The sequence below is a fragment of the Fundulus heteroclitus genome, chromosome 9 (genome assembly GCF_011125445.2).
Source record: "Fundulus heteroclitus isolate FHET01 chromosome 9, MU-UCD_Fhet_4.1, whole genome shotgun sequence".
Taxonomy (NCBI): Eukaryota; Metazoa; Chordata; class Actinopteri; order Cyprinodontiformes; family Fundulidae; genus Fundulus; species Fundulus heteroclitus.
The window spans coordinates 18,545,516-18,676,677 of NC_046369.1; the positions used below are offsets into that span (position 1 = coordinate 18,545,516).

General features: G+C 40.3%; 6 protein-coding genes and 1 pseudogene across 10 annotated transcripts; 1 reads left to right on the forward strand and 6 right to left on the reverse strand.

Moving 5' to 3' along the window:
- Positions 1-25,543: 25,543 nt before the first annotated feature.
- Positions 25,544-38,395, reverse strand: LOC105923725 (chloride channel CLIC-like protein 1). Of its 2 annotated transcripts, XM_036141163.1 has the most exons (10): positions 38,075-38,395; positions 35,570-35,674; positions 32,843-32,953; positions 32,436-32,657; positions 31,982-32,122; positions 31,795-31,894; positions 31,541-31,638; positions 30,260-30,406; positions 29,557-30,171; positions 25,544-26,147 (listed from the first exon to the last, which is right to left on the reverse strand). In XM_036141163.1, the coding sequence occupies exons 1-10, from the start codon at positions 38,213-38,215 to the stop codon at positions 26,070-26,072; spliced, it is 1,758 nt and encodes a 585-aa protein (XP_035997056.1). In that variant the 5' UTR covers positions 38,216-38,395; the 3' UTR covers positions 25,544-26,069. The 2 variants fall into 2 exon arrangements, with proteins under 2 accessions (XP_035997056.1, XP_035997057.1); XM_036141164.1 differs by lacking the exon at positions 35,570-35,674 and having other exon boundaries at positions 38,075-38,392.
- Positions 38,396-42,728: 4,333 nt separating this feature from the next.
- LOC105936803 (chloride channel CLIC-like protein 1) lies at positions 42,729-60,837 on the reverse strand. Of its 2 annotated transcripts, none has more exons than XM_036141162.1 (10): positions 60,451-60,837; positions 60,229-60,336; positions 57,427-57,537; positions 57,000-57,221; positions 56,566-56,706; positions 56,379-56,478; positions 56,136-56,233; positions 54,188-54,334; positions 53,485-54,099; positions 42,729-43,002 (listed from the first exon to the last, which is right to left on the reverse strand). In XM_036141162.1, the coding sequence occupies exons 1-10, from the start codon at positions 60,589-60,591 to the stop codon at positions 42,898-42,900; spliced, it is 1,788 nt and encodes a 595-aa protein (XP_035997055.1). In that variant the 5' UTR covers positions 60,592-60,837; the 3' UTR covers positions 42,729-42,897. The 2 variants fall into 2 exon arrangements, with proteins under 2 accessions (XP_035997055.1, XP_035997054.1); XM_036141161.1 differs by lacking the exon at positions 42,729-43,002 and adding an exon at positions 52,457-53,009 and having other exon boundaries at positions 60,451-60,834.
- Positions 60,838-62,418: 1,581 nt separating this feature from the next.
- ftsj3 (FtsJ RNA 2'-O-methyltransferase 3) lies at positions 62,419-74,709 on the reverse strand. Its single transcript, XM_036141160.1, has 21 exons — positions 74,529-74,709; positions 74,285-74,390; positions 73,726-73,772; positions 73,553-73,632; positions 73,333-73,432; positions 72,988-73,182; positions 72,008-72,123; positions 71,747-71,851; positions 70,628-70,728; positions 69,098-69,184; positions 68,873-69,010; positions 68,636-68,771; positions 68,327-68,514; positions 67,302-67,416; positions 67,103-67,184; positions 64,729-64,888; positions 64,485-64,579; positions 63,943-64,045; positions 63,566-63,749; positions 62,940-63,034; positions 62,419-62,835 (listed from the first exon to the last, which is right to left on the reverse strand). The coding sequence occupies exons 1-21, from the start codon at positions 74,593-74,595 to the stop codon at positions 62,601-62,603; spliced, it is 2,535 nt and encodes an 844-aa protein (XP_035997053.1). The 5' UTR covers positions 74,596-74,709; the 3' UTR covers positions 62,419-62,600.
- A 1,624-nt stretch (positions 74,710-76,333) lies between these two features.
- On the reverse strand, positions 76,334-82,019 carry plaat1 (phospholipase A and acyltransferase 1). Of its 2 annotated transcripts, none has more exons than XM_036141165.1 (5): positions 81,803-82,019; positions 81,007-81,056; positions 79,186-79,324; positions 77,213-77,481; positions 76,334-76,509 (listed from the first exon to the last, which is right to left on the reverse strand). In XM_036141165.1, exons 2-5 carry the CDS (start codon positions 81,031-81,033, stop codon positions 76,408-76,410), a joined length of 537 nt encoding a protein of 178 aa, XP_035997058.1. In that variant the 5' UTR covers positions 81,034-81,056; positions 81,803-82,019; the 3' UTR covers positions 76,334-76,407. The 2 variants fall into 2 exon arrangements, with proteins under 2 accessions (XP_035997058.1, XP_012733245.1); XM_012877791.3 differs by having other exon boundaries at positions 81,774-82,018.
- A 3,467-nt stretch (positions 82,020-85,486) lies between these two features.
- Positions 85,487-98,889, forward strand: mfn1b (mitofusin 1b). 2 transcript variants are annotated; one of them, XM_021324203.2, is made up of 18 exons: positions 85,487-85,654; positions 86,038-86,195; positions 86,302-86,437; positions 88,150-88,312; positions 89,367-89,491; positions 89,614-89,722; positions 90,538-90,645; positions 90,869-91,022; positions 91,340-91,407; positions 93,368-93,489; positions 93,749-93,875; positions 94,290-94,394; positions 94,997-95,099; positions 95,484-95,722; positions 95,797-95,976; positions 96,061-96,257; positions 96,371-96,505; positions 97,252-98,889. In XM_021324203.2, the coding sequence occupies exons 2-18, from the start codon at positions 86,048-86,050 to the stop codon at positions 97,319-97,321; spliced, it is 2,289 nt and encodes a 762-aa protein (XP_021179878.2). In that variant the 5' UTR covers positions 85,487-85,654; positions 86,038-86,047; the 3' UTR covers positions 97,322-98,889. The 2 variants fall into 2 exon arrangements, with proteins under 2 accessions (XP_021179878.2, XP_012733274.2); XM_012877820.3 differs by having other exon boundaries at positions 95,484-95,710.
- Positions 98,890-99,556: 667 nt separating this feature from the next.
- On the reverse strand, positions 99,557-121,616 carry LOC105936827 (guanine nucleotide-binding protein subunit beta-4). Its single transcript, XM_012877821.3, has 10 exons — positions 121,363-121,616; positions 112,726-112,931; positions 112,375-112,413; positions 110,340-110,446; positions 108,262-108,325; positions 107,479-107,641; positions 107,293-107,359; positions 106,905-107,106; positions 106,527-106,743; positions 99,557-105,157 (listed from the first exon to the last, which is right to left on the reverse strand). The coding sequence occupies exons 2-10, from the start codon at positions 112,780-112,782 to the stop codon at positions 105,051-105,053; spliced, it is 1,023 nt and encodes a 340-aa protein (XP_012733275.1). The 5' UTR covers positions 112,783-112,931; positions 121,363-121,616; the 3' UTR covers positions 99,557-105,050.
- Positions 121,617-130,037: 8,421 nt separating this feature from the next.
- Positions 130,038-131,161, reverse strand: LOC118564242 (annotated as a pseudogene).
- Position 131,162: the final 1 nt, after the last annotated feature.

A 131,162-nucleotide genomic window follows, 5' to 3' on the forward strand; every position in this document is an offset into this window, starting at 1 on the left:
CCCATTCCTAGTTATAACTCTAACACCATGATTATAGGAAAACATAAGAAGATGGTGAAAAAAGTAGGATCAGTGGAACCAACGTCCTCCTGATAAAATCAGGACATTCTCAACACAGCCACACTCCTGCAGACCACACGATAAACTGCACTGCCAGTGATGGCACAGCTTAACTTAGATCTAGTTTTTCTCATTTAATACAGTTTGAAAGTCAGTAAAGTCCATCAAATAATTGGTATATACAGATCTTGCTAAACTTGCTAAACTTAAGTAAAAGTGTCTAATCCATTAGAGTTGTTCATGTGTCATGTTTCATTCCATTTGAACTCGGAAATCCCAGATTACAATCAGAAAAAACCAACTGTAACGGCCCCCTATAGTCGGACTTTCCCCTTAGAAGGTTGGAGAAATTTTTTAAGACAGATTGTCTGACCGAACATGGCAGCTCCTCGCATTAACAATAGTAATTTGCGATAAAACATGTTTAGTTTAGAAGACTAAGTTGTAAGAGTGTGTCTAAAATCAGTGTTACATGTAGCAGCTGCAACTCTGAACCGAACGAATCTAAAAGAGTTGTTTGCATATGGAAGGTACAGCTTTATAGGACTATTGTAAGGGGTACTACGAACAAAACTACAGTTTTCCTGGTCATTGCCATATTGGAATACTAACCTTTTTTTATTTCTTCTTTTTTGTAATCCCACTTGTCCGGCTGTATTAACTGGAACGCTTTTTAATGGGGTTTACACCATTCCCAGCTCCTATTTTCGTTTTCCGGTACAAATGGAATGCAACATCAGTGATGCTGGGTATCTCTGTGCTCCTGCTGAAGTCTTGGATCAGGCATGGGTAGACTGACAAAAATATCAAAATTTTTTCCACATACTGTCAAAACACAACAATTAAAACTCCCCTATGGCAGAGGTGAGGTTGCTGCACCATCTCTGCAAGGTTCATCATGAGAAACTTTCATGTCTGTTTTTATCTGTTTATTCTTTGCTTGCAAATATAATTCAGACTGACTGGCCTTTGGTTGGTTTGTTGTAGTCACAGCCCTCTTTCTTTTGACCTCTTCCTGTGTCTCTGGCTGGTCTTCAAAGTTGATAGTAAAGATATTCTTCTCCTCATCAGAGCTACCCTGGCACACTTCGATGTCTGTCTCCTCCCTTTGCAAAAGGTCAACACTTCTTAGAATCTGGATATTGGGCTGTTGCTTGGTCCTGGGTTAATTTTGATCAATGTCACTCTATTCTAGATGCAGATTGTCATTTTGGTGTTGAATAGGTGCTTGTGCATCATCCGGTAAATTCCCTCCCCTCCAGGGTAGAAAATGTCTGACATTGTTTCTAAAAATCGCTGGCAAGCCTCCAAAAGGAATTACCTATCAGTCCAAGACATACAGGGGGAAACAAAGTGAAACATATACATCAGTAAAGAGACATACTTTGAATGATTGTATTTATATGTGTGAGTAACAGGATAACTCATCTTTACCAGAATGCCTGCTGTGACAATGATGAGGACTGGTGCCCAGAGGATAGCTGGTAGATCTCTGAGGAGTGCTCGGAAAAATCCACCTATTCCTTCTCCTAAGGCCACCAGTGGCTCTGTGATGAAGGCTCTGAAGGAATATACAACTGCCTACACAGAGAAAAATGGATGTCATGTTAAGTGCATGCATAACAGGAAAGGCATGCATTTGTTTTCTGACTTGTTTGACGTTGACTCACTGTAAAACTAGCCAATCATTGCTGGGTCAGTGTAGCATTAAAGCTATAGTTGGTATTCCTGTTCAGAAACACTTTTTGTTCTGCTGGGTGAAATTGTTCTTACATCATGACAGTAGTCAATACATTATACATTCAGAAAAAGGAGGTTAAAATGTTGATCTCTGTGAAAGCAGCAGAGCTGTAAAACCTCTGACCACTCCCTGCCGTGCACACAGAAGGGCAGGGATTGGTCAGAGGTTTGGTCCTGCCCTCACTGCCCTCTGTGCCTCAAGTTCCAGAGGAATCCCCTTAACTATTGGTTGTCCTACATGCCTATTACTCTGACGCACGCACGTTGGTATTAAACTTCCCATAAACTTGGGCGCAGTTTGCGTACAAGAAGAGGAAGGCCTCAGTATAGAAAGATGTAAGACTAGAGTGGATTAGAGATTTTTTTCACCCGATCCCCATGAGAAGGAGAAGAGCAGACGGTCTTTTAATACAAACCCCTTAAACAGATGATGAGTGAGATCCCTTTGAGAGCTTGTACCTTAATTGAACAGGCTGTGCTTAATCAGAGTTTAGGAGTTTAATGCACACATATCTGGTCTAAAACAGCTGGATACTATTAGTAACTATTTGTGCTATTATATCCAAGAGAGTTTGTGAAGATAGATTTTACCTGTATTATAAATCTATCTGAGAATTTCCATGACGTCTACATTTCAGTATCTATTTTTACTTCATTATGAAACAATAGGGAAGAATCATGTAATATATTGGTATAGACCTCTCTGGACAGTGGTCTATACCAATTCTGAATCAAACCTATTTGAACTTCCCACTGGTGTCAGTCAACTTATTGTTAAACATTCCTTATCAGTAATGTATATCAGTATGCCTGTGGGAAAAAAACAGTTAGACTCCCCCCCACCCCCCCCCCAACAAAAATAAATAAATCTGCAAAACGCAGAGGTATCTAAAGCACATTGTCTTTGTACTGAAATGTGCTATACAAATAAATTTGCCTTGCCTTGCTTAATGGTGTTCTTTTCAGTCCTTTTGACCAAGTAGCAAAAACAGATTAGGCTGATGCTAATCTTTGTAACTGTTAACTATTTGTCTGGTCAAGCCTTTATAGGTACCTTGTTCAGCAGCTTCACCACCAGTTTTATCATAGATGTCATGACCCCGCTATTCGGGTAAATTGAATGCTAAATTTACATAAGTAAATAAAAACCAAATCAGAAACAACCACAAGGAAAATAATTAATTATGTGCGTTCTCGAACCTTTACATACTAAATAGATGTAAAATAAAAATCACATTACAAATACAAATTTATTTACATGTAAAATTAAAAGGGGACCCAAGCATTCACCAGTGCACAATCACCATAGCATCAATGGATACTGCAAAAATACTTTCTGCTTTGAGAGAAATGTTTGTACTTTCTTCATACAGCACCACATTGTGGTCACTGTTGGTTGCAGAACAAGATCAACCCTAAAATATTTCCTCTGAAAATACTAAATCTTCAACAGTAAAAAGAAAATATAACAGCTGGAAATCCATAAGGTTTATAAATAATTAATCATAAACATGGATGGCTTAATGAAAACATTTATTTTAACCCCATTCTAATTTTACCTTGGATTACAGAAAAATCAGCAGGAGGGATTTACCTTAATTGGAGGTACCTCGACTATGGGATCGATTAAGAAGATTCTTACGTATTCCTCACAAGGATCAGGTTGAAGAGTCCAAGTGATTCTGTACCACTCTTTAAATAAATAAAAAATACAACCAGAAATTTTAACATGGAATACAGTTACATGCTTTACATTGTTTTCCTTTTGGTAAATGAAAAATAGCTTGCTGATTTTTATGTTTTCTTTAACCAAGCAATATAATGTTACAAATATAGAAATAAAGTTAACATAGAATACCAAAACATCAAAAATTAAATAATGAAATACAAACATGGGTAAAAATGCTAAAACACCAATCCATGTACTACTCTCCCTATCTGAGGCATTGGAATAGAAGCCATTTAAATTTGATCATATTTCTGAATAGGACAATTTTCTTTGTGAGCTCATACTCCATCAATAGAACACCTTATATTATAGATATTTGAAATGTATTAAAGTTCTAATAGCCTTGGTGTGTCACCAGCAGACTTGATTACTCGTCACACCAGAAGGCATTTCCCCCAGTAAGAAACTGAGGATGGCTCAAGATCTGACTGTAAGGACAGGCTGAGGACTGGTGAGTATCAGCAGCCACAATGAAACAATCCAAGCTTCCAAGAGTGAATAAGGAATTTTTTTTCCATGACCTGATCAAAGAACTAAGTTAGTTGTTGATTTGGAAAACAAACTGATATTTATCTTTAGTCAAAAAAATCTAAATCTGTATTTATGCATAGTTCCTACTGACTTACCCCTAATACTTTGCGTCCAGCTAATTTCACTTTGTTTCAGGCAGTGTGAATGTGATCTTTCCATATTCATAACTTTGGCCTGGTGCCTTGCATAGGCCTCCTGTCGAACATAAAAAGGAATAAACATTTCTATACACTGAATAAAAGCAAATGTAAAGGAGAACTGAATGAGTTCTGTTTTCACCTTGTACAAATAGAGCCAGTTCCAAGGAATGCTGACAAATAAGGAAACAACAAATATTGTGCAGAACATCTTGAACCAGGAGAGTCTTGACCATCGCTTGAGGGAGACAAAAAGTAAACCAATTATTAAAAAGAACCCAATCTGTATAAGAGAGGAATAACTCTAAATAGAAGGGGGGGAAAAGATGACATACATATTTACATGTTTATATATATATTAACAAAAAATTATTTGTTTTCATTTTCCCTTTTTTTATTTTTATATTTAAAATGCCATTATTGAAATCAGTGTAGGTGTTAGCACAATCCTGGTGAGAAGAGGTGATCCTGACTTGCTGAATGTCAGGTATTGTTACATTTTTTTATTAGTCACATGGGGCCAGGTTGGTTTGAAAACTGCATTATGCTTTTACTTGGGTTCTGATTCTCTTTTCTTGTGTCTCCCAGATTCATAATGAATTGCAATTTCCAGTATTTATTTGCACAAAATTATAACAAAATATTTTTTTAGACCTCAGATAACTTAAGCTAAACTGGTTTGGATTTGTTGTTAAGAAAACACATTATTAGATATTTTACCTAAGAAGATATTTGATAGGATTGCCTTGATTTTCATTCACAGCTTTTGAGTCTTTAGCATCCGTTCCACCAGTCTGTCAATCTATTGACTGCATTGCTGGTAACCAGTAACTTATTAAAAGGACTGTGTCATGTGTTTGAACGTCATCTTTCTGTCACAGCAGCTCCCAGACTGCCACTAGTATTATACAGGGTGGACCAAACTGGTTTTGCATGTATTATCTCTTGCAGACGCAGTCTTTGAAGATCATCCGCAGTGTGCCCACTTATAGTTCCCGCATTTTTTTTCTGCCCAGGCAATTTAGCACTCCTTTGGAATCTTTGAGGATCAGGCCCTGTGAGTACTTTGTGATGCCAATAGTGAAGGCGGCCTGGGGGCGGGACAAAATCTTGCGACACTCCTACATTACCTCTCTGAGGCCATGGTGGTCATGACCCACACGTTGAATAACTCTTTTATAAATAATTTATTTTTTACAACATGAATATAAAAATGGCATCTATTCTCTGATCATAAACAAAAAAATTATTATACATCACAAATATGTAGGTGCTTCAATTAAGTACATAAACCAATTGTACATCTCTTAAACATGATTTCAAAAGTTTTCACTTACTTCTGACATTGATTCAAGATCCACTCCAAAAGCATATTTCAATCTGGTGAGAAAACTTTCAGGTTTAACTCCCACCAGTATACCATTGAGAGCATGATCCAGCGTTTCTGTTGTCCAGTTCTCCTGATTATTCAGAAACAACTGAATATTGGCCATAGCTGGTCTGGAGAGCTTGATTTTGGCATAGTAGAAAGTTTCATTGTCGTCAGTGGGCTGAGAAAGAAATTGGGAAATGTGGATTATTATCAATCAATCATGAAACTATTTTTATTTCTAACTACAGATTGCTGATGAAATAATAATAATAATAATAATAATAATAATAATAATAATAATAATAATAATAATAATAATAACTGTACATATAAATTATAATTATAATTCTGTTCACATTTTAAAAGAGGCCATAACTCTCCTGTATCAAAGGCAAATCTGAACAAATAGCTCTTTCGTCCTGCCTTGAAGAGGGTCAGGATTTTGATGGAGCGTAATTCCAGGGGAAGAGCGTTCCAGAGTTTGGGCCCTGGCACTGCAGAATCATTGTTTACACCTTAACCTGACCGGGGGACCACCAACAGATGTTGTTCAGAGGAGCACAAGGATCTACTGGGGCTGGTGATGGGTCAGAATATCACTGAGGAAAGACAGTGCAAGGCAATAGATTGGACTGAAAACAAACGATATGAACTGAATTCGGAACCCAAGCAGTAGCCAATGAAGAGAGTAAAGGACAGGAGTGATGTTCTCATGTTTGCAGGTGTTGGTGAGATGCTGAGCAACTGCATTCTGCATGGGTTGTGAACTTTGTATAGAGGCTTGGTTAAAGGAATAATAAATAATAGTGACACCTAATGTTACATATCAGAACAACACATACACAACACCTGCCACTGTCAATAGCAATTTCCTCAACGGTCCTGTTGCAGTTAAACACCACTGTATTTTTATGTCCACAGGACAGGGGCCCGTTCTTAGAACATTGCTTAAAACATCCGAGATCAAATGAGATGATTTCCTCCGGCTAATCATGATCCGGCTAATTGGGTTCTTCGAACACACCTGTTGTTTATGATTAGTATGGCTGGATTGAGTTATCTGAGATAACTGCACGTTCATGCGTTTGTTTAAAAGGGGAAATGTATCGATAGTAGAAACGATGATCAGCAACGCTGCTATTGGCTGTTCAGCATGGACAAAGAACGTCCACAGTTTTTCTCCCAAGCAGAACACGAGCTTTTAATGGAAGGTTATGCCAAATTTGAGTCATTAATTAAAACGACAGGTAACACCTCAAAGTCTGCTAAAGCCAGGAGAGAGGGCTGGCAAAGGCAGAAGACAAATTAAATGCATAGGTGCTGTCCATGTTAGATGTTTCTATCACTTTCCACAGTATGTATCTTTGCTTTTTAATAATTTTACTTTGTTCTTTTATGTCAGAGCCTCCACAGGACCCACTAGAACATGGGGACAAGTAAAAGTGAAATACAAGAATATTTTACAAAATTGTAGCCTTTAATTATTATACTTTATTTTAAAAAGCCACTTGTTATGGCAACAGATCCAATATCGGTGTCATTCCTTAGACATTGGAAGTGAAGGAGGTGTGCAAACTGGGAATTTTAACAAAAAATTCTTTATCTATAAAAAATGATGTTCTTCCTTTTACAAGTCATACACAGTTTACACGGTAAAACTGTATTGCTTCGTGTCTAGATAATCCATCCATAGTTTTTTTCTAATACAATATATGGCTCGACAAGGAAGCAAGCCTTTCAAAATAAGACTAAACTGAACAAATCTTCTTACTGAAAAAAATATGATAATATGATAAAAATAAAAAGCAAACCATCATACAAAAAACTTAAATATTTTCTATTTCTGGCTATAACACTACTTTTTCCTCTTTAAAAGCCACTGTTAAATGATGTATTTGTCTGTTTATAACAGCCACCAAGAAAATTCTCTCTACAATTACACTGTCGCGCTGCGCTAAAGGATCCTGTCTATTGCACAATATGCGATTAATTCAAAAAACTGAAATTATTCTTGCACCTTCCACAACAGGTTGCAGTCGTAAAAATGGACATGGCTACGACAGACTTCCCTATCTCTTCCGCTTATAAAGCCACAATCTAATCTTGTTTACATGAAATAAACCTGCGATCGAGCAGGCTTAAGCTTGTGCACATGTTGCTATGACAACAAGTCCAGGATGAGTTTCGAAGAACCAAATGATCCAAGATCATGCCAAATCGTCAACAATCAAATCCAGCTAACTGAGTTAGCGACGTACGAAGAACGGGCCCCAGGTCTATGATGCTGTATTCTGTTCTATTTCTGGTTTGCCTTGCTTACTGACTTTCATGTTTGCAGGCTGCTGCTCTTTTGTCAACATAAAATATTACGTGCTTCACTCTGTTTTAGGAACCCTGAGAACTCTCCTATGATTGGCTCAAGAACCAGTAACCAAGCAGTGGCTACACTCTGAACTCAAGTAGTTTCGAACCTCTCGGGTTAAAAGGAGAAAAACATGACTGATTCATTGTTGATGGAGAGGACCAGTTGTATATAGAGAAGGTTAGCTCCATCCCAGGTTACACGAGAGAAGGATTTTGGTTCATCCATCCATCCATCCATTTTCTGATCCGCTTAATCCCTCATAGGGTCGCGGGGGTTGCTGGTGCCTATCTCCAGCGTTCACCGGGCGAGAGGCAGGGTACATCCTGGACAGGTCGCCAGTCTGTCGCAGGGATTTTGGTTCATTTTACAGTAAATGTATTACTTATTGAATTTGAGATGGCCTCAGTTATCTGTAATTGTTTTAGCTGGTATGTTTTTTATGTGCCTGTTATTTAATCTAATGTATCTCTGTTTAATGTGTAACTTTGCTGCCTCTTGGCCAGGACTCTCTTGGAAAACAGGTTTCTAATCTCAATGGGATTTTTTTTCCTGCTTAAATAAAGGTTAAATAAAAATAAAAGAAAACAATTGAACTCCAGTATACAAGGTGTTGCAATAAATCCAAAAAGGAGCTAAAGAGGGGAATGTTTGGGGTGAAGATCACAATGAATGAGAAAAGATTTAACTTTAGCTAATAGGTGATGTATAAAGAAAAAAGTACAGAGCCAAGTATGGAACATTGAGGCACATCGGAAGTCAGAGGGCTGGTAGGGAAGAGACGTCGCTTAACCATCATAGAGAACATTCAATTAGTTAGATCTGACCTAAACCACTGCACCACAGGTCCTTGGAGCCCTACCTTTTGAGCCAAGTGGGGCTGGAGGATGGAATGATCTACTTTGTCAAATGCTGCCATGAGGTCCAGCATAACCAGCAGTACAAGTTTTAAAATGTTTCAAATATATACTTCTGATCCAGAAATAACAGCAGCTGTGTGAAAAGAACCTTTTCCAGAAAAAGGCAAATGAGATACCATTTTTTTGAGGAGTGGTCTTACACTAGTGTGCTTAAAAACTGTTGGAACAGACCCTAAACTCAAGCAAGTGTTAAAGAACTGAAAAAGACATTGCCCTGTGTCAAAAACCTGTTTAAGTACCCTTGAAAGGATTATATCTAAAAGACATTTGGTAGGTCTTAGCTTCTGGACTACAACAGAGAGCTGCGAAAGTGCCACTGGCTCAAACACACTGAAAACAGGAAGACAGGAGAAACAGAAGGTAGGCGCAGCTCTAACACAATAGGCATGTTATTTATACTCTGTCTGACTGAGGCTACCTTGTCAACAAAAAAAAACTCACCACTGCTAGATTTCAACACATTCTTCTCAATATATTATTAGATGGACTTGTAACAGATAAACATGACTTGGGGGCGATTACAACGAGAAGAGATGACACTTGAGAGATATTTACATTTGGTTTCGTTAACAGCATTTTGATAGTCAGAAGGCAGCCTCTCAAGATGCCCAACGACACATGCAAATTATCTTTCTTCCACCTTCCTTTACTCTACCTGTAACGCCTCCTCAGAGCACGTGTGGTGTCATTTCACCAGGGATCTGGCTTAGGTTTGATGGACATTAACTTAAAGGGAGCAATAGAGTCCAAAATCCCTGAACAAGTAGACTAAAAAGATGAAATAAAACATGGAACTTACTTGGCTTTGGTTTTTGTTCACCAGGCATGTTTTAATCAAAAAACCCATTGGAAGTATGCTATTTGAATATTTTTTTTTTTTTGACATCAGAACATTATTTTAAAAACTTTTAAAGAATATTGAGAGAATTGTATGAAATACTGACTTACCTCGCCAGCTCTGTTTACTTTGCTCACGAGCCTGCTAAGAAAGTTCTTCAACACTAGATCACCCTTCGGATTTGCTATCTCCATCTTCATTCATGTTATTTAAAAAAAAAAGCAGATTTAGTCCCAGAATAAATCCATACAAATGTCCTTTCTGCTGGAATCAGCAGGTTGGATCTTGTTTAATTATTGTGTTTCTCTTGCTCTGTTCTGAACATAGGCTCAATACAAAGTAGGAGATTCAGAGAGCTGATGGATAAATTTTTGTCATACCTCCAAGAATATCTCATACATCTCAATTCACTTGACATCTTTACATTCATCCATAATTTATCCTCTCTTGTTCTCTGACATTCATATCTGGTATTTTTATTATATGTCATTCTTTTATACCCATTAGAAGGGATGTATTTTTATTTATTAAAAATATTAGTTTCTGTTTCACTGTTGACCAAGCACTCAGCCTTGGTGACAATACCAATGAGGGATCTTTGATTTAAAACATTTACAGATAAATGTCTGGTTCTGAAAAGTATAAGAGAAGTAAATTTGTCATCATTGCCTACTTGCTAACGGAACTGTACTGTGATCTTAATCACTTTGCTTATTTATGGTCTTCAGAGTGCCATCTGGAAGCCATGAAAAACTGAAATGATTCATAAGAGGCATTCTCCCATAGTTTGTTTATTACCAAGGAACAGCTCAAATTTGAGCTATAAATATAAGGACACATTTAGTTTTATAAAATATACCAATTTAAATATTAACATAAAACATCTACTAACCTCACAGGGTTTCCACACTCTATCCTGTCGACAAGAAGAAAGTGAACGTTTGATCGTGAGTCAGGCAGCTTTGCATAAGGTGTGTGCCAAGTTTGGCTTCCCCGAAAGCAGCTTCGCTCACTGGCAAACAGGTCTGGGAGGGAGGGAACATACCTGTCGGTGAGGAGGACAGAAACTTTCTTTCTACATAAAGACACGTCAACATCTACCTCGCAATTACCTAGCTTACAGAGTGGTTGAGACAAACATATGCTACACAGAAAAGGAGGTTTAGGCAACGTGTCTAGCAATTCATTTTTCTCTCATGTTGAAAATAGTATAGACTGTGGAAATTACAGTTTTAGTATTCAAATCACAGTTCTCCAATTTTCCAATGGAATCTGTGCTTTGAGAAGTGCTGGCTCTTTCATAAAACTTGAGCCATTTCTTGGGAACTTTGTATCTGTCCATAATTAGACTGGTGCCACAGCCCATGCAGTTGGGAGGGTGCAGGTGTATCCTCATCTGCAAAGTAATCATGGTTTCCACTTTCCAATCCTGAGAGGAAAATGTTGCCAACACTACGTCTCTGGAGGAGGTAGATCACGTAGGGCCAAGAGGAGCTGCACTATGCCAAGCAGGGAGGCTTTCTGAACACTTCCATACACAATCACTCATGTAAAAGTCAAGCACACGTACTAACGAGAAGAAACATTGCCTCAATTGCATAATTTGCATAGGTCTCACGCTTTATACTGTACTTACCAAAACGGAAAGCTCAATAACAATACTGACAGGGAGCTAGAGGGAAATTGGTAAGTATTTAAGAAGAACAAGAAGAAACTCACTTTTTCCCTAACCAACGGGCATTAGTAACTCTGCAATGAAGGTTTTAATGATAAATGTAACCTACAAAGTTTTTATCAACTTTCAAAGTGTACAGATACAAAACCTATTCAAAAATACAAGAAGTAACAAGAACACTAATTAGTTTGCTGGATAGTATAACGTGTTCATGAAAACAGAAAAAAATCCCCTCAAAACATTAGAAATTTTGCCTTTTCAATTTTAATTTTTTTATGTATTTATATCGGTACTGACAAATGACAAATACTTGTATTCATACTGTTTCCCTTTTGTATATACATGCACACACAGACATATGATATCAAGTTAACATGTGTACTAAAGGGACAACAATGAGACAAGCACATAGGCAGAAATTGTTTTGCAGGAGGCAGCCACCGTCAATTTCCCCTCCTTGTTTTTTTTATTTTTGACTGCAACAGCACACACACACTAAATAGTTACACCTGTAAACGTGTGTCAGAGCTGTGAGCCATGGCTCTTACAGTGAGTATCCAAAGAAAAGGTCACTGTTCTCTAAATAACTTTAATCTAAAAGGGTGTTCAAAACACTGGTTGCATTTTCCTCAGAGTCTTGGTTCAAGTCTCCTTAACTTGGTTTATTAAAATGATGATTCTCCTCAGAGGACAAGCAACCTGGCACAAAGAGCACCAAGTCTGTGTGAACATGACTCGAGCAATTTTACCCTAAGATCTAAGGCTGCAAAATATATCTGGGATATATCTTCTCAAAAACAGTGAGTGCAATACTGATTTAGCAAAAGGAGAAATGAGTAGTTGTTGCCATGCAGCAAGAAGGTCCAGGGTTTGAGTCCATTTAGGGTCTTTCTGCATGGAGTTTGTATGTTCTCCCTGTGCATGTGTGGGTTCTCTCTGGGTACTCCGGCTTCCTCCCACTGTCCAAAAATATGACTGTTAGGTGTAATTGGTCTCTCTAAATTCTCCATAGGTGTGAGTTTGTGCGTGAATGGTTGTTTGTCCTGTTTGTGTCTGTGTTGCCCTGCGATAGACTGGTGACCTGTCCAGGTTGTATCCTGCCTCTCGCCCAGTGAACACTGGAGATAGGCACCAGCACACCTCGCGACCCCATGAGGGACAAAGCGTGTTGCAAAATGCATGGATGGATGAAGATTTTCTAACATTGTGCAGCCCTAATGTCGTCATCATCTCATTTCATTCTCTCTAAAGTAATTGGTACGTTGAAATCCAGATTAAACTGACTGTTATACAAAGCTGGAAAGAGAAAAGGCTCTGTTTTTTTGGCTGATCCAATAAAAGGGCCAGTATCCCAGCATAAATGTAATTTATGATATTTACCACATTAGGTTTCTAAAACAATAACCATTTACACTTATCCCACAGCACTCCAGATTGTATCAATTAATGGTTTTCACAAGTCCAGCAAACTGTAAATAAAACTGATCATGCACTCACGGGCCTGACCAAAGGTGACCATTTTATGCTGCTACAAAGGGAAAAAAATTATGCATCCTAAGACAGCAAAATCAGCCAGGGTGAGCCACACAAACACACGTTGTGCTCAGAAAGATAACATAACAAAGGAAACAAAACTCACAACCTTTCCTGTGAAATGGAAACCTAAGGCATTTGTACAACTTGTACAACTGGAATAAAAAGATGTGAACTTAAGCCTCCATACTTTGACTGACGTACCCAAGTTATAAATGTCCCAGAATAGCACAGTGAAAGACAGTATCCTACACCGGTATTTCTTGACATGTTTGTTCAATGCCCACATTTCTAAAATTGTGCACATTGTGCAATACATCAGTCTGTAATATCACTATGACTTTAACATTGTCACCACAAAGTATTTTCCTTGCAGCCAGGCAAAAAACATAAAAAAAACAAAAAAACTTGATTCAATTCAATTCAATTCAATTTTATTTATATAGCGCCAAATCATGAAACATGTCATCTCAAGGCACTTTACAAAGTCAAGTTCAATCATATTATACAGATTGGGTCAGATTATACAGATTGGTCAAAAATGTCCTATATAAGGAAACCAGTTGATTGCATCAAAGTCCCGACAAGCAGCAGTCACTCCTGGGGAACCGTAGAGCCACAGGGAGAGTCATCTGCATTGTACATGGCTTTGCTGCAATCCCTCATACTGAGCAAGCATGAAGCGACAGTGGGAAGAAAAACCACCCATTAACGGGAAGGAAAAACCTCCGGCAGAACCGGGCTCAGTATGAACGGTCATCTGCCTCGACCGACTGGGGTTACAGAAGACAGAACAGAGACACAACAAGACAGACAAACAAGCACAGAAGCACACATTGATCTAGTAATCTGTTCTACATTAGATGGTAGTAGCGGGTGAGCCGTCTTCTCTGGATGATGTCACAGTTAACAGAACGCCAGACCAGGTGTACCTACTATGAAGAAAAAGAGAGAGAGCAAAAAGTTAAAAGCTGAAATGACGACAGTCATTTCAATGTAATACAATGCAAAACTGGAGAACAGTAGACTGAAGAACAGTAGAAATCAGTAGAGTGAGAAAATTAGACCCTGATGTCCTCCAGCAGCCTAGGCCTATCACAGCACAACTATAGAGATAGCTCAGGGTATGAGCCACTCTAACTATAAGCTTTGTCAAAAAGGAAAGTTTTAACATTAGTCTTAAAAATAGATAGGGTGTCTGCCTCACGGACCAAAACTGGGAGTTGGTTCCACAGGAGAGGAGCCTGATAGCTAAAGGATCTGCCTCCCATTCTACTTTTAGAGACTCTAGGAACCACCAGCAGACCTGCAGTCTGAGAGCGAAGTGCTCTGTTAGGAACATACGGGGTAATCAGAGCTCTGATATATGATGGAGCTTGATTATTAAGGGCTTTATACGTTAGAAGGAGAATTTTAAATTCTATTCTTGATTTAACAGGAAGCCAATGAAGGGAAGCTAAAATTGGAGAAATATGATCCCTCTTGTTGATTTTCATCAGAACTCTTGCCGCAGCATTTTGAATCAGCTGAAGACTTCGAACTGCATTTTGTGGACTTCCTGATAGTAAAGAATTACAATAGTCCAGCCTTGAAGTAACAAATGCATGGACTAGTTTTTCAGCATCACTCCTGGACAGAATGTTTCTAATTTTGGCGATATTCCGGAGGTGAAAAAAGGAAACTCTGGAAACCTGTTTAATATGGGATTTAAATGACATGTCTTGGTCGAAAACAACACCAAGATTTTTAACTTTATTACCAGAGGCCAAGTTAATGCCATCCAGATTAAGGGATTGATTAAGAACTTTATTTTTTGAAGACTCTGGCCCAAAGATTACAACTTCTGTCTTGTCAGAATTTAAATGCAGGAAATTTAAAGTCATCCAGCTTTTGATGTCATCAAGACATGACTGCAGTCGAAGTAACTGATTGGATTCATCAGGATTTATGGATAAATATAGCTGAGTGTCATCAGCATAACAGTGGAAATTAATCCCATGCTGTCTGATAATTTTGCCAATCGGAAGCATATATATAGTAAATAGAATTGGTCCAAGGACTGAACCCTGTGGTACTCCACAAGTGACCCTAGAGTTTGAGGAAGATTTATTATTAACATGAACAAACTGGAATCTGTCCGACAGATAAGATTTAAACCAGCCTAATGTTTTCCCTTAATCCCTACAGTATGCTCAAGTCTTTGTAGGAGAATATTGTGATCAACTGTATCAAATGCAGCACTGAGATCTAACAGGACAAGTATAGACACAAGTCCATTATCTGAGGCCATGAGAATATCATTAGTGACCTTCACCAGAGCTGTTTCAGTGCTATGATGAGCTCTGAAGCCTGACTGAAACTCCTCAAGTAGGTCATTACTTTGTAAATGTTCACATAGTTGATTAGCAACTACTTTCTCAAGAATTTTAGATAAGAAAAGAAGATTAGATATAGGTCTGTAATTTACTAACTCATCTTGATCAAGAGATGGTTTCTTAAGTAAAGGTTTAATAACAGCTACTTTAAAAGCCTGTGGTACATATCCATTTACCAAGGTTAGATTAATCATGTCTAAAATAGGACCACTGATCAGAGGGAATACCTCCTTAAACAACTTGGTTGGGATTGGGTCTAACATACAGGTAGAAGGTTTAGATGAAGCTAAAATTTTAGATAGCTCAGAAAGCTCTACTGCTTTTAAACAGTTCAGACACTGCGCAGGTTCTAAGGATTCCTCCAATGCTGCCTCACTTACTGAGGATGAGGTAATCATGTTTGGGAGGATGCCAATTATTTTATTTTTAATGGAATCAATTTTATTTATGAAGAATCCCATAAAATCATTACTGCTAAGAGCTATGGGAATGAATGGATCAACAGAGCTGTGGCTCTGGGTAAGTTTGGCAACTGTACTGAAGAGAAATCTAGGATTATTCTTATTCTCCTCAATTAATGATGAAAAATATGCTGCTCTAACTCTGCGAAGGGTCTTGTTATACAACAATAGACTGTTCTTCCAGATTAAATAGGATTCCTCTTGGTGTGTAGAGCGCCATTTTCTCTCCAATTTCCTAACATTGTGCTTCAAGGAACGCAGCTCTGAATTAAACCAAGGAGCCAGCTTCCTGTGAATAATCACCTTCTTTTTCAAGGGAGCTACATTGTCTAATGCAGAACGCAATGACGAAGTCATACCGTTTACAAAGACATCTATTTGTGAATTGGAAGAAACAACATTGCTGCCATCTACAGGGCATTTCTGCAATACGGAGGATATTAAAAAGGGGACAGACTCTTTAAGTTTTGATACAGCATTATCCGATAAAGATCTACTATAATGGAACCCTCTTTTGGGGGTGGAGAACTCAGTTAGATTAAACTCAAATGTTATTAAAAAATGATCAGATAGGACAGGGTTGTGAGGAAATACTGTTAATTCTTCACAATCAATGCCATATGTCAGAACAAGGTCTAAAGTATGGAGCCGAGAGTGCGTCGGTTCATGCACATTTTGAGCAAAACCAATTGAATCTAGGATAGTTTTAAAGGCTACACTAAGGTTATCACATTCTGTGTCAACATGGATGTTAAAATCACCCACTATAATAGCCTTATCAGTATTTAACACCAAATCAGATAAGAAATCTGACAACTCATCCAAAAACTGAGTGTAAGGGCCTGGTGGACGATACAAAACAACAAGCAGAAGAGGTTTTATTGCTTTGCAGCTTGGATGAGGGAAACTGAGGGTTAAATGTTCAAAAGAACTGTAGTTATTAATTGGCCTGGGACTAATTAATAAATCAGACCGAAAGATAGTTGCCACTCCTCCTCCTCTTCCCACAGATCTGGGAATGTGGAAATTTGAATAATTGGAGGGAGTTGACTCATTTATACTAACGTAGTCCTCTTGTAGCCAGGTTTCTGTGAGACAAAACAAATCAATCTGTTTATCAGAAATCAATTCGTTAACTAACAAAGTCTTTGGAGGGAGAGACCTTATATTTAATAGACCACATTTAATTGTTTTATTTTTAGGTTCAAGGTGAACCGTATTGATTTTTATTAGGTTTTTATGATTTGTTCCTTTTAGATAAGTTTTTGATCTGTTAAGTTTTGGCCGTGGGAAAGAAACCGTCTCAATAGGATAATGGATGGGTAACAGTACAGAAGCTGCAGAGAGGTGTGTTAAACTACGGCTCTGCTTCCTGGTCTGGACCCTGGGTTGTCAGCATTTAGGAGGACTAATAAATCCGGCCAGATTTCTAGAAAGAAGAGCTGCACCATCCAAAGTAGGATGGATGCCGTCTCTCCGGATCAGACCAGGTTTTCCCCAGAAAGTTCTCCAGTTATCAATGTAGCCCACGTCGTTTTCAGGACACCACCTAGACAACCAGCGGTTGAATGATGACATGCGGCTAAACATGTCATCACTGGTCAAATCAGGCAGGGGACCAGAGAAAATTACGGAGTCCGACATTGCTTTAGCAAACTCACACACCGAAGCAACACCAACTTTAGTGACCTCCGATCGGCGTGATCGGGTGTCATTACCGCCAGCGTGAATAACAATCTTACTGTATTTACGCTTATCCTTAGCCAGCAGTTTTAGGTAAGATTCTATGTCGCCCGTTCTGGCCCCTGGCAGGCATTTAACTATGGTCCCTGGTGTCTCTAGTGCCACGTTTCTGACTATTGAGCTCCCAATAACCAGGATCGGCTTCTCAGCGGGTGTGTCGCTGAGTGGGGAAAATTTGTTTGAAACGCAGACGGGTTGGTGGTGAACTGGGGGCTGAAATCTAGAGCTATGCTTCCTACGAACTGTCACCCATCCGGCCTGCTTACCCGGCTGCTCGGGTGCTTCTGGAGGACCACTAAGTGAACTAACGCTAGGTCTATGTGGCTCCGCGCTAGCAGAGGGGCGGCTATCAGCTGGTCTTTCCATAGCACGGAGCCGGGACTCTAATTCTGACACCCTCGCCTCCAAAGCTACAAAAACACTACATTTATTACAAGTACCATTATCACTAAAGGAGGCAGAGGAATAGCTAAACATCTGACACAGAGAGCAGGAGATAAGGGGAGACTTAGTCAGAGACGGAGAAGCTGAAGTAATATGAGGAGAGGAAGCCATTGTGGAGCTAAAGCTAGGCTAGGCTAAAGCTAGGCTAGCGCCCTTCTACCACGCCAAGAGAGCAAACCGTGAAACACGAGGAGTTCCCAAGCGTGATGTGCAGCAACAGAAAATGTTTTAAAAGTGCTTATGTGTTAGAAACAGATGTTACAGCAAAGAGATTAAAGATAAAAGCGAGAGAATCTGGAGCAACAAACCGTTGCTCACGCAGTGAAAACAGGAAGTGATACAATACGCCTTACCGCAAACAGGAAGTGACGTTGATTGATTTAAACTTTATTGATCCACCAAAGGGGGAAATTATTGTTTCACAGAATAACACACAGCAATAAAGACTATTAATTAAAACAAAAAAAAGTCTTCATGACACATCTCTCACACACAAATCCATCCATCCATCCCTTTTCTAGCATGTCTATTCCTTGTGTGGTCATGAGGGGTGCTGGTGCCTATCTCCAGCTGTTAATGTGCAAGGGGCGGGGTACATCCTGGACAGGTCGCCAATCTATCACAGACGCACACGTCTCTCATGAAATAAGTAAAATGATGGTTATTATCTAAGACGTCATTCTGGAGGCTCCATGTAGATTATAAAGTCTTGACAGCCTCAGGCAGAAAAGAGGAGCTGTAGGGCTCCTTAACATATCAGAGCTGCAGTGACCTTTGGCTGTGGCTGCTTCTAAGGTGAACACACCTTAAGGCTGTCTACGGTACCGTACAGGGGGTGAGACACATTGTCCATTATGACTCTGATCTTCACCAGCATGCTGTCTCTCACCACCTCTTCCGATGGAGCAAGCCTGGTCTCTACAACTGACTGTCTTTTTTACAAGTTTATTGAGTCCTTCAACGTTATTCCAGAACCTCCACTGTAAAGAAGATGGAGCTAGCCACCGACGAATGCTAGAATGCATGAAAGGACCCAAGCTTGCAGAGAAAGAGTCGACTCGTGCCCTTTTTGTAAAGAACCTCAGTGTTTGTAGTCCACTGCTGCTTGCAGTCGCGAGTAACACCAAGACACTTGCACGAGGTAACTAGTGCCACATCTGCCCCTGAGAAACAGACACAATCACTCCACAACATTGCTTAAAAAGTGCATAGAAAACTCCAGAGAAAGTATCAGTACAAATATTATCACATTTTAATTTACCTGAATATTGATAATAAAAGAGTTTTTCAGTCTGTTGGTGCTTTCTTTGGGCTGTCCGAATCTAATCTCAGATGGCGGGAGTTCACATTTGTCATAAAGTGGATGATAAGGGAAGTGAAGAATGTCTTTTGTTTGACTCTCTTTAAAAATGTTTCTGTTAGATCAGGTAATTTAGTACTTATAATTTGACAGGGACTTTGAATACTGGGTTTGGTTTGGCTATGAATGACTACTAATACGTGCCAAAGGGAACTATTACGTAATTTTAATCAAAATTGCCAAGTTGCCGTACCACAGCTCCGATTATCCGGAGTTAATAGTATACCGGCTTTCAGTTTCTGTCAGTTGTGGTTTTATAAATAACTGCCTGCTGAGGCCTGGTATAACAGAACAATAGATGGAGTGAATTTGCGTGCTGCCGTTACAAACAGTAAATGCCTGCACACATATACAGCATGAGCAGAAACAACTTCAAAATACAATCATTTATTAATTAAATACGTCCGTTGAATTTTCTTTAGCTGGTAACATTTAATTAAACTTCTACATAAAATGAAAAGAATAAGCAAAAACTGTAAAAGGATTAGTGAATAACCTGAAACCAGTATTTATTAAAAATGATGCAGCGATGTCACAGTTGAGTGTGATTATTTACAACTAAGAACAACTAAGCTTGTTTTGAGGAATTTGGAATCAAGTCAAATTAGCTTTAAATTATGAGCAACAGATTTCTTCAAACAACCAGATCAGCATGCTAAGCAAAAAGAAAAGTAAAATATTTTAATAAAAAAAATTCCAGCTTTTTTTCGAAGGTCTTGCAGGCAAAAATTCTAAATAAGTGAATATTGGCAACAAAAAAAACTTTCATCGTTTTGAACATTGAATATTATGTATTTGTAGTGTACTGAATTGAATATAGGCTGAAAAGGATTTGCAAATCGTTATATTCTGTTTTATTTACGTTTTACTCAGCATGCCAACTTTGTTGGAATTACTGTTTTGTTTGTCCACTTAAAACCCATTTAGTCTGATGTGTAAATTGAATGCTTTCTATTTGCCTATCATGACTGACATGCCAGAGACATAAGGATATACCCTTTTGTCACTTTTTAATTGACGGGTGATTAATGACCCTAATCATTTCCGGTCCCCTTTGATTTCCGGTCCCCCCTTTGATTTCCGGCCCCCTCCCCATTTCCGGTCTCCCTCGATTTCCGGCCTCCCTCGATCTCCGGCCCCTCTTGATTTCCGGCCCCTCCTTGTTTCCTGCCTTATCCATATTATATTATTATCATTAATATGATATTATTATTATTATTAATATAGTTATTAACTTTATTATCGTGATTATTTAAGTTTGTCTAATGATTCCTTTAATACACATCCAATTATTTAATTCAGTTTATCCACATCCAGTTATTTAATTTATCTTATACACATCCAATGATTTAATTTTTATCCACATTCAGTTATTTAATTTTTATACACACTCAATCTGATGCTTAGCAGCAGCATACCATCCATATTAAATGATGACATTAATTATAATACAATTCACTTTACTATCGTGATTATTTAATTATATCTATTTATTTCAGTTGTACACATGCAATTAATGTATCTTATACGCACTCAATCTAACGCTCAGCAGCAGACCAGCCACACTCTACGTGGAAAAAACCTCCGTCCCGCACCGTTGTGATTGCGCTGAAATAGAGAATCCTTAATCTTTAATCCTGATATAAAGCTCAAGTCAGTCCTCCCTCCAAACTAAAGGTTTGGAGCGTCCTCATACTACAGTGGACAGTGTCTTACTGACCACAGGTTTTTGGATCACGACCTAAATTTCACGAGATCTGTTGAGGAGGGGAGGAGTTGTGTCAAAACACATGTGTGGCACTGCAGGAAGGGGGACAATATCAATCTTTGCTGACTTGCAGTCAGCAAATTCGTGCAGAGCGTTATCTTATCATTTCATACAACAGCAAAACCGTCCTTTCAACGAGCATGACATCCTTTCATTGTTAGTTAATAAACAAAAACACCGAGCCTCTCTGTTATCTTAATCAACAGACTGACTGGTCAGCGTAGACATCATACTTCCTGGTCAGCTAGGGAGCCGAACAGGAAACCTCCCCCTTATCTCAAATCTATTCTATTCTAAAAAAGAAAAAATCCAGAATGTAATGTACAGGTGTAACTTGATACTTTTTTGTGACTATTTTCACTACAGATGCATTTGCACTGCATTTGCAAGTCCACCAGAAAGGGCTGAACTTTTAACATTTTGATCCTAGAACTTTTTTAGTTGAAGATTTAGCCTTGTTATTCAGAGTGAAATATTCACCGATTTAGCTTTTTTTTTCATTTCTATTACTCATAGAATTAGCTTAAGTAATTATGTTAAGAATCAGCAGAATTTGTACATTTTTAACGATTACACGATTAATTGTCTGAACAATCATTAGAATAGTTTATAAGAGCCATAGTTAGGACATGTACATTTGACAGGACAAATATTAGTACAATCTGTAGAGAGATGGCTGCCTTCAGAGTTGGTAAAAAACAAAAACAACAACTATATTTTAACTAAGAGAGTTGTAGGATAAGAAAGGCGTGACTTCTACCAGCGTAATGACTTTTACTGACCGTTTTGATTTTTACTGAGCTGCGGTGGTCAGTGGTTTATTGAGATAAGGGGGAGGTTTCCTGTTCGGCTCCCTAGCTGACCAGGAAGTATGATGTCTACGTTGACCAGTCAGTCTGTTGATTAAGATAACAGAGAGGCTCGGTGTTTTTGTTTATTAACTAACAATGAAAGGATGTCATGCTCGTTGAAAGGACGGTTTTGCTGTTGTATGAAATGATAAGATAACGCTCTGCACGAATTTGCTGACTGCAAGTCAGCAAAGATTGATATTGTCCCCCTTCCTGCAGTGCCACACATGTGTTTTGACACAACTCCTCCCCTCCTCAACAGATCTCGTGAAATTTAGGTCGTGATCCAAAAACCTGTGGTCAGTAAGACACTGTCCACTGTAGTATGAGGACGCTCCAAACCTTTAGTTTGGAGGGAGGACTGACTTGAGCTTTATATCAGGATTAAAGATTAAGGATTCTCTATTTCAGCGCAATCACAACGGTGCGGGACGGAGGTTTTTTCCACGTAGAGTGTGGCTGGTCTGCTGCTGAGCGTTAGATTGAGTGCGTATAAGATACATTAATTGCATGTGTACAACTGAAATAAATAGATATAATTAAATAATCACGATAGTAAAGTGAATTGTATTATAATTAATGTCATCATTTAATATGGATGGTATGCTGCTGCTAAGCATCAGATTGAGTGTGTATAAAAATTAAATAACTGAATGTGGATAAAAATTAAATCATTGGATGTGTATAAGATAAATTAAATAACTGGATGTGGATAAACTGAATTAAATAATTGGATGTGTATTAAAGGAATCATTAGACAAACTTAAATAATCACGATAATAAAGTTAATAACTATATTATTAATAATAATAATATCATATTAATGATAATAATATAATATGGATAAGGCAGGAAACAAGGAGGGGCCGAAAATCAAGAGGGGCCGGAGATCGAGGGAGACCAGAAATGGGGAGGGGGCCGGAAATCAAAGGGGGGACCGGAAATGATTAGGGTCATTAATCACCCGTCAATTAAAAAGTGACAAAAGGGTATATCCTTATGTCTCTCATGCCATTCTGTTTTTAAATTGTTTCTCTCAAGTTTGTCCTCATGAATAAGCTTGACTTTTTAATTTGTAGGCCTCTTTCCCTCTCAGCCTCCACCTTTTCAAAACATTTGCTTTCCTCGGTTATTCATATCTTCAGGGACTTACTTATTCATGGATCATACTTAGGGTGAACTTTCACGTGTCAAACAGGAACACAAGAGTCATGCATTCCTGTTTATCAGGTGAAACAAAAGTCGATGTAACTCCATACAGTAAATGTTCATTTCATGTAGGTCCAGTTTGCCTGTGAGGGAGTCTTTCTGAATGAGTGACCAGATACCAATCAGTGCACTTCAAGTTGCTATATAGATCCTGGATGGCATCTCTTGACCAGTTTCACAGATGTTTTTAGACCACTGTGAGCAGTTCGCTTTTTAAAACATTGCTATAGATGAGTAAACACCATGTATCCTGTAGAAAACAGGATAAGCATCGTTATGATCCAAGGATCCCACATCGAATAGAAATACAAATTTTTGTCACTACAGTTGTACATTCCAACAAATGTTGTCTTCTGCATTTAATCCATCCCTTTGGGAGCAGTGTTTTTTATTCTTGTTTTGTTGTTGTTTTTACAGCACCCGGGTAGCAGTCTGGACCACTCCTCTCCCCTCCTCTACAATGGAGAGAGCAAATCCCTTACATATCGAGGATCTTTGCTGTTTCCTTTTTAGGAGAGGGAAGTGGATGGGTGGGAAGTGGTGGCCTACTGGTCACAGCATTGCCCAAAATAAAATAAGAGCATCTGGGGACAAAAGTTGTACCTTCTCAGTGGGTTGGCTAATAAGATGAGTTTCCTTTCTGATGTGATCAATGTAGACAAAGGTAATAAAATCTGAGGGAACTCCCTGGAAGGTAAGCAGGTCAGATTGACACTGACAAGAGTTCGACATCAAGCTATATAGCAGAGGTGTAGACTTTGACTTAAAGACTTGACTCGAGCCTGACTTTAGTCACAGATTTGATGACCAGAGACTTGGTTAAAAAAGGCAACTCAACTTTGACTTGGACACTGATGACTTGTTACTCGATCTGGACATGAACAGCGACTGCAACGTCTGTGCACTTAAGTTTATTTGGCTTTTTCTCAGTGGAATGAAAACTTCTTTATGCAATCCATGACACCCCTCATCATCATGAACACACCACGCACTGCACAGTTGTGCTGGAACAGTCTATGAAATGCATGGTGGTCTTTTAGATTGTCAACAGGGGTGTTTGTGTGTGTATTTGAACTTATGTGTCTGAGGAGGGGTGTGTGTGTGTGTGTGTGTGAAGGTGAGAAGGGATGTGTCTGATTACAGCAAGACGACTGGATTTATAGATTTAGAAAATTAGCTGGACAAGTCCTATTATTATTTGAAAAACAGGCCTGTAATGTTTATTTCTTCTTTGTATTAGTTATAATTCTACACGGATTGAACGGGTTTCTTCCTTGCATTTAATCCGTTATGCGAGAAGAGAGCCAACATTTAAACTGTTCTACACTGTTTCTCGATTGAAGTATGTAGTAACGAAGCTCCCAGGACGTCGTCAACTTCCAAAATTATTGGTATTGTAGATGTTGCCACTCTAAGTTTGTACTAAGCTTGTCCAAACATCTGGGCCACTCGAGTTGTCGCCGGCACTTGCTCAAATGTGACGTCATTCGCAATCGGTTCTACTGAAAATGCTGCTGTGGGTTTTGATGAACTGCAACTACTGAAGGATATACCAGATTCCCTTTGCACACTCCACTGCATTTACTTTTATTGCTGTCCAGATTAATGCATTTATTGTCAACATCGACCAATTGTTTTTGCTTTATTCAGATATGGCGGGGGCGGGGGGGGAGGGGGGGTTCTTGCTTTTTCTTTTGGCATTACCGTTTTATCACTTCTTGCACACTTCAGGGTAATGCTCGGATGTTCATTTAGAAATACTCAACAGCTGCTAATTAGAGAACTGGGCTCAAAATCATAACTTCTTTCTTTTACAAGTAAACAGAAACTGCACTCTAATCAATAAGTTAAATGCAGCCAAATGTGTAGAAAACCAACATCCACGGGTTCAAGGAGGCCAATACATAAAAAAGGCTCTGCAAAATGGAAAAGTTGTGTAACCCACCCAAAAACAAAAATCCACATATGCAAAATATGTTAGAGATGTTTATTTAAAATATTAGAATCTAAAGAAGTTGCATTTTCTTTTTACCATGCCTGATTCCAAAAGTCCAGGTTAATATCTGTAGATGTGGGCTTCAATGAAACATCCAAAAATTTTAAATAAAGCATTTGTTCCTATGATGCACCCCATTATCTTTTTCCAGGCTCAGTGTAACACACATTCAATCAACCAAAGCAATGAAGCAAATTGAAATACTGGTCAGCTATGAAAATTGAACTCACTGAATTCATAATAGAGCCAAAATTTCCAATTCAGGTAAATGTTCTTATAATAGTGTTAATGATTATTTTAGTTATTACAGACAGTTTTGGATTTTTTTTTCATGTGCAGATCAGTTCTGTTTGATGAAACTCACCATTCTTTCACTACGTTCTGCCATGCTGTCTGCATTTCAGCTATGCTTCACAAAATTTATTATTTCTTCAAAATATTGAGCTGTATGCTTTTATTCAGCAAAAGCAGTTTGTTACAATATCAGCATTTTAGCCTTTAAACTCAATATAGTCACAAAATATGAATTTTATTTCTACAAAGACATCATGTTCTTAATAAAAAATAAAAATCAGTAGAAATTGTTTATTCAAATTTCAAAACTGATATTGGTCCTAATTAAAACCGTTATCCCATAATTTTTGTCCATTGATAAAACTGTGACTAACAGCACAGCTTTGAAATTCCTGCACCTTTGATGGTAGCAAGGGAAGGGTGCTCTTTCGACCACAAAATAATTAACATCATCCTGAGCAAATGAGCAGTCTTTCAACAAAGTTGAGCACAACGCAGAAATGATCTGTGCTGGTGGTTGAGATTCTACAGTCTTAATTATTTTCATCAGAATCCATTTGTAAACCAGTTTCTCTGATATCTCACCAGACCAAATTGCACCAATCACAGACTGGTATTAAACCTGCTGCTTTGATCAATGGCATCTATTCCACTCCTGCTGGACTCGTCTCCTAAACAGGAACTCCAACAGTCTCTACGCGTGTCAGTGATGCCAAGGGCGTCTTTTCTTTGGCTGAGGCTTCTGGATCCTGCAGGGACAAGATTTGCATTTAAATTCTATACTCCCAAAAAAAGGAATCACACATTCAGTTAAATTGCACAACTTATTATGGCAAACATTTAATAATTAAACTATGTGGTATGTTTGAATGCAATATCACAAGGTGAAATACAACTACAAGTTAAATGCAAAATATAGATACAAATAGTTTGAGTATGAAATTGAAGATGGATTAGATGTGATATGATTTGTATCAAGAAAAAGCTGGAAGAATTTTCAAACTAGGGCTTTTATTCAGTTTTTTTTTTTTTTTTTTTTACCTATATTTGAATCATGTAAAACACCTTGCATTGTCTCTGTACTGAAATGTGCTATACAAATAAATTTGCCTTGCCTTGCCTTGCCTTGCCTTGCCTTGGAAGAACAAAATTATGTATAGACCTTGGATATGTACACGTCTTAATTGAAACACGTCTGCTTGGACTCGACGCTGCCACTTGGATTCTGAAATTCCATAACGTCTCCAGCTTCATCTTACTTAATGTTGGGATGCCTCAAGGGTGTGTGCTTTGTACCCTGCTGTTTTACATTAGTTTGCATCCCCATTGCCATTGAATTTGCCCGTAACCATAGAACAAGGACAGTTTTATGTTATGGGAAAGATGGATTAATGTGTAGGGCTGGAGCAGACAACAACATGATGTTCAACAAGAACAAAACTAAGATAATAATCAACTTCTGAAAGTCATGATCTGAGCACACCCCTCATCATCAGCATGCTTTTATCAAGGAGATAAAATTCTCCTTCTCACGTATAAAGCCCTTAATAATCAAGCTCCATCATATATCAGAGCTCTGATTACCCCGTATGTTCCTAACAGAGCACTTCACTCTCAGACTGCAGGTCTGCTGGTGGTTCCTAGAGTCTCTAAAAGTAGAATGGGAGGCAGATCCTTTAGCTATCAGGCTCCTCTCCTGTGGAACCAACTCCCACTTTTGGTCCGTGAGGCAGACACCGTGTTTACTTTTAAGACCAAGCTTAAAACTTTCCTTTTTGACAAACCTTACAGTTATAGTGTCTTAGGTTATCCTGAGCTCTCTCTATAGTTATGCTGCTACTGGAGGACATCAGGGTCACTCTGCTGAGTTCTCCTACTGTTCTCCAATTTGCATTGCTTGTCGTCATTTCAGCTTTTAAATTTTTGTTCTCTCTCTATTTTTCTTCATAGTAGGTACACCTGGTCTGGCGTTCTGTTATCTGTGACATCATCCAGGGAAGTCAGATCACCCGCTATTACCATCTAATGTAGAATAAATTCCTGGATCAATGTGTGCTTCTGTGCTTTTTTGTCCCTCTTGTTGTGTCTCTGCTCTGTCTTCTCTAACCCCCAGTCAGTCAAGGAAGATGACCGTTCATTCTGAGCCCGGTTCTGCTGGAGGTTTTTCCTTCCCGTTAATGGGTAGTTTTTCTTTCCACTGTCGCTTCATGCTTGCTCAGTATGAGGGATTGCTGCAAAGCCATGGACAATGCAGACAACTGTCCCTATGGCTCTACGCTCTTTCAGGAGAAGTGAATGCTGCTTGTCAAGACTTTGATGCAATCAACTGGGTTCCCTTAGATAGGATTTTTTTTTTGACCAATCTGTATAATCTGATTGAATTTGACTTTGGAAAGTGCCTTGAGATTACATGTTTCATGAATTGGCTCTATATAAATAAAATTTAAAAAGTGCTAATCTTCTCTAAGGTTAGAGTTCTGATGACCTCGTTTTGTTGAACAACACAACTGTAATAGTGACACAGGCTTTGCAGGGACTGCTCTTTGACAGAAAATTTAAACAAAGATCACTCTCAATCAGCATCCTTGCTCCAGATGTTGTACTCCAGATGTAATATGGCACACACCTTGTGCTGAATGTCTCCAACGGATTTCAGCTTGGATTCCACTCTAGCAGCTGCTGGAAAAGGGCCTCAGCTCCATTTTGAACTGTGGTGCAAACAGCTACCTTTTTTGCTTTGGACCTTTTGCCTTTGCCCAGGTCTTTTCTTCTCCATCTTGGCTTCAAGTTGTTAACGTTTCCTAATGGTCTAAAGTTTATTTGTGTTCTAGAGATGCTCTCATCTGTGTCTTTCTCAGGGGCATTCCCTTAGAGGCATCCTGTGTGCTCCTGGGAGCTGCCTTCCCTCAGCAACATTACTGTTTTTAAGTGCTGGTACCAGATTAGTACCGGTATACCGAACAGCCCTAGTTGGTTCTGTTGTTAAACAAATGTGGGATCAATCAAACTCCTTTTCATTGTTCCTAAAGTACACATCAATACTAAATATTAAGACTTTACTCTCATACAATTACTGCTTTATTCTGGTAATATTATGATCTTGATCGCCTAATTAAAAATTGTTTAAGTATGGCCCGATCCATGCACTTTTGTTGACACAAATTAATTTATTTAGTGTGGGTTTGGGAGAAAAGAGATTTTGCTGCTACAGTTGCTAGCTTATTTTAATTTCAAATAATTGTATTTGATCTCATTGTTCTAAGTTAATACTTTTTATTTATTCACACTGACTATTCTAAAACTGTTTTTGAGTGCAATAAGAAAAGCCTGGTATTTTTCAATTCTATTTCTTTGTTCTAAAAGTGTTTTCAGTGCCATAAGAAAATGTTAGTGTTTTGAATTGTCTTTTATTTTATTTTATTTAAAATTCTGTGCATTAGAAAAGCTTGTCTTTGTGGTATTTTATTTTATTTACTGATCAATGTTATTGTTGTAAGATTTTTTTATTAACATAAAGTCAGTAATGATATTTTTTGTGTTGTATTTATTTGAAAACCTAGCAAAAAGTATTGAAATATATGTTGGTACCAGTATCGATACCAAAATGTTTGTATCGTAACAACACTAGAACAAACCCAAATTTTAGACCATTAAGAAGCATTGGTTATTAAGAATATTCAACTTAAGTGATTATATTGCTCACACAGTAACGATCAACATTAGTTGTCAGGGATAACACAAAGAAACAGATTAGAGCAAGGCTATATCTACATATGACCTTGGGTTGTTCTTTTAAAAATAACTGGGAAAAAACATGGTCAAACCAAAGGTTTATTAGATTTATATTTTTTTTCCTTTTGCTAATTGCTTAGCAAATTTAAAATCTAAAATAAAAAACAAAAAAAAATAATGTTTAAAGAAGAAATCCAAAGATTACTGGCTTATCATTCAGAAACAAGTCATAATCACCAGCAAGACACCAAATAATCAATATGAGACAGATGTTTACCAGTTTATGTTGGAGGTTATTATTCACCATCCTGATTGTGCCTGCATGGCACTGCAGCAGTGAAACATATAATTCAAATGTAAAAGGTCACTTTAAAACTACGATGAACCCTCTATTCTGATCTAGCGTGATGCATATTAAAAACTCACCTGAACCTGATCAGTCTGAGAACGCTGCGTCTCTGTTGGCCGAGGTAGGGCTGCCGTAACGTCTCTGCTGGGATTATCCTGAGAACCTGGCTCCTTCGTTTTTATCGGTTTCTTCTTTGCTTGTGATGAATTTGATTCAGCTTGTTGGTTTTCTGGTACGTCGTTTTTAGCAGAAGGACTTTCTCCTTCAACGTCCTCTGGGGCCTCCTGCTGCTCTTCAGACCCTGAGTCAACAGAGGTGTTCTCTGCTAGCTCAGGGCTTTCCTCATGCTGCTCACCATCGACTCCATCCACGCTGAACAGGGGGTCTGCAGCTTTTAGTGTCTCCACACCAATGGGTGCGGGGGCCTCCCTCACCCTACAGGGTAGTCTCCGTTGAAGGTTGTTCCTGTCTAACCTGGCATTATCACCTTGGTAAAGTGGGACGTGCTGTTGATCAACTGCAGGCATTGTAGGACGAGCAGGTGCATCCCCTCCAGCCAAGTAACCATGATCCTCAATCCTCAAAGGACGACGCTGCTCCAGCTCTGGAGGAGGTGGATCCCTTTGATGGTGGCGAAAGAGTCCCATGATGCCATGTTGGAAGGCTGCTTGCACACCTCCATACATGAACACCTGCGTAAGAGTCAAACACATACCAGTCAGGGGATCCATTGTCTTTTTTTCCTGGATTTTATTATTAAGTGTGATAATGTGTCTTTACCATGACAGAAAGCACAATGGTGAAGAGGACTGGGATCTGCAGGATAATCGGGAGATCTTTGAGGAGTTCTCGAAGAAACTCATTTATCCCCTGCCCAAGGTGCTTCAGTGGCTCTGTGATGAAGGTTGTGATGGTCACTGAAATTGCCTAAAAAATGGGAAGTATCAAAGGATTAACCTTTATATGCTCTCTCTGAGCAACAGACTGATGTTTTACAATTAACAGCACCCTCAAGCGGTAAAAAAAATTTGTTTGTTTTCATGTGTTTTTATTAGGTTGCTAAGATTGGTTAGCTCTGAAGCTGTTCCAACTTAAAAACCCACTAAACATCTAAAATCCACTGAGACATCTGAATAAGTGAAACGGTTTGATATTTAATTAGAAAATCACCAACTTCACATGTACCATGAAATAGAAACTTTAGCAAACCAAAGCACCTTTCCAGCCCCGTATGGTTTAAGCACTCATCATTATAAGAAACACTTACCCCGTGTTCAGTCTTTGTAAAAATGAAAAACTGCTCAGAAAAAGCAGTAAGTTAATTTGTCATCTTTTTCGGCAATTCATGTATAGTGGTAGTAAAATTATTGTGTTAACTATTTACGTTATTTTGGTTACTTTGACGCGATAAAAAAGTGAACGCAACGATTAATTTCAAAACAGGCCCTTCTGTGTTGCCGTATACACTTCTATTTGCTGATTAAACCTAGGATGGAAAAGAAGAAAGACATTCCGTTAAACGGACAGTTTCGTTTTAAGTTGTTACTAGATGGCGTAACAACAAAGTAATTTGCGTGCTTTGCAAAGGTGAATTACCACCGAAGCAGTTCATCGCTTACATATCACCTGAAGGCGAAGCACCCTGGTGCGGCTGCAACGTTGGAGGGAAGATGTCTCAGAAATGCATTAATAGTATTTAGTCAAGTATGTATTTATCTCAAGCCACATGGTCACAGCAACACTCATCAACAATGATTGTGATGTTGCCCTATTTTGTGCACAGGATATCTTAATCTGATATTAAACATTCTGGGTGATCTAAGACATTTAAGTGTGACAAAAAAGTAAATCTGTAAGATGGGGAAATACTTTGTCACAGCCCTATGCATGATCTAAATGCCCCATTTCAAAAGTCCTAAATTTAGTGTCATGATGATGTGAGTGTGAATAGATTGCAGCATGACGGGGTTGTGTATATATTAGTCAGATGCTTCAAACATTGTGACAGATCTGTGTTCAGCCTCAATTGCCACCATTACATTCATCAGCATGGTGACCTACCTTGGTTGGAGGCACCAGAAGGAGAGGGTTAACTATGAGCACTTCATAGTATTTCTTGCAGGGGTCATCTTGAAGAGTCATTGTTGTTCTAAAAAACTCTGCAGATGCAGAATAACAACAGATTAATTCACATCACAGCTAAACGTGCATTACCTTTGCTTAGTTAGGAAAATAAGCAGTTAAACCAAATGGGTGCAAAATTAAGATGATCTCACGTCCAGGACATTAAAATGCGATTACGCTAGACAGCTTACCTTTCAGATTATCCCAGAAGTCGATTTTCTTCACTCCGGTGCATTTTGCATTGAAGTTTTCCATCTTTACAATATCGTTTTGGTGCTTCGCGAAGGCGGTCTGCATAAGTCATAAAAACAGATGATTTCTAAGCTCTGAATGGCAGCAAAACAAAACAACAAGACAGCTGAAAGAGCTCATCCTCACCTGGTACAGATAGAACCAGTTCCAGATAATACTGATAACAAAGCAAACAGCGAACATCCTTTTAAACTGCATGAACCAGGAGACAGCTGACCACAGCTGGGTGCAGACGATGGTGGATATAAGGAGAACAAGTAACGCGACCTGGAACACAGAGAAAGGATCTATGAGTTTGCCTAAATAGCCCAGCAAACCTTTACACCTATAACACCTCAAAGCTTGTGAGAAAGACATTCTAAAAGTTTTTATCAAGTCCAAATATTATTGTTTGATGTTACACTTGGTTAAAAACTCAGTTATAATATAGAAATTTAGTTTTTTCGTGCTGACATGTGTTAAGAAGGGCACAAAAATCCAGTGACTAGAAATTTGACCCTTGACTTTCTTACAAACTCTCCAAGGCTGGCTGACATGTAGAGTACTAAAGATACATGCAAAGTAAAATCAATGATGCTACCTTTACCACTGTGTCAAGCTCAACACCGAAGGTGTCTTCAAAACGCCACTTCCATGTCTCATAATCAAGCGGTTTAATGTCCACCAAAATCTGACTGATTGCACTGTCCAGAGCTCCTGTTCTCCATCTATCCTCGCCATCCAGAAGTGACTGAATCTCAGTCATACCTTGTTTGGAAAGCTTGATCTTGGCATCATAAAGTACATCAGAGGAGTCAGTGGGCTGTGGAGATAAAAAAAATTGTTTGTTTTGGTTGCTGCATTTTTACTGAATAAGAATTTTTGTAGATTAATATTTAAAAAACATCTGGAGCCACTGTACATTACAGTGAATACTCTAATCATAGACATCAAAATGATGATTAAAACAATCTAATTTAGAAGGATGTATACGAAATCGGGACCTACCACTCCGAGTCTCTGTATTTCCTTCAGCAGTCTACTCAGGAACCTCTTGAACACTGGATTGCACGTAGGCTGCTGTGACATGAGTTTAATCTCTCTCTTTTGGTCTTCAATCTAAAGAAAGTGAAACAATATTTTAAACCTGACTTACTTTGTACCTGTTCGAGCTACCATACGTGTTTTTGGACTCTGGGAGAAAACAGAGTACCCAGAAAGAACCCACACACATAAGGGTATTTAGAGTATTTAGCTTTACAGAAAACTTTAGTTTGCTTCCATTTATACTTGTGTAACATAGTTTGTGTATTACTTAATTATTTGTGGGTTATTTTTTAGAGGTTTTCTTTAGGAAAAAACATTTAACGTCACTACACTATAATAACTCTGTAGATCTTAACTTCTAATCTATTTTCAAGGTTACCCATCCATTTTCTAACATGTCTATCCCTCATGGGGTCGCGAGGGGTGTTGGTGCCTATCTGCAGCTGTCAATGGGCGGAAGGCGGAGTGCACCCTGGACAGATCGGCAGTCTATCGGAGCGTCCATTACATAAGTGTAACCCTGATTAGATTTATAGCACTCAGAAATACAGAGTTTCTTGAAACGATCGTAGTTTCCTGTATGTCAGTTCTCGTCTGGTAATGGAATTTCCAGAGCTTGCTCTGAAGGCATCACCTGCAGCTCTCAGTGGGCGGTGGGGCACGATGGGAAAAAACGGGAGGGAAACGGGAGGGAAACGGCAAAGAAAGCACACTGCCGAGAAGCGAGCTGTTCTCCAGTTAGAACATGAGAAAAGAATTTCTATGAACATTGGTGAGAGACCTGTAGTCGAAGGTTAACCACGAACAAGTACCTACCTTGAAGATGTCAGAGTTGGTTGTAGGAGGGGTCTGTTGGAGTGTTTCCCGAACTTTTACAACTATTCTGAGGAGTTAGCTGAGCTCAATTAGCACTGTCGATGCAGTTCAATGCGTGGAGAAAAAAAAAAACTAGGATAGTCATGAATGCTGCTTAATGATGTTTGAGATGTGTTTTGACAGTATTATGAAGATTTCACTGTTTTATATTGATTCCTATGAGTACTTAGCACTGTTTTTCTTTGCTCGCATACAGCAGCTATTGCTGTAACTCCAACTGCGAGTGATGCAGAAAAATTGCATTAATGTATTTACCTTGAGTGTGTTATAAAATGCTGTGTTCTTCATGTTGAAGTTTATAATTCACATGTTTAAGGCTACATGTGTATATGTTAATTCATTACATGTTTTAATTTCATCTGTTAAAATGTATGGGCTAGCTAGTTAAACCACAAATTTATATTTTATTTTAAAACCAAGGACATTAGGTAAGAAGACAATTAAGAAGCATGAAAGTATGATGTTCTGCATACTTGTGCGCAGACTGTTTTTTTTTTTGAGGGATGATTCTGTCTGTGCCATGTGAAGAACTGCAGTCATTATCCAGGACTTCATTGCTGTTCTGGAGACCTTTTGCATGTTAGGACGTAGACACGATGATGTTTGCCATATCAGGAGGGCGGTAGGAAAAATACCAAATGGAAATCCACCTGAGAGCCACCTTTTTAATTATTTTGCTACTTTCTTCACCTGCGACTCAGGTCGTTTTTTTTTTTATCTTGGGCCCAAGATACACAAATATTTGAACTGACCAGAAGGATGACAACTAGTTAATAGTGAAGTAGTGTCACATATACCACATACACATATATTTTTCTTTTTTCCTTTTCCAAATCTTTTTGGGGTATTGGATTTTTATATTTTATTTTTTGGTTTATTTGTCCACATCCATTTTGGTTATTTAGATTATTTTTGTGATATATTTATACCCAGGGTCAGCAGTAAATATTTCTTTTATAAGAGGGTGAGACACATGTCCAGGTTACATAAGCATGCTACATAAGACACATGAACACATCAGAAGATGCATGAACATATTTCAATCTGAAAAACTCACACAGAAAGAAAAGGCAATTAGAAGAATTTTATTGATACAATATTTTAAGAGTTTGGCGCTCACACCTCGGCAGGGAAAATTCACGCTGAATTATACTTCAATATGCATAAGCAGGCGTATGAGAATAGGGACATTTCCCCCCAGGCCTGAAACTGGTGGTGGAGTAGAGTTTGTTCAGTCCATATGATGATCTGTTTGAGCTAGATGTCCAACTTGATAAACACAGGTTTGCATGAACTGTCCATGATGAGCAAGCATGAAGTGACTGTGGAGAGGAAAAACTCCCCTATGGGAAGAAACCTCTGGCAGAACCAGGCTCAACATGGCAGTCTTCTGCCAGACCGTTTTAAGGAGTGACTGGGAATTCCATAAGAGTCCAGGAGGAATTACTCTCTGATGTGGTTGAAGCAGCACCATAGGAAAGCCAGGCGGAGCTTGCTACGATGGTGGAGAAGGGTATGGAGGTGGATTGAATCCGGTCATCAGAGTCCAGACCAGACACGGGCAGTTACCGCTTGCTCGCTGAGGAGAAGGCCGAGACAAGGATGTGGAGTTCTTTTAAGATGAACCCAGGATGCTGATTGGCGTCGAGGAGGAGCAGTTCAAAGCTGATTGGCTTGCTTCGGAGGCGGATGAGTCTCTGATTGATGGAGGTAGGCAATTGAGTTTCTTCAGTTTGAATTTTCGCTTAAGCTCTATATTTGGCACAAATGGAACCCCTTACTGATCAGTGTTTGCCTGGTCTGAGCACTAACCTGCCTCTGGAGGTCCGCCACCTGCTGATTGCGGGATGTCAGCTCAGCCTGGTTCGGGTCCTGGACGTACTCTCTTTCAGTGCCCACATTGGTGAAGGTAATTGGCTGTGAAGCAGCACACCCGCACAAGCTGAATACTCTGCCAGAGCCAGAAATACCAGAATTGCTTGTTTTTAAAAAACTCAACACATAGCTCTCAACTCTCACGCAATGGCTCAGCGAGCAATGACACAGGCATTTCACTGACTTCACAAGCAACACATGGCATTTCTCAAGCATAAAAATAACAAAGCCCATCTGAGCTGCGGATGATCTGTTCACAGCTGTCCATCGACATTCCTGTCTAAACAAACACCTTCTGCGAAGCTGTTTCTTTCACAGTTTGTGGCCATCAGTAATTATTCCTGCAATAGTTCATGTTAATAGAGGAGCAGAACAAGCGATCAGAGTTATTAAGCTATTTTGCTTAACGACACAGAACCAGTGGTGCTTCGGTGGGCGTGCTGCCTTGCAGTGGAATTCAGGTGCGCATAATTACGTTACATGTAATTTAGGTGCACACTTTTAAGGGTCATTTTAAGGGACTTGTAACATCAGGGGCTTCAGCCCAGACCCGTCATTCCTCCTGTTCCCTCTAAAGGAGCCCTTTATTTATGCATTTTCCCCACTGTTTATTCCTCGCGTGCAGCGCACCAATGGGGGTAAAATCCGCCCACCTCACCATCTCTAACCAGTATCATTAAGTATAAATTGTGCTGATACCAGACGTTACCAAAAAAGTGTTGTTGTTTTTTCTAGTCAGTTAGGAACCAGTGAGACGCAGAGCTTGAAAAGCTGCGTCTCAACTTCAAACTCAGCCTTCGGATTGCGTAATTACGCACTAGAGCACCCTGCGCCATAGAGGAGATTTGTCTGGTCAGCGCAGAAACTGAGATGAGAAACCTGTCGCTGTGAAAGGTGATGACAAAGGTTGTAAACTGAGTTATAAACTGTTATAACAGGCTAGAAGTGCATGGAGCTGAAAAAAGGGAAACCATCAGCAGCTGGATCCTGCGTAAAGATGCATCGTGAACCCCTGTGTGATTCAAGTGTTGCAGCTGAGGCGGAAATGTCGGACCGTATAGGCTTGATGAAACTCAGACTGATTCACCAAGGAGGCTATAGACCTACTTTGATAAACAAACCCATAGATTAATGATATTGGTAGTATTTTCATTGCCTGGATGTGAATCTGACAATTCATATTGTGCCTTTTAAAATCAATTACAAAATGCTCTTGTTAAAGTCAGGGAAAAAAAAGATTGTGTTATGGTGTTATGCCGTTTTTGAAGAACTTCTGTTTGCAAAGCAACCATATTTCCCCCTTTTTAAAAACTAATAATATTATCAGATCCACAAAAACAAACAATAAAAACGTCAAAAGCTAAACCCAGAAAGTGAAATGGCCTGTAAAGCTACTTGAATGTAGAGTTTTGTGCAACAACAGAGAAAGTGCGGTTTCCTCTTTGCACTTTGTTTTTCGGATTACTAGTATAAACGTATCAGCAGACCTGAGCAAACGAGAGGGAGCATGCAGATGACGCAGGTCTGACAGATCCTGGAAAGCAAGGCCATAAAGACATTTAAAAACAGATAAAATCATTTTAAAATCAATCCAAAGGTGAACTAGTAGCCAATGAATTGCTGCTAAAACTGGAGAAATGTGCTCTTATTTTCTGGTAGCAGTTAAAAGAAGAGCAGCAGCATTTTAGACCAGCTGCAGTCAAGCCACAAGAGTTTTGTTAAATCCAGAGTAAAGTGAAGCGCAGGTATCTAAATTGTAATTAAAGCATAGATAAACATATTTAGTCAGCTGTCTCAGTTTGAAAAAGGTGGACTGGACCACAGATTTTAATTGTGCATTAAAGTTAAAATTATTCTCAAGTCTTACACTTGCGGCCAAACAACACAAACGTTTGAGAAGTTTATTTTTTAGAGAAACTAATTTCCTTTTTAGTGTCATAAAAGTCTGACTGTCTTCTGCCTACAAAAGAAGGCTAAACACTGGTTTCTTATAACTGACTCCAAAGGGATGGGGTAAAGAGAGAAGAGGAAGAGGCCAAGCATTGAGCCTTGAGGCTGAACTCTTTGATAAAATGAAATATAAACAGCAGTTCTCCATTCTTAAAAACCAGTGTAATAATACAGTCAATAACTTAAAACTACTTTATTATTTTATGCAATATTATTTGAACAGTTGTGTTTTTTTCTCTCTGTTTTAACCCACTAATTGAACAATGACATGTTAACACTTCTCTTTCACTTTTTAACAAAAGTAATATGTCTACTTCCATGTTTGGGCGGATAAAAATGAGACTGAGCTGGCTGGACCACTCTTCCAGGCAACAGTCAGCCAGGCTCCCAGCCCCGTCCCCGAAAATTAACAGAATCTCACTCTTAAAAGTTAAAAGATAAAAGTTGAGAGATCTACTCAACGACTTTCGTGTAAGTACTAAATACACCAACCTCGGAAGGTTTCCTCATTGTTTTGGTGCTAGAATCGTAGTTGATCATGTCGTAAGGATCCACCCAGTCGCCGTCGTCGTGCTGACCCCAAGCAGACAGCGACAGGCAGCACAGCAGCAATAAAAGCGGCATCCTGACCATAAATACGGAGTCCAAACCCAACAACAGTTTCGGCGAACCTGGAGACGAGACAGCCCCGGTGTCAAGAATACAGCTGCAGCGACAAAGACTCTGTTAAGACTCCACCTGTTTTTGCACATCATCATCTAAAAGCACTTCTGCGTGACCGAAAGTAAAAGTTACAGCCACACAAATGCTTCAGGCTTAACAACACAGAGCCATCCAAGGCTGATGTCGGTAAGATAGATAAATCCGGACGGCTCCCCGACTCAAACAGCATGCAGTTTATATGGGGCGCCATTTGTATCAAAATTAAGTAGAGGTAATGTCTAGATAATGGAACCCCATAAGTTCAAGCACGTTGGAAGGGCCCATAGGAAATGCAGTTTACCGTGAAAAAGATCTAAAGGTGACATCTAAATGAGAAATCGCCGTTTGTGTTTTATTTTTATTATTTACAATTACATATAATGTTCAAACCATTAAAGGTCTATGGATCAGTGTGTAGTTTATTTTTAAGCTCCAATTTAATCAAAGTTATGAACAGTAACTTTTGTCTGGAACAACAAGGGAGAAAACAATTTTACAATTTTAGGTAAGTTTCCTTCACCTGCTGTTACTGCCAGTGACGTGCGGTTGGGTTCATAGCTGGTGAGGCACTGACGTCATCAGTCAGATTTACAAATACATACACTCTACAGAGTAGATTCTTTGCAAAGTGCTGAAGGAGACTAATTGAGCCAAATCAATTAACCAAGAGACATGGAAAAAATATTGATTCTTTGTTAAAAAAAAATAAAAAAAATTATTTGTGATTTGATTGGAAACAGTTTATGAGTTATGATGGATTTTTGCATTTGTAACACATTCAAAAACTATAACCCACATTATGCACATTTCATTACAAAAACAAAACATGAATAATTATCGCTGTCTTACCTCTACTTAGAAATGAAGTCCAGCTGCGCTCTTTCTGAACAAAAATATCGTCATTTTCCGGTAAACGTCCTCTTTATCTTGTTCAGTTTTAAAAGTCTCTCAGTCTCAATGGAGCTCACTGCCAGGGAGGAAAGCCTTCCTTGATCACTCTTGTTCCGGCTGTATGTTTAGAGTCTTTTTAGTGCTTTACTTGTTTAGCAAAACTCGCTAATAATACATCCATAACTTGCTTTGACTCTACTATTTGGGGATCACGAGCGGTGCTACTTGAGCGCTCCCTGCCTAGAGGCCAAGGAACTGCCGGCCTCACTTACAACCCGTACTTTGGGTTTTATGATCGCCCAGCAGCACACGAAAACACAGTTTAATGACCAAAACATAATTCGTAATACACATATAATAAATTGTGGAAAATCAGTTCATAAATGTTTGAACAATTAAATTTATGATCTAGAGACAGGAAGATGCATTCACAGAATGGAAGCCAGCGCAGTTAACATGGGATTGCGCAATCTCAGGGGAGGCCAAGCTCGCTGCGGCTTCGGCTTCGCTATGAAGCGCCACCAAGGATTTACATGAAAAAATAGCGAAAAGTCTTCGATTTTAAAGCGAATATTATAAAAAATAAGGAAATTAGATTAAAAAACTAACTTTTATTACAAATGACTGAGTGAATCACAATATATATTATGTAAACATTATTATATATTTTCTTTCTTTCCATGATGACAAGTTAGGCCAAGCCTTTGAAAACTGTTCATCTGTATAATCTCAAACTAAAGATTTTGATTTGGAAAAAAAAAGTTTAACCTTCAACGTTACTGATCTAGATTATTTCACTGGGGAGAAAACTGCGAAACCCAGTTTTGCAACTTTAAGAAATGGCCCACTGGGACAAAGTGGGCTAATCAGGTGAGTTTTGTTTCTGATGTTGGCTTTGGGATCAATGTAGACAAAGGTAATAAAAATCTGAGGGAACTCCCTGGAAGGTAAACAGGTCAGATTGACACTGACAACAGTTCAACATCAAGGTATGTAGCAGAGGTGTGGACTTTGACTTGAAGACCTGACTCGACCCAGACTTGAGTCACAGATTTGATGACCAGAGACTTGGTTAGAAAAGGCAACTCAACTTTGACCTGGACACTGATGACTTGTTACTCGATCTGGACAAGAACAGTGACTGCAACGTCTGTGCACTTGAGTTTATTTGGCTTTTTCTCAGTGGAATGAAAATATCATAATGTAATCCATGACACCCATCATAAACACACCATACACTGCACAGTTGTGCTGGAACAGTCTATGAAATGCATGGGGGTCTTTTTGATTGTCAGCATAGGTGTTTGTGTGTGTATGTGAACGTGTGTGTCTGATTATAACAAGACGTAAGCTGGACAAGTCCTATTATTTGAAACAGGTCTGTAATGTATATTTTTTCTTTGTATTAGTTGTAATTCTACACGGATTTAACGGGTTTCTTCTGTCGTGGATGTCCTTCAAAGACGTAATGATTTGTGCTAAGTCCTTCAAAAATTCTAAGTTCTTGGTGAGGCAGTTAAAAGTTTCCAACAGTGGTCAAAAAAGTGAGCAGAAGCAGCTGGGTCTCGGTCCAGTATGGTTTATTGCAATAATACAAGTCAACCACACATGAGATGTTCACCGGTCAACATCTGACAAAGTACAGAAAATGGTCTGCTTATATACATTCCCCTGGGTCTTGGGGCTCCTCCCCGAGCCCCTCCCATTTTTATGTATTTTCCATTGCTTTTTCCATGGATATCTTTGTTATTTTATTACCTATCAGTGGAAACTTCCCTAGGGTGTATATTTTTAAAAACATAGTTACACATCACAGCTCATTCCAAACATGGTCACCCATCACTACCCATTTCCGTATGGTTACACGTCATTACCTCTTCCGAACATGGACCATGCATTTTCTGTGTACATTGCAGCCTTTTAGACCCTACATGTTCTGTTTTACATTGCAAATGGCTTGCTCTTTGGCCCAGATGTTTTTTCCACTGCCCTGGTTTGTTTCCATTGACCCTCTACCTCTTATTCTGGACTTGTAGTGTGACACACACACGTTTCTTAGGTGAATGTTACAGCACACCTTATAACCATTGTGATACGAATATATTTATTATAAGATATTAATCCACTACACTTCCTTGTGTTTGATCCGTTGTGTGAGAAGAGAGGCAACATTTAAGCTGTTCTACACCGTTTCTCGATTGAACTATGTAGTAACGAAGCTCCCAGGATGCCATCATCCCCCAAAATTATTGGTATTGTAGATGTTGACATTCTAAGTTTATACTCTACTTGTCCAACATCAGGACTACTCGAGTTGTTTCCAGCATTTCCAGCGTACTGAAGGATATACCATACTCCCCTTTGCTCACTCCACTGCATTTACATTTATTGCTCTCCAGATTAAAGCACTTATTGTCAACATCGACCAATTGTTTCTGCTTTATTACAAATTCAGATATGCACACCTCAGGTTATTGCTTAGATGTTCACTTAGAAATACACAACAGCTGCTAATTTGAGAACTGGGTTCAAAATCATAACTTCCTTCTTTTAAAAGTAAAAAAAAACTGCACCCTAATCAATAAGTTAAATGCAGCCAAATGTGTAGAAAACCAGGATCCACGGGTTCAAGGAGGCAAATACTTAAAGAAGGCTCTGCAAAATGGGAAAGTTGTGTAACCCACCCAAAAACAAAACTCCACATATGCAAAATACGTTAGAGATGTTGATTAAAAATATTAGAATCTAAAGTAGTCGCATTTTCTTTTTACCATTCCTGTATCCAAAAATCCAGGTTAGTACTATCTGTAGATATGGGCTTCAATGAAGCATCCCAACATTTTTAGGCAAGTGTTTGTTTCTATGATGCACCCCAATATCTTTTTCCAGGCTCAGTGTACCCCACATTCAATCAACCAAAGCAATGAAGCAAATTGAAATACTGGTCAGCTATGAAAAAAACTTATTTAATTCATAACATCAGTTTGTTTTAATACAGACAAAATTTCCATTTCAGGGAAGTGTTCTTATAAGTGTTAATGATTGTTTAAGTTATTACAGACCCTAATAAAAACACATTTTGTAAAATACAAAGAGTTTACTAATTTTTTAAAGCATTTCTTTGTTTTAGATGTTTTTCATGTGCAGATCAGTTTTATTTGATGAAACTCACCATTCTTTCACTAATTTCAGCCATGCTTCGCAAACATTTATTCTTTCTTCAAATTATTCAGTTGTATGCTTTTATTCAGCGAAAGCATTTAGAATATCAGCATTTTAGCCTTTAATGTCAATATAGTCACAAAATATTAATTTTCTTTCTATATAGACATCATCTTAATAAAAAAATTAAATCAGTACAAAATTTGTATTAAGATTTCAAAACTGATATGGATTTGTAATTAAAACCGTAATCCCATCATTCTTGTCCATTGATAAAACTGTGACTCACAGCACAGCTTTGAAATTCCTGCACCTTTGATGGTGGTGAAGGAAGGGTGCTCTTTTTACCAAAAAAAAATTAACATCATCCTGAGCAAATGAGCAGTCTTCAACAAAGTTGAGCACAACGCAGAAAATGATCTGTGCTGGTGGTTGAGAGTCTACAGTCTTAATTATTTTCATCAGAATCCATTTGTAAACCAGTTTCTCTGATATCTCTACGTGACCAAATTGCACCAATCACAGACTGGTGTTAAACCTGCTGCTTTGATCAATGGCATCTATTCCACTCCTGCTGGACTCGTCTCCTGAACAGGAACTCCAACAGTCTCTACGTGTGTCAGTGATGCCAACGGCGTCTTTTCTTTGGCTGAGGCTTCTGGATCCTTCAGGGACAAGATTTGCATTTAAATTCTATACTCCCAAGAAAAAGAATCACACATTCTGTTAAATGGCACAACTTATTATAGCAAACATTTAATAATTAAACTATGTGGTATGTTTAAATCAGGGGTGTCAAACTCATTTTGGTTGAGGGGCCGCATACAGCTTAATCGGATCTCAAGAGGGCCACACGAGTTAACTCATTGCAAGATTAAGAACTAATAAATGTGGACTTGTTGATTTTTATATTAATTAATTAATTAATTAATTAATTTCACTTTTACAAAATATATAATGAATAACCTCAGCTTTTTAAAGAAAAGTATGCGCAATTTCAACAATACTTTTACTCAGTTAAACATTTACTTGTGCATTATGCATAAGAACTAATCACAGTGATTATACAATGTTGAACATTTATTCACATTTTTTGGAACTTAAAAACACTGTCTTACATGACAAAATACATCAAACAGATAAAAATTAAGAAATGATTTAAATTTTTCCACACCTGAAGCTTAATCTGTTAATTAAAACACAGTGCCCCTCGTGGACAATATAGGAACTGCATATTTTCAATTAAACAAAGTACATGTTTTTTTCAATAATTGTTTTATCATTCTCTTCCTTTTATCTCCTCTTTCTTTCACCTTTTGTTTTTTTTTTCTTCTTGTTCTTCCTTTCCTCTCCTACTTTCCCATTGTAGTGTCCATATCATTTGAGATATTCCCCGCATGAATCATAATAAAACTATTCACATTCATAAATCAAGCGGAGCACTATGGCAAAAGCAGTACTGCTCCACTTGTGAAAATCAAATCTGATGAGCTCTTTTTGGCATTAAGACAACAATTCTTATTGCCACATTGCCAGACAGGACACTGTTTTATCATTTTTTTTTTTTAATAATGATAATGCATTTAGCCACAGGGCCGGACTAAATTGTTCGGCGGGCCGTATGTTTGACACCCCTGGTTCAAATGCAATATCACAGGGTAAAATACAACTACAAGTTAAATGCGAAATATAGATACAAATAGTTTATTTTGAGTATGAAATTGAAGATGGATTAGGTGTAAAATGGTTTGTGTCAAGAAAAAGCTGGAAGAATTTTTAAACTAGGGCTGGAAGAACAAAATTATGTATAGGCCTTGGATATGTACATGACTTAATCAAAACACATCTGCTTGGACTCGACGCTGCCACTTGGATTCTGAAATTCCAAAACGTCTCCAGCTCCATCAATGTTGGGATGCCTCAAGGGTGTGTGCTCAGTACCCTGCTGTTTCACATTAGTTTGCATCCCCATTGCCATTGAATTTGCCAGTGATACTATAGTGTTAGAACTGTTTTATGTTATGGGAAAGATGGATTAATGTGAAGGGCTGGAGCAGACAACAACATGATGTTCAACAAGATCTGATCTGAGCACACCCCTCACCATCAGCATGCTTTTATCAAAGAGATTAGAAAGTGCTAATCTTCTCTAAGGTTATATTTGTGATTACCTCTTTTGGTTGAACACCACCCCAGTAATAGGGCTCGGGATCCGCGTTGCATTATGGGACGTGGCGGCCATATTGACAGCAACGCAACGTTAAAATACCTCTGACATAACGTTGTTGAACGAAGAGACGTAGAAGTAGAGTTGATAAAGAATAGATAGAAAAAATATGTTAAAATCCCGAAAATGATCTGAAATTTACCGGGACACACTAAATAGAGAAATCAGGGACCGGTATGTTGACAAAATCAGCATTATTATGGAGCGCCGACGACCACTTGTTGCCACTGTTTTGCATATCGGACGTCTTCGGCTACCTAGTTTGTTGTGTGAGCGCCTATACTTCAGAACAGTTTCAAAGCTACAAATCCTTGGAGTCTCATGTGCAGTTCATGAATGGATGGGTTCAGGAGCGGCAGATCATAAAGCCAGCAAACAGTGGGAACACAGTAATTCATACAAAGGTAAGCTGTGCTCAGACGCGCTCTGGCACCTGCTAACCGTCAGTGCTAACAACCACTCACGCATGTAATGTACTTTTAACTAGCTGCTATGTGTTTCAAAGGTTTAGTTAGTAACATTAACTGCCAGCCCTCCCTAAACCCTCCGGGTTTCTCACGTATTTGAGCCTTTTCCCGCTGCCGTTTTAGTATTTATGTGCATGTATGTGGTGTTGCGGCTGAAGGAAAGAAACTGTAGGCTATTAAATAAAACCGTGCAGCTTTAACTTACCAGAATGAAAATGCAGGGAACACACTCTCATTGACATCGGGATACTGTGGAAAGTTATGATCGGTAGTCTTAAAGCCGCGATCCAAGCGAGCCGACAACTCCATTGCGCTTGCTGTCTCTCCCGTGGTTGCGCCTCCAGGCAGGAAAGCGGTGGAAAGTTAACCCATTTTCTATGTTTTTCCCATGGCGATCATGTGTTGCGCTGTTACAGCCCACAACACAGCAACGGTTTACCATGGTTGAAATGAAGTTACGGTAAAATTAATCAAATTAAAACACGGCTGAGAGAGGGAGTACAATATGCGGTAGTCATAGGCAGTAGTCTGAGTAGCGGGGGCGGAGCCGCGGAGGCTTTCAATATGGCGGCCACACAAAGTAATACGTCATGACGACCAAGCCCTATACAGATACAGGCTCTGCAGAGACTGCTCTTTGAAAGAAAATTGAAATAAAATTCACTTTTAACGAGCATCCTCACACCAGATGTAATATGGCAGACTCCTCATGCTGGATGTCTCCAACAGATTTCAGCTTGGATTCCACTCTGGCAGCTGCAAGAACAGGACCGTAGCTCCATTTTGAGGCACTTGCTGTGGTGCAAACAGCTACCTTTTTTGCTTTGGACCTTTTGCCTTTGCCCAGGTCTTCTCTTCTCCGTCTTGGCTTCAAGTTGTTAACGTTTCCTAATGGTCTGAAGTTTATTTGTGTTCTACAGATGCTCTCATCTGTGTCTTTCTCAGGGGCATTCACTTAGAGGCATTCTATGTGATCCAGGTGCCTTCCCAAAGCAACATTGCATCCCTCAGCTCTGTGTTTTTAGCTACCTGACTCCTCGTCTTACCTGCCATTGCTTTGTTGTTGTCGTCCTCCCTCTTAACACTTTCTCTTTCCCTAGCGAATCCTTAACCCTCTGAAAGTGGTCACCTAATCCCATCCGCATCTGCATTTCCTCACCCTCACTAATGTTACAATCCTTGCCTGGTTCCATTTCAGAAAGAAAAGAAAAGAGATTTTGCTGCTATAGTTGCTAGTTTATCTTAATTTCAAATACTTTTATTTGTTCTCATTGTTCTAACTTAATACTTTTTATTTATTCACACTGACTGTTCTAAAAGTGTTTTCAGTGCAATAAGAAAATGTTAGTATTTTGCATCGTTTTATTTATTTTAAAATTCTGTGCATTAGAAAAGCTTGTCTTTGTGGTATTTTATTTAATTTACTGATTAATATGTTATTGTTCTAAGATTTTTTTACTAACATAAAGTCAGTAATGATTTTTTCTGTGTTCCCTTTTTATTTGAAAATGTATGAAAAAGGATTGAAATACATGTTGATACCGGTACTGATACCTGAATGTTTGTATCGTAACAACACTAGAACCAACACAAATATTTCACCATTAAGAAGCATCGGTCATTAAGAATATTCAACTTAAAAAAAAACTACTCTTTTAAGTGATTATACAGCTCACACAGTCACAATCAACATTAGTTGTCTGGGATAACATAAAGAAACATATTAGAGCAAGGCTACATATACATATGATCTGGGGTTGTTCTTTTAAAAATAACTGGGGGGAAAAAAACATAGTCAAACAAATTAATATTTTTTTCTTTTGCTCATTGCTTAGCAAATTTAAAATAAAAACTTGTGGAAAAAAACTCACATTTAAAAGAAGAAATTCAAAGATTACTGGCTTATCATTCAGAAACAAGTCACAATCATCAGCAAGCAAAGACATCAAATAATAAATATGAGAGAGATGTTTACCATTTTAGGTTTTAGGTTATTATTCATCATCCTGATTGTGTCTGCATGGCACTGCAGCAGTGAAACATATAATTTAAATATAAAAGGTCACTTTAAAACTACGATGAACCCTCTATTCTGATCTAGCGTGACGCATATTAAAAACTCACCTGAACCTGATCAGTCACGTTCTTAAAGTACCACTAAAGTGCAGATGCTCTTGTTACAAAATAATTTAGGAGCAGAGAAATATGATCCTTATTTATTACTGAAACAGGATTATTAAAGTGTTTCTGATACTGATTCTGATTAGGTGATATGCCTGGTGAATAAAATTCCTAGTATTGCAGCAGTACGGCCCTCTTCTGCTGCAAATGATATTGAAAATGTATTTTATTTTATTTATTTAACCTATATTTAACCACTCTATTAAAAAAATAAATCCCATTGAGATTAAAAACCTCTTTTTCAAGGGAGTCCTGGCCAAGAGGCAGCAAAGTTACATGTTGAACAGGTGTACATTAGATTTAATGACAGGCACACACACACACACACACACACACACAAAAAAAACATATTAAAGAAAACAATTACAGATAATTGAGGCTGTTTCAAATTATTTCACTTTCTACTTAAAAGCATTTAAAGATAAAAACTCAGTCAACTTCCAGTCTCTTTGTAAAAAATTCCACGCAGAAGGAGCTACGTAGCTAAAGGCTTTCTTCCCTAGCTCTGTGCGGGCAAAAGGAACCGTGAGCAACAGCTGATCATTGGATCTCAGGGCATAAGAGGCCATGCTTTTCTGTGTAACTAAGGTACAAATGTACGAGGGCAGTAATCCGGAAGGGCCTTGTAAATTAAAGTGTACCAATGACACTCCCTGCTCGTAGAGAGAAAAGGCCATCCCACCTGAGAGTACAGGTCACAGTGCTGTGTCATGGCTCTACAGTTTGTGATGAACCTTAATGAAGCATGGTAAACAGAGTCCAACATTTGAAGACATGAAGAACTAGCATTCTTATAAAAAGGTCTCCATAATCTAAGACCGATAAAAACGTAGCAGAGACAAGGCGCTTTTTTACTCCAAAAGAAAAACATTTCTTATTACGAAAGAAGAAACTCAGTTTAAGTTTTAATTTCTACACAAGTTTATCAATAAAAGGTTTGAAAGTGAGGGAGTGAGGTCAATTACAATTCCAAGGTATTTATACTCATGTACTCAATGACATTCCCCTCCAGAGTGGACACTGCTGGCAGGGTTTGAGGCACCTTCTTGTGATTTGAAAACAACATTAACGGATGCTCGAACGTTCCACATGCCGGATGAAACTTTATTGTCTTTAGTAATTTCTTACTTGGAAGATGCAGTTATACAGCATTTTCCCTTAACACCCCAGCAGTGTTTCCTAAATTTAATTGGCACCCACAATTAAAGCGGTGAATTATTTTAAGAAATAGTGTTAAAATGTGTATCCTCTTCAGTATTACAGCTGATGAAAGTAAATCATTATGGGCCTGATTGTGATTATGCTTGCTGGGACAAAACATTTGGCACATCATTTTTCAATGTGGCTCAGAATGGGGAGAGGAAGAGAAAATAAAAAAAAAGGTATTACAACATCCGTTATTTAAATGGTAATTACAGGGAACAATACAGAAAGTGAGTAAAATAAAAAGTGAACATGTGATGTTTCAGCAGTTGGATCTTTAACCCTGAAGGTGTCACCTCAGTTTAATTAACTCCAAGGAGGAGGCTTGCCTATTGCCTCCTTTTCTCTATTCTTTATATATTTACAGGTCTGTTGTTCCTGGATGTGAGAGCAGATGGCTTGGTGGTCAGTGTGGTGTTGAGTATTGAACGCAGGGCGTGATGGATGAGTGTTTGGAGCTTATATAGTGGACATGTTAAAGCACCCATCGTTAACTGTGATTGTCCTGGACATTGGACAACTGTGGGCTGTTTCACCCCACCAGCAGGTCAGCCAGGTATGGAGCAACCAAATCTTAACATGACCTCACCTCCACAAGGTCAGTACCCCTGCAAGGGGATAACTCTTCACACCCCTGAGCATGTCGAGCAGCATGAGCACTGCGGGCTCCGAGCTGTCAGGGGAAAAGACTGCATGAACTTTTAGTGGACACTGGAGCCACATATAAGCCTCTGGTTTGTGGACTAAGACTGTCACTGATCATGATATTGAGAGAAGAAACACTGTCTGCCGTTGTGACCTGAGGGGGAGAAAGAATTGCTAACATCTATGGAGGACTGTGAACAGAGCCTGCTACAACTGGTGTTCTCTCCAGCTATGGAAGATGCAACGTCTGGGTTCCTGCTTTTCCTCCCCCCTGACCCGCCACACGTCACTCTGTTCTACGACAGGAAGCACACAGACTATCAAGATTCTTTAAGGTAAAACAGACAGTCATTTCTAGGAATATGTATGTGGCACCTGAGTGACTGCTGCTACTGCTGAACAATTTATAACGATATATGATGTTGGATGAAATGATTTCTCATATTTCTCTTTCTCTCCATGTTGAGCACCAGGTAAAAGAATTAGGGGCAAGGTTAAATGTTCCCTTCAGGCAACTGATTGGGCTCCTACCAGCGTGCAGGTTTGCTGTTTTAAAAATATACTAATACCTTTTAAATTGTCTGACTGATAAGTTTATTTTAAACATGCGTTTGATATGTTACCATGGCCGGGAATGTAATGATCATCATTACGCAGCAGAAGGTCCACGGAGGTTGGAATACTTTCATGTGTTCCACTTACATTTAAGGTTAGTAAAGATAAAATTGCAATTTGCCAGGAATCATCTCTTTCCTGGACTGTGTTATTTTCAGCAGGAACAACCAATGTGTCCTCCAGCAACAAGCAAAGCGTTCTAACAAACCCAAACTACAACGCGTGAATGACACGTTATCGTTTTGGGACTAAATGGTTGCTGCCACAACTACATTGTGGGTACGTTGATCTCACGCAACCTTTGAGGGACCTCGTGAAAATATCAGGTATGATAAATTTGAATCTGTTTTTGGATTCAGGATACGAGGAAGTGTTTTTTTCCTACTTCACCAAAGATTAGCCTTTGCAGTTGAATTGACTCTCTTTGGATAGTGTTATATACATATCAGTAAATGTTAGATAAAATAGAAAAACAGAGTGCAGGATTTTTTGACATGAGAATGGCATCTATTGAAGAGGAACAGAGAGGAATTAATTACAAGAAGAGTGTAGGTGGAGCAGAGCAGCTTCAGAGGTGCGTTGGAGTAGAACGGGTGCTGTAAAACGACCTGATGGTGTTTCCTCCAGAATTAAAACAGGAAATTTTTCTGAAGCACCCGGAGTAGAACATCTGGGGTTATAGAGGTTACAACAATGTCTTGTGTAAGATGGTGTGATGTGTGGTCACTTTACGGACATCGTTACAGAAAAAAAGAAAAAAAAAAGAAAAGTACTTTGATTTCAAACCACAATTAACCAACTTTTGATTCCACAGACACAGTAATCCACATCAGGGGTTTAAAGTATTTGTGTGTGCGTGCATGGATTATTTTACAGGACGACCAGAGGCCTGTGAAAGGAGAGAACAGAGAAACAATTATAAAATGTCTCATTAACTATTACATTTCTAGGCGTAGGTTACCTGACAGGATGAAGATGGACAATGGAAGGTGGTAAGGATCAATTCGCATTTGAAAAAAACAATTGGCTAAAATCTGTGCACAGACAAAAATGTATTGGGTTGATGCTTTACCATTAGCATTGATGTCAGTCAGAAGTTCTGTAATTCAGAGATGGGGACTGACACCACATGAGTTACACACAGGAAGACCTTTTCCAGGTCCACACACCAGGTTACCATGTCAACCAATGAATGAAACATCAATGCCCCGTCGTGGTTATTACAGTACTCTCCAGTTTTGTTTCAGCGTTCACCAAACAGGTCCCACCACAGGGTGCCAAAGGAAACACCGAGACCAGTTCAGAACCAGAGGGGGAACTCCGGAAAGTCATCAAAAGGAAGTGGTCAGAACCAAGGTGGACCGGCCCGTACCAGGTGGTGGAACGTACTTTGCACGCAGTCAGGCTCAAAGGAAAAGGCGACACATGGTATCATTGGAGTCAGTGTGCAGCCACTGAGGAACCTCAGAGCTCTCAACATCAGGTGCACCAGGATTTACAGGATAACAACGCCATGAAAGGGAGCCTACCGGTGAATCCTCTACTCAACCAGGGGCATAATAATACCAGTAGAGAGATTTCAGTGAGTTTAAGCTCACTCACAAAAATTGAGGAAAGGAGACAGAGCAGAAGAACAAAGAAGAGGCGGAAGCACGGTCAAATCCTGACCAGAAAAGACAGTAGCATCAGTGCTACAAGGGGGACAGAAGAGGCGGAAGAAGTGGGTTTTAACTGACCACAGGGTGTTGTAGCAACTCTCACACCCAGAGGGACAAAAGAAAACCAAAAGAGACGCAGAGACCTAAAAAAATAAATAAATATTGTTTTTACCTTTGTATTTTTGCATTTCTTGTTGAAATTTGTGTGTTTTCTCCACAGGTGTTTTTCCACAGGGGCACTAAAATAGCACAAAGCATGTGGGCAGGAAGACTAACCAAACCCCCTAAGGATTGGGTTGCAGGACGTTTATTTTGTTGTATGTTAGTTGTTTTAAGTCAGAGCTGTTATTAGTGAGCTATAAGAGGGTCAAATGCATTCGGACAAGAGTTTCTGGTCTGAAAACATTTGGGATAAGGCTCCTATTATGAGGGATTTTCTTTTGCTTTTATTCAACTCATCTAATATACATATATAGATATGTTTTGGAGTTTATTAACCCCACAAGGGGTTTGAATAAGATTCAAAGAGGCACCTTTAAGATACAATAATCTTCGCAAAATATAACATGCATGCAAAGAGATAGGGGACACTGCTAAAAGAAATTCATTTTGCACCAAAACGTAAATTTACATGATGTAAGCATAGAGCAGCTTAAAAAAATATTCAAATGGCTACATATGGATTCCCATTCCAATAAAAACACAGGGTTTGAGCTGATGCATGTATAAGATTTAACTTGAAGTATTACTGTTTTTTTTTTGGGAAAACATGTGTTTTTCTTTTACTACTTATTGTCGTTACAATGTCATAACAAACCAGTAAATTTAGGGTTTTCTACTGCAATAGTTTGTGGGTGAACTTTTAAAAGAGTTCAAACTTTGATCCATTTTTAATACACATTTATGAAGGTTTAACATGCTTTTAATATTCTTATATATGCTTCAAGGCCGTGTCTGTTTCCTCAGAGGAATAGAATGGGAATAGATTAAGGTTAAATGCGCTTAAAAGTATCAGGAGAGAGTTTCAACGCCAGTTCCTAGGCAGTGGGAAAGAACGACTCCAGTTCACACGCAGCAGGAGAAAACAACAAGAGAAGATAGTTATTAGGGAGTAAGATAGCGATAAGGAGTTAAAAATATTAATTTATTTTTATATAGACATCATGTTCTTTCATTTAATAAAAAATTTAAATCAGTAGAAAATTTTTATTCCAATTTCAAAACGTATATGGATTTCTAATTAAAATTGTAATCCCATCATTCTTGTCCATTGATAAAACTGTGACCAACAGCACAGCTGTGAAATTCCTGCACCTTTGATGGTGGTGAAGGAAGGCTGCTCTGTGCAACTCTTTTTACCACAAAACAATTAACATCATCCTGAGCAAATGAGCAGTCTTTCAACAAAGTTGAGCACAACACAGAAAATGATCTGTGCTGGTGGTTGAGAGTCTACAGTCTTAATTATTTCCATCAGAATCCATTTGTAAACCAGTTGCTCTGATATCTCACCAGACCAAATTGCACCAATCACAGACTGGTATTAAACCTGCTGCTTTGATCAATGGCATCTATTCCACTGCTGCTGGACTCGTCTCCTGAACAGGAACTCCAACAGTCTCTATGCGTGTCAGTGATGCCAACGGCGTCTTTTCTTTGGCTGAGGCTTCTGGATCCTGCAGGGACAAGATTTGTATTTAAATTCTTTACTCCCAAAAAAAGGAATCACACATTCAGTTAAATGGCACAACTTATTATAGCAAACATTTAATAATTAAACTATGTGGTATGTTTAAATGCAATATCACAGGGTAAAATACATCTACAAGGTAAATGTGAAATATAGAAATAGTTTATTATGAATCTGCAATTGAAGATGGATTAGGTGTAAAATGGTTTGTGTCAAGAAAAAGGGTTAAGCTAGAAGAATTTTTAAACTAGGGCTGGAAGAACAAAATGATGTATAGGCCTTGGATATGTACACGTCTTAATTGAAACACATTTGCTTGGACTCGACGCTGCCACTTGGATTCTGAAATTCTAAAACATCTCCAGCTCCATCAATGTTGGGATGCCTCAAGGGTGTGTGCTCAGTACCCTGCTATACCCTGCTGTTTCAAATTAGTTTGCATCCCCATATTAAAAACTCACCTGAACCTGATCAGTCTGAGAACGCTGCGTCTCTGTTGGCCGAGGTAGGGCTGCCGTAACGTCTCTGCTGGGATTATCCTGAGAACCTGGCTCCTTCGTTTTTATCGGTTTCTTCTTTGCTTGTGATGAATTTGATTCAGCTTGTTGGTTTTCTGGTACGTCTTTTTTAGCAGCAGGACTTTCTCCTTCAACGTCCTCTGGGGCCTCCTGCTGCTCTTCAGACCCTGAGTCAACAGAGGTGTTCTCTGCTAGCTCAGGGCTTTCCTCATGCTGCTCACCATCGACTCCATCCACGCTGAACAGGGGGTCTGCAGCTTTTAGTGTCTCCACACCAATGGGTGCGGGGGCCTCCCTCACTCTACAGGGTAGTCTCCGTTGAAGGTTGTTCCTGTCTAACCTGGCATTCTCACCTTGGTAACGTGGAACGTGCTGTTGATCAACTGCAAGCATAGGAGGACGACCAGGTGCATCCCCTCCAGCCAAGTAACCATGATCCTCAATCCTCAAAGGACGACGCTGCTCCAGCTCTGGAGGAGGTGGATCCCTTTGATGGCGGCGAAAGAGTCCCGTGATGCCATGTTGGAAGGCTGCCTGCACACCTCCATACATGAACACCTGCGTAAGAGTCAAACACATACCAGTCAGGGGATCCATTGTCTTTTTTTCCTGGATTTTATTGTTAAGTGTGATGATGTGTCTTTACCACGACGGAAAGCACAATGGTGAAGAGGACTGGGATCTGCAGGGTAACCGGGAGATCTTTGAGGAGTTCTCGAAGAAACTCACTTATCCCCTGCCCAAGGTGCTTCAGTGGCTCTGTGATGAAGGTTGTGATGGTCACTGAAATTGCCTAAAAAAATGGGAAGTATCAAAGGATTAACTTTTATATCAGACTTTATATGTTCTCTCTAGACTTAGACTTAGACAACTTTATTTGTCATTTTGTATGCACAGAGTGCGTGCCGAACGAAATTTCGTCGCATACAGATTGTAAATTACAGGATAAACTGCAGCAGTGATTTAAAAGTAAACAATTGAAATGTAAACAATGCAGGAGAAAGAGACAGTGTACCGGTGACTATTTTTAAAACCATTTGTATGTGCAAAATTGATTGCGCAAAGGGCATTTGTGCAAGAATGCATTTAGAAAACTAAGAGTTTGACAGCATTTGTAATGCTAGAGATGCAGTGATGCAAATGTGCAAATATGCGAATGTGGTGCAGAGTTCAGTTTATAGTTCAGCAGTTCAATAGTTTGATGGCAACAGGGAAAAAGCTTTTGCAGAAGCTGGTGGACCTGCAGCAGATGCTGCGGAACCTCTTTCCAGAGGGCAGCAGGGAGAACAGTCCATGGTGGGGGTGTGTGGGGTCCCTGATGATGTTACGGGCTCAGGACACACAGCGCTGGGATGAAATTGAGGTCTTTAATTGAGGGAAGAGGAGCCCCAATGATCCCTTCTGCTGTCCTCACCACTCTCCTCACGTTCTTCCAGTCGGAAGCACTGCAGCCTCCACACCACAGAGAGACAGCTGGTCAGAATGCTCTCTATGGTGCTTCTGTAGAAAGTCGTGAGGATGGGCGGGGGCAGGTTTGCTCTCCTCATCCTCCGCAGGAAGCACAAGCGCTTCTGTGCCCTCATCACCAGTGACGTGGTGTTCACAGACCAGGTGAGGTTGTCCGTGATGTGCACCCCCAGGAACTTGGTGCTGCTGACCACCTCCACAGCTGAGCTGTTGATGAGCAGTGGAGCTCGGTGAGGCCGGTTCTTCCTGAAGTCGACGATGATCTCCTTTGTCTTCTCCACGTTCAGGATCAGGGTGTTGTCCACCAGCCCACCAACTGCTCAACCTCCTCTCTGTAGTTCTGGTCGTTGTCGTCTCTGATCAGGCCCACCACCGTTGTGTCGTCTGCAAACTTCACAATGTGATTTGTGATGAACCTGGGGACGCAATCATGAGTCATCAGGGTGAACAGCAGGGGGCTCAGGACGCAGCCTTAAGGGGAGCCCGTGCTGAGGGTGATGACATCAGAGGTGTTCTGTCCGACCCGGACTGACTGAGGTCTGTTGGTGAGAAAGTCTAGCAGCCAGTTGCAAAGGGTTGTGCTGAAGCCCAGATGTTCCAATTTTCCCACCAGATTCTGTGGGATGATGGTGTTGAACAGTGAACTGAAGTCCAGGAACAGCATCCGCGCGTGGGTGTTCTTCTCCTCCAGGTGTGCCAGGCTCAGGTGAAGAGCAGAGGAGATGGCGTCCTCAGTGGAGTGGTTCCGTCGGTAGGCAAAGTGGGTTGAGTGTTGGGGGAAGACTGGAGACGATGTGTTCCTTCACCAGCCTTTCAAAGCACTTCAACAATGATTGAGATTGTTGCCCTATTTTGTGCACAGGATATCTTTATCTGATCTTAAACATTCTGGGTGATCTAAGACATTTAAGTGTGACAAAAAAGTAAATCTGTAAGAAGGGGAAATACTTTGCATGATCTAAATGCCCCGTTGCAAAAGTCCTAAATTTAGTGTCATGATGATGTGAGTGTGAATAGACTGCAGCATGAAGGGGTTGTGTATATATTAGTCAGATGCTTTAAACGTTGTGACAGATCTGTGTTCAGCCTCAATTGCCACCATTACATTCATCAGCATGGTGACCTACCTTGGTTGGAGGCACCAGAAGGAGAGGGTTAACCATGAGCACTTCATAGTATTTCTTGCAGGGGTCATCTTGAAGAGTCATTGTTGTTCTGAACAACTCTGCAGAATAACAACAGATTAATTCACATCACAGCTAAACGTGCATTACCTTTGCTTAGTTAGGAAAATAAGCAGTTGAACCAAACTGATGCAAAATTAAGCTGATCTCCAGGACATTAAAATGCGATTACGCTAGACAGCTTACCTTTCAGATTATCCCAGTAGTCGATTTTCTTCACTCCGGTGCATTTTGCATTGAAGTTTTCCATCTTTACAATATCGTTTTGGTGCTTCGCGAAGGCGGTCTGCATAAGTCATAAAAACAGATGATTTCTAAGCTCTGAATGGCAGCAAAACAAAACAGCAAGACAGCTGAAAGAGCTCATCCTCACCTGGTACAGATAGAACCAGTTCCAGATAATACTGATAACAAAGCAAACAGCGAACATCCTTTTGAACTGCATGAACCAGGAGACAGCTGACCACAGCTGGGTGCAGATGATGGTGGATATAAGGAGAACAAGTAACGCGACCTGGAACACAGAGAAAAGATCTATGAGTTCGCCTAAATAGCCCAGCAAACCTTTACACCTATAACACCTCAAAGCTTGTGAGAAAGACATTCTAAAAGTTTTTATCAAGTCCAAATATTATTGTTTGATGTTACACTTGGTTAAAAACTAGTTTTTTTGTGCTGATATGTGTTAAGAAGGATACAAAAATCCAGTGACTGGAAATTTGACCCTTGACTTTCTTACAAACTCTCCAAGGCTGGCTGACGTGTAGAGTACTAAAGATACATGCAAAGTAAGATCAATGACGCTACCTTTAACACTGTGTCAAGCTCAACACCGAAGGTGTCTTCAAAACGCCACTTCCACGCCTCATAATCATGCGGTTTAAAGTCCACCAAAATCTGACTGATTGCACTGTCCAGAGCTCCTGTTCTCCATCTATCCTCGCCATCCAGAAGTGACTGAATCTCAGTCATACCTTGTTTGGAAAGCTTGATCTTGGCATCATAAAGTACATCAGAGGAGTCAGTGGGCTGTAGAGATAAAAAAAGAAGAAATAAAGTTTAAAAATAGTTTTGTTTACTGCATTTTTACTGAATAAGCATTGTGGAAGATCAATATTATAAAAAAAAAACATCTGGAGCCAATGTGCATTACAGTGAATGCTCTAATCATGGACAGCAAAATGATGATTAAATCAATCTAATTTAGAAAAATGTATATGAAATCAGGACCTACCACACCGAGTCTCTGTATTTCCTTCAGCAGCCTGGTCAGGAACCTCTTGAACACTGGATTGCACGTAGGCTGCTGTGACATGAGTTTAATCTCTCTCTTTTGGTCTTCATTCTAAAGAAATGAAACAATATTTTAAACTTGACTTAATTTGTTCCTGTTCCGAGCTACCATACATGTTTTTGGACTCTGGGAGAAAACAGAGTACCCAGAGAGAACCCACACACACAAGGGGAGAACATGCCAGCTCTATGCTATGGATCTCGTTTTTTCGGTCATGACCCAAAGCTCATGACCATAGATGAGGGTAGGAACGTAGGTCGACCGGTAAATCGAGAGCTTCGCCTTTTGGCTCAGCTCTCTCTTCACCACAACGGACCGGTACAGCGCCCGCTTCACAGCAGACACCAGTCAAGTGAGAGCTGTAGATCACGCCCTGATGAAGCCAATAGGACCACGTCATTTGCAAAAAGCAGACATGCGACCATAAGCCCACCAAAACGGATCCACTCAACACCTTGGCTGCGTCTAGAAATTCTGTCCATAAAAATTATGAACAGAATCGGTGACAAAGGTACACCTTGGCGGGGTCCAACTCTCACTGGAAACGAGTCCGACTTACTGCCGGCAATGCGGACCAGACTCTGACACCGGTCATACAGAGACCTGACTGCCCTTATTAAAGGGTCCAGTACTCCATACTCCCGGAGTACCCCACACAGGACACCCCGAGGGAAACGGTCAAATGCCTTCTCCAGATCCACAAAGCACATGTAGACTGGTTGGGCAAACTCCCATGCCCCCTCCAGGAATCCTGCTGAGGGTGTAGAGCTGGTCCAGTGTTCCACGGTCAGGACAAAAACTACACTGCTCTTCCTGAATCCGAGATTCGACTATCCGACGGACCCTCATTTCCAGAACCCCTGAATAGACCTTACCAGGGAGGCTTAAGAGTGTGATTCCTCTGTAGTTGGAACACACCCTCTGGTCCACCTTTTTAAATAGGGGGACCACCACCCCAGTCTGCCAATCCAAGGGAACTGCCCCCGATGTCCACTCAATATTGCAGATCCAGAGCCTAAGTTAAGGTACTCAGGGAGAATCTCATCCATCCCCGGGGCCTTGCCACCAAGGAGCTTTTTAACCACCTCGGTGACCTCAACGCCAGAGATGGGAGAACCTGACCAGAAGTCCCCAGGCCCTGCTTCCTCAATGGAAGACGTGTTGGTGGAATTAAGGAGGTCTTCATAGTATTCTACCCACCGACGCACGACATCCCGAGTCGAGGTCAGCAGCACACCACCCCCACTACAAACACTGTTGGTCCTGCACTGCTTCCCCCTCCTGAGATGCCAGATGGCAGACCAGAATCGCCTCGAAGCCATATGGAAGTTTTTCTCCATGGTAATCTGAACTGCCTCTTGGCGCATATGCACAAACAACAGTCAGAACCTGTCCCCCCACACGTATGTGGAGGGAAGCCACCCTCTTGTTCACCGGGGTAAACCCCAACGTACAGGCACCAGGATGAGGGGCAACAAGTATACCCATTCCTGCTCGGTGCCTCTCACCAGGGGCAACTCCAGAGTTGAAGAATGTCCAGCCCTTCTCAAGGAGACTGGTTCCTGAGCCATGTGTCGAGGTAAGTCCGACTATCTCTAACCGGAAACTCTCAACCTCACACACCAGCTCAGCCTCCCCACCAGAGAGGTGACATTCCACGTCCCAATAGCCAGCTTCTTCAGCCGAGGATCAGAACGCCAAGGTCCCCGCCCTCGGCTGACACCCATCACACAAGACACTCAACCCCTTTGGCCCCTCTGACAAGTGGTGAGCCCATTGGAAGGGGGACCCATGTCTCCTCTTCGGGCTGTGCCCGGCCAGGCTCCATGGGTAAATACCCAACCACCAGGCGCCCGCCAGCGTGCCCCACCTGCAGGCCTGGCTCCAGAGTAGGGCCCCGGAGACACGTGTCCAGGACTAGAGAACATTTTTCTGGTCCTGGAGGTAAGACCACGATAACTATTCATGTTTTGTTTTTGTAATGAAATGTGTGTAATGTGGGGGTATAGTTTTTAAATGTGTTACAAATGCAGAAATCCGCCATAACTCATAAACTGTTACCAATTAAATTACAAATAATTTATTTATTTATTTTCATCAAAGAATCAATATTTTTTCCATGTCTCTTGGTGAATTTATTTGGCTCAATCAGTCTCCTTCAGCACTTTGCAATGAGTCTACTCTGTATTTGTAAATCTGACTCTGATGACGTCAGTGCCTCACCAGCTATGAACCCTACCGCACGTCACTGGTACTTAGCGTTACAGAAAACCTTCGTTTTCACTTTCCATTTATGCTTGTGTTACATAATGTGTATATTAATGTGCATCACCTAATTATTTCATGGGTTAATTTTAAAGGGGCTTTAATATAGAAAATCCGTTTAACGTCACTACACTACAATAACTCTGTAGGTCTTAACTTCTAATCTATTTTCAAGTTTAAGATTTGCAAAATAAACAGACATACAATTTTTTTTCATGCATTCACATTAACACATAAATGATAAGAAAAAAATCTAACCTTAAACATAATTTGATATTTAGTTCTCTAATATTTGGTATTGTGTTTATTAACATACATATAGCATATGGTGTTGTGCTGCTAAATAGGCAAGCCCTGTTTTTTTTTTGTTTTTTTTTTTCTAAATGATTTGCATAAGTGTCGTTTCCAGCTGCAAGGTTTAAGGAAAGTGAAACTTTTACAGCACCAGATCAGCGTTCGCCTGGTCTGAGCACTAACCTGCCTCTGGAGGTCCGCCACCTGCTGATTGCAGGATGTCAGCTCAGCCTGGTTCGGGTCCTGGACGTACTCTCTTCTTTTGGTGCCCACATTGGTGAAGGTCGTTGGCTGTGAAGCAGAACACCCGCCCAATTTGAATACTCTCCCCAGAGCCAGAAACACCAGCATTGCTTGTTTTCTATAAAACTCAATGACATTCGTGTAAGTATTAAATACACTAACCTCGGGAGGTTTCCTCATTGTTTTGGTGCTGGAATCGTAGTTGATCATGTCGTAAGGATCCAGCCAGTCGCCGTCGTCTTGCTGACCCCGAGCAGACAGCGACAGGCAGCACAGCAGCAATAAAAGCGGCATCCTGACCATAAGTACGGAGTCTAAACCCAACAACAGCTCCGGCGAACCTGGAGACGAGCTACGGCCCCGGTGTCAAAACTACAGCTTTAGCGACAAAGACTCTGTTAAGACCCCACCTGTTCCTGCACATACTCATCTCAAAGTTACCGAAAGTAAAAGTTACAGCCACACAAACGCTTCGGGCGGAATAATAACACCGAACCACCCATGACTAATGTTGGCAAGATAGATAAACCTTATCCGGGTCGGCTCCACGACGCAAACCGGATGTGTTTTAGGAACGTTGAAAGGGCTCATGGGAAATGCAGTTTAGCGTTAAAATGGTCTAAAACGGACGTCTAAATGAGAAATTGTTGATTGTGTTATAACATTTTGTTATTTTTGTACATGTACGTTACCCCATAAGTTTAAGCACGTTGGAAGGGCCCGTGGGAAATGCAGTTTATCATGAAAAGGATCTAAAAGTGACGTCTAAATGAGAAATCGTTGTTCGTGTTAATTTTTATTTTTGACATTTAAGTTCAATGACCAAACCATTAAAGGTATATGGATCGGGAGGAAGTTTATGTTTATTAAGCTCCAATTTAATCAAAGGTATGACAAGTAAGTTTCATTTGGAAAGACAAGGAAGCAAATAATTCTACAATTTCAGACAAGCTTCCACCCCCTGCTGTTATTGCCATGTTTGAAAACTGTTCATCTGTATAATCTCAAACTAAAGATTTTGATATGAATAAAAAGTTTAACTTTAAACGTTGCTGATCTAGATTATCTCACAAGGGAGTAGTACAAACCATAACAGAATAAAAAAAAATATTAGAGCCTCAAACAATTCTTATGAAATAAGCATAGCTGAACCTAAAGTTAAATAATTCAAATCCTTTCCATCACCATCTCAACTGGTGTGCTGCAATGTTGTTTGCACTGCTTCATTGTATCTTATCCCTCTTGGCAATATAACAGGCATTAACTTGGATGGCTTTAATGATCTATTATAATTATTGCCCAAATGCGCAAAATTCAGTTCCCCTGAATTAGGTTGCATTACTGGAAGATTTCTAACATGCTTTAATCGTGGGACCAGCAGAAAACACGATTGGTCAATTCAACAACAGTTTTTAAAATCACTATTATTAGCCAAGTTAACATCTATCCATGAAACCTCAAATATACACACACACACACACACATATTTTTATTATTTTATTAAGTTACAGACTTACAGAACTAGCTGCAGCTTTCACAATACTCCAACTGGAACATTTAGAACTATTGGAAAGGGAAAATAGACTGCAAGTAAAATTTCCAAACTTGCTAGAAATGTAGGCCCAACGATCTGCCCAAATAAAATTTAAAGTTATAGGTAATACTGGCACCTAGCAAATCAGACCATACACACACACACAACCCACCTTCACAGAAAACAGCCATTTCTCAACGTTGTCAAACCCACAGGAAAGGTATATAATGTCGTATTTTGTTCCATTTCTGGTCAGCTTCTCTTAGTGGCTCAATGTTTGCAGGCTGCTGCTCTTTTGCCTACACAAAATACCAAATACTGCTCTCTGTTTTGGGAACTCTCATATGACTGTCTCAGGAACCAGGAAGGAAACAGGGCTATACTCCTGAACCAAAGTCGTTCCGGACCATTCCTCTAGGTTTGAAAGGTGAAAAACTTCACCAAGACATTGTTGATGGAGCGGACCGATTGTGTAAAGGAAATCTAACTTCCATCCTGGGTAACAAATGAGAATGATTTTGGTTAATTTTGCAGTAAATTTCTCACGTATCGCTCCTTTGAAACAAAATTGAAAATAAAAAAGCATTAACAATTAGTATGAGCAAAACATTTATTGTCAAATTGTGCATTTAATATTTACAAAACATTATGAACACATTTATTGTTCTTAGTACTGAAATACAGTTTCTGTTGGGAGGAACAGCATGTTTATAAAAATGTGAAACAAGCAGCGACACCACCAGTTTATCTGTTTAATACAGAGGTTCTGAGTTTAGATTTATTTTCCTCTTTTCCCTTTAGCACCCTTAGGTTGTCTTCCTTTTCCTTTTCCTCCTTTTGCTCGCTGTTCTTTCCTCTGCACCCCCCGCATGTCCTTCTTCATGCGTCCGTCCACCACTTTGAAGAATCCCTTCACTCCACGAGGCCGCCTCACATTCTTGCCAACTCCTTTTTTGGCTACAACGTATGTTACTTCTCTCTTTTCCTTTTTCAAGCCAGCTTTCTTGTAGATACTGAGAATGACGAAAAACAAACATGATCAGTAATTTAAAATTTACTGAGTTGGGATCAGTCAGTAAATGACTGCAGCTTCAGTCTCAGGGTTGTAAAGACATACCTCTTCAGCTGAGCCATCTTCTCTCTCTCAGAGATGTCGGCAGTGTTGACGACAGCCTCGGCTTTCTTCTTGGCTTGCTCCATCTTCTTCAACATCTGGTAAAAACCAACAGAAAATGGACTTAATATTTGCCTAGTCTCCAATAGGAATATATATATATATATATATATATATATATATATATATATATATATATATATATATATATATAAAAAATAATAATAAAATTTTCCAATTATGAATCAATTCTCATATGTTAATTCCTAATATTCAATTAATATAACCAAAAATAAAAAATAATTTTCTTATCCGTTTGGGTTTTCTGCCCCACAGCTTGTTTGTGAAAGCAATTGTCTCAGCATTCAGGGAGAGGTTTGGTCCTTACAGCCGCCATTAGCTACCATTACTTTATTAATTTGCAGTTAAATGTTAATATGATACTAGTATCAACATGTTGTGTAATTAATGTCATGAAATACAGTTAAGAGCTAAAAAAAAAATTTAATACCAGCAATCAAATTGATTCAGCCCTAGTCTCCAATTCATTCTTTAAAATCATAAGGATCTGCAGCCTTCTTTACGTCTTCAGCCCAGTTTCACAGAGACACCAGCACTTTTTATCTTACCCTCCTCTTCTTCCTGGCCTTAGCCTCAGCCACCCGTTTGATTGGCCGGGCGTTGATCTCTTTCCATTTCTGTTTGTATTCCTCCACCATGTCCTTGGTGACAGGCACCGGCTTATTTCTGTGTTTACGTTCATCATCCAGGAACCACTCCGGTACTTCCCATGGCTCGTCAGAGCTGGCAAACCTACAACAAGAGACAATCAGTCCCTTTGTACGGATTCAAAATTCATCCAACCCAACAGTGTGGCCCATATTGTACTTAGTCCATCATGAAATGGCCGTTATAGTAATAGTTTTGTGTCTTTTAATTACAATGATGGAAGTAAGATGCATGTTATCACGCTTATAAAGTATGACTTTCAAAATCAGGTATTTACCTGTGGAAGGAGTTGTCTACCAGGTCTCTGGCTCTCTTCTTGGATGTAGCAATCTCACATCCAAGGGCCAAACCCTCTGGATCCAGGATTCTGGCTTTCTTACCTGAAAACCAATGGAAACACAAACCCTTACAGATACAATATGTCTTAAGTAGCTGGAACAATATTTTTACTTCATACAGTGGATGAAAAATCTGTTTAAAAACTTATTTTGCTTAATGTTTTTATATATTCTTTCATGTTATGATTTTAATGTAGTGAATTGCAATAAAATTGTAATCTGACAGTAAAAAATATAAAAAAAAGTTTAATTCTACAGTATTTCCAACCTATATTAATTAAAACCTACTCAAAGAACAAAGAAATATGTTCCCTCTGTATACAAAAGCTGCACCAGGAGCGAACTATGAGGACATCCCAGAGTTCGATGTTTGAGTTCTTCTAAAGCATGAAATCTCCTGGCCAGACGAAATGTTGTTGCCACTTTATGTAAGAATAAAATTCTCTGTTATTGTGGAGTATGTTCATGCATTTATACTCACTGGTGCTTTCAACAGGAACGACCTGGAAGTTGTCATCTTCAGCATCTCCTGACGCTCCCCCGGACCCCTTGGCTCGCTTCATTCTCACAATCTCACTGGAACAAAAATTATTCAGACGTGAGTTGCGGCAGCTGTTGCATACCATCTTCTTTTCAAGCGCTCAACTATTTAAACTTCTAGTTTCCTTCGATCAACTCTAAATTGTCGACACAATACATCAAGGTCACAGAAAATAAGGTTTTACTTTTCATCGTCGCTGCTGTCATCTGAGTCGCTTTCCTCTGCAGCTTCCTGTGAAGGTCCAGGAGTTTCCACATCTGCAGGAGCGACGTCCTCTTTGGTGTCTTCTTCCTCATCTACTTTATCTTCGCTCTCTTCTTCAGCTTTCCTCTTTTTACCTTTCCCTTGGGAATAAATAAATAAATTAGAATTTGCAGATTTACAGTCCCTGTCTCTCCAAATTTCCCAGATTTGTGCAGGACTGTACTGCATTTTTCACTGTTGTCCAGCTGTCCTGTAAACAAATATTGTCCTGCAATTGACTGGGTCAGATTCGGAAAAGTCAAAAAAATGATTCCACATGCGCTTTCCTGAAACAAAGAACGCAGAGCTGCGGTAATTATCAATGAGAGCTGCGTCGCCTGTCGATCAATAGGCAGCAGCGCCGCAGCTCACGAGCAGTTGTGCACCAATAAGCTCGTAAATTAAAATGCTGCATACAGATTAAGGAAACTACATCAAAGAAAATGAACTTAGGCTACAACATAAACTGGAGAAGGCTTTCTAATTGGGTGAGGCAAGAGTTATTTTACAGTTTGACACGTAGGGTAGCATGATGTGAAGCAACGCTGTAGAAACAGAGCTGAAAAAGCCTCCTGTCAAACTATGGACTCACTTTTATTCCAACCCAAAAATACCTGCCTGACAGACAAGGCAAAGCAGCCATGATTAACTTAAACTATATTTAACTTTACACAAAAGTTTTATAACGTTTTTCTAATTAAAAAAGTGCTCATCTTTAAAAGCTAGTTATGTATTTTTTGATAAACTTAGAACAATTTTATTAAAACTTTTTTAAAGTTTAACATCCCATCCATCCATCGATTTTCTAAATCCGCTGTTCCGTGCAGGTGTGACGTCGGCATAGTATCTGATGGGGAGGTGCGGCTCGACAGGATCGTGTGGAGGTTGGTGCTCATCTCCAGTGGTTAAAGGACAAGAGGCGGGGATGCTGAGTACGTCATGGACAGGTCGCCAGTCAAAGGCTAAAATCTAAGTTTTATTAAACTTCAAAAAAGTGAAATAAGGCCGTTTGATAAATGTGTGAGTTGTGATAATGTGCAATAACAGGCAGAGACTGATTATTGTAATGTGCAATCTGTGTGTGGGGGTTAGGTATTGATTAGAGGATCTTCTGGCATGGTTAGGATGTTGTTCCTGCTGCATAAGCCAAGTGCCCCTGACATTCAGATCACCGTTTCATCAGAGTTGTCCAGGAACTAAGGAGCGAGGACACCCCGGGCATTAATGGCTGCGTGAAGTTAAGTCTAAGTGTTATGACACATTCTGTCATGTCGGACAAGATGTTTGGTAAATGAGGTGCTCTCTCTGGTCAGCAGGGGTTTTCACCTTGGAGGTCTCCCATAGACGCCATTTTCACCCAGTTTCTTGCTTATTGTTGAACCATCAACACTAACCTTCACTGAGGCAAGAAAGGTCTGCAGGTCTTTAGATGTTTGGGCTCTTTTACAACTTCCTGGACGACTGGCCAGCGCTCTCTTGGTGAATTTTTGGGTCGGCAGCTCAATTTTATAAAAGGTTCACCACTGTTCCGTGTTTTCTCCATTTGTGGAGAACAATTCTTACTGAGATACTAGAGGCTCAAAGCCTTAGAAATGGCCTTCTTAGCTTTTTTAGACGAACAGATGTTAGTAAGTTTGTTCCTCTTTGTTGGAGGCAGGATTTCAGAATCAGCTTTAATTATCAAGTTTGTGCACAAATGCAAAGAATCTGACTTTGGTTCCACTTTTCTCTGAAGGAAGACATTTTTAATATAAATACTTGTGAAGAGAAATGGAAATTAACTGATTTATTGGCACCTGAGACTTTTTAGCCCACCCAATGTGGTTAGACAGGTTGCATTTCGATGATTTCCTGATTCTACGGTCTGGTTGAGATCATCCGCATGTGACTATTGAAGCTACCATGAAGATCTGGGTAATCACTGTTTATACATGATTTAACAAGAGGCTGATTACTTTTTCCAATAAGGTCAATTTTGGTTGGAGGAATTTCGTCCCTTAATAATCTCATATCTCATTTTTATAGTCAAGTCATCCAGACCAATTGAAAGCCATTCTAATTTAATCTTAGTCATTAAACAATGCATTCAAGTTCAGTTTGGTAGATAAGTTTACGTTGACACTATCATTAGTAATCCGCATAAATTAAATGATAGTTTTAAAACTGTTGTGTATTTACTCAAGTTGTCTTCCTCTGCTGCTAAAATTAGGTTGGTGAAAAAAAGAGATGGTGAAGTGTGACCGAGAAGTAAAGCCTGACAAAGGGGCAAACCTTTTTAATGGTATTTTAATCTATGAAGGATAAGAGCTGATTACCTGACTGCTTGTTTTGGAGCCACTCTGTCTGTTTGAGCTCACTCTCTGCATCGGCTTCCAGGTCAATTTCTGAAAAGATGCCCTACAGAAGAGACAAAAAGGGAGAGCCCAACCCATTTATAAAGATCTGATACAGTGTGAAATAGGCTTTAACACCCAATCAAATGATAATGTGACATGAAGCCAAACATTGAAGGACCTTGCTGAACCACAGGCTCGTCTCCCGCTCAATCTTCTCATCCTTCCCCTCCAGTTCCACCAGCAGGCCACCTTCATGCTCCTCTTCCTCCTCAACTTGCTCGGTGAACTTCACTCTGGATAATGCAAATAGAAAAGGTGACCATTTTCTCTTAAAACAGGACTGGCTTAAAACCATATCTCATGGTCCATGTTTAGACCACACACACTTCATATATGCTGACATTTACAGTTTTTAGAAGTCTGCTCTGAGGTATAAAAGCCTAAAATACACGTCATCTTTTCAAGTTCATAAAAAGGAGATGTAATATTGCTGCCCTTGATGGGCTCCAATTGGTTAAACAGGCTGTATGTATGCCATGACCTGTTCCTGCACACTGCCAGCCAACTGGCTGAAAGCAGGGCTGACATTTCCCTCATCAGAAAGGCAAAAACACAGAATGGTCACCCAAAGGCCCTTTGGACTTTTATGAAGCCTACAACCAAATTTCACACCATTTAGTTTTACAAAAAGAAGATTTATTTATTTACTTTTTTCATTTTTTCAGTTTACAAGAAAATTTAAATGAAACTGATGTGTTTAAACAGCTTCAACACATTTTTCTTAAGTTAAATACAATCACAATTAAATAGCGTTTTTTGTGTGAAACACTTTCTGTTTGGTCAACCTTTGAGTATAAAGGGGGGACAGAAATAGGTAAATAAATCAGAACAGATTTTATAGTTAGCAACACATTTTGCTGCAGTTTAATTGAAGTTTTCAAGTTCTTAATTTGTATGTATTTACTAAACATTTTTGCTTATTAGTGTGCCTAAAAAAAATCCAAAAATAATAAATGTTGGCAAAAGGAGTAATTGTTTTAAATCAAAGTAATCAGCTTGTGTTATTTATTATTTGTTTTGTGTTAATACAGTGAGAAGCTGGAGGGGGTGTTTTTATTGAAGGCTATCAAAAATAAAAAGATGAATAGATAAAATACACTTTGACAAAAAGGTGGAAGGATGCGCAGTAAAATAAAACCTTACTTCTTTGGTGCTTTCTTTTCCAGCTCCTTCTGTCTCTTTTCCAACTCTTCCAAATCATCTTCGTCCAAATCAGATGCGAGGGAGATTTCGTCCGCGTCATCTTCCTCATCTGACAGGTGGATGTCATCTTCTCCATCTCCCAGATCGCCTGCAGCCTCCATGTCCCCCTTGGAGATGTCAGTCAGCACCTGATGGAAGCATGTTAAAGCAGGCTTTAATTACACTTCACTGCAGCAATACTATACTGGGAACCCGACCAGGTCTTAGGTATGTTTTCTGTTTGATTATGGCCAGCTGATTGGTCTTCACCTGCTGCTTCTTGACAGAAGATAAGGAAAACAAGGATGAGTCGGCGGTGCAGGCGATGGAGACGCCTGGCAGGTCCATCTTCAGCTCCACTCTCTCCCTTTGCTTCCTCCTCTCCTTCAGCAGCTTCCTCTTCTTCCTGATCAAGCATAAAAATATATATATACATATATAAATGTATATAAAAAAAAAAACAACAAACACTGAAGTTAAACTTCACTTAAAAAAAGAAAAACTAACCGTTTGAGCTCTGCCACCTCCTGAGCTTTTAGGTCTGCCAGTTTCTTCTCCATTTCGTCCTCCTCATCGTCCGGTTTTTCCTCCTTCTTCACGTCAGATTCATCTTCTGATTTCATCCCCTCCTCGTCTGAGCTTAAACTTTAAACAAGGCGGGTGGTTTACAAATACTCTGCGACAATTCATGGGAGACTCACCTTGCAGTTTTGCCAAAGGATGTGCGCTTACTTGATCTCCTGGTCAAGCTGTTTGGCCTCCTCCTTCAGTTTCTTTGCCAGATATCTTCTGAGCTTTGCCCTCCAGCTCAGCAGCAAACTTTATTAGAGTACAAGAGGAAAATTAAAATCCAAGTATGGTGACAAATCTTAAAATTAACAGTTTCAATGCAGCAGCTGGGAAAAACTAAGCTGTGTTATTTCATGTTGTATTCAATTGTAATACTGTGAAGCAGTGCAATAAGTCAGGAAACGGTGGCTATGACTTGATCTGAATTACTTTAGACGGTAAAACGTGTTACTCTGTAGGGGTTTGCTTTCTGAAAAAGCATGGCTCACGTTACAGGCCTGTTTCCTCCAAACTCTCCATTTCACATACATTTCCAGACTCAAATATCCAAGTTATCCAAAACATCCAAGAGACAAAAGAAAAAATTTACTACAAGCCATTTGCGAAGTTCAAACCCGGCTCAGGGGGGGAAATAAATAAATCAATAAAAATCCTGCAACAGTCTCTCGGTGGTGTAGTAAAGGACCTTTTCAACGTATTTAGCATCGGGACAAAACTCAGATCAGGTAAAATCTGTAATACTTAACTGAATTATAACTGGATACTATAAATCAGTTTGGGTTCGGTGATACTTCGATTTCACAAAATAACTTTTTTTTTAAACATCTAAACCAAACCCAATTCAAGATATAAGCGTTCCGTTTGAAAACCTAGAATTAAAAGGATCTAGACTCCGGACTCCTGGGGGGTGGTGAGATGATTTAATGCTAATGTGCTAAAAAATATTTAGTATTTGCTTATTTGTGAAACCGATAAAGTATAACAAGTGCTCCACATTTATCATTTTAACACAATGGGAAGGCTGCACTTTTTTGTCAGAGTTCTTACAAAAACATTACTTTCTCATAATTTTCAAACTTTATTCTTATAATTTGGCAAAAAAAAAAAAAAAAAAAAAAAAAAACCCTTGCCAAAAATGTGGTCATCAGTATCTGGTAGTTTTCGGGGTTGCTGGCTGAAAAGTTTGGGAAGCCCTGATCTACAGGAGAGAAATGGCCCAATTTGAGACACATAAAGGTCATCTGGATATAAATGAATATGAAAAGCTCTTTATTTTTTGTTAATCTGATATTTATATTTTAGGAAAGGCAAAATTAATATAGTTGGGATATAAACCCTTGTTTTTTTCCCCATTTTCCACACTTGAAACGATAAATTATAAAATCCAATTCTACAGTTTTTAAGACTGCGCAGGAACACCTTTCAGGGATTCAATCTGAGTGTCCAAAGTGCAGAAAGCTGACAGCAGGTAAGATATTGTCAGTATCTTACCTGAGAAAAGTCAAAATTAAATCTCAATCACAATTATGGTTGAAACACAATTGCAATTTAGATTTTTGCCAAAATCATACAGCCCTAACCTACTCTAATCTCCAGAATATAAACGCGTGTTAATCTGAATATTGACTTCAACACTAGAATCAAATTTGTGAAACTTCTGAGGAAAGTGCCGATGCGGCTTTTTAGACCCACCGGAGCTCTTTGCGTCCCAGGACTTTGATGTCCCGACAGCACTCCTTTATTTCACCGGTGGTGGCCGAGTGAGATTCCAGTTGAGGATTGTCAAACGTGATCTGAGAAAACATAAAAGAGGACGAAATAGAAATCTTGAGCTACTGTAGACCTTAATAAGAAGCTCCTAAACATTTCAAACTCATAATTGTAGTTTTTCCTGATAGTTTTAAGATCATCCAGGAGATTTAAGTAAAAATCATTTTCCTTATAGAAGTGATTTATTATAAATATATCTCTATAAGTATAACAGAAAAAGGGACAAGGCTTATGATTTAACAGTCAAAGGACTGAAAAACTTTGTTGCAAATCTCAAGTCACTTGGATCATCTCTGTTTCATAATTTAACTCTGACCAGGATGATCTGACACTAAACATTAATTTAAAGCACAGATTGTGATTATTTGATACCTTCAATGTTATTAAAAATAGTAGAAGCACCTTTAATACTTTGGCATCCAACCCAGTTAAGCAGTTTAACAAGCATCGATCCAGTTTTAAACATAAAATGTGTTTTTCCTAATTTTTGAGTGCATGTATCTGTATAATTTCTTAAATTCAAAAGTATGATGTTGCGACTCAAATACAAAAAACATAATAGAATTTAAATATAAATAAATGTAACAAACTTATCCATTGTTTTAGAAGATTAAAAAAGGGGAATAATGTCTGGAAACAACATGTTTTCACACGCCACAGGGACAACAGTGACTGTCCCTGTGCCGCTACGCTCTTCCATGATGAGTGAACACTGCTTGTCAAGACTTGATGCAATCTGCTGGGTTTCCTTAGATCAAAACATGTTTGACCAATCTGTTTGATTTGACTGAATTTGAATAAAATTGAATTAAACTTCTGTTGAATTAACCAGACATGGAAATAATAGAAGCAAATTGGATAATTTTCCAAACTTTTCAAGATAGCATTGATATCTTGTTGCCATAAAAAAAAAAAAAAAAAAAAAAAAAAAAAATCAACACGCAGGATCATTCTGAGCACGTTTTGACTAAATCTCCTTAACATTTCTCCCACAGAAGATGTCATGGTCTGTTTAGCCAAAGTTAACAGGATCAATCTTACCTCGCTGGCTTTTCCCAGAAAGTCGACCGGGTTTTCGGCCTTTAGAAAGGCCGTCGCAGTAAAACTGTGGTACAGCGTCAAATCACCGTCTGCGTATCCTTCGGCCTAAAACCCACACAGCGGCTTGGTCAGTAGCAGATCAAACATCTGGGATCTTTGCTCCCTGCTAAATTTCTAATGTGCATCTACAACACCATGATTAATCCTTACTATAATATAAACTTGGATTAAAAATGAATTAAAAAGGTAAATTGTGCTCGCCTTTGGCTTCTTGACAGGAATCAGCTCCTTCACCGTTTTGGCCTGAACTTCCACCTCCTTGAAGGCGTGCTTGGGGTCAAAGAACTTACTGTCGATTTTGTCTGGGGCGAGGTAACCTGTCCAACACAACAAAAGCTGGTTTTAGATATGCAGACAAATGTATACACACAGTAGTTAAAAAAAAAAAAAAAAAAGTTAAGACAGCTGGTTAGAGATTCAGTTCTTTCTAAAGTAATGTTTAAACAGCAATGCCTATTTTTGCTTGTTAATCTCAGGGAGAAAAGTAATTTAAATCCAGGTAGACACTAGAAATTAACCTCGATATGTCAGCAAAAAAGAAATCTGAGGTAAAGGTTAGGACATCCTATCTGTTCATAGCCAGCGTTTCTGGCTGCGAACTCTTGAAACCACTTCTTATAGCCATTTACTAGTTTCTGAGATCAGTCTGAGGGAAGTTTGCCCCACTCCTCCTTTTCAGCTCTTTGGGGTTCAGCCTGTTTCAAGTCAACCCAAAACATCTCAAAGAGGAAAAAGATCTGTGCTGTGATTCTTTCCAGGGATTTTGTTTCCTAATTCTCAGCCAGTTCTTGGTGGATTTACCCAGATGTTTTGGGTCATTGTCGTGTTGCAGAGTTAACCTCTGCATAATTTTTATTTATTTTTTTCCTTTTAACAGAGAGGTCTCACATGTTCTTCACATCTTTGATACACAGTAGGATCTAAGAGGAGATAGCCCGGTTCAGCTACATCGCTTCTTTTGAGGTGGGTTCCCTGAGGATATCTGAGGGTTTTTAGAGACTACTTTCAGTATTTTGCGGTCCACTCTTGGGTTGAACTTGCTTGGACAGCCACACCTGGGCAAGCTGACATTAGTTTTGAATGTCCTCCATCTATAAACCGCGTACAGTACATCAATATGGCTGGCAAGGCTGTCAAAGTGCGTCCTAAGTCTTTAAGTCACATTTGCAGCCGCCACCTACCTTGGCAGACGACAAAGATCTCTGCCGACTCATTTCTGGATGCTTGGGGCTTCGTGGCCTGCACCTTCTTGAAGAACTGCTGGAAGATCCACAGCAGAGGCTGATAGTCTTTGGAGCGGAAAACCTTGGTGATGAAAGTGCCACCTTTGGTCAGAAACTCACAGGCCAGCTTCATAGCCATGAGGGTCAGGTGAGCTGGGGAGGAACGGGGGAGATTTTTGAATCCAGCTCAAAAGCAAAAACACCATCAGATCACCGGCAGACAGAAACCTCGAGGAACTCAAGTTATACAAAATTATGTGCTAATCAAACGACCCATTCGATCAAAGTATTGGCTTATCTTACCCTGAGAAAAGGCATCGTGTTGCCAGTTGGTTCCCACATTTGGGGCTCCATCGTTTAACACGACATCTACTTTCCAGGTTTGAAGCTCCTTGCGAAGAGCCTGAATGTGAAACGGAAGGTCACTCAAACGAGCAGACGCCAGCTTCCTGCCACTGCAGGACAGTCTCTGAGAGACTCCAGCTGCACATCACATGTTGTTCACAGAGCATCTCATCCTGACCTGTCTGCATTTCTCAGTCGTGATGTCCTCCTGCAGCGTCACCACACTGGGGATGGGCTTAATGGGGACCAAGTCAACACCTGACAGGAACACAGGCCATTTTTACTCATCACACCACCTGCTCTAAAAGCCTCAGCAGACAGACTCCATTGTTGTTATAACACTATACTCACCAATGATGAGACTTGAAACAGGCATAAACTTAGACGCTACCTGCAACCTGGAATGGATAATTTCAATCACAATCAGTCCCATTATTCAGCTATCATTACAAAATGCAGTCTTGTCATTATTTAAAAGCTTGCTGCACTCACAATTCCCATAAAGTGTCCCAAAAACAACAAAGAAATTTAGTTGTATTCATTTATAATCATTAGATTTTTGTCCTTGAGGGAAAAAAATAATAGAAAAACATTTCTGTATACCTCTTCTCTAAATGTATCCATATTTTGAAAATTATATAAAGGAAATTCTACCTTTTTGTTAACTAGCGACATAAATCACCACACTTAATTTATAACATACGTATGTGATCTTGATGACATGCAGCACTTGAAAATTTTTTCCTCATTCAACCTCACAGATTTGCTCTTTAAAACGTGTAAACCTCTGCGGAGTGACTTTGACACTCTGATGAGTTAAATGCAGGTAAAATAAGTTTTCTTTCATTCATACAGCACTGCTGCTTCAGGCTGAGTTACTGTCACAGGGAACAGGGACCAGGCTGCTCACCATCCTCCCGGAGCGGCGCACAGATCCACCAGAGCTCGGGCTTTCTGCAGAAACTGGAACTTACGGTTCAGCTGGATGAGTTTGAAGGAAGACCGAGAGCGATAACCTGAAGACAACAACAAAAGACATTAAACTGGAGTAGCTTTAAACACCCTCTGTAATCCACACAGATTCACCTGGAGCTAATGCTAACACCAACCACCGAGCTAAGAGCCTCTGATGTGTTTTAATGACGCCACTGTACCTGTTTCCTTCGCCAGATGGTAAAACTTATCCTTCCTCGTCTTTCCAACTTTTAGCTTCTTCCCCATCTTGATGCCGGTGCTTTACAACTTGACTCCGACGCAGAAAATTCCCAACTGGTCCAAACTCATGAAAGCAACACGTGTGAGAGTCCCTGCGCAGATATTTGACGTCACGTTGTCGTCGTCTTCTTCTTCTTCTTCTTCTTCTTCTTCTTCCTCTTCTTTATGGAATTTTATTGGCGGTTGGCACGCAACGAAACGATGTATTACCGCCACCCACTGGTATGGAGTGTGGATCTGAATGGCTACTATTTATTTATACTGAACAAAACAAGTCACAACGAAATCAATAAAACCAAAATAAGATTCAAATTCTCTCAATTACATTAATTAATCTAATATATGAAAAATAATTACATAGCACTTATCTCTTGAGTTCTTTCTAAGGATTTCTATGAAATTAAAGTGTATTCCTTCCATTTTAAGATTTTGTACTATTTCCTTCCTTTTTTTTTCATACTTCTTACAGTGTACCATAATGTGTTCAACTGTCTCTTGTTGCTCACAGTATTCACACCTACCGGTGTTATGTTTACCTATTTTGAATAAAGTACTGTTTAATCCTGTGTGCCCAAATCAAAGTCTTGATATAATTGTTTCTTCTTATCTCTTCCTTCCTGCACATCTCATTTCTCCCACTCTCCTCTCTGAATCATGTAAAATAATCGTCCTTTCCTCTCTTCTTCCCATTGCTTTTGCCACATTTCCTTCAGCTGTTTAATAATGCCCTTTATTTCCATCTTACTAATTTTAACTGACATATCGATGTCCTCTCTTGTTGTAGCCTCCTTTGCAGCCTTATCTGTGCAGAATGTCACTGCTTGGACCTAACGTAGTACGGTGGCCGAGAAGTGCAAACCAACAGTACAAAATCTGAAACAAATTTACATCTCAGTAAAGCAATTTAACAACACACAAAACACTTTCAAAAGTTCTGAGGTGTTTTTTGCGCTTTAAATTTGCGTTGTTAAACAAAGTGACAACACTTTGTTTATGTTACACTTTCTTGTGTATCTGTGAATGACAATAATAGATTATGTATCTTAATATTTAATTTAATTGAATTTGGCTGAGATTATATTTTGACTGTTCAAGATAGTAAGAGTAAGTGACTGTTGAAGTTTTTTTTAATAGTTTATTTTTGGAGAATGTCATTTAATTAAGCACAAGCAACTGTAATGGGAAAAGGTATTTTTTTTATTTTGTTGTCTTGATAGTAGGTACATCTGGTCTGGCATTCTGTTAGCTTTGACATCATCCAGGGGAGGCTGATCATCTGCTATTAACATATAATATAGAAAGGGTTCCCTGATCAACGTGTGCTTCTGTGCCTTTTCTGTGTCTCGGCTCTGTTCTCTCTAACTCTCAGTCGGTTGGGACAGATGGCCGTTCACACTGAGCCTGGTTCTTCTACAGGTTTCATGTAGTTTAAGGGGTTTTCCTCTCCACTGTCGCTTCATGCATGCTCAGTATCAAGGATTGCTGCAAAGCCATCAACGATGCAGACAACTGTCCACTGTGGCTCTACGCTCTTTCAGGAGGAGTGAATGCTGCTTTTCAAGACTTGATGCAATCTGCTGGGTTTCCTTAGATAGGAAAGTTTTTGAACAATCTGTCTGTATGATTTGATTTTGTAAAGTGGCTTGAGGTGACATGTGTTGTGAATTGGCCCAACATAAATAAAATAGCAAATTGTCCGTATCTAATCATTATATGTGTTACACAATAATTTGCATTCAGTTGATTTTTTTCATTCACATTCTTTTATTACAGCTGCATGAACGTTGGGGGACAGCAGCCTGCAGTGCAGATCAATGTTCAGAAAGGCCTGTTTCTGGACCGTGGGTTGATCAGTCCCAGGACAGAGAAGGCACTGGCTGCTGCCGTCACCAGACTGATGGCCCCAATGGCCCGTGAAGCCTGCCAAGACAAGGAAGAGCACAGGACTTGGACTCAGGATGACCAAACTTCCACTTTTTTTTATCAATAGCACTTCATTACCAACATCTTAAAATGAACATTATGTTGTTTAATAAGTGATAGCTTCAAAACACTTGTGATATATGGCTTGGTGTTTCTGGCTTATATCTTATATCTGGCTTGTATCTTTGTTTAAAAAAAAAACATATGGTAGAGATACGTCAACATTTTTTAAATAAGCATTTAAAGGCAATTTAAAATGGTAAAACCCAAATGCAGAACTTTGCAAAAGTCTTGAGCTGTATTATTTTTTTTCTTCCTGAAACCTAAACTTTTTTTGTTAAAAGAAGCCTTGATGTGACGTTTTCTGAGTTTTCTAAAGATGTCTAAAAGTTATTTGTCCCCCTCTTTTTTGTCCAGATAACAACTTTAAAAGATCCTTAGAGCACTTGATGAATTGTTGATCTTAACCAATTAAGAATATTCTATATTAAAAAAAAAACAGGCTTCTTGGAAACTTTTGCATAGAACCTCAATTTGGGAAATAAGGCCAGTATTAATGTTTTTATTGTGCAGAGGTATTAACCTAGTCATTGCCTAAAAAAGGAAAGGAAAATATTCATCAGCCATTGTCTAATGAGTTGAAAATGTCAACGATGCTCTGATGGCACGTTAGGAAAAAGCAAAACAAACAGTCAGAGACCTGCTCAGAAACCCCTTCCCCGTAGCGCAGAAGGGTCACAAAGTGTTCACAGTTGCTCCCCAGCAGGTCATAGGACACCTCCTGGTCGATAAGGACTTGAGCTCGCTGGATGATCTCACAGACAGGCAGAGGCGTGTGGTTGTCATCGTATTTGTTGTTGACGCGGTACGAATCGTTCCCCACCACCTCCTTCAGCAGCTGCATGCGCACCACGGCCTTCCTGCTGAACACAGACTTGACGCTGGACATGGCGGCTGCCTGGCTCTCATCTGTGTGACACAACTCTTTTTAAGCATTTAGGATAACAGAATGGAGAAACATTCTTTGCAGTTGACACGTCAGCTCAGCTCTCTGAATTTAAAGATAAAAGAAGGCTGCTCTTGTAGCATAAAAAAGCAAAGTAAAAAGAATTTTGGGAAATATGGTTGTTCTTTTCCATGACAGACAAAATATGTGATATTAGTAGCAGGCTAAAAATAGGATATTAATTAACAGTTATCCACAATAAGAAGGTTGTCTTTTGGGTCTCTACCATATCTGTAAAACTAGAGACTTTACTTCTTATTTGAAAAATTGCTCAAACTCAGTCAGAATTACGCAGAGCTGTTGTAAACATAAATAGCCATATCTTGCTGCAGATTTAATGTAAACCATTGCATTGTAGCTCCATCCGTATGTTTGTCGACAGCCGTGCGTTTATAAGTGTGCTGTTTCCATACTCTACTCAATGTTCAGTTCGTCATAAAAAATTATGGCTTTAACATTGCTCCATTAGATTTCTAGAGTTTGGGATTATTTTTTTTATAATATAAAACTCCAAAATATTATCTCTGATATGACTGCTGTGTTGTTTGGTCTTTTTTTGGGAGGGGCTGTCTGTTTGCTAACGCACTCTAAAAAAACTCTTTTAGTTATCAGGCTCCTCTCCTGTGGAACCAACTCCCAGTTATGGTTCTGTGAAATGATTCCTGGATCAATGTGTGGTTCTGTGCTTTCTATGTCTCTGTCCTGTCATTCACACTGAGTTCTGGTTCTGCTGGAGGTTTTTCCTTCCTGCTAAAGGGGAGTTTTCCTCTCCACTGTCGCTTCATGCATGCTCAGTATGAGGGATTGCTGCAAAGCTATTGACAATGCAGAAGACTGTCCACTGTGGCTCTACGCTCTTTCAGGAGAAGTGAATGCTGCTTGTCAAGACTTGATGAAATTTGCTGGGTTTCCTTAGAGAGGAAACTTTTCCCTATCTGTTTGTATGATTTTATTGAATTTGACTTTGTAAAGTGCCTTAAGATGACATGTGTTGTGAACTTCCATTACATAAATAATGTTGAATTATTATTATTATTATTATTATTATTATTATTATTATTATTATTATTATTATTATTATTATTATTATTATTATTTAATACATCAAACTTATACAGCGTTTTTTTTCGACACTCAAAGACACTTTGAATTGAATTGAAACCTCTGAGAGCTACACACCCTTGCTTATAGTGAGATAAACTCTACCTACTAATTTTATGACCCCTGAGAGTAGTTGGTTACATTGGATTTTATTTAGGGGTATCTGAATATCGGGAGAGCACTATTTTCAAATTGTAAGTTTTATTTTTATCAACCTGTATCCATTTTCATCCACCTCACAATGATGCACTACTTTTGGTTGCTCTTTAACATAAAATCCCTATGGAAAACAAAAAAGTTTATGGTTGTAAAGTGAGAAAATGTGGAAGAGTTTCAGGGGCCTCAATACAAGGCATCCTTTGGAGCTATAGCGAAAAGGCTGCCAATTAACCTATGTCTAAGCTATGGCAGCTTTTTATCATTCAAAAGATCCTGATTTACATCTGTTGAATCTTTTTATAGCAGAAAGGAAGTTTATTGTAATAAGCAGATGTGTCATATTTGATGGATGAAGGGCAGAGTCTTATTCAGATTAGAAACAGGAACACTGGGACTTGTCTACTGACCAACAGGAGTTAAGTTGATGATGTAACCATCTCCCAGGTAGAGAGCCCAGTGCTGATAGGCTGGTCGAAAGATCTCAATGAGGTCACCGGGCTGAGGGTCACCAGAGAGGTCAGAAGGCTCAGGGTCATTAGAGGCCATCTGATACACAGTGTGAAAAAAAAAAAGACAAGCGTTTGTTTATTTTCCGCAATTATCCTTATGTATCTCACCAAAGAAAGCAAATGAAAAAGCTTGACCATATAGTTATTACCATTTTAAAAATCCCGAATCTAAAAATAACACTCCCTACTAAACCTATGAGTAAAGGGGAAAAAAATTACTACTTTTTAATTAAATCCATTCCATAAACTGATTCATTAAACAGCAACTAATTCAATTTCTGAAAACCAGTGGTGGGAAGTAACGAAGTACAAGTACTTTGTTACTGTACTTAAGTACAATTTCCGTGTATCTGTACTTTACTTAAGTAGATTTAATAATGGATACTTTCTACTTTTACTCCACTACATTTAACAGTAAGTATCTGTACTTTCTACTTCACTACATTTCTATACAGTGTTTCGTTACTCGTTACATCCAAGACGCATTTCGGTTTTTTGATTTGTTCGTTAGTTTGAAAGTATCCAATGGCGAGAGGAGAATCAGTCCGCTGAACCAATCCAAAGCGGGAAATAACCATTAGGCCCTCCCTCAAGAAGAGCAGCACAGTGAGCAGGACCTGCAGAATCATTAACTCCCAGAATGGAGTCCAAGGATAGCCATCCTCCAGAAGACCTGCCCCACCTACGGCCTTATTTAAAAGATTTCTTTGAAATAACTGGGTCAAAAAATGCTTCCTGGAGATTCCAATGCCGCCTTTGCCTTCCCCGAAAGCATGAAATTCTATCTTTCAAAAATTCACCATCAAATTTGAAAAAACATATTGAGGTAAGTTAAGTTGCTAAACGCTATCGATGTTAAATTAATCTGTGTTAGTTAAGTTTTATGTAATCTTAGCAAGCTTGTTGAACTCGACTGCAGTAAATAAATACGATTACTGTATATTGTTATAAGCTAGCATGAACTTGCAAGTAACAGTGATTACTGCGGTCGTGATCACGTCTCCCGCCATGAATGTTACATATAAGTTGACACTAAACTCCTTCACGTCCTGGTTATTAAATACATGTTAGCGCCATTAAAATAATCTCCATGTAACAGTTACAGTCATATTCAATAAATTATAATATGGCAGTGTTTCCCGCAGGAATTTGCTTAGGCGAAGCGGCGAGGAGTTGTCGCCTGTATGGCAAGCCGATTAGGCATATTATTAAATAAAACATTTCAAAGGTATAATAATTTCTCTCATTTTTCCTAATTACATGTAACCCTGCAGGTCATCCCTGGAATTCTGATGCATAGAATAAAATATCTAAATCTAAACTGTCACAGGGGGTAAACACAATAAAAACATGCTTTATCTGCAGCATTGCTCCTTAAAATGGTACATTACTGATTTATTAAAACTAAATACGATAGGTACACTTAATGACATTATATAAGCCGTTAGGTATTATGGTTGGCAAGTACTATTACTTTTAATACTTAAGTAGTTTTAAAAGCTTGTACTTTCTTACTTTTACTTAAGTAAAATAATAATGTGGTACTTTGACTTTTACTTGAGTAAATTTTTGTCTGTGTATTTGTAGTTTTACTTAAGTACATTGTATGCGTACTTTCTCCACCACTGCTGAAAACTAAAGCTGTCTGTAAGTCACAAATCTATACTGTAGTTGGAAAAAGAGCATGAGTTTGTGCAAACAGACATTCAGCTTACTTACAGCAGAGTTTGGTCGTTGTTTATCCATCCCACATCATGCTTCCACAAATTCTGCGGACAAAAGGGGGACAGACAGAATGTTTGTCTCCAAATTAGATAATAGGAATCATAACAGGAAATCATTCTTACATTTTTTTGTATTCAGGTTTTAGGTAGATTTGATATAAATAAGAAAGTGACCAAAATTGCCTTTTAAGAGAGAATGCTAGATATTAGGTACAGGTTAGAGGTCACATACAAAAACACACCAGCTTGCTCGTTCACACACACAGAGACACACAAGCACACAATAGACACATGAGCTCTTGTGTCGCCTGTGCTGCTACAAAAGCACTGGCACAATGTGGAAACTGACGGAAAAATAGCTTGAATTCAGGTTGATTTACGCTGAGAGAAGAAGTCCCTTTTGAAATTAGAGCACTTTCAGCTAAGTGATTTCTTCACTTTTAAGAGCTAAACGAGAGAAAGAATAGTGGGTTTTAGCAGTCAAAAACTTTAGCTTGGATCAGAGTTACAAATGAACGTGGGGAGAATTTGTATCTTCGCGGGGGAGCAGAGCATATATCCATCCCATTATTTATGTAGGAAGCTGAAGCCACAAAAAAAGCCCTGAATTATTTATCAAAGCATAACTTCACCAGTTCCAGAAAGTAATGTAAGTAATTTACTGATGTAAATAAAAGACATACATATAAACCATGTGTATTTATATGGTAATAATCCTGTTTCTATGTTAACCATATGAAGGCTCAGAAATGTCATACTTACTCAAACACCAGCAGTTTTTTCTTCCTCACCATTTTAATTCTCCATCTTAAATCCACACGAAACCGCAAGAAAAAAAAAATACCAGGTAAAAATTTATAAAAAATGATGCAAAGTTTTCAGGATGAGAAGCGCTCGCTGAGTTATCGGAAAGCCAAACTAGACTTTGAAGGTTTCTCCTGGACCTCGTTCAGTGTTCACAGTTCTGAATGATTATGGTTTCTGCCTCCGTTGCTAAGCGCTTTTCTCTCTCTCTCTCTCTCTCTCTCTCTCTCTCTCTCTCTCTCTCTCTCTCACACACACACACACACACACACACACACACACACACACACACACACACACACACACACACCGATTCTTAAAAGACAGACACATCCATACAAAACACTGAGTGGGATGCTGACATGAATTAAGAATATGTGATACTCATAACAAACCAAGTCATGGATATGTAGATAAACAAAGACAAATATGTAAATGAATGGTTTTATTTAAAATACATTTTCTAATTCATTTAAAAGGATGCAATATTTTTGATTATGTCTGCTGATTCTAAATTTACAGTTTGTTTATCTCAAATATTTTGAAATGTTTTAATAAGATAAGAGGCTTGTATCAAGTCTGAGATGGTCAGAGTGGGGGATTGAACCAGCAACCTGCCAGTTACAGGACAAATTCCTTCACTCTTGCACCACCATCACAAGTAATCTTATTCTATACTAAGATAAGATAAGATAAAAAAAATTCCTTTACTGTCCCACAATGGGGAAATTCAGGCATGACAGTGGAAAGAACACTTAGAGAGAGTTACACACTGAATTAGCAATGAAAAAAAAAGTTTTATTTTAATCTAAACTTAGTTCTAAAGCAACAGAAAATCAACTTATCAGACAGGCCAAAATGAAAGTAAAACTAAAAATAGAACCAAAGTAAGTATTAGCATAAACCAAAAGTACAATTATTAATAGTACGGTATATTCAGGCGAAAAATTAAATATTCAAGTTAAACAGAGGAAAAACAGCAGCCGATTTATGCAAAGATGTGAGAACAATATGCAATATGCATGATACTACAAGCAACATCTCGGAGCAGCAAAAACGTGTTCAAATGGAGATCAGTATCTGAGAGACAGTGCAAATGCCTGATCGGAACCCGTGCAACCATTGACATGATGTGAACAGTTATTGAGTTTGTTGTGAGCAGCAAAGATTATAAAGCCTAACAGATACTGGGAGGAAAGACCTGGGGAAGTGTTCCTTTGAGCATCTGGGATGCAGCAGTCTGTCACTGGAAGAGGTCGCCAGCTCTGCAACAGCTCCATGCTTAGGATGGGAGAAATCGTCCATCAGTGATGTTATTTTATAACCAAATGGAGAATCACGCTGATTCTTAAAAAGCAGCACCATCTCTTAAAACAGTTTTTGGTATAGTTTTGAATATCATTCTGGAATTCTTTTTAGAGATTTGGGACATGAATGTTTCTTTTACTGTAGTTTCTGCAGACTTGAGTAGAAACCCATAGATTTCAGTGTAACGTGGGTTAATTCATGATTTTTTTTCTGGTGACAAGTCCCCCCCCCCCCCCTATTTCATTTGTATAATGTGGAACATGTGATGACAGGAAATTACTTGGAGAAGAATCTTTGAATATTACTTGAAATAATATTTTTTGTGGACTGCCCACCTTCCAGTGACTATTTTTCTTATCGGGGGTGATCAACTTTTTGTTTCAAGGAGGTTCTTGTATAGCTCTTGATGATTTGTCCAATAGCGTTTTCTTAAATTTTTTATGATTTCTGTCAGGAGTCTGAAATTTTGATGGTAAATTTTATACGCAATCCTCAAATATTTCAGAAAAATACTTTTTTTAAAGGTTTTCGCCATCTTGTCAGATACTTTCAGTGAAGAGGGAATATTACCATGGTAACCTAGTGAAAAGAAATAAGTGGAAAAGATAAGTTGGAAAAACCACTGCTGACAAAATTTCTTGAAATATGCCAATTAACGGTTTATGGTCATCAGTGCTGATCTGGTTTATTTCATGTCTTAATTTAGAAAGATGTTTGTATTTCTAAGTATTTAATTACATATATACAACAGATGCCATTGGTCATGTAATAGTGCTTTACTTTGATAATAGCAAAGTCTCTGGTTCAATTCTTGGGTGTAGGGCTCTCTCTTTTGAGATTACACTGTCTATCGATGCCTGTGGGGGGTCTATTTACCCATCAGTCCCTCAGTGTAACAGGATGCCTTACTGTTGATACAATAGGATTAGCTATAGTGGTTCCTGTTTTTGTGGGGTGATATGACTTTTTCAATGTCCCAATCCCTTGGATCTAAAGTTTATCAGAGGAAACTGCTTTGCTGCAGTTTTCTTATATTCCCTGCATAATTTGACGGGGTCTTAGTTTCCGGTTTACATGTCGTCCTCATGCCTTGTGTACAGGGAATCCTCAAATGATGTCAAATTACTGTACATTTATCCCTCCTCACATTGAATCAGGATGCTTTACTGTTGGTACAAAACCAGATTCATGACAGTGTTTACAAAATTCCCAGATGTCTCAAATAGTTTGATGGGAGGTTCATCAGGAGGAAGTAAGTAACTTTGCAGTCCTCTGCTACCAGTTCTTAACATTTTCCTTGAAAAGATGCTGTTTCTTTAGTCTTTTAGGCTCCATGCTTAGCTTTTGATCTAACCATTGCTATCACGCTCACATTTGAAGCAATCAGTTTACTAATTTGATTTATCAAGCAGCCTCAGGTGTAATCTCCCACAGTTTTATGCTTATGATCTAATTTTACTGAGATGAACATTTTTTAGCAAGCTATGAAGCTGCTTGTTTAAAAGTCTGCTTTTAAACACAGTGAAGTTATTTGCATCAAATTCATATGGATCTCATTTATCAGCCCAGAAACAAAAGAAAAGGATGAAGGTCCACCACAAAAAGTCTTTGGTTACATAACTTAAAGAAATTGCAACCCTCTTTCCAAGATTTTCTGACATTTTTCTAAAAGGCAGGGGTTTTATAGGAAGATTCAGGGGATCGCAGAAGTTTGTGTCAGATCTGTCAAAGAAGAACCCTTTTTATAGGTTTTCTTTTCTCTTGATAGAAGTCATGTTTTTCGTTTCACATTGACAACTTTCTTACATAATTTCTGGTCCTTTATGGGGGTGGGGTCTCCAACAGAAACTAATGTATTTTAATTAGTTTTATTCACAAATATGTGTAAATATTTTTAATTGAATGACTAAATACACACGGTCAATAACCGAATTATTCATTTCTAAATTTAAACGTATCAGCGAACTCTGCCATAGCTGTGACCTTTGTAAACTTTCGATTGCCTTAAAACCACATGGTGTAGGTTGGATGAAGTAGCTGTTCGCTGATTGGCCGCTGCAAGCATCGATTCGCCGCACGTCTCCGCCCCTTTCCGGAAATTTCATCAAGTTGGATCAGCCAACATCAAGGAAATGGTAACAGCGTGAGAATTTCACAACAAAATAAGCCTTGATCACAAAATAAACTAAACTAGCGAACGCTAAGAGGAAAGTCTTCAGTACTGACCTGTTTACAATAAATTATAAACCAGTCCAAACATACGTTTTACTTGGTGTGTATGCTCGGTACTGCAGCACGTCCTCTCTCACGACGTCAAACCCCGAGGGCTTTTATTGTTTTGATACTCTACCGGATGTAGTATTTCCGGTGGCTAGCTTGGCAGCGGGGGCCGCCGGGTCGGACACAAACAGAAGGTTAGACGGGTGGAAGACAACGACTCTTGCGCGACGGCGAGGACTTTTTGGTGCTGTCAGCGCGGAAAGTCCGTGTTTGTGTTATGTGAAGTGGACACTGGCTTCGTCGGGACCGTGGTGAGGATGTTTTTGCACTTCTTGCTAATGTTAGCCCGGGCCACAGTGCTGCCGCTGCTTCCACAAGCTAGCTCAACCCCCCCCTGCTAGCTTGATAGCGGATTCTCAAAGATGACATTTTGAGTTCTGTAACTTGCCTGTGAGCAAATGAGAAAAGAGAATAATGTGTGTCAGCTAGAAGTTATGTACGGTATTTGTGTTTTTGTTTGTTTTTTGCATTTTAAGCGTTAGTTAGTGACCATTAAGTTGTGTTAAAGTTAGCTTTTCTAGCCGTTGTGCACACCGATAGCCTTTAATGTAAACAGCACGCGGGTGAGTTTTTATGTGACCGTAAATAAGCCTCATATAACAGCTCATAACTCTTCCCCCCCGTGTGTCTCCAGACTGAGCACCATGGCTGCCGCTCCTCCACTCAGGCGGACAGACTCAGCTCGGGGGGAGTTCTCTCCTCTAAAGCATTTTGTTGTAGCCAAGAAGAAGATCAGCGACGTGTTTGAGCTCCTGCTCAACTACGTGAAGGAGACCTCAGATTTCGTCGAAGGTGACGACATTTCTCCCCCTCCCCTCTGGTTGTTCTGGTTGATGTGTGACTGAGTGTTTGTGTCACGGCCGTGTCTGAGTGGTTGATTCTGGTTGTGTGCTGACAGACATCAGTGGGAACAGAGGTCTGGAGAGCATCACCACCGCAGACCAGAAGGTGGAGATTCAGGCCTACGCCGACAAGCTGGCGGTCATCAGGGACGTGCTGGCCCGCAGACACATGAAGGTGGCGTTTTTTGGCAGGTAATTGACCCCTCTGCTCACCTGGGGGACTGGTCCCCAGCTGCTGTTCTACTGAACAGGTTTTTTCCTCACCTGCGGTTCTGATTCGGGATGGAAATTTGCTGCAGCCTGGGCAGTCGAATTTCACTTTCATATTTCGGTAGGCACTTTCCCTGGCACTCCTACGGCTTCTTGCACAATAAATAAACAACAATCAATTACAAGTAAAAGGATGATATTCAACTATATTACAATTTTATGTTTTGTAGGCTTTAAAACTGCTAAAAAAACATGTTTCAGAATGATGTGGGTCTTCAGCTGTGATTTGTAACTTATCTGCTTTTTTGTTATTTTGATTTTCTCACTTGATTTATACAACACCGCTCACCAATATTAACACTCCTGGATCTAAGGATGATTAAAAAAAAAACTTAGTGACAAGTCTGAAATAAGTGTTTTCTTTCCTGCCACCACAATCGTAATAATCATCTTTATTGTCATTGCAACATACATTCCAATGAAATATGTCCTCTGCATTTTAACCCATCCCCTTGGGGAGCAGTGGGCTGCCAATGTGCGGCTCCCGGGAAGCAATCTGGGGTTAAGGGTCTTGCTCAGGGACCCAGAGTGGCTGTCTGTGGGAGTTAAACCCAGAACCTCCGGGACACAAGTGCAATGTTTTAACCACAAGTCCACCCTCCCCTCAAAAAGGTATTAATGTGTGTGAGTGAGCCCTTTGGCTGCTCCCGTATTCAGGCGTCGTCTCTGCAACTTGTTATAACTTTTACTGAGACTTGGCAGAGATGCCCTTCCTGATGCAGCCAGGATTTAAACCAAGCATGCAGACTTAACTTGCTGCTGAGGGGACACAAATGTAAATATGGGTTATTGGTTAACCTTTACTGGGATATTAACTGGAGCTGTGTGTCTTGTTCAGATGAGTGCTGGTGAAGATTCTCAGTCATCCAGGTCATGGTCATTCAAAAAAAGTAAAAAAACAAAGCACCTCGACCTGTTTTCTGTAGTTGAAGACGTTTCGCTTCCTCTCCAGGAAGCTTTCTCAATTCAAAAGGTCTAGAGTAATGATGAGTACCAAGCTTTATACTACTGCCCAAACAAAGGCCTTGCAATGGCTTAGATGACATGCAAACTTGTTCAGATGAGGAGCTTTTCTGCTACAAAACGCAAAGCGTTTTGTTTGTTATAGTTTATAGTTCGCTGTTCTGCTTTGGAATCCGAAGTCAAGCTCCTTGTTTTTACCCGCAAACATAGTTGATTCTGACATGTTGAATATAAATCTGTTTACCTCAACAATAAAAATTTAACATAGGTCGTAATCGGGACAAATCCGGACAGAATTGCTTCACCTGGCACAATATCAACCTTCTTTCAGGGCCGCTCCAGGGACACGTCTAAACCCAGGGGGAAACATCTGGGTTTTGTTAAATATGAGTGCTCAAGAGAGAGTATTTTAAGTCTGAGCTGATTAATCCCTGTGATAACCTGATGATAAACTATTTAGTGCAAAGGTAAATCTTTGGAATCCAAAACTCTTGAATACTGTCAGACATTTAAAAAGTAAAACCTCTTAATTTAGTGCTACTCTCAATCTGTGGCAGATATGAATGTGGGGAAAAAAAAAAACCTACATTCAAATATTTCCTTGGGTAATTTGCTTATCTGTGCGGTGTGTGGCTCTGTGGTAAGTCTGTGTGTGCTTCATTTGCCTTTAGGACCAGCAATGGTAAAAGCACAGTGATTAACGCCATGCTGAGGGATCGCGTCCTGCCCAGCGGCATCGGCCACACCACCAACTGCTTCCTGAGTGTGGAGGGCACAGACGAAGACAAGGCCTACCTTAAAACCGAGGGCTCTGACGAGGAGAAGAGCATCAAAGTAAACTTTCTCTGGGCTTTTGTTTTAGTTTCCATCACTAGTTTTAGGTATAGCAAATTAATCTAATCTTCGTTACATTTTACAATATGAGAACTACATTATGTAGACTAAAAATAGGGTTTAACACAAATCCACATTGTTGATCTTTCATTGTAAGTAGATTAGATCTGCTGCCTTTTACTGTTTCTCAGTTGTGTAGTTAGTGGATGTTAGGACATCTAAGGGCTTATATTGCGTCCTTTCTGGCATGACTGACCAGCATCTGGCCAAATAAAGTCAAAGGGGCAGAAAATGTGGATGGACAGTAATGTTTTTGCGGTTGTGAAAGAGTTGGCGACAAAGTAGGTCGGACCGTTGAGAAAACAGTCTGATTGATTTTGATCCTCATCTTAATAAGAGTTGAGGTGAAACCTTCGGACTGATTCTTCTCCTAAAGGCAGGGCTGAGAGTTTTCTCTCATCGAAAAGACTTATTCAAGTAACGAGAGACTAAATCTGATGGGGAAAGGGGGGTGATGTAAATGGTTTGTGATTTTTCTACCAGTGAGTTCAAAGATCAGCGGTGGAGTCTCTGCTTTCTCGTGATCTCATTATGGTGAAGCTAAGACTACCTGGATGAGCGCTGGCGGCCAAGAAGGGTGTTTGCTGTAGTGTCCGATGTCTCAAGTGAAAACACAAACGGATACGATACTATCTCTTCCTTTATTTAACCTAGACCTGGCATGACATGGAGTCAGCACCACAGAAAGGAAAAGCAGCTTATAAAGTCAGGGGGACTAAAATATTGTGGGTTTGCTCATAATTATATTCAAATATTTGCTTCTGGTACCGAAACTTCACCCATTTGTCGCTATGAAGATTCCGTTTCATCTAAAACGTGTAAGCTGTGCTTTAATGTTCGACAGGTTTTCAGTTTTGATGCTTTTTATGAAGCAGAACAGTCAGTTTCTTGCCCTCCGTGTTATTGGTCACAGGTATTTCAGGGCTGATTTTGATCATTTGTGTTTATATTATCCCGTCACCATTCCTTGCCCTGTTTTCCAACCCTTCTGCAGACTGTAAACCAGCTGGCTCACGCGCTTCACATGGATGAAAGCCTGGACGCTGGCTGCCTCGTGCGGGTGTTCTGGCCAAAGACCAAATGTGCTCTGCTCAGGGACGACCTGGTCCTCGTGGACAGGTAACCATAAGATCCCAGCTGGACAAACTGCACACTTCTGGCTAAGTAGCTAATCTTACAGGGGTTTATTTATCTTTTTCCACATTTTAACATACATTTTATTTGACATTTTTGCCTTCTAGCCCAGGGACAGATGTCACAACACAGCTGGACAGCTGGATTGACAAGTTTTGCCTGGATGCCGACGTCTTCGTGCTGGTGGCAAACTCAGAGTCCACGCTTATGAACACGGTAATATTTCTGCTTTCGTTCTGCCTGAGGCTTTAGGGAGGTTAACGTAGTGTAAATTTCTTTCATTCATCGTGAAACATTTTGCATAACTTGCCGTTCCTGTCTTCACCTGGTGCCACCTAAACACCTTTGTCCTGTCATCGTGACATATGCAGGATTGGTGTGTTTAGCGAATTAGCACGGTTGAGCTAAAAGTTTAACTGCTTTATTCATTGTTGTGTTTAACTTTTTTTTGGGGAGGGGGGTGGATTTCATAATTTGGGACAAATGTATGTTAATGATGTTGAGCATTCTTCAAATACAGAATTATCTTGTGTATGTTTTCAGATTTTAACACGTTTAGAAAAAATATTCATAAAAGCCTTTTATATCAATTTTAAAAACTTGATTTAACAATTTGTTGTATTTTCAAGCAGACCAGGTTCAGTCTTTTCGGTCGCTAATTGTCTCTAAGCGACTGGAGCTGGTTAGACTGCAGTCAGCTGGTTGTTACAGAGTCAGAACGGTTCTGCTTGTCCGTGTCCGTTCAGGCATTCATGCAATGTGAAGCTGAACACACGCCATCATTACGCTGCTGCTCTTAAAGAGAAAGCAAACTCACATTCCCCTCCATGCTCTAGTGGAAATAAAGCGAACCTTGGCATGACAGAAGTTTGTCTAGTATTTTTGTTGTTGTATAATGGGGATTGTTATGTTTATTGAGAGAAATCTGCTCTCTGTATGAGCCTTAGCTGTTTTTTTTTTTCCTGCTATGAACTGTGTTTTAGTTTGTTTACGATAACATAACATTAGTCTTGTCTCTTTGTTCCATCCAGGAAAAACACTTTTTCCACAAAGTGAACGAGCGCCTCTCAAAGCCAAACATCTTCATCCTTAACAATCGCTGGGACGCTTCGGCTAATGAGCCGGAGTACATGGAGGACGTGAGTCACAGCTCCTCCCGCAGCTCTCCTTTCAGAAACCTCTGTGAACAACTAAACGTATTTCAGAAGAAATTAAGCAATTTATTATTGCCTGCAAAAAAAATTGGTGCAAAAAAAATATTTTTTTAGAAGCTACTTTTGTATTATCCAAATCTAACACAAAATTGTTGTGAAAACAAAAGGGCAGCGTTGATTGTTGTTGCATCCGCTTATTTTTTTGCAGGTGAGGAAGCAGCACACGGATCGCTGTGTGAACTTTCTGGTGGAGGAGCTAAAAGTTCTCGATCGCGCTCAGGCGCCCAACCACATTTTCTTTGTGTCGGCAAAAGAGGTGCTCAACTCCCGAATGCAGCGTGCACAGGGCATGCCTGAGACGGGTGAGCATGTGACACAGCGAGACCAGTGGGCGTGTCGAGCACGGATAGAAAAAGAGCGTATGATAGTATTTCACATAGAACATGAATGGCAGTTTAGCATCTTTGTGTTTTTTTTTTTTTTTATCAATTATTGCCGTAAGTAAATAAAAAAACAAAACCAATAAATGTGTGTTCTAAAGATTAAATGGTAGGAGTACAGACTATCAATAAGTACGATGGGATTTCTTTTTTGAAGCTTTAAATAATTAACTTTTTAGGTAAAGCGCTGAGATACATTTAGGTAACGTTAGATGTAATATAATAACTTTATCCAACAGGTGGCGCTCTGGCTGAAGGTTTTCAGGAGAGACTGAAGGAGTTCCAGAGTTTTGAGAGGAGGTTTGAGGTATACATCTAAACGTGTATATATAAAAGATGTGGCAGCGGGCTTTGGTACCTTTACTTTTAATAATAATTTATTACCAGTAAGGTTGGCTCTAAAGTCTGATTATTATGTTTCAAACTAACTTCTGTTTTTAATAATGTGAACATTTTTTCACAGTTTCCCATCTCTATGGTGTATCCTCTCTCTCTGCAGCTAAGAGAGGGGGAATAGGAGCTGATTTAACAACTAAAAATAATAAATGACTTCAGCTATTAGAGGCCGGGTTTACGCTGTCCGATTGTCAGCCTCCTGAAAAACGATTTTTGTTGTGACAAAGTCCTACAGTCTATGGCTGGAATCTTAGCATCAAACAAAACCCTGGAAATGTTCTTTATGTCATTTGTTACATAATGGCCCATATATGGGTATGGTGCTGCCGTCTGGCATCCAAATAACGCGCTGGGACCCAAATCACGCGAGAATATCCTGAATCATGACGTTCCAGCTGTTGAAGCGGTTGTATACTTTAGCTGTAGGCTGCTGTGACCGACATATTTTTATGGTTTTCCCCCAGTCATGAGTGTCTCCAGCTATCACATTCTCCTCACCAACTTCTTCCTCCTTTCCTCGCTTTCCTGTCATTATTAGACAGATGTCTGTGTCAACACGTTCTGATGTCCATTCTCCTGCAGCAAGACGTGTCACAGTTCAGTGTTTTCCCTCATGTGGCATGAGTTAGCATCACTACTGAAGAGACTGAACTCTGCTTAATGTGACACATTTTTTTAGGCAATTACGGTTTCATAGAACTATTGCATGAAATAATGTCTACATTGAAGGGAGACCACATTAAGGCATGTGGTCTCCAAAAAAAGCTAAATGGCCACCAAATGTTTTAACGGGTGGTTTTCTCTCCCTTAACCCGCCTCCGGCTCCTGAGGAGTGCTGAGAGTTTATCTGAGCCAGATTCAGTTCTTCCAGTGGTGGAAATGTAAAGCAGCGGCGCTGAGCAGACAGCAGTTTAGCTCTGAGCTGGAAGCAGCGTCCTGGTCAGGTTGTTGTTCCTTCATTTCAAGCAGGCACCCATAGGGCCCCTTAGATCTGTGCCTGTCCTTCAACCTGCGTCTTCATTGCTGAAGTCTAGATTCACTTAGGTGAGGTGAACATTTATTTGGTTCCGTTTGACATCTGTTTGCTTTTTTTGAGTTGTGTGTTTTATATTTTGTTTCATCTCAGCGAAACCTTTAGCTCTCTCAGTGGACACTTTATTGTACCTTCAGGGAAATTGGTAAAATTATTTAGAAGTTAGTAGTTGTTGATTTTAAATGATGCTGTTAACTAACCTAAACTCCAGCTTCTCTGATTGGACAAGACGTCAAGCAGCAGCAAGTGTGTTTCCTGCAGATTTTAGTTTAACTTTTAACATTCAAATGCATTCCTGTGAGTGCAAATAATTATTTCTTTAACGTGCGATCCTGGATCTTATTGGATGTATTGATAGGAAAACAAATCCCTAAATGATTAACCTTAGACTGATCAATTAAGAAGCAACTTTTCCTCAAGTCAGAGATGAGATTCCTCCCATTTCTATGGCCAAATATTTATTCCCGCAGCAGATCCAGACGCCACACTATTCCTAAATATTCCTGCTTTGACATGTTTCAGTTTTTTTTAAACCTCATTTCTGTCTGGTTTGCCTTCGGTTTCTATTATTTCTTAACTTCTCTGCGGCTAAGCCAACACACAAGTGGGGACCCTGTTGAATGTGGGCGGTGGGACAGAAGGTACACACTCTGCTGCTGCCATTTTCACGCCTGTGTCTTTCCGTTTCCTTTTCCTTTCCTTCATCCTCAGTTAAAAGCAGCAGGTGTCTATCTTGTCCCGTTTTGTCCCCCCTGCGCCGCCCGCCAACTCAGGCGGGCGGTCCGGCGGCGCCCACTCTGCGCCCGTCACAGTAAACTTGTGTGTTGTGGCCTCGCAGGAGTGTATCTCGCAGTCAGCAGTGAAAACAAAGTTTGAGCAGCACACGATCAGGGCCAAGCAGATCACAGAAAAGGTCAAGACCATCATGGACACCATCAACATTGAGGCGGCGGAGAAGCGGTGAGCATCTTTGTACTCGACGTTCTTTCGCGCTCTCGGGTTTTAATTGAGAATTTTATAATAAATATACTAATATTGTCTTTTTTTATCAGTTTTAAGGGTTAAACAGGTAATAATAAGTCATGTAAATCTTCCGAGGAGTGGGATTTAAACATAATGTGATTTAGATAAATGCAGCTTTCGGATGATTCGTGAATTCGTGAACACCGCTGGACTTGTGCGCTTGTTCATATTTGTTTCTGGTGGGATGGGCTTTCAGAGTGGCGGCGATGGAGGACAGAGATTACCAGATAGACCGGCTGGAGTTTGTCAAGAATCAGCTCAACTTACTGATCGCAGAAATAAAAAAGAAGATCAAAGCTATCAGTGATGAGGTGGAGTCCAAGGTACCGTAAAACATGGAGTGGTATACCTTTGCCCCGCACAAGTGTCTCCACAAGACAAGAGCTGCCTGTCTATGCCTACAATAATACGATTTATGATCTGTGATGAGACATTTATCCAATCTTTGGATGGGTCTTGATCTTAAAGTGGACAGTCCTCACCTCCGCGCTGTCTAAAGATAATTTGGTTGTGACAGTAGATGTTTTCCCACTGATTAGTTAGTGCGGTTGGTAGCGCTGTTGCCACTTTACTGTCTAAAGCAGTCCACACCTAACTAATGCAAGCATTGCTGGTAATATTGGCAAGCAGGAGGTTAAAAATCCATCTTGATCTTTTGGCCATAGGCCCTTTAGAGCTTAAATAAGTTTCCTGGTAGATTATTAGGAAAAGACTTTTAAATCTCGTGTCTCTCTTAGGTGTCCATCGCTATGGGGGAGGAGATCAACCGCCTTCATGTGATTGTCGACGAGTTTCACGCTGATTTCCATCCTTCACCTCAAGTCCTCAAAGTCTACAAATCTGTGAGTAAAACGCTGGCCTCAAAAAACCTGATTGCTCACCAACAGGAGGAGGATTAAGGGAAACTTTGGCTGCAGGTTCTGGAAAAGCAATCAAACAAAGTAATTGTGAACAATAAGAGCACAATCACAGCTGTTTATAAATTTGTCTTTTCGCTGTCGGCCCAGTGGAGGACCCGGGTGGATGACTGCATACGTCCTCTTGTAATTCCTTTGTCTACATTAGAATACATTCAGTTAATAAACTGCAGCCTCTGTGGAGGTTTTCTGCAGACTTTCTGTCATTTATACTCGTAGCTGAGCTTTAGTCCTGCTTTCCAAAAAAAAAAGTAAAAAACAAAGCAACTGGACTTTTTTTTTGTAGTTGAAGACGTTTTGCCTCCTCTCCAGGAACCTTTCTCAATTCAAAAAGTCTGGAGTAATGTGGAGTAACAAGCTTTATACTACTGTCCAACAAAGGCCTTGTAATGGCTTAGATAACATGCAAATTCAACCAAAACAGGTCCACCCCTTAGTAATGGGGAGTCGTTTAAGCCATTAATCCAGTATCCTGCAGCAAATACCGTGGATCTACTAGCGGACCGGCTGTGTTTTGCTGTGTGCAGGAGCTGCTGGCACATGTGGAGGAGGGGATGGGGAAGAACCTGGCTTTCCGCTGCTCCAATGCCATCAACGCCTCTGTCCAGTCTTCCCAGCAGTACATGATAGGTAACTGACTGCTGAGATGACTAGAAGAGCCTCAGAGTTCTTATCTGAGGAAACTCCCTCCAGATTTCCAGTCAATTTATTCAATGAGACCAAACGTAATCAGAAGCGTTTGGTCACCTGACTTTGCTATATTTATCTTTGCTGAATGCCATCATCCCATGGCTCATTGTGCTACAAGTGCGTCACTGTTTCAGTCATGCAGGCTGTTCTCTCACATTAATGATGGTAAAATGCTAATGCTGCCTGTAAGGAAAGCTTTAGGGGGCCGTTATAAAACTCAGCCGTGAAGTTTGTTTTATTTTAAAATGAGGAGAAGTAGCTATATAATAATATTTTTTTATCATTTCTAATGTTTCCCATCTTTTTGTGTGTGTGACCTTTAAGAGAGCATGGTGCCTCTGCTTCCCTCTACGGCCCAGAGCCAGGTCCACATGCTGGTGCCCAACAGGACGTTCGACCTGAGCTACGACCTGAACTGCGCCGCCATCTGCAGCGACTTCCAGGAAAACATCGAGTTCCAGTTCTCGCTGGGCTGGAAGGCTTTGGTGCACCGCTACCTGGGTTCTGTCAACGCGCAGAAAGCTCTCAGACTGGTCGATCCCAACTACCAGGTACCTGCTGAGGTGGGCTGAATGGCTTTTCCTCTCATTTTGAACACAAACCGGCGTTAGAGTTAAAAAAGCATGTCATTATGCAGAACTCGAGATCAGCTGTGCCCGTAGCCCAAACCCCTTCGTCCGGTCCCCCGTCCATCGCTGCGGCGCCCAGCAACGACACGGCCCTCATGACCCAGGAAGACCTGATGATAGCCATGGCGACCAACTTTGCATCCATCACTTCCCGCACCTCCATGACCGTCATCGTTGTTGGAGGGGTGGTACGTTCCTCCTGCGAGCACCGTCCTTCGTTTTTATTAACCCTTAGTCCTAAAGCTTGTGGCTCGGCTTGATCTTCTCTCAAGGTGTGGAAAACGGTCGGCTGGAGACTCATCGCCATGTCGGCCTCGCTCTACGGCCTGCTGTACCTGTACGAGAGACTCACCTGGACCACAAGGGCCAAGGAGCGCACTCTGAAGCGGCAGTTTGTGGAGTTCGCCAGCGACAAGCTGCAGCTCATCGTCAGCTTTACTAGCGCAAACTGCAGCCACCAGGTCCAACAGTGAGTCCTAATGCTGAAGAAATATTCCCACAGCAGATAAATATAATATTGAAAGGCCTGTTTGAGGCCCTTCCCTGGTCGCTCCCCTCAGCAGCGTGAATCTGTGTTTGCAGGGAGATGGCCACCACATTCGCCCGGCTCTGTCAGCAGGTGGATCAGACGCAGAAGGACCTCGAGGAGAACATCCGTCAGCTGACGGCCAACATAGACGAGCTGGACACGGTCCAGAGCCGCTCAAAGGTCCTGCGGTGAGTCCTGAGCCCGTTCTCACACAGACCGCAAGAAGGCGAGCGTTTGTAGCTCGTCGGATAATTCGGCAAGTCCAGCTGTGCTTTGGAGTTTTTATGCCTCTTTATATGCGATAGACCAGGATGGAGTCACATCTATAGCTGGAAGCTGAACTCTCTTCCCTGGTGAAAAAATGCTTCCCCCAGGATTATGCTTCCTCCGTCGTGTTGTCTCCTGGGGATGTGGGAAACGGCACAGAGCACTTTTTTGTTTTTCTGTTAGGGATAACTTTCTTCCTGCCACTCTTCCATAAAGAGCAAATTTGTGAAATATAACAATAATGGCTGTCCTGTTCTCCTACTGGAGCAGTGGATCGCTACAGCTCCTCCAGAGCTGCTGTGAGCCCCTCGGCTGTTTCTCTGAAGAACGCAGCTTTGTTCCTGACCCGTCTGGATGCGTCCTTGTTGCTCAGGACGCTGCTTGGACATTAATGTTCTCTAGTAAACATCTGAGGTCACGCCGCACGTTAAAGATCTTCATTTGTAGAAAGAATCTTGCATCGTTTTCCTCACACTTCTCAATTTTGCGCTACTTTGTCGGTTTCTTGCATTGATAAAATACGTCGAAGGTTGTAGCATAAATGTTCACGGTGGCTTGGACACATTAGCAAGGGGCCGTCTCAAACTAGCCTCGTCTCACCTTTCTCTGGACAAACTGCTTTGGTGCATTTGGTTCATGTATTCTATGCCTTTTATGTTCTGCGCAGGCATAAAGCCACAGAGCTGGAGAAGCAACTGGAGGAATTTACGAGCCAGTACCTGCGGCCTCAGCAGTGAAGGCGCTCCTCTTCGTCGCTATCACGGAGTCGTCCTGCTGCACAATGCCCACCGCTGAAGCTGCCGCTGGAAACTCTTGAGAGTCAACTACTCCTAAACGTGGAAATCTGTCTGCGTACGTCGCCAGGGACGAGTTAATCCATTGTTGAACAAACGCACCCAATATGTTTTTCAAAGATGAAGACTTTTTATTTGTTTGTGGAAGATTTGTTGTTGTTGTTCAGAAAATCTTTGCTAATTTTGTAGATTTCACACTCAAAAAAAATAATTTAAGTATTTTTCTGGTTCTTAGAGCACCAGGCGCTCCCAAAAAGAGTTTGAATGAATAAAGAGAAAATGAGCCAAATTTGGACTGTGGTTAGTCAAGCTACTCGCCACCAGGGGGCAGCATGTGTTGGCCAACATGCAGCCTGGTGGACGCTGTATTTTTGACACTAACCTGCTGTGACTTTAATTATGAAAATGCCTTTTTTTTTTATTCTATTTGTGAAGGAAAATGAAGTCTCTCGCAGTCATGGTTCTGAGGGAAAAAAAATAATACAAGTAAAGTGAAAACACAACTGTAAGCAAATGGTTAAATATAGCCAGTGGAGTCGTGCGAGTAGGGAGGAAAGCATGCACTGTAGTTTCATTTCTATTTTTTAACAATCCAAACTGTATAGTTCAAAGACTTTAATACTCATATATTTTATAATCTATTTTATTTATACATAGTTCAATGGGCTGGCAGTTCTACATCACTGCATTTTTGTAAACTTCTGTTTTTCCTCCTCAAACGTGTGTTAAAATACTTTTGAGATTTGCCAGATTGCATTAAACCTGAAATTACCTAAACCTTCACAGCCTGTTTTTGTTCACGTTTATTTACGTTTTCAACAACACTGCAGCATTTTTACACTCTATGAATAGTTTTGATGCGTTTAAATGATCCAAGATCAGGGTTGCAGCGCATCCCAATTCTTTCATTCTTCAGTTTCAGGAATATTTAGCATTGTGGTTTATATTTCAAAGGGAAAAGACTGCGTAAAATAATATGGGTTGTTTCACACATAAGTGGCTGTTTTCTCAAGCTCCCTACAAAGTGTGCTGTTGAAAAGTAGAACATCGTCTATAGTGGCTGTTACCATGATCCTGACCCAGTGGTTTTAACCTCACCTGGCCCAAAAATACCACTGGACTCAAGAATTGGGTCCTGCAGACGGCAGTTTCTGAGGTTCTGAAAAACCTCCCTTCTGTATTGGATCTCCTGCATGGCGGACAAGATGACCCTGCAGAAGAAAGGGAGGGGAGCTGCATTCCCACCAGGATCTACTTCAGGCTGGCAGCAGGAACAACGCTCTGAACATGATCTCAGACTCTTGTTCACTCTTTTTGTACAAAAGGAGAACCAATAGGTGCCATTTTCTACCTCGAGCTGTTAGTAAGCAGGGCTGCGCTCGATGATGCCCTTATTTCATGTTTTATCCAATACTTTTTACACTAGTCGTCAATGATCCTGAGTAAAGCTGTATTGCTTGTCGCATGTTATTTGCTTCACATTGAAATGAGAATAAACTGATTTGACCTTTTTTGGACGTCAGCTGTAGTCATTAATTTGCCTAACCAGCCTTGGATGCAGAGACTCTAGATATGGGCAGTTTTAGATAAATTGTAATTCACCAATTTATGGAGATCACCCCTGAACGGTTTACTTGAAAGGCATGTTCTTTTGTTTTTACCGTTTTGTAGAGTGGCTAAGAGAAATGAGCCTTGCTGATGTGTCATATCTACAACCCAGACTAACAGGAAATTAATTGAATTACCTTTGCAACTTAGGATATGTCCAAAATTTGCATTGAGAATGTGCTACATTATGCAGCGATAAAAACTGTTATGCATTTACAAACATTACATGGGGTTCAAATGTTTGAGGGGCTGCTGTAAGGTTGCTAATGTGGGTGAAATGCAGGTGCTGTGTGTCAGAGCTGGCAAGGAAATGTTAAAATGTTTAACATTATGGGAATGGTTTGTTTTTCTGCACATTATTGCAACATTACAGTAGACTTCATGTTAAACAGCCCCAACAGACTGGTGCGAAGCTCCAAAGAAAAAGCTGTGGTTCAATCAAGGTTTTTAATCAAATCTGAATTTGCTTAGATTCATTGCCTTTCTGAACATTAAGCACCGGCATAGAAGGCCAAATTAAACCTCAGTCGAAAGCTTAACTTTTTCTGAAAAACAATGAGGATCAAAATGTTTGATTAAAAGTTTTTTATTGGTTACAATAACTCATGGCAACATATCAGTATCACCAAGCCACTGTACAAATACAAAAGAAAACAAAAACAAAACAAAAACACAGGTCTGGTGTGTGAAAAAGACTATAAAAATTATCTCATAAGTGATTCTAATTTCACACAATAGCACTGTAAGAGAGAGTTATCATGGCACCAAGTCCCGGGTCTTTAATGGCTTAGAACGAAACAATAAATAAAATTAAAACCAGAGTATCAGGACAGTAGGCTTGTAGTCAAAGGAGCAGTACAGTTCTGTGATGTTAGTGCAACGAAAGAAAAAAACAAAGCGGTGGAGTCACGGACATCGACCTGTTGTCATATTTAAAATAAACCGGAGCTCGATTCCAGACTGAATCGCGCCGGCCGGCTCATCGAAATGAAACATCTGGGGGAAGCGACAATGACGGAAAAGTGAAATGAAGTCGAGCACCGTTGTTGGTTTTACAGGTTTACTGTTCCACCTGCATGAGTGAACTGCACAGGCACGTGGGAGTCTTACGGTCCCAGGCTCCAGCTGTCGACGCTGAAATACGCAGAGACCATCGCCATCTCGTATGGACTCTCCCAGCTGTTAAGGGCCATGGTGTTTTTAATTCTCTTAGGAGGAAAAGGGGGGCATAAAAGCAGCAACGCTACGTCAACATTCAGGGAAGAAACCTCCAGCTCCCCACATTTACTCCAAAACTTCTCTCCATCATGATAGCAAATAATCCCAGGCTATGAACGATGCTATGCAAAACACACGGCATCACAATGTCCAATCGCTCCGTCAGCAAAATTAACCAAAAGCCACAGAAAACAGGAGGAAGGAGGTAGTGCAGCAGGAATTAAGGAAGAACAAGTTACTTTATGTGCACAACCCACATAGCATCTATCAGCACGGTTACATTTACGCCGCTCTCAGTAGGCTTTACTCTCGCTTTCATCTTTCAGGCACGGAGAAAGCCAGACGTAAAGCCCAGTGACTGATGAATCAGACCAGAAGCGGATCTTTGGAGCCCTACATGTACAGATCGATATGACGGGTGACGGTCTGAGGCGCAGACGACTGGGAAACAGACCCTAGCGTAGGTGAAACAGAAAAGCTTAATGCAGCTTCTAGGCATGAGCCGGTATAAGAGTACAAAGGCCTGATAACCTTGAGTAAAAAAAAAAAAAAAACGACCACCATTTCATATTTACCCTGAAAGCTAAAGCAGAAATGTTGAAAGTGACCCAATTGCCTTCAATTACAACAAAAGCACTTGCTCAATTTAACGTTTAATTATGATGCTCTTTAGCTTTGCCTGCGCTTTGTAGAGTTACATGGGAGAGCAAAGCCAGCTGGGTAATGGTTTGGGCTACCAACGCCAGTGTTCATCAATAAGAGGAACAGAGAGGCCATCCTTTAGTTTCCACACCATTGCTGTTTCTTGTAAATCAAGGGAAAAAAAAGGTGTAGTAGCACCTTTTCAGCCAGCTGACTGGCAGTGCACAGCAAATGCACTATTTAGCAGCGATGTTACTGTACGGCCCACATGATTGGAGGAAACTCCACCCACTTCGGCAATTTCTTTGGAAACGAAAAGGACTAAGCTTTAGAAATTATATTTATCCATTTTATTTAGCAGTTTTGATAAGTTTTTTTTTTTTTTTTTGGCCCTTTGTTACACCTCGATATCAGCAAACCAGCCCATGCTTCACTGCCCCGACGCTCCAAATGTGTTTCGCTCTGAGGCTGAAATGTCAAAAGCCCCAACAGGTCGGTATCTGGCCCAGCAACGGTGGTCCAGATGCTGATCTGTGTCCCTGGCTGCTCTGCTTCCCAACCAAAGCAGCACCACCACCAGGAGAAGTCCTAAGCAGATGCCTCTAGATCACTTCAGATTTAAAAACGGTCCACTATCTAGATCACACTCCGTCACAGAGCGGTAAGAATCCTGATCCTGCACTACAGAACATGCACTTTTGCTTATGCTTCCAGAACCAAGTCCTAGTGCATTAGTCGTCACTAGAGCAAGAAAAACTGCTGTTGAAAAAGAACGCAGCTCAAGTTATATTTTATATTGGTTAAAAAAAAAAAAAAAAAAAAAAAAAAAAAACACGACAAGAATGTGCCGACACAGTTGAAAGAAATTTAGACCCTAACACATTATTAAACGCCTTCCGGTCCTAAACTCGGGCATCTTCTGGTTGAACAATCGGAAAGTGGGTACTCCCAAAATGATGCGCCGTCTCTTTAAACCCAAACCATTCAGTCACACGAGCATCTGAAGCCTTCGGGCTTGTAAGCGGAAATGACACTTCTGGTTACAAAAAGTCACTGCGAGACAGAAGCAGCCAGCAGACTGCGTTTAAAATGACAGAAGGTTGGCACTTGAGTAACGCTAGCCATTTTTTTTTTTTTTTTTTTTTTTTGTCTTTTTAATGTTACAGACTAGTTTTCGGTTCACAGCTCAAGGTCTGTGGAGCACGTTGGCACGGATGAATGGAGGAACACATGTACATCATCAAATTACGCCCGTTCCTCTACCTAACACACACACACACACACACACACACACACACACACTTCACATCAACAAGGAAATCCAAGACATTTCACATCCCGCACGACTCCAGGATACCCTACAAACCATCGCTGCTGTTCAAACAAACATTCCCTCAGGATGGCCTAGTCAAAATCAGAAAGTGGAATCACATAAAACCTTTAAAATTAAAAATATTGACCAGAGCCACGCCTCTTAAGAGAGGAAATAACCGACGGCAGACCAAACCTTGTTAGGAAATACAAACTATACTGTGTTAGTTGAAAGCAGATTTATATATCTTTTTAAAAAAATAAAAAAAATAAAAAGTGGTGAGGAGCTGAACATGGTTTTCCTTTAAGCATGCGTCTTAGTGTTCACTAGCATCAGTGTTCGCCTCTGTTGGAAAGCATGAAACGGTCTCCCTCACAGGGTTCCCACCTTTCCCATCCATTTCCTAGAGTTCAGTTGTTTTTTTTTAGCCGTGGTTCAAGTATAAATACAAAACGTTCGCTATGAAGGTCAGGCTTTCCGCATGGTACCTAGGAAACAAAGCCGTAAGGGAGGAAAGAAAGGACGGCTGAACAACAGATTTGGAAAAAGGGACGGCTGTCTGCGCGGCCGGGTTGACGGATAAACAGACGGCGTTGTGAAGGGACTGGCAGAGAAAGCCGATGGATTATCTGAAGGGTTGATGAACTGAAGGACGGACAGGTTGATGGACGGATGGCTGGAGTGTCGGAACGAGAAGAAGGGGTTGGCGGATGACAGACAGAGGGGCAGATCTGACGCCGGCCGCCTGGATTGACTTATCAATGGATGAATGGCTGGACTGACAGACGAACGGATAAAATAAACGGGTTACTTGACGGCCTGGCAGACGGGCTGATAAAGATTGATGGATAGCTGGACGGGTGGGCTGGTGGACGCACGGATAAATGGATGGAGAGACTGATAGATGGGTTGGTTAGAGGAGGAATTGCTGGACAGGCGAACTGGGAGATGCATCTGCAGCGAGAGAGGCGTGGATGGACTGAGGGCCGGACAAACGGATGGATGGGATGATGCATGGATGGGTGGACGGACAGAGGGATGGATGAATACTAATTTCTGTCTTTTACTAAAAGCCACCCACCCATCTCTGATGTTAATAACGGAACGGGGAAGAATGTCTGGAGATGCACGGTTCTTGGCTGAACCATTTTATTTTTCTAAATTTACCTGGAAAATGGAAAATGATTCAGTCAGATTCCAGACAGTGCGGGAACCCTGTGAGGCGTTTGCCAAACAAAAACCTGTTATTGATGCAGATTTAACTTCCATTATGAGCGGCGTTCTACGGCAAAACAGAGACGGCGGCGGCGCCTCATCTCCCTTCGACACAAAACCTTCTTTATCCAAGTCCGCAAGCTTCAGAAAAAAAAAAAAAAAAAGAAGTTTATATTCAGAGTCAGGCCCCTGAGACAGCTGATGGATAGGTCCAACTCACACACGGCTTTTGTTTTAAGCTGTTTGAATGCAGGATGGAGAGCGAGAAACCTCCTTAATTATCACCATGGCTCACTTCTGTACTACTGCTTGTGAGTGCGCGTCTAGCTCTCTATTAGGTGTACGTTCTTCACTAGTTAGATTAAAAAGGTTATTAGATGTTTTTTTGTGTTTTTTTTTGGTGAGAAAAAAAAAATACTTAAAAGTCTTAATCTCAGAAGAAGAAAAAAAAAAACATGTCCTCTTTTTTTTTTTTTTTGTAGCAGGCTTGCTATGGCACTGGTGTGATTTCGAAGGGGCCAGAATCTTTTCCGTCGCTCGTGATAAAAAGGGGAGTTCAGTCCTTCTATGATAAGCTGACGCGGCGAGCTCGGGTTCCTGCAGGCTGCTACAGAGTCCGTTACGGTCCCAACAAGAAGCTCCTGGAAACTCCCGTCACCCAGACCCGACGGCGTCAGGTCGGCCTTGGCTTGTACTTCTGTCGCCGTTTCGCTTTCTGTCAATGACCGCAGCTTGTCCCGACGTTGAAGGAAAGACGAATCTTCAGCAGACCACGTGAGGTAGGGCCGTCACGACCAATGGACGCGGCTGTCCCGACATTCGGCGCCGCAGGACCTGAAACCACCGATCCAGAAGAGCCGCGGCCAAAATGGAGGCCAAGGGTCCTTTTGTCCGCCGACCCTAACCTAGCCTGACCTTTGACAGACTCTACTTTGGAGTTAAAGCTCGATCCACACACAACAACGATTAAGATTGACGCTCCTCCTGAATTCACAGTCTTACGATTCCCTCCCAAAACCAACGAATGTTTGAGCCAAAAAATGCTGGAGGAAAAAAAATAAAAAATAAAAAAATTAGCCAGGCTAAATTTTGACTCGTAACCGAGGGATTAGCCTTGCTTAGATTTGTCTTTTTAGGTTTGCTAATAACATTTCTGGTATTCTGCAGTTCTGCAAGTACGTCTATTTATAGTAAAACAAAAAAAAAACAAAAGGAAAAGCAACAAAAATACCTCAAGTGGCAAATGAACTACAAAAATATATACATACACACATTATATATGCATATATGATGCATATATACACACATAATGCTATACATATATACTGCCTTTATATATACATTTACATATTACACAGATACTAATTTTGTTTTGTACCCATAGCCGTAGATGCACGTAAATGCCCTTTAGAAAAAGAAAATAAAAGTTTTGTTTCCCCATTTGAAATAATTTCTTGGTTTAAAATCGGTCAACTTTTTATAAAGAGGATTTTGTTGCTCCATGATAGCCGGGTGGGGAAAAAAAAAATAAAAAATACGTTGAGTGTCTTTTTCTTGGAGGAATGAGAAGGGCGTTCCGATTGCGCTCCTTCAGGTCTGGCCCGGTGGACGAGTCAGGGCCGCAGACCCAAGGTGGCGGGGGCAGTGATTGAGTACATCAGGCGAAGGCGTTCAGTTTTAGTTCCAGATCCGCAGGAAACTGTCCCAGGAGCCGGTGGCCACGGCCATGCCGTCGTTTGTCACTCCTAAGCAGCTCACTCGGTTGTCGTGGCCTGCGAGAACGCCTGGAGGGGGAGAGGAGACAAAGCAGAGCCGCAGGCTGGTCACACCATCTGGTGGAGAAATGGGTTCATACGGCCCGCTACATTCTGACGCGCTTTGTCACGTCGCAGTCACAGACGCCACAGCGCTTTACTGGGACTTTATGTGAGTGACCAACGATCTATGACTGAGGTGGAAAAAAACAAAAAAAAAAAAAAAACTGGGACATGTATTTGTATTCTGCCTCTTTTGCGCTGTTGAACTGGGTTTTATTTCAGCAAATCAAAACGCTCTTCAGTAACATGTAGTCCCCAAACTAGTAAATGGACTTCAGCATCACTCAGAAAGCCGGCCACTGGCCCAGATTCTGCTGCTGATGTTGCAATGAGATTAAGGCAGTTTGTATAAAATACGTAAACTTCATTTGTCCCCAAAGCTTCAATGGGATCTTCCCTTTTGATCTTCACCGACTGACTTTTTTTTTTTTAAATCAGTAATCTGCCATAGCTGTAATAATTTTAACCTCTGACATGGAGTTACATTTATCTTCATCACTAGATCTTTCCGGACTGGTTAAAGCTTTTTTTTTTTTCTTTATCACATAGATGGTGTAGTAAAGATTTACTACAGATATGAACAAAGCTCAGGTGATTCATTTGGAAATTAAACACAGATGAAATGAAACCGCCAACAGCGCTGTTTCCCTTCGTAAAGTGTTAAAAAAAAAAAGATTAAAAACATGAGTTGCTTTTTACATTGATCTCTGAAGTATGCATCGCCTTCACAGCTAGATAATTTAGTGCTAATCTGTGGTACCAACGAGTCAAACGATGACATAAGAGGTTGTTTTTAGTTGTTATGGCCCCAAGTTCTGGAGGTTCCTCCTAGAGAACTCCGTTTAGGGGTCGGAATTACCTTTTTAATTGTTGCTCTAAAGTAAGCGGTATTTCATGGTAGTTACATTTAAACTTTATTGCGATATATTGCTTTTACCTTTGTTTCACATTAAAAATACTTCTGCTGAGATGATGACAAAAAAAAAAAAAAAAAAAAAAAAGACCGTTTGTATTTTCCCATAGTCCCATAGAACCTAAAAATCTTATTCCTTCACTTACGCAGGTTTTCCATTTCTCACAGTAAATATTTTAGGTCACTGCTAAACTAAAGTGCTCATCTTGTTTTGAGCTAAATGCTCTAAAGAACTGAAATGATAGCTATTCAAATGTCATTGGTGCAACATGTTATACACAAAACGACTAAAAAGGTATTAATTTTTTTTGGCCATCTAAAAAGACAACCATTTACTATTAAAAAGGTGGATTTTGGTCATCATTCCTTAGATATGCAACAATAAGACTCGAGACCAGAAACCGGACCTCACGCGCCTCATACCTGCTCGGTCCCCTTTCAGCGTGTCCCACACGTTGCAGTTAAAGTCGTCATAGCCGGCTAACAGCAGGCGGCCGCTCTTGGAGAAAGCCACAGAGGTGATGCCGCAGATGATGTTGTCGTGGCTGTACATCATCAGCTCCTGGTCGGCGCGCAGGTCAAACAGCCTGCAGGTGGCGTCGTCCGAGCCTGTGCCGAACGCGTTCCCGTTGGGGAAAAACTGCAGGAGAAACCTAATTATAGCATTAGCTGCCCAAATAAAAAAAAAAAAAATGGACCTCTTTAAAAACTTCAGACCTAATATCAGAAAAGAAAAAAAAAAAGAAAAAAAAAAAGAGAACGATCCTAACTGGAGTCTGAGCCCTGAATTTAAGCACTCACGCAGACAGCGTTGATGTCAGACACGTGGCCGGTGAAAGACTGCCTGCACATGCCGTCGCGGATGTCCCACAGCTTGGAGGTGGCGTCGCACGCCCCTGACACAAACGTCCTGTCGTCTGGGCTAAGAGACAGGCTCATCACGTCGCCCGTATGGCCGGAGAAGGAGGTGGCCTGCTGGCCCGTCTCGATGTCCCACAATGCACTGGAAGAAGAAAGAAGCACAGGTGAAAACCGAACGGGGTTGTACACTCCTAAAGAGACAACCCCAGTTAAACGCAAATAGATCGGTGCCAATTAAATGTCTAATCTTTGCAGGGCACGGTGGAAAAAGTATGTTTTGTCCACACCGAATGAGAGCCGCGGTGTTTGAGGTGGGAGGGCTGCTCACCAGGTGGTGTCTCCGGAGCTGGTTAGTATCTGGTAGTCGTCCAAGAAGCGACAGCAAGACAAATAACCTGAATACGAACAGAGAATTTATCACATGTGAGCAGAAATCCTTTCCAACCTGCTGCCCTGAGGAGCAAATGTAACAAGTTTTACAGCCGACATATCCAGAAAATTCCCCCCCACCCACCTGTGTGTCCAGGTAGCTCTCGGGTGACCCGCACGTTGCCCTCGCGGGTCTTCAGGTTGTATATAGAGCAGATGTTATCCAGACCTCCGCAGGCCACGTAGTTACCAGAGGGGGCGTAGGCGCACGTCATCACCCAGGAAGAACGCAGCGGGATGGCGTGCATCTAATTGCGAGCAAAAGTCAGAGTCAGCGACACGAAACTGAAGACTTTACTCAAAGCTTAGGGTACAGGTGGAGTTTAAGCATTTTATACAAACCGCCTTGTACAATTTTTTTTCACTTCTACACGATCTGGAGCAACAAAAAGCTTTCTGGGTGATCTAGTGCTTTTTTTAATGTCTTGGTTTTACTGCGGCTGAATAAGCTCACTGATAATTTAGTTTTAATTAAGCTCTCGCTGAGCATGATGCCAAAAATAAATTATGGATTGTTTGTCACAGTTGTTAAACTTTTTAAAACTAGTGCTCCGACTGTAGCTATGGACATATTGTCATCCTCTCTGAGCAACTGCTACTGCAATAAAATAATTAAACTTACTTATTTTTTTACATTTGTTAATGGTGGTGGGGATTCAGCATTTTCCACAATGGAAAAAAAAAAATGTAGATGGCTAATGTCGTACAAAAACCTTTCACTTATTAAATAAAAAGCAAATAGTTTTCCTCCAAAAGCTTTCCACCACTAAAAAAAAAAAAAAACATTTATTGCCACGGGTCATCAGAGGACTGGGACATGTCGGCCAATCAGATTCAGGATGGCCTGCGTCGATCAGGATAAGCTCACCTTGTTTGTTGTGTAGCTGTCCCAGATGATCAGTTTTCCATCCTGCGAGGCACTGACCAGTAACCTGAAGGCGAGGGAAGCACATCAGCGTGACGCTCGGCTCGCACGCAGACCGCCACCATCTACATGCACCTTGTTCGTTAAAAGCAATGAGAGGCAGCCGCCTTACACGCTGCGGTGCTGGATTGTCAGCCTGAACCACTACAGGAGGTTAAAAAGCAGCCATTGATGTCTCACTCTTCCTTTCCCACCCCCGAGTGATATTTAATACGTCGCTTATGCAAAAGTCCAAACTAAGGTTCATCTAAGCAGAGATGGTAGTGCGAAAAAAATAAATAAAAAAAGGGGGGTGTTAAAATTGGGGTGGGGGTTGAGCTGTAGATGGCACGCATGCAGGAACAGTAGGAACCCCCTCGCTCTCATCCTGACGGGGTGTTTCCGCCTCTCCGGGTAAAGGAAGTGGTTTGATGGCGCTGCGGTACAAATCAAGAGGAGAGCCATCGTGCTCAAATGTCAGTGGCTGTATACAAAACAAATACTGGTCCCCGGGGAGGGGATCATCTGGAAGGTGCTTGGCACGCCCATGCACACTCACGCCTATCAAGACGCATTTTCCGGGACTGAAAAGCAGCCACAGAGGTCGGGCCTTCACGCACTAAAGTCCCCGTTTGTCATTAGGAGCCGTTGTATCTTTAGATATAAACGCAACGGCATGTTACGTTAATGGCATTTACGCACCAAATCAGAGTCGTGGCGCCCGTTCTCGTAACGCACAGACAGAGGGTCAGAAAGACGAACCAAAGGAAAAGCAGTGAGGTCGACTTCGGACTGAACGGACTCGTGGTTCTTTGTTTTCTGCACTGAAAACCCCAGAGAAACACCCAGATCATCCTCACGGCTGTAGAGATTCACGTTGCCTCCCATAAACAGCTGCAACAGATGGATCAAAATCACTGGAGACGCACGCTTTCTGGAGCCACATTGGCTGTAATAATAGATTTATTTATTTATTTTTTAAATCAACCTTGTGGACAAAGGTTTTATAAACCCACAAGGTTTTCTTTTTTAGCTGGGGGAAAAAAAAAATAATAGATGTACTTGTACTCAAATGTAATTTTGATCCAGATAAAATTAGGATACAACACATGTGAGGGGGAAAAAAAAATTTAATAAAATAAAAACTCTCAAAACGGCTCAAGATTAGTGCACTGCATGCATACTTATTGTGAAATTTAATCCTAACGGTTAATTCTTTGTGCCTCTCGGTGTGCGTAATTGCAGCAAACTGTTAAAAAGAAAAAAAGAAAGCAGTTTGTAAGATCTAGCTTAACGGACATTTGCAGCCTCTTGCAATGTTAAAATTGGAAGAAAAACTTAAAGATCTTAGAAACTGCATCTTTTAAAAAAAAAACAAAAAAACAAGCGGGGTTTTTTTTCTGCGCCGGCCAAATATCTCTAATGTGCTCATGGTGAAGAGCTAACAAAGGTGCAGCGGGAGCCTTATTGTAAAGTGGCAGTAAAAGGTGATTATGGTAATATTAGTCATATTAGTAGAGTAACAGTAATGATACTGATGGTTGTACAGCCCCGGACCTGGGACTGTCGTCACTGCCCCCATTGCATTGCATTGATAGAGAAAGAAAGGGTGACACAAACAAACACACAACAAAAAGGAAAAGAAGATTTTATTACCACTGATCAGAACAAGCCTTCAGAGCCCGTACGTACTCTAAAGCTCTGCTGCGCTGCGTTCAGCTGCACAGACAGAACTTCAGCCAGAACTTTCTGGAGGCACTTTTACGTCAGCTAAAGTCTTTGATGGTGCAGAACCATAAATACATTATGCAAGATGATGGAATAATCTTTGTCCGTTTGCTCAGCCGGATTGGACTTTGGGACAGATTTGAGACCGATTATACTGGAACTGACTGAGCAAATTAAAGCAGCAAATAGAGAATACAAACACTGCTAAGGCAAGAAAATATTCACACATAGCCCAACCACAATCTTTAAATGTGGCGTTTTAAATATATAGCCTTTCCTTCAAAACAAAACAAAACCGAATAACGCATCGTTACCTGGAGTCGCTCCCCCAGTGCATTGCATATATCTTGGCCAGGTGTCCCCTGAGAGTGCGCCGCGTCCGCATCTGTATCCGGCCCACCGAGTCCAGACCAGCTGTGATCTGCGTAAACACAGGAAGAGGGGTCACCGCTTACTCTGGAGAGCGAGAGCGACTCCAGAACGGGACACAAGCTGAGGCAGCAAAAACAGGCCAAAAAAAGCATCAAGAATGAACAATACTCGAGGAAATACTGATGATACTGTGAATGGAACCTTTAATATACAGTGAAAAGCAAAACAAATATGCTTGTTTTCATGTTTTGTGTTAAAACCACAACCCAGAACATATTTCATCTGAATTTATGAGATACACTATTAGATAAACTATTACCTAGATGTGAAGGGAAAATGTCTGGGTTATGTCCATGCCAGCTTTACATCTCTTGATATTTTTACTAACATTCTTCTTCACAAAAACAGCTAAAGCTCAGTTATGATCTGAACATCAGTTTACATCTGTTCACTGATGAACTTTAGAGGCCTTCACAGTTGTGTTTAGACTGAGATCCAGTTGCACACTGATGGACACCATTCACCATTTTCTTTCAGACGGAACCAGAGTCACTGGACTTTCTATAAAGGGTGTCAGAATAAAAAACCCAAAACACCTTTGCTACTTTACAATGGTTTGAAAACCATTGATATTTTTCCTCAAACTTTTGAATCATGCATTACTTTGTGTCGGTCCATCTAATACTTTTCTAAGGAATTGCACAACGATTTGTGGCTGTAACATGACACAATGCAGAAATGTTGAAGGATATGAATACTTTTGCAGATGACGGCAGGTCAGCTGACCAGAAACGTGTCGTTAGGGAGGCACCAACATCACATTTTTCCAAAACGAGAGTATTGATATGAGAACTCATTAATGTCGTTAAAACCTCTAGCAAATATTTTCAAAATATTTTATATTTAGTCACCCTGTACACCACTTTTAGTGTACTTTACACATAGAACTGAACTTTTATTGCGGCAAATTGCTACAAAATTGTACCATTTATTGCAGATTTTCGTTTGAACCAACAGCTTTGGCAAACCCATCCCTTAAACACAGCCCTTACATTTAACTTGAAGGTCTGGCTTATGTGCGAATCCTGAAACCGTTCCTTGTGCAGGACGTCGCTTCCCTCGTGAAAATCTGCCGAAAAAGGCACCTGGCCGACGCCGCTAGTCCGAATATTAGCGGCAGTGTTGTAGGACTCGAGTCCGAGTCATTAGCTAAATTTAGAGACTCGTGACTTGACTTGGACTTGAGCACTGATGACTCGATCTTGGACTCGGACTCCTACATTCAGATCATTCTGACTCAGAATTTTTTTTATATCATTAGGCTATAATTTTAATATGTCATTAGAATATTATTTGGTGTATGATTTTAATATCTAAATTATTGGTGCAATGTGGTGGAGTGTGGATTTTTTAGTTTAAAAACATGTAGGCTATGCTTACTTTAGTGTGGAACTTGGACTCGACTTGATCAATAAGGACTCGACTCGGACTTGACTCGGATGAGTAGTGGACTCGACTCGGATATTTTTTTAATGACTTGGACTTGAACACTGGAGACTCGAACCTGGACTCGGACTCGAGGCATAGTGACTTGACTACAACACTGATTAGCGGCGAAACCAACGGCTGAACGTCTTCGACAGTTTTAAGGCAACGGCGTGTCAAGGACCGCAGCTACAAATCTCATTCGTCAGCTGAAGCACCCTGAAGATGTTCAGGGTAGGTGGCTGGGCAGTACTGGGCTGGAGTGTGTGTACACAGACCAAAGCCATCTATTGCAGGAAAAACGTAGCTCTAGTCACACCCGTACTGGGTCCCTAACTATTAATTACAATTATTTGAGGAGATAGCTGTTTTGAGTCTCCTCAAAAAAGATTTGTTTACACATAGTGCCTAAAGAAATAAATAAAAACAGCAACAGATGGAGAACAAAATAAAAAAAAAATCTGTTTTTGTTTACATTTGAGGGTTTCTTACCTGTGACAGGGTGGAATCACTGCAGGCTTTCCTGGCATCCTACAAGGAGACATCAAGTGTGATTACAACCACCAGACAAATCACTGCTAGCACAAAATGTACGTGTATTTACATTGCTCACAGATCGATGCGCAAGAACCTAAAATATTTGTTCACTGCGCCGATTAATCAGGTTATTAGTCTCAAATTCTTAAAACATTTACAGAAACGTACCCTGACCACAAGTTCTGCACAAGATTCTGAGAAGCTCAGAAGTTTGCCTCAGTAGCTGCATCATCCGAAACTACGCGAGTCATTTTGTAACAAACATGCAAATCTTTATTTGATTATATATTTTTTTTCCCCCTTTACCCGGATCTGATTGCGTAGTTGCTCGGCTTCCTGCCGCAGCTGTTCCAGCTCACTCATTGTCCCTGTGAGACGCGTTCAGGACACACTCCCCTCTTAAACACCGGCTGGGTTGAAGAAACACACGCGCCTGCTTGCACACACACACACACGCGCGCACGCACACACTCACTCACTCACACACATACAAACCCGTCACCAGCTGACACCTGCAACACAGAGACAGAAATACCCCAAGTTGAACAGGTATGCGGAGAAAGAATAGCAGCACTTCCATAAGACAAACAAAGGCTTCCTGTTTTGGTTCAGACCAGAGATGGGGCGAGCCGGGTTGGGTACGACGCTGCCATCCAGACCCACCGGGGGTGGGGGGGGGGGGGGGGGATTTCAGGGGCTGGGTGGCAGCCTGGAGGGTGGTCTGGCTCTTCAAACACCCTCACTCTGGTTCAAAAGGCCATCTGAACCGGGCCCTGACCTTTCCTCACTCAATTGGCCTTTTGTGTCGCCGCATAGCGCTGATGCTGCCGCTGGCACGGCCCAGCGCTGTGCGAGCGAGCTCTGAGCGTATCGTGTGGGCCGATCTGGATGGTTCAGACAATGTGTACAGCAGAAGAAGAAGAAGAAGCCGCTTGTGAGTGAAAGCACGTTATGTGAGCAAGTGTGTCAGATGGAGTCTTTATTTGCACATGCATGCGTGCGTATTTCTGCACGAGCAAGTTGCCACTTCCTCTACCTTGGGGAGCCTGAATGTGGGTCACAAAGCACTCAGAGAGTCCTGTGAGATGTTTGAACGGCCCCCCCAACACCCCCATCAGTGCTGCTGATGCTGCTTCACACCGTTTTACTGCAGTCCAGAAATCCAACGTATGGAGAATCTTTTTTTTTTTTTTTTTTTTTTGGGCCATGTTCTGTAATTCAACCATTAGGACAGACGGAGGCCTTCACACGTCCACAGGAAAACGCCGACTGTAAAGAAATTATTCCCACTTGCTCGTTGTGAATGACATGATTCGCCAAACCCCCTCAAGATTCCTTTCAGATTCATCTCCAGATAAGCCATTTGAAAAAATGCGCTGATTTAGCCCACTGCTGCCGTCCGCTGACAAGAGACGAATTCAACGGACCGCTCGGACTGCGAGCTCCCTCGTCTCGGCCTCTGCTGAGGCACTGCGACGCGGTTCAGCTGCCCATTAGCAACGTCACTCTGACGCAGCCCTGCTGGGAGGAGCGCAGCAGCAGCCCGACTCCAGCACAGTCATCTATCTGTTGGGCTCTCCGCCTCGGCAGGCCGGCGCGTCACATGGGGGGCTTCTTGTGCTCCAACGTGGGCCCCAACAATAAGCGGGCTTACCAGAACCAAAATAAGTTAAATAAGAGCTCAAACCGAAGAGTGGGGAGGGGGGGGGGATACTAGCGGTGGTGGGGAGGGGCCATTGGTTTCAAGAACTGTGTCGAAAGGACCTGCTCACGGTCTGACAGAGACCACAACAGGACACCGACATTTTGAAGGAGACACGCAGGCAGCGAGAAAAGCCGTCAGATAAATGGTTGCTAGAAAGTTGTAAGATGTAGTTAAAAAAAAAAAAAAAAAAAAAAAAAACAGCATTCTACCTAATTTCATGTGTCTGCATCTTTCCTGTAGTTGTGTGATTTCAGGAATGAACGTCCTCGCGACAACAGTACGGTGTCTTGCTTGGGAAAGCGGATGACAAAGGCAGAGCGGTGTACCGGAGCGGCCCATTGTGTAGAGAGCGGGCGGCCGGGCGGCGGCAGATGGGGACCCTCGGCGCGGTCAGACTCTGGGAGTGTGTGGCGCCAGGCGTGAGCGTCTGTTCCTCTGTCACAGACAGCATAAAATCTATCCAATAAATAACCGGCGCGACTAAAAACAAGACATCTGACAATCGGTCACTGAAAAAAATAAAATAATCAGAGACATATGACCGACGCATAACCGGGGTAAGCTTGTGATTGTTCTTTTTTGTCGCAGCACCACCATCAAAGAACCTGAAGCACACATTTGTTACGTCTCACAGTCCCGAGAGGCCAAAACAATAAATCAATATCAGTCACGGTTGAAGCATCAAACATTTTTTGAAACATTTGTCAAGCAGAATGTAGTAATATAATCCTTTAGTCTGCAAACAGTAAAATAAGTGTTCCTCTGGTGAATTATGCACATCATTAACTGTGCACTGAGGATTAATTAGGCTTATTATTTAAAATAACTTGCAAAAGGTTATCTAAAAACACCTGCATAGCAAATACAGTCTGCAAGCTTTTGAAATGCCTACTTAGAAAAAAATAAAATAAAATATGCTGATACAGATGTCTGATCTGCCAGTTCGGATTGTGACGGATTCCTGTTTTCTCTCCGTGGACTTAAAAAATAAATAAAAATAAAAATAAAAAAAAAGGACGAAAAGATGATGCAGTTCTTTTTACAGAGGTTATAGTTTAGAATCCAACAGAAAATGAAGGAATTACAACACTAACGGATATATCCCTACATTTATCCGATCTTTTAGAAAAAAAAAAGGGCTTCATAAATCAGGGTGTTAGCTGATGGGTCTGTAGACTGAAGATATAGTGACTGCTTATTTCAGATGCATTTAATGACCAGAGGGGAAAAAAAAAAAATGTGTTTGACCTGCCAATCACTGTTAGAGACGGTCAAGGGCTGATTTTTTTTTTCTATATTTCCTTGTTAAAGGCATGGTGAATCTGGAGACTTAAACACTTTCACTTTCATCCGCCCCCCTGTTAAAAAGAAGTTAGAAAAGGAGGAGGGGAAAAGCACGGACAAATGTTTTACTGTCATGGCGGCCGGTTACTTTGCATTTCCTGATTTGCTGTCAGTCCAATACTTATTCCATTGTATTTCCATAAAAAAAAAAGTTAATGTTCACTCGGAAGTGCTGTCATCAAGCCAGGTATTGCAGAGTATTCCCCCGAAAATCCAACAGAAACAAGGTTTAATCAAATAAATGTAAGTTTGATAAAAGGAACAGACATATTTGGTGAACTTAAACTGTCCTAAACACAGATGTTTAGACGTAAAAGAAATGACCTTGAAAATACGCCACTGAAGTAGATCAGAACCATACATGGCCTCGTTTTTGTCTATGGAGGTTTTTTTTTGTTACATTTTTCTACTTGGAATTCCCCCCCCGTTTTAAAAACAAGTCCTACATGTGTTAAATATAGGAGCATCATTTCATTCAGCATTTTCTTTTCTTCCCTCTTTTCCATCATATTTGTGTCATTTTTAACATTCAGTCTATTTCCTTTATTTCCAGCAGGCGGTAAAATCTAGCTGTCAAAATAGGTCGCATGATCAGAGAAATGTCAAATATTGGCCTGTATTAATCAGTTGTTAGCGAACCCTATTCTCCACCTGTACCTGCCTCCTGAGTGGCAAATTATTCAACATGGCTCCTTTTTCTAGTTGTGGGATCAAAAGTACAGCAAGATAAAAGCATTACATACTGTTTATTGTTGTTCTATGTTCTTTAACAGAGGAATCAGGTTTTTTTCCTCTACCTTTAGATTCGTAAACTAATACTTATATTAGCAAGAATGCACATTACCTGGAAGTTGGTGTTCTTTTAAAAATAACAGGATTTTCCCCCACTTTGGCTGAACAGACTGAGTGTTTATTACCTGGTGATTTAACACAGCTTGATCAAATTGCACTTATTAGCAGATCTGGATCGCAATTTTACCATAAAAACAAAACAAAAAACAAAGATATTATTTTGCCATATTTCCCACCCCTATAAAGACTCGGTTTTTACACAGTTCATAAAAAGAACAATGTGTAAAAAAGTCTCTAGTTTACATAATTAAGTGATGCTTCCAGGAACGTAAACCAAAGGCACAGGAATGTGGCATAGAAAAACAAAAAACAACAACAGATTAACATAAAAGAGGAAACAAGATGAGTGAAGGAAATTTTGGATAATTGCTCAAAGTAGAATTTGTAAAAAAAAAAAAAATAAAAAAAATGCACATTTAGGGAAAGAAAATAAATATGTATCCATATTTATTTATATATAAATATATTTCTGTAGATAAATACAATTTGGTATAGCCTTTATTAGCCAACCTTTAGATATTTTTCTATTTATTGATAAACAAATTCCCCACATACAACAGGGTCCAAAGAGAAAAATAAAGTATAGAAATTTGTTCACAGTAGGGCTGGGCAATATGGACCAAAAATAATATCGTGATATTTTTAGGCTGAATGCTGACGTTCCACATTTATTTCAATACGTTTTTTCTTTTCATAAAGTAATTATAAAAATAAATCTCTAAAGATTTATCTTAAGTGTCTTACAGGCAAAAAAAAATTAACAAAAAGCTACAGCCGTAAATATCAGAAACAGTGAAAAAGAACCTAGTGGAATACATAAACACAACATAGACCATCTCGATATAAGCGACATAGTTTCAGCTTGTATCTCTTTTTATTTTTTTTTATTTTTTTAAATCTTGATATTTTTAAAATCTCGATATATTGCCCATCCCTGGTTCACAAGCCTGGACAAATAAGTATTTTGGAAAAATTATTAAAGGAGCTATAAATAATACTGACGCCTTGTGGCTCTAATCGGTACAACAGCTTGGCAATCACAACAATCTAATTGGCCGATTTTAAACGCTGTGAAACCCTTCAAAATGTTTACCAACACAGGACAGGTATACGATGTTGTATTCTGTTCCATTTCTGATCCGCTTCTCTTACATCTTCCATGTTTGCAGGCTACTGCTCTTTTGCCAAGATAAAATATCAAAATGCTGCGCTCCGCTTTGGGAACCCTGGGAACTATCATATGATTGGCTGAGGAACCAGGAAGTAAACAAGGGCTACACTCTGAACCGAAGTCATTCCAGACCGTAGCTCTAGGTTCGAAAGGAGAAAAATGTGACTAAGACATTGTTGATGAAGAGGACTGATCGTTTATAGGGAATGTTACTTCCATCCCATGTGAGAAATGACAATGATTTAGGTTGATTTTGCAGTAAATATCCTACATATAGCTCCTTTAAACAAGCTCAACACACACATGTTAAAAGTATACTGTTAAAAGCTTCTTTTTTTTACCTAAACGCTCATATTTTACCACTTTGTCATTTCAGTTTAGCTTATTTATATAGTGCCAATTCACCACAAATGCCACTTTAAAGCACTTCACAACAACAACAACAACAACAACGGGTCAAAAGAATTCCAAATATCTGTGGCTTGACCTTTTCCCGTCGTCTTCTCGAGACCGTACGAGGCGGCAAATTTTCTTCCACCAGTATCTATCTCCCTCTACATTTCACGTCAACATTTTTATCACATTCTCTCCACACAAAAAGGGGTCAAAGACAGGCCCCTCATTTGGGAGAAAAAAAACTTCCCTCTGACCTTGGATAACCATTTTAGACATTTTCTCCACTGAGAACTAAACCAACTACATTTTGGTACGTCATAACTCGTTCCCGTTGACTAATACAGACATCTGGGGAATGAGGGAAATGATTAATCAGATTCCAGTAAGGTAAAAAAGGATGCGTCTTCCTTCTCGTCGACCTATTAATGCCATTTATTCAGAGCATTGATATTTACACCAAGAGGACTTTTGTTCAAACTCAAGAAATATTTGGTAATCCGCCTACTTTAATAAATCATTTCACTCCAATGACTTTAATCAACAACAAGAACATTATTGTCTTGTGTTTGTCCAGTTTGGTCCACTGTATTCAAATCAGTAAGGTAGGCAGAACTGATCAGCTGCCATTCATCCTAACATCTTTAACACAGATGATTATGAACTGCGTTAATGGATCAGACACCCGCCATTCAAAGATTACGTTTTACATGAATGGGATCTCCTTAAAGACCTTGACTTTTGAATCTGCAGTTCCTACGTCTTTCTCCCTAATTGAAACTTCCATGCAAACATATTTCTAGATATTTTTGGGGGTCAGTTTTTAAAAATCACGCTCTGGACATTGGAGGACAAGACATTTGCGCTCAAAATGCATTGTTAATTTATACACATTCTTTTTTTTAATAAAAAGAGACCATGTTTGCTACTCTGTTAAGCAACTGGATGGAAAAAAAAAAAAAAAATCAGTGCCATTTTATAATCTATCATGGATGGCCGATAAAATTCCCAAACAACTCTGGCTGTTTTTTGTTTTTGTTTGTTTTTACATCTGAACTACCTTAGATTATGCTCAACTAAAGAACCACTGGTCTAATTTTAAAGCTTGATTTAAAGATCAAGCCATTTATCTTTGTAAGGCGCAGGTCTAAAAAGCGATAAAGGTATAGCAAATAAGTTTTAAAATGCTAATTTTGTTCCCCCGGCCCATCGTTTGAACAAATTCCTTATAATTAGACGCAAGAGAAAGAGCATTCTCCAGCTGCATGGATCGCAGTGTAATGGTGCATTTTCTCACCTGTTGCTGCACACTGTCCGTCAGCTGGCTAAAAGAAGGGTCTTAAACCCTCCCCCTACAGTTTCCACACACAGACTTTTTTTAATTATACTCAATATTCTATTTATTTTAAATGCTCTGATTGGTGATTTGCAGATTAAACACTGAAAATCTCAATTTCCCCAGCGTATTAACCATGTCAAAGCTAAGAACGCCCACGATTTTTGGTCCACAAAACGCATCGTCTACGCCAGGGATGGGCAACTGGCGGCCCGGGGGCCGCACACGGCCCTCGTCATCACTCAGGGCGGCCCGCGAATAGAGCAATAATAATTTAATAATGATAAAAAAAAATAAAAATAAAAATGTAATTATACTTTTGACCGATAGGGGGCCGTACCCAAACAATAGAGGGCATGGGCCGCTTTGCCGAGAAAGTCAAATTTTTCAGACAAAATGGGAAGAAGTATGGACATGGGGAATTTTTTTATTTGTTGGTCTCTTGTCATTTACACACAACAATAAACCGTGAGAGCCGACGTGAGTTTTGAAACTGCAAAGCTTTGTCTTAAGCGGACGATCAGACGTGCATCTACACAGCACCGCGTTGAGTGTGATGCATTCGTGAGCGTCAGAAAGCTATGGTGCATTCAGGAGCATGGGACATTAGATTTTTCAGAATAAAAAGCTAACAGATGTGCATAAGCAAAAAGTAACAGAAATAAAATTATAGAGCATTCAGTATTGTAAGAAAGCCCACACCGTTTCTGGATAGACACATTATTTTTTGAGTTAAGTTCTGTTCCGTTTTATGCCTCTTTCCTTGTAAATTTGAAATGTCCCATGCTCCTGAATGCATTGATATGGAGGAGTTTAAATTCCTTTTTTGCAATTTTTTTTTAAAGCAAACGGTTTGTCTTTTGCTTAAGGACATATTAAATTCATCTAAAATTTGTTCTTATTGAGAATAATTTGTAGCGTCTTTCATATCCAATTATTTGAAGTGTGTGGTCATGTGGCCCTCCAATGGTCGTGCTGAAAAAAATGTGGCCCTCTTTATCATGGAAGTTGCCCATCCCTGGTCTACGCTGATGGGCTATTTCCAAGTTTAATAAAAACCAGCGAATATAGGATAGGACCTACGCTTTGATCGATCAGTCTTAATCTTACAATTGATTAATCTTTTGTAAGATTTAAAAACTACCGCCTCTAATCATTGAATTCCTCTTATGTGTTATAGACGTAAAATGAATATATATATATTTGCAATCTATCGCATTTGATAAAGCATTTGATAAACAACTCGTCTAAAAAGCATTTGACAGATGTTTCATGTGTTTTGTTTTTTTGTTTTTTTATCTGATCTTACTTGAATTGATTATTAGATCAACTAATGTGACAAAACAAAATATGAAATTTGACACATTCAGCTTTATTCGGGACACTGGATCCACCAGAACTAGTTACCGCTTGCTGATGACATGATGAAACCAGCAGACTGGTGACATGATTCCCTCCATTATTACTTCACGGCTTTTCACACATACACACACTGAAAGAAAAAAAAAACAGGTTAAATAGACTATACTACGTTATAATGTGTTGGCTTTTATAGGCTGATGATGTAGCGGAGATGAGTCTGTGGAGCAGAGCAGGGCCCCCCGGCCGTCACACCACCAGTTGATACCGATAAGGTGGCGGGCTGGCCGTGTCCATTAATTACTAGAAAACACGCAGGGAACGGTGCAACAACGAGAAAGAGAGAGAGAAAACGAGCTTTTAAAAAAATTTAGAAACAAAAGCGTAAATGCGAGTCAAAGACAGCAAGTTTGCTCGCTCGTAGTTTCCGCCCTACAAGGCGGTAAAAGGCCGCGTCAGGATAGCTGGTGGATTTGTAGGCTGTGGAAAGCTGAGGGGAGAAAAAAAAAAAAGGGGGGGGGGGGGGGGGTACGCGGAATTGAGCCATTAAAGAGACTGAGTCTGGGAGCCGTTATTCCAACCGTTATTCCAACGGCCGCAACCGCAGCTGCCACAGGGACGGTGTCACGGTTCTGGACGTTTCTGGGACTCCACTGAGGTTGCGAAAACAAAAATAAACCCGCTCCGAGCAAAAACAGGAAATAGCCCTAAACACACACACATACACACACAGAGAGACAGACAGGCGACCAAAACACCAAATACGAGACTGCACGTCCTCACCTGAAAAAAAAAAGAGGCGTTCTGTCTCAGTCCCGTTCCTCCCGTCCGAGTCGCACCGAGGTGTTTTCACAAGACAACCATGGCGTCGGCTGGTGGGGGGGAAGAGAGAGAGAGGTGGGGGGAGAAACCGTGGAGAGGAGCCGCGTTAATTTCCACAGTTTAAATCCGCTTTGAGGGTCAGAAGTGAGCAGCAGCCGCTCGGATCGGATTTGACTGAAATTTTCACCAAGCAGGCTAATCACCACACCCATGAAAGTGGGAACATGGCAACAGCCTACCGCGAGGGGTGCACGCTGGTTGGCGAGCTCATACTATAACTGTTTTTAAATCAGAACGTCGCGAATAAACACCTTATTCTACCTCTAAGTTGATTTATGTTTACGTTAATAATCTAAAACAGGGCCCCTGACAGGAATACACTCGCTTGCTAAACATATTTGGAAATGGTCTGAAACGGGCGTCCCCTCCCTGTATAATGGTACAGTCTGCCAGCCCCCTCTACAAAAAGGAACCGAGTGGGATACAGGAAACAAAATATTAGACTTGTAAAGCTTTTTAATGTAAGAAAGTAGTAACGGAAGTACAAGCAGTTGTAGTCCTACTTCACTTATTGGATTATTTAAATACAACTACACAAATACAACACATGCGCCTTCCCCCCCCCCCCCCTTTTTTTTTTTTGAAAGATACATAATCAGTGTTTTTCTTTCACTTACAAATATGGAGATTAAGTAAACCAACAGCTTGGGAATGAAGCAACGACTTCCAATGCCAGATTTCACAAAATGAGAAGTTTTAAAAGGGACACTGAAGAAATCCCTGCTAATTCTGCTTTTTATGTGCACTTGAGTCAATGACATCACAAGAATCACAATAACCGAGTGACTGCTGTTTACCAAAGAGTACCCCCATTTTATACCCACCACCCTTACCTTTGCTACTTCAGTTTCGTGCCTGTAATTACGCTATTTTATACCCATGTACTTAAAACTGCCGTGGATCAGTTTATTTGACTTTGTTACTATGTTTCATTGACCACAAATAGTCATAACATGCTAAAATCTCAAGTATTTGATTTCATTTTAGGTTATCCCCCCTCCCCAAACTTTGTTGTTGGACTTTATTTTTGTTGTTTTGGCCCTGATTCCTATTTGAATGCGTTGACTCTTAGAAAATCTGAGAACGTTGGACCTCTTTTCAAACCAAGATAAATCTAAGCAACCCACTGTTAAATATAATTTATTACAGTAGAAAATAATTTAACTTCTTTCTAATCCAAACAGGTATGAAATATTTGAATCGCAATAGATTCATGAAGTGTTTGAACAATGAGAATGGTAATAATAATAAAAGGTTTCTGTGCATATTTGACACAAAAACAATTAAATTGTGTTTTCTTCTTGAATCATGCTAGATTGTTGTATGCTTTGCTGCTTGCTGTCAGAACTCTAGCTTATCCTAGCCATTTTTCTCTTTCTGGTGAGTGATTGGATGGGATAGGCCCCCCCCCCCCCCCACACACACACACACACACACACACACACACTTCTTCTCATTGGTGCTAAATGAAATGATGCCAATGAAACAGGCTTCAACTTTGAAACCATGTCAATGTAAAACATTGACCATATCATTTTTAGGCTCAATATGATTGATGAATACAAGGGAAGACCTTTGAAGGAAGAATTTAATCAAAACATGTGACTAAAGGGTGAGTAAAACAAGTGAGACAGAAACGGGCATGTTCAAGACAACGCCTTGTGTGATGTCGCCAGAGGCCAATGAATATTAGGGGTTGTATTTGGGAGGGAAGGTTTTATCTTGGTTATGTAACAACTTAAACAAAACAAATAGAAAAAGTGATCATTAACTGTTTATGTGACAAACTACATCTGAAGTAATTTTGATTGATTTCACAGAAAAAGTATGGCCAGCAGCTTTAAATTAGATTACTTGTTTGAATGTTTTTTTAATGAGACCATCTGGAAATCACATTAAAAAGACAAACATCTCAACCAGAGCCAATCACAATAGTCACCCTTAAGCACAACAATAGTTTGGTCAAAATCTAAATTATTCCAAAATCATTACCCGTTTTCAATTCCATTTTTTGTCACTAAAATTCATAATTTCAATTTACATTTGGAAAGACAAACACCTCCAAGTAAGGAATGGTGGTTTGCCGTAGTTCACAGCTTATGTTTGCCCTTTAATTTATAATTCAGAGCAGATATAACCCCGCCATCTTGCAGATGAAAGCTGGATTCAGGATCGGACTCTTCCCTTCCTTGTTTACTGGGTTTTTCTTCTCCTCTCTCCCTTGATAGACGTGTAGTTATTCCACGAATCTGACACTTCCTCAATATGTACGCTCAGCTCAGGTCAGGAAACATTTAAATCTTTGTATTTTCTCACGGTTCAGCCACGCATTACCCAAGCAGTCATTCCCACCCTTTACCTTGGATAGTATTTTTCAGGTTTAGCATAAAGAGCGGGAAAAATAACCCTGGTTAAAGAAGAAAATAGAATATTTTTCAAATAATATTTTAGCAAGAAAACTAAAACGCAAAAACAAACAGTTCAATAGAATAACTTTAATTCCCATTTGTCAGAAACAGACAAAGAAATGTTCCCCTAACTTAACAAACACGACTGACGTTTTTTATTTGTTTCTTCTTCTAAAAACTGATTGAAAAGTTTACTAAAACAAAACTTTGAATCTAAAACTGTCAACCATTTATCGCAATTTCTTCTATAAAATAAGATGAACGGTAACATAAAATAAAAATTCCAATCCAGAACGGACCAGGAAAAATTAAGTAATCTGCTCGGCCCGTGCGTAGTTATTCTGATGCTTACTTAATAACGCAAACTGATACTTAGAAGTCATGAGAGAGTTTGGGTCAGGATAACATCCAAAACGTGCAAATGTCTAATTTTGCATTGTGCCAGGAGACAGCTGTGCCGCTGCGTGCTTCGCCTGCAGTGGGCTCATTCAAAAGGATCTCTCTCTCACACTCACTCTCTCCATTAGAACAGGATGAATTTTTTATGGGGCCAATGAAAGGGAGCAGTGGGATAGGCTTTTCCATAGCTCTGCACGAGCCGTAATCAATGGAGGGAGGATGAAAGTTTCAACAGCCCTTGGTTTCCTTTGGGAGAGGCATGGGGTCAGATTAAGTCTAATTGAATTCAGTTACACAGCAGTGGTTTAGGTGTGTCTTACCAATTTAGCCCTAAACAGATTATGAGGATTAGAATTAACATGATAGCAAAAGATTGTCAGAATGGGGTTTACCATTAGTTCAGCTCTGATAATATCATTCTTTCTTTCACAGGTATTCTTCCAAAAACTAGTAAATGAAGAGCAATTCTTCCATCTTTGCACTACTTAAACCATTTAAAAAAAATAAATAAATATATATATATATATATATATATATATATATATATATATATATATATATATATATATATTACAAAATAAGGCACCAAATTGTCTGCTCTAAGAGTCTGGTAAGCAGAATAAGGGTGAATTTCATCAGCCAGCTGGGTGTCACAGTCAGGAAAAGCATCTCCTTGGCCAATCAGGTCCCCTGTTCTATTGCTTGGCAACCAAAAGGGATGGAGGTAGGGCAAAATGACAATGTAAAAATAGCACATCAATAGCCAAAGAAAGGCAAATAAGTCAGGGAGGCTATAAATAGCTCAGTAGAGTCCATAACGGGCATTGTATACAGTAATTCATGTGTAATGTTGCTTGCATGTCTGACAATTTATTTGCATGGATGCAAATTCAGCTCGAGTAGTTCACAAGTAGCAGAAAACACTATAGCAGAGACACACAGTGACAGTACTGTGGATAGATTACATCATTTGAATAAGTTGTCTGTTTTTAGAGTTCATTGGAAACATCCCATGTTGTTTCTCCACCAAGAGAGGTTCTTCCCACCGTGGTCATCAAGCTTCTCCAGTATCCCACTACTTGTTGGATGTTTTGCATAAATGCAAATAAAGAAGAAAGGTTCGCTAATTTGAATGTGATAACACTAGTTTCATCAATAAACAGGTTTGCAAGTCAAAAGGGAATTTAGGGTTTAGCAGTTCACATGAATACGCACTTGATTTCTGGTATTTTCATATGGTTTAATAAAGGGATGTTTTTATTGGGCCAGATATTGAGTTAACATATGAAATTAGAATTTCACCAGACAGTAAAGCAAACGTTTCTTTGATGTCACTTTTCGGGAGGGAAAGCCGTTATCAAATATATTCGAGGTCACAAATTTTCAAAGAGGACTTCCAGTACGTGGGTGACCAAATCAAACACATGGACCTTTCCAATGCATGTTTAATATGCACGCCCTCCCCCTTCCTGACGTGGTGACACTGCCTGACAAGCCTCGGTGTAATACTTCCAGTGTATCAAAGGCAATTAAAAGGTGTAGCAAGAGTAAAACCTTAAAAGGTTTTATCTGGGCCGTCTTATCCAACAGACATCTCTGGGGGAGGGGGGGGGGGGGGGGGGGGGCTGGCCGTTGCTACAGTAACCATCACAAATGGCAACTGACGTCAAGAAGGTAGGAGAAATACCAGGGAGAGCCGGAGCTGCTATGCATTATGGATTATTGAAGAAAGGGCCCTCTTGAAGTGTGCAAAGTGACTTAAAATATGCGTGCCGGGTTGAGTTTTCTACCCCGTCTCCTCTTCAGATTCGCTGTGATGAGGAAAATAGATGATGACAGTGCCTGGGTTGTATTTGCTGACTGTCAGACCTTTAACTCGGTATGATTACAAGTGTACATTTTGTGTCAAACACGGTCTAGTATAATTTACCCTAGAAGAAATAATTCCCCACTCTCCAAAATTGAAAATAATAATCTTTTGTTGTGTGTTAAAAACCTCATTGCTGGCTTTTTGTGTAAATGAATGTGACTCAAAAGATTGATTATCCTTTTTCACCACTCGCCAAGTGCTCCCAGAGTACAAAATGAAACGGGCTAGAAAGCAATTGTAGTGGGGAAAAAAAAGGGAAACTTGCCGCAGAACTCTGTCTATGTTCTGCTACTTTGCAATCTGTAGTATAGTTGTTGAAAGTATTAATAGAGAATTTGGTAAAATTTACTAAGGCACTCAGCGTATTAGAAGAAAAAAACACCAGTAGAGATATGCAACCAGCTTTGAAACTAGTACAAAATATATTTAGAACTTGACATTAATAGCTTTGAGCCTACTCTGGAGGGCCTCCAGAGTAAGCTCAGTTTTAGGCCCTTTTGTTATTTATGTTTTGTTAATAATATTGGAAAGAATGTTTCTACATCTAAAGTGCACTTTTATGTGAATGACACCGTACTTCACTCAGTTAGCTGTTGACTGCCTTTCAGCGGCTGCGGGTGTCTGTGCCTCTTCTTGCATGGCATCCTGACCCCTGTTCTGTCACCCCAAACATACACTGACTGTACCACAATAAAACCCATTCTGCAAAGTATATTTTCCCTAAGTAACTTACAAACATAAATAAAATATTGATCTTGTATTAACTGGTTTACACATAACAGACAATTTTCCCAATCTAAAGTGTTACGGTGCCAAGAATGGATTGAAATGCTGTTTTTAAAGTTTTATACGTCATAGACTGTGTTTTAATTAATCGGTTATCAGTGAAGAATGATCCAGTGGAGTTCTGAACAGCCTAAATATGTACAATTTCAAACTAGAACTAGGCAAACTCCTTCTGGACATTTCTAAAAGCACCAAAATGGCTTTTTAATGTAGCACCAAACGATTAGCTTTAAATAATATACTAACTTTAGCGTATTCAGGTACATGCGTAGTACAACGAGTCTTCCTTCCAGTGCTCAATGCCAATTTAACTTAACATGCAGCAGTGGAGTCAATAAAGGTGCAAGCAAACATACCTTTTTCCTTATTATAATAATTTTATTCAGATCTTTAAATCAACCTTTTCATTTTAGTTTTAGGGGTTTACTAAAGTTCCATCATGCCCCGGTCTCTCAGGGAGAGTTTAAAGCTTCTTCAAAGACTTCTCTGACTGAAAAGCAAAAATGTATTTATTAACCTGAATGTTGTAGCTATATTTTGTTGACATATGTTAATGTTGAAGTCAAACTTTTAACTTGTAGATTGTAACTTTTCTAGATCTGGTATATCGCTTTTGGAGGGAAATTGGTGGAATACATGAAAAAATAAAAATGAAAAACACAATAAACCACATATTACACTTTGACCTAAGGTTGAGTTCTAGTGTAATCTGATGGTGCATGAGAGATGGTCATAAAAAGCAGCAAGTTTTGCAGATAAAGCTGCAGCCAGCTTTGCTTTAAGTACTTCGGCACCTCAAAACGATGAAGCTAGAGAGATGTGTGTGAAAGAAAATGGGCCATTTTGAAGATTTTTTTTAACCCAGTGGCAAAAATCTTTTACTGGAAAAAAAAAAATCAAACTTCTCAGCATGTCCTCTAAAATGCCTAATGTTACTACTTGAAAGGGCTCAGTGAAGCGCTCCATTTCTTTTTCTACGAGAAGCTGCAGAGGAAATGTACAAAGTCAAGAAGTGTGAATATTTCGTGCGAGGGGAATCCCAGATGCTTGTGTAAAAATCATGGGTTGACACAAGTCGCCAACGAGATCTGAGTTTCCCTAAAAAGTGACTCTCACAACACGGGCACAGAGGGGGAATAAATTAGAGGAAGTATGGAACAACCCTGGTGTGCTAATGCCACCCTTTTCAAATGCCTCCCATCACTGCAGCACCGCTATGAGATGATCATTAATTTATTACCACGAGCTCATAATTATTTTTGCTTGACATTTTGGTGCACCGCAGGTTGTGCACATGGGATAAGACCAACTTAGCTGCCTAATAACCAAACACAAGGCTTGACACTGGATAAATTGACATCATCCAAAATCCTGTTGCGTCATTACTACAGTTACAGATCTAGAGTGTTTTAGCTCAACAAATCTCCACTTTAATAAAATAATACATTTTTACAGAGGACATATTATAGAAAAATGTGTTTTCGTGAGCCTGTGGCAGAGCAGACGAGGTGACCTGACATCTCAACCCACACTGCTGCTCATGCTGTGCAGAAAAAAAAAAGCTAGATTTCATGTAAAAAACAGTTGAGGCTGGTCCTACCTTTTTGCTGAGAAGATGAGACGCAGAGGAAGTGACCTGCTTATGTCCCGAGAGGCATGGACTGACAGTCGCAAACACAGTGCTGTGGTTTCGCTTCTTCTTTTCAGTGGCGAGCGGAGTGGATGCTGGCTGGGAGAGGCCCGCAAGTTAAGGATTGTAAAAGCAGAGCTGGAGCACGTAGTGGCGAGCAGCCGAGTGGGAGGTGTGGGTGGGAGGAGTGGAGCTGGAGTAGTATTTTTATAAGAGGCCACACTGATTTCTTCAGTACTATTTGGTATTATGTGACACGGAGCCATGCACCTTTCTTTTCTGAAATCTAGTATATGCTAACAGCATGAAATTGGACTTCATATTATGAAAATTTGCTATCTTGAAGATAATGCTCAAATGCCATGAGCCAAACCCAACACCAGTGTTTTACTAACAATACAAATAAGCAAAAACAAGTCAAAAAAGGGATTTTGAACTGAATTTGCTTGTACAAGTCACTAGATGACATTTGAATTATTGAAATCGATTCCCCTCCTGTTGTGCCAAACTGCGACAGATATCGGTTGTGTTTGGGCCGGCTCTACACAGATTTCCCAACTGGGGCGGCAGTCTATTTTTAACGTGTTGCTCCTGGTACTGCATGTCCTTTTGGGTCATAACCGCGTGTCACATTATAAACAGGTCAACCTTGAAGCCAACTGGTGCATAAAAAAAATATATTTGGAAATGCACTTCCCTTATGCAACTCAATTTGTTATTGTGCTTGTAGGCATGTTTAAAATAGTAAAAAAAACAAAAACAAAAAAAACCTAACTTATGCCACTGCTAAATAATCTCATAAAATAATCTTGCCAATGACTTAAGGAGTGGGCCTGCAGTGCATGTTTAGGCAACTGTTGCTTATGACAAGTTTTTTTTAAACTTGAAAACTGGTTAGATATTTGTAGGATTTCATTTTCATTAATGAATGAATACTTCCACTAACTGTCTAAATGGACATGACATAAAGCTAGCCATTCTACTTTAGTCCCATGTTGAAATTGCACTGCTTTTTTTAAATTGAGCTTTGTTTTACATTAACGCATTAATATGCCCGAAAGTAGAGTCCAACAGCAAGTGTTTTGATAACCTAAAACTACAGTTATTAACAATGCTCGTTAATCATTCAAGTTCATTGACAGTGCTCTTCCAAAATAGTGTTTTTTTTTTTTTACAATTATAAAGCTTGGGTACAGTCAGCTAGTTACCAAGCACGACCCTTATGTGCTTGTAAAAAAGTGCACATTAACATGTTGAGATTGGAGCATTTGACCTGAATTTGACCTGAACAGAAATTATTCCAAACTTGTTTCATATGCAGGATTAGCATCAACATTCATGACTAAACGCCGCTTTAAAATTATTCCCAGGTTTTTCCACATTTCCTGCTGACCTTACTGAATGCAAAGGCAAATGTTTTGCACTATTTAACATCGTGAAAACTACAAAGATTTAGTGTTGCGGAAGTGCACTTAGAGGGGCATCACTCGAACTTGATGCCCTTGCGCCAGGGGAAGATCCTGCTGTAGTTTATCGTGCACGTCGACGGCCTCATGTACTGCTTCCAAGAATCGCTGCCCGATTCTCTTCCACCGCCGGTGTGTTTCTCGCCGCCGAAAGCTCCTCCGATCTCAGCCCCGCTTGTGGGAATGTTGACATTCACGATGCCACAGTCGGACCCTTTGGGCCCCATCCAGCGGAAGACTCTGCCCATATCTTTGGTGAAGATGCTGCTGGACAGGCCCTGCTTGACCTCGTTGTTCCAGGCAAAGGCTTCCTCTTCCGTCTTGAACTTGAGCACATAGAGGATGGGGACGAAGGTTTCGGTGTGGACGATGGGCGCGTCATGAGGCAATCCTGTAATGATGGTGGGCTCCACGTAGTTTCCAGGACGATCCATCACCTTTCCCCCCCAGACCACGGTAACCCCCCTGCTGCTTGGCCTGCTCAATGGCAGCCAGATACTGCTCCACGGCTTGTTTGGTGTGCAGGGGCCGTAGAGGGTGCTTGGGTCCCAAGGGTCTCCGATGCGAACTTGTTTGTAGGCCTTCGCCACCCTCTCAACCACTGTGTCGTGGACACTCTCGTGGAGCATCAGCCTCCTGGTTGTGGTGCAGCGCTGGCCGGCAGTCCCTACCGAAGCAAACACGGCGGAGGGAACCACCAGGCTCAGGTCTGCGTCCTCAAACACGATAATGGCGTTGTTTTCCGCCGAGCTCTCAACAACTTGCGTCCAAACCTCTCCTGCACCATCATGGCCACGAGCTTTCCGACGTGGGTGCTGCCGGTGAACGACACAAGATCCACGCGTTCGTCCTTGGCCATGGCAGTGCCGATGTCGGCGCCGCCGCAGGTCATGGAGCAGATGGCCCCGGCAGATTGTTCTGTTCCAGCACCTCAGCCACTATTTTGGTGACTGCAACACTGGTCAGAGGGGTGGTCGGGGCACCCTTCCAGAGGCAGACGTTGCCACAGGTCAGGGCGATGGCGTTGTTCCAGCCGTAGACAGCCACAGGGAAGTTAAAGGCCGTGATGACGCCGACGAGGCCAACCGGGTTCCACTGCTCCAGAAGCGTGACCGGGTCTTTCGGAGGGAAGGATGGGCCCA

Bases quoted from the DNA above. Each gene is read 5' to 3' on its own strand.
- LOC105923725 (XM_036141163.1), bottom strand. From the start codon at position 38,215: ATGGTCAGGATGCCGCTTTTATTGCTGCTGTGCTGCCTGTCGCTGTCT. The intron at 32,658-32,842 runs GTAGGTCCCGAT...TTATCTCCACAG, and splicing joins AAATACAGAGACTCGGAGTG to CCCACTGACTCCTCTGATGT. The intron at 30,407-31,540 runs GTAGGTCACCAT...CCCATTTTTTAG, and splicing joins TTCTGGTGCCTCCAACCAAG to GCAATTTCAGTGACCATCAC.
- LOC105936827 (XM_012877821.3), bottom strand. From the start codon at position 112,782: ATGAGTGAGCTGGAACAGCTGCGGCAGGAAGCCGAGCAACTACGCAAT. The intron at 108,326-110,339 runs GTAACGATGCGT...CCTCGCCTTCAG, and splicing joins CACTGGGGGAGCGACTCCAG to GTTACTGGTCAGTGCCTCGC. The intron at 107,107-107,292 runs GTGAGCAGCCCT...TTCTTCTTCCAG, and splicing joins AGCTCCGGAGACACCACCTG to TGCATTGTGGGACATCGAGA.
- plaat1 (XM_036141165.1), bottom strand. From the start codon at position 81,033: ATGGATAAACAACGACCAAACTCTGCT. The intron at 79,325-81,006 runs GTAAGTAAGCTG...ACTGTGTATCAG, and splicing joins AACAACGACCAAACTCTGCT to ATGGCCTCTAATGACCCTGA. The intron at 77,482-79,185 runs GTCAGTAGACAA...TGTGTCACACAG, and splicing joins CATCAACTTAACTCCTGTTG to ATGAGAGCCAGGCAGCCGCC.
- LOC105936803 (XM_036141162.1), bottom strand. From the start codon at position 60,591: ATGGTCAGGATGCCGCTTTTATTGCTGCTGTGCTGCCTGTCGCTGTCT. The intron at 56,707-56,999 runs GTAGCGTCATTG...TCTGTGTTCCAG, and splicing joins AGCTTGACACAGTGTTAAAG to GTCGCGTTACTTGTTCTCCT. The intron at 43,003-53,484 runs GTGAGTTTTTAA...TTGTCCCTGAAG, and splicing joins CTCAGACTGATCAGGTTCAG to GATCCAGAAGCCTCAGCCAA.
- mfn1b (XM_021324203.2), top strand. From the start codon at position 86,048: ATGGCTGCCGCTCCTCCACTCAGGCGGACAGACTCAGCTCGGGGGGAG. The intron at 86,196-86,301 runs GTGACGACATTT...GTGTGCTGACAG, and splicing joins GACCTCAGATTTCGTCGAAG to ACATCAGTGGGAACAGAGGT. The intron at 95,100-95,483 runs GTAACTGACTGC...GTGACCTTTAAG, and splicing joins TTCCCAGCAGTACATGATAG to AGAGCATGGTGCCTCTGCTT.
- ftsj3 (XM_036141160.1), bottom strand. From the start codon at position 74,595: ATGGGGAAGAAGCTAAAAGTTGGAAAGACGAGGAAGGATAAGTTTTAC. The intron at 73,183-73,332 runs GTAAGATAAGCC...GTTCCTCCCCAG, and splicing joins ACACGATGCCTTTTCTCAGG to CTCACCTGACCCTCATGGCT. The intron at 62,836-62,939 runs GTATGTCTTTAC...CGTCATTCTCAG, and splicing joins AAGATGGCTCAGCTGAAGAG to TATCTACAAGAAAGCTGGCT.